Here is a 105,893-nt window from a genome sequence, read left to right on the forward strand (position 1 = left end):
CTAGGAGGGTACCCACCTATTGGGGAATGGCCAAACATATAATTACGGCACATAAATGTAATGGAATAGTATTATGCTGGAAGAAATCATGAAGGAGACAAATTCAGAGAAAACTGGGAAGACTTTTATGAACTGATAGAGAGTGATACGAACAGTATCAGAAAAAAAAATTCTATAATAATATTTTAAAGACTTAAGTCTTTGAACAACTTTTTAAGATTTAAGAACTCTGATCAACACAATGACCAACTATGATTTCAGAGGACCAATGCTTAAGTATGCTACCTGCCTCCTGACAGAAAAGTTAAGCAACAAATTGAGCTTCATATTTTTTGTACATGGTGATGCAGGAATTTAGTTTGCTTGACAATGCATATTTGTTATAAGGCTTTTGCTTTTCATTATTTCAATGGGGGTGGTAGGAGAGAGAAAATAGATTTTTGTTATTAGAAAATGTTTAATTAAAAAAAGTATGTTGTTGTTGACTCTTTTTTTCTTTCTAAAAAATACTAATTTCTCAGACACTTGACGAGTACTAGCTTTTAACCCCAATTGCCTCAGCAAAACAAACAAACAAACAAAATACTAATTGTCATATGGTATGACTCTTTGGGAAGGGTACAGGGAAGTATACACAGGATATTCTGATGATGCAGCTTGTTGGGGCAGTGGATAAAATGCTGGGCCTAGAGTCAAGAATACTCATCTTTTTTAGTTCAAATCTGGTCTCAGACACCAGCTGTGTGAACCTGGGCAAGTCACTTAGCCCTGTTTGTCTCAGTTTCCTCATCTGTAAAATGAGCTGGAGAAGGAAATGGCAACCACTTCAGTATCTTTGTCAAGAAAACCCCAAATGGGGTCATGAAGAGTCAGACACGACTGAAAACGACTGAACAAACGGTAATGCAAGAAACAGAAAATATCAATAAAAAACTTTTTTTTAAAAGTCCTGCTTGACTGTACTTACTTTTGAACTTCCTTCAGTGAAATTAAAAAAAACCACTTCAACAGCCCTCTTTTGGCGGGGTATCACTCTTGCTAACCCACCTTTACTTCAATCCCTCACTCCAACTAAAGAGAGAAAGAGGGGCAGCTAGGTGGTGCAGTGGATAGAGCACTGGCCCTGGAGTCAGGAGGACCTGAGTTCAAATCCAGTCAGATGCATAATACTTCCTAACTGTGTGACTCTAGGCAAGTCAGAACTCTAATAGCCTCACTGAAAAAAAAAAAAGATTAAAAAAAACCCCAACCTCCCAAGTATAAACTAGGGAAGGTGTGTGCTAGACAAAATAGAGAGAAAGAAAAAACAAATAACTATAATCAATTACAACAAATCCACACAGTGGCCATGTCCAAAAATATGTCTTTTTTTGCTTTTCATTTCATTCACCTCTCCATCAGGAGGAGGATAACATGCTTTATTCCAGGTCCTTTGGAGATGTTGCTGCTCCTTGCTTTGATCACAATTCTCAAGTCTTTAAAAGCTGCTTTTCTTTACAATGTTGTTATTGTATAAAATATTTTCCTGGTTCTGTTTACTTTACTCTCCATTACTTCTTTCATCACTTCCCAGGATTCTAGTAAATCTCTTTTATCATTTTTATAGCACAATAATATTCCTTTACCATATCCATATATCCATATATCATAATTTGTTCAGCCACTCCCAACTGATTGCCCCTCCCTTAGATTCTAGTTCTTTTCTTTTTTTTCTTTTAATTCTCCTTTCAGGGTTATGAAATTTATTTTGTCTGTGACTATTACCTACCTGATAATAGAACCTTCCCTTCTGAGTTTGACATATTTCTACACCAAACCCTGTGTGTGTGTGTGTATGTGCATGTGTGCAAACCCTGTGTGTGTGTGTGTGTGTGTATGTGTGTGTGTGTTCAATATTCCTTTGTCTGGTTCAGATGTAAGTGTGGTTCATCTGATGCCTGTTCCCCTCACCCTTTCCTCTATGTTTGTAAATCTCCTTCTCAAGCATGTCAATTATGAGAAATAATAAGTTCTATCCCTTTCTTCCTCCTTTCTATATTAGTGCATTCCTTTTACTTTCCCTTCTCTTTTTTGAAACTCTCAAAACTTTCAGAATAGAAACCTATGCCTGAAGGTCCTCTATTTTTCTTATTTAACTTCCCGAGACTTCCCTTTGAAGATACTGAGGTTCTGAAAAGATCCTTGTTTCTTCTCTGCCATTAGAATGTTAGCATAACATCATCATACATATTTTTTCAATTGCTTAAATAAATTTGCCATTCTAGGTTTCTCTAGGTTCCTGTGTTTCTCTTTCAAAGTTCCTACTGATCTCTGGTCTTTTCATCAGAAATGTTTGAAAGTGCTCTACCAAACTATGGTTCCTTGGTGCTTTAATTCTTCTTTCTAGGTGTTTGCAATATTTTTTCTTTGATCTATAAGCTCTGGATTTAGGCTATGATATTTCGGGGACTTTTCTTCTTGAGGTTTCTTTCAGGAGATGGTTAGTGGGTTTTTCTTTCTATCTTCACTTTACCTTCTGGTTCTAATATACTTTGGCAGTTTTCATTTATGATTTCTTGACATGTTAGGGCCCAGATTTGTTTTGTTTTCTTTCTACTATCATGGTTTTTCCCTTTTTTTTTTCTTTTTGGTGAGGCAATTGGGGTTAAATGACATGCCTAGGGTCACACAGCTAGTGTCAAGTGTCTGAGGCCACATTTGATCTCAGGTCTACTATCATGGTTTTTAGGAAGACCAGTGATTCTTAATTTGTCTTTCCTTAACCTGTTTTCTAGATCAGTTTTTAAAATAGCATATATCTTACATTTTCTTCTATTTTTTTCCCACCCTTTTGATTTTGTTGTTTTTGTTCTTGCTGTCTCATGAAGTCATTGATTTATTTGGTTTATCTAGTTTTCTGAGAGTCTAATTAATACCTGAATAAGGTATTTGCCACTTCCTATTCCAAGCTATTTATTGTCCTTCCAATTCTTAGAGCTTTTATTTCATTTTTTATCTTTTGCTTCATGTCTTCTAAGTATTCATGTAGTCCTTAAGGAATTTTCAACTTTCAAGTCTCTGCTTGCAGTTGCTACAAAGTTATTTTCTCCCTCCAGGCTACATTTTGGGGATCTCTAGACCTATAATAACTTTTTAAACTGGTTGGTGTCTTTCTTTGGCTTATTCATCTCACCAGCTCTAGTTGGGGCCTTGTGCCAGAGCCAGGCTCTGCCCATCATTATGCTTTTGGGCCTGGCTTTGTCTCATCTGGTGTCACCTGGGTTCCTGTGCTGACCTCTACCCCCTGGGTTTAGGCCTTGTTGGATCTTTTAGGTTCATAGCACTGGCTCTTTAAGGTCCTCTATGGCAGAGGTGTCAAATTTGCTGCTGGTGGGCAAAAGCAGGTATCAGATTAAAATTGGGAAATGTTCAACAAAATAAAAAAAAAATCTAATACAATGTGGTTAATATTAATTTGTGATTTTTTTTTTTTAGGCAGTTGGGGTTAAGTGACTTGCCCAGGGTCATACAGCTAGTGTCAAGTGTTTGTTCTGAGGCCGGATTTGAACTCAGGTTCTCCTGACTTCAGGGCTGATTCTCTATCCACTAGGCCATCTAGCTGCCCCCAACTTATCCTTTTCTAAGTCAGTACACAGCCACCAGGGATCTGTTTCTATCTGAGTCTGACAACATTGCTTTACGGCATCTCAGAACAAAGTACTAGGGACCTTGGAGGCCCTAGAGGTACCCTCGCTAGGTACTTATACTTTCCCAGACTGGACTCTGTCCTGTTGCAGGAATCATTACTACCCCCTAGGACTCCAGGGATATGCCCTCACTATGGGTTTCTGATGCCCCTGGGGCTTTCTGGCCCTTAACCCTGGGACTTTCTCAGAAAAGCTGTCTGGTCTTACATTGGCTGGACACAGAGCCCTGAAGGATATCTGACCCATTTCTATTGGCTTATTTGCTTGATCTGGCATCACTTTGCTGGTGGCCCCCTTTCCTTTTGCTTGTGGGCTTGTGGCTGACTTTTTATATAGATCTGGGACATAAGAAGTCACTACGGTTTCTTTTTTTTTAATTTTTAAAATATTTTTATTGACATGTTCTTCTTTTTATCATCTAGTTATCACCAGCATCTTTCCCTGAGAGCCATCCCATATAACAAATAATATTTTTTAAAGACCAAAAAAGAAAAAGAAGGAAGCACCATATTCCCTAATTTTATAACGTATATCAAACAAAGCTCACCTTTCCCCTCCTTATCTATCATAAACTCTAAGATGACACGGTCATTTCTTTCCATTTCTGTTTCAATAATAGGTTCTCCTCATTAAACTGGGCTCTAAAAGATGTATTCAATAGGTGAAAACAAGAAGGGAAGGACATTTCAATTACAGGGTGGGGCAGAGAATAGTCCAGTTTGGTTGGAGAACAGAGTTTGAAAAGGAGAGTAATATCTGTTTAACTGGAAAGGTAAGATGGTGCCAGGTCATAGAGGGTCTTGAATGCTAGGCAAAAGAATATGAATTTAACTCAATAGGAAAGAGGAAGTCACTAAAGATTTCTGAGCAGAGGAACTCAATTGAATCTATGCATAAAGTTTTTTGTGGCTGCTGTACGATGGATGGATTGGAGGGGGCAGAGAGTGGATGAAAGAAAAACTCTTAGGAGGCTATTATAAGTAAGTATACAGTTCAGTGGTAAGTGGGGTGAGGTGCTATATTAAGGTGATGGCAATGGAAATGGAGAGGAGATGGGTTCAAGAGATTTCAGAAGTAAAATCAATCAAGTTTGGTCATTGTCTGGATGTGAATGGTTAAAAAGAAAGAGGAATCAAAGATAGTTTTAAGGTTATCTTAAGGCAGTGGTTTCCAAAGTGTATATAACAACACCTCCCTCTTTTTGTATAAAAAATGCCATGCTACCCCAATTTTTCATAAAATAATTTATACTAGTTTCAGCAACTCATTTTTTGTAACATGACTATTGTAACATAATATTGACTTAGGCGCTGTTCTCTCAAGGTTAGGCTTATTGCATCTTTCCACTCCCTCAACATTCTCCAGTACTCTCACAATTTGGGAGTCTTTTTTCTCTGCCATCAGCTTGAGCCTTCATTGGCTGTGTTCTCCCCATTTTTAAGGTGCCAATGACTAGCACCCCAGCTCCATTTAACCACAACATCAGATAGCTTTTACAAAGCAATATTTACTTCAAAGATATAGCAAGAACAAATGTACAAACATTTCCCACAATTTAGTTTAGTTCTTACAATGGCATTAGTCCCACTATGTTCAGGTCCAATGCTAGCACCTGAATTCTACTGGGCTGGAGGCCCCCACTCTTGGTCCTCAGCTTCCCATTGCTGGGTGGACTGCAACACCCGGCCTGGATTCCTGGATTCTCAGATCTTTGTGGTTTTGCTCCTGGCCCAGACTGAAGACACCACGCTAATAAATGAACCATATGGCCTTGGGCAAGAGGTGTTGGAAGCTGGGAGGGAGGCCAGGGCCTTCCCCCTTACACCTTGGCTCTGACACAGGCAGCCATTGGTGAAGGAGTCACTTTGCTCCAGAGGTGTGTGCTAGAGGCAGCTCTAACTTGCTTACAAGATCTGATTGTTATATTTTCTGTGTGAGCATTCACACTTCAGGAATCTGTACAAATCTGGGTTTGAGCTATTGTTTTATGGATTTTCTAGACTTAAGAAAGTGTTAATAATACAGAATAAACTTAAAACTGTAAGGGCATACATCCTCCTGACTTCTGTTAAATATTTCCCAGCACACTCTTATATTGCTCTATAAACCTTGCTTGAGCTCAACAGGAGGGCAGTAGTAGTCTCAGGGAATGAGGTTATCACCTGACTAAAGGCCTGGTGATTGGAACACATTGGAACACAGAAATAACAACGAAGAATAAGAACAAGCATGTACATATCAGGTTTGATTTTTTTTTTTTTGGCGAGGCAATTGGGGTTAAATGACTTGCCCAGAGTTACACAGCTAGTGAGTGTTATGTGTCTGAGGCCACATTTGAACTCAGGTCCTCCTGACTCCAGGGCCAGTACTCTGTCCACTTGGCCACCTAGCTGCCCCCTACATATCATTTTAAGATATTTGCTCTACATCTAATTATCTCACTTAAGCATTACAACACCCCAGACTTTCTCCCTCAGATAGGAACTCCGTCAAAGTCCTGGCCCATGCAGACTCAGGTCATTTGTAAGGCAGCTTCCTAGCCAATGAAAAAAGGCTCCTCCCAGCCACGTGGGAAGCCAACCATGAACCTCCAGGCTTCATGATTCTTTGATGTCTGTACATGTGCTAGATTGCCATTTCATCTATTTAAATAAGGTGAAGGGGGCAGCTATGTGGTGCAGTTGATAGAGCACTGGCCCTGGAATCAGGAGGAGCTGAGTTCCAATCTGGCCTCAGACACTCACTAGCTGTGTGACTCTGGGCAAGTCACTTAACCCTATTGCCTAGCCAAAAATAAATAAATAAATAAGGTGAAGAACTTATTATAATTTTAGAATAAAGCAAATTATAATCCTAAAATAATGTAAATAATTCCTCTACTGCATCCACTGGATACAGGCATATAATACCATAGATTTAGAGCTGAAAGGGAACTTGAAGATCATCTTTTTCAATCCCGCCATTTTACAGTCAAGGAACCTGAGGCCCAAAGGGATTGATTGACTACCTAAGGTCACACCAGTAGGAAGTGGGAGAGCCAACATTTGAATTGAGTTTTTCTGACTTCAAATCCAGCAATCTTCCCACTGTACAATGCAAAGAGAGAAACAGGGCAGCAGGTGCTGTTCCCTCTCTACCCCCAATCTTTAAACCTTCCCACTGAGATGCAGTAGGATAAGGAATGGCACATGGGCATGGGGTTGCTCCATCTTTGAGTGGGCTCTGTTAGGGCCTAGGCTATCTGGTACCCATTCTAGGCCTGGCACTGGTCCTGATCTGGCCCCAGGAACTACCTTTACCTTGGGGTGGGAATGGAGGGTCTGGGATTAAAGCAGGGAAGAGTAGCATTGGAATGTCCCATAGAGCAGCTACCAGGCCCCTGTGAACCCCAGTGTCCATAGTGGGGGAAGGGGTCTGGCTCAAGCAACTGAAATGTGGGGTTGGTGATGCCCTTCTGATTATTATCAGGGAACATCTCTCCATAAGTGCCTACTCTGCTTCTAGTGGAGGATTGCAGTCCTTTCACTCTATAGCCGGAGCATACAGAGAGCAAGAAGACAAAATAGCTGCCAGGGTAAAGTGAGTAAAGGAGGGGTTTGGGGGTGGGAGAGGTGAGGGAGGGTTGGCACTCCTATAGAGTAGGGTTGAATTGGACACCTGCAGCCCAGTGATGGAAGTTCCATTTTTGCCACCCTCTAGCTACTGGGTTGGAAGGGATGCACTGTGTTAACCTTCCTTGGTTTTTATTTAAATTTTATTCTTATTGGAAAAAAAGAGAAGAAAATGACTTGCCCAAGATGGCAAGGAAATACCTTGACACTTGAAAGCCCTATATAAGCTGGCTCCAACCTATCTTTCTTACTTTAAAATGTTTCATGAATGCAAGCTATGATGACGATGCTGACACCCCTCCCCACAACTGAAAGTGATCACTCCTTTCTCATAAAGTACTTTGGGTGCATTCCTTCTTTCCCCCTTAGACATTCTAATTTGCACCATACTTATTTTTGTATAAGTAGAATCTCTTGTCACTATTTGACTGAGGACAGGGATATTACGGAGTTATTTTTTCCCCTCTTTTATAACCCTAGCACCTAATTCAGTGCCTGTAGGAACTTAATGTTTGCTGAATTGAATTAAATTGCCCTAATCACAAACTTTATTTGCTGAACCCTAAATTGGAATGTAAGATATGTAGGAATTTAAACATATATTAATCTAAGTAATCATGGAGTTATTCAAGGCAAAATAATTAGTTCTGGGAAAATATAAGAACAAGAGGAAACACACAGCCGCATAATAGTTAGCTCTATTGCCTTAAATTAGTAATTGCACAGAGGTAGAGTTCCAGGGGAATCGAAACGTCATAAACTAATCGCTCTCCTTCCCAAACTTAGCCTCTCACGTCTATTTCTCATGCGCTCATTTCTGTTTAGCAAACAAATTAATCTCTGTTTTGTACATACCCTAATCAGATTTATGCTCTCTAGGGGTTTCACACCAACATAAACAGTATTCTTTGTTTTATATTCATCATTGTTTTATACATTCTTTAATCAGGGATCTAAAAAAAAAAAGGCAAACGTACTGAGTTCCATTTCATATAAAAACAAACATTCTCTAACAAGCTTTCTCGTTTTTAATACATGTCCGCTTCCTGTCCCTCATCCCCCTCCTCCCTCCCGTTTCCCTTGCCCCTCCCTCTTTCCAGCCTGCTCCCTCCCACTTCCCCCTCCCCCATTCCCTCCGGTCCTGATGGGGGGGGGGCCCGCTGTGAAGCACAGCCCCCCCCACCCCCATGGCCACCCGTAGGAGCCAGAGGCGGAAAGGGAGAAGGGGGGAGCTGGGCACCGCCCTGCTACCCACCCTGGTCCTGGCCCTGGGCCTCTCTCTTGCCTGTTTCGGCCTCCTGCTAGTGGTTATCAGCTTGGGGACCCAGGCATCCCCATTCTCCCAGGTGAGATCCCCTTTTGCCCTGGAAATAGAGGAGTACTTGGAAGGGCCAGAGTGAGAATACTAGACAGAAGAACTGGTCGAAGAGACAGAGGAGGAAAATGAGGCACCAAACTTAGTTAGAAGGAAATGAGGAGCCAAGGGGTGAGGAATCAGGTGGAGAAGGGAGAGGGTTTGTTTCCCATGTAATGTCCTCCCCTGTTCCCCTCTATAGGACCCAGCCCAGCAAGAGATGGTGGAGGAGAAGGAGGCTGAGGCAGTGATGGTGAGTATGTTTATTTGTGTGAGATGTATCTCCCTGTCTGTCATTATTTGTTCTATTTCTTTTCCTGTCTCTCTGTGACTCATTTTGAGTGTCTCTGCAGCCTTGAATCTGGTTTAAGAGCAGAACAATCCTGGATTCCTAAGAGGCACACACTTATGGATCCTGGAAAGGGAGTAAAGCCTGGGAACAGCCCCAGTCTACTCTTTACCCCAAGCCATATTTTTAAAAAATGTGGTGAAAGACTAAGGCTTTCCTAAAGTTGAAATATCCTAGGGGAACCATGGTGCTAAGTCCAGGCTCACTTTCTGAATGACCTTTGGGAAGTCATTTTTCCACTCTTGGCCTCAGTGTGCTCATCTGTAAAATGAGCTGTTTGGATTAGATGTCTCCCTTTCTCCAACAGCTTTGAAATTCTGTTGCTATGTTTGCCCCTGACTTTATCTCTAATTATCTCTACACGCAGCCACAAACTTTGTAGGTTTCTCTCCTACTGTCACTTTTTCTTAATCTGTGTATCTCTTTAGTTTGATATTGGGCTGGGGCTATATAGGCCAAGGTTCTGGTTCAAATCTGCACTTACTCTCCCCAGCAAATGATTTCCCAAAGCCAGAATGTAGCTCCTACCCTGAAGAGAAGAGTACGCTTTCCCCGTGGTAAGTGTTTCGCCATTCCACCCTTACTTTGTACCAGAGTTCAACCACAAACGAGATATGGAGGTGGTAGCAAAGATTATATATGGAGAGAGGAACAGTGTGTCCTGAGAAGGGAATAGGGGCTGGTGAAAAGGATAAGAACTGGCTGGGCCTGGGGTGAAGGTCTAAACTCCAGAAAGATAGTAGAGCCTGGGGAAATCAGAGCTGTGGGCACCCAGAAAGAATGCCTTTGCTCATCTGTCTTTTCTTTATTTTTAGCTGTGAAGGGTCATAAAGCTCGAACTCGAAAAGTGAATGCAGCCCACTATGAAGGTGAGATAGGAACAGTGAGAAGGGCATGCCTGAGTTGGTAGTAGTATTGGGAAAACAGAATCAAGAACTCTCCTCCTTAAATAACAATATCCCTGTGTTTTGTAGTTCGTGCAAAAGCAGGGCTGGATGGAGCTCAGGCTGGTAAGTGATGGACTCCACTTTCTGTGCTGTTTCTGGAAGTTATACAGGATCAATCTCCTTCAGCTTTTGGCTTTCTGCCCAATTCCCCCAACCTCTTAGCCTCTGCTCCTTGATGGAAGGCCTTGAATGTCAGGCTTTATAGTTTACAGTAGAGTAATGGCCATAGAAATGGAAGGGATGGACAAATGGGGGTGGGAGTGGGGGAGGGAGTGATGGGTCAGAAATTGATAAAGGGTTGTAGATACTGAATTCCCAAAAGGGAGTGGGGACTCCTTTTGCCTGTCCATATCTCCTTTATTTTTAAGACTTAGAAAGTGATTGGCTGTAGGATGAAGGTACCTCCAAGGTTTTGACTAGTAACTAGGAGAATAGTGGTGCTAATAGAGAAGTCAAAAGAAGCTGGTTTGTGGGAGATCAGATCATACTGGGACACACTGATTTTTGAGGTCCTGGCTAGATATCTAGGCAGAGATATTCAGCAGATAGTTGGAAATTCAGTTCTAGGGTTTAGAAATGAGGTTAGGCTGGAGACACCAATTTATAAATCATTTACATAAAGCTTATTGTGCTGTAAGAAATGATGAAAGGGATGGTTTCAGAAAAACCTGAGAAGACTTTATGAACTGGTGCAAAGTGAAGTGAGCAGAACCAGAACACTGTGTAAAGATAATCAACTTTGAAGACTGTAACTCTGATGGGGGTGGGGTGGGAAGAGACTAAGCATAAACAACACAGTGACTAAACCACAATTCCAGAAGACTCAAGGTCAAACATGCTATCCACTTCCATCCAGATAAAGAGCTGATGGATTCAGAGTACAGACTGAAGCCTATTTTCTCTTTCTGTTTTTAGCTAATGTGGTAATTTGTTTTACGTGACTATACATATTTATAAGGGGTCTTGTTTTTCTTGCTTTCTCCATGGGTCAGAGAGGGGAGGAGTAAGGGAGAGAATTTGGAACTGAAAATGAAATTATTGGAAGAAAAAAGAATGAATGAGATTTCAGAAGGACAGAAGGAGAAAAGAAAAAAGTCAAGGACAAAACCTGAGGGAATATCTACTTGTAGGAGAAATCATTAAAGGAAATTGAAAGAAATTGAAAGAAACAGAAATCAGAGCTCACTGAAAGTAAGATAAGAACTATGGTAGAAGTATCTTAGAAACCAAGAAAGGAGACAACTTTAAGAGGGAGATAATGTCAAGTGCTATAAACAAAGACTGAAAAAAGTCCATTGGACTTGGTGATTAGGTGATCACTAGAGGAGTCACTTGGAGAGAACATTTTGAGTGGAGCAATGGGTGGTGAATGCCAAATTGTAAAGGGTTTAAAAAAAAAAGTAAAAGGGTAGTGAGGAAATTAAAGCACTGAATGCAGACTACTCTTTCTAGAAGTTTGATAGTGAAAGGAGGGAGTATAAGACCATATTTTGAAGGGATAACAAAGTCAAGGAAAATCTAATGATAAGGGAGACTTGAGAATGTTTGTAGGCAGAATGGAAGTAACCAGTCAAGAGAGAGACTGAAATACACGACAGAAGACATAATAGGTCCCAGAAGAAGCAGGAGGGGACAGGAGGATACAAGAACATAGGTGAAAGTTAAATTTGACAAAACGAAGGGATACTTTTGCATCGTTGACATAAAGGGAGAGATGATAAAGTAGAGTGGAGAGGAGAGAAGGGGAGAGGGTATATGAAGTCAAAAGATATTCTTTGGAGTTTGTACCTTGTGCAGTGGGTACCCTCTAGGTAGGGAGGCAAGTAAAGCCAGAATAAGGATGATAGACTGGGAAAATAAGGAGCCAGGGAGAGAATGGAAGTCAAAAAGAAGACAAAAAACTTGCTTAAGAGTAGTATGGGAACAGAAGAAATGTGGTCAGAGAAAGGAATTTCACTTTTCAAGACTTTTCATCCCTCCATATCTAGTTAGTCACCTGTTGAGTTTTGTTTTATTTATGTCCTTTCCTCTCTACTGTCCCAACTCACTTTCATCATGTCCCGTCTTTCCTCAGGATCTTTTGCTGCCTCCTCATTCCCCACTGAAATAAGTGGGGAACACAGGCAACTCCTTTGCCTGTGTTTCTAACCTTATTTCTCAATAGAAATCCTTCCCTCTAATCAGGCCACAAGTACATCTCCTACACTCTTGTTTAGCCAATTCTCACCTATTATTCAAAGTCTAACTCAAATTCGACCTCTTCCACAAAGCCTTTCTTGTTTATTTCAACCCACTTTGATCTCTGTGTAGACATTTATAATCTATACCACAACATTTAGCACTTAATTATATATCATCTTCATTTTTATGGGGGAGGGGGAATGGTGATAGCCTTATCTTCTCAATTAGTTTATAAGTTCCTAGAAGGTAGGGACTGTCTTGTCATTATTTTGTAGACCTAGCAAGTGCTGAGCATATAGATAGAAAACAAGTCATCCAAGTGAATATGTCCAGTAGACAACTGTCAGTACAAGAATGGAATTCAGGAATGTTATTAAGGCTAGAGATATAGATTTGGGAGTCATTTATATGGAGATGATAATTGAGGTTATGGAATCTGAAGAGATCACCAAGAGAGTTTATACAGAGAAGCCCTAAGCCAGAAAGTGCAGAGGGACTCAGTGTTAGTGAGTGGGAGATGCAGATGATCTGGTGATCCAACAGATAGGAAGAAAATTAGGAGAGAATAATTTCACAGAAGCCTAGGGAGGAGTGAGTATATAGGAAGAGTGGAGAAGGAACTATATTAAAAGCTACAGAGAGGTTAAGCAGGATGAAGCCATCAGATTTTGCAACCGAGAGATCATTGGCAACTATCAACCTCGACTCCGTGGTCCAACCCAGGAATGCATAGAGGAGCCTCTCCGACAACTGCCCCACTCCCCACTGGAGTCCTACAGATATCCTGAAAGAGACAGGCCAAAGAAGCAGGTCAAAAAGAGGGCAGAGCACATCCCCCTGCCACCTATGGGGCAGTCTCAGCACTTCCTGCCAGAGCTCCCAGAGCTCCAGCCCAGCCAAACCCCAGAGAGACTTTGGAGAGTTTCCTTCAAAGGTAGTTCCCTTAAATGTAAAGTTAGTGAGAGGAGGGGGCTCATGGCTGATGATATTGTTTTTTTCCAGTAAAGTAGGATGGGAAGTTCTTTGCTCAGAGACATGAAGGGGGCTTGAGGAGAGAAGGTTTGGAATAGCCCCTTTGGGAAGTGTGACAGAGAGTCAACTGGGGAAGAATAAAAACTGCCATGAAGCAGTGAGAGTACAGGTGAGATGAAATAACATGAACTTGTATTGGGTCCAGCTGGCACTGTTTTGTGACTTCCTCTAACAGGATTCAGCAGCACTCAAGTAGAGAAAATGATTGGTAAAACCCCAAGACTGGGGTTTGGTAAGGTCTGAACAGCAACCGGCTGGGGTGCTAAGGGATTCCAGAGTGGATAATAACACATACTTAAGTTGGTCAACCACATATCACATCTGAAAAAAGAGGAAAATGAAGCCAGAGCAGGGGTGAGAGACTAGCAGAACAGGATGGAGTGAAGGGAATAGAGGTCATAGTAAGTACAAAGGACAGATTTAAAAGAAGTGGAGTAGGGGTTAAGATGGAAGAATAGGAGCTTATGATTAGAGAAAAAAATTTCAAAGTTCAAGGTCAAGGAGGGTGGATGGCTAAGGTGAAGGTAGGTAACGGGAGCTAACAAAGTTGATGAAATAGCATACCAAGATGTTAAAGGGAACACCACTGAAGTCCCAAAGTCGGAGAGCCAGGTTTTAGGTGGAAGGGAAGACTGTGGACCAGGTACTGAACTTCTTGAGAAAGGAAGAATGATCTGAAGATAGACTACCAATAATTGGAACAAGGAATTATTTCAGGTAATAGAGGTGAAAGGCATAAACTTCAAAGAAGAAGAAGTTGCTGAATGATGGTGGCAAGAGAATGGTCTGGAAGTAGCAGTGAGGAGCAAGGAGAAGATCAATCTTCCTCCAGGTCCATGGTGTTAAGGGGCATGAGAGAAGGAAATGGAGAGGGTACTGGAGAGGGTTGCCAATGACATACAATGGGGCAGCTAGCTGGTGCAGCAGATAGACTCTTGGGCCTGGAGTCCCAAAGATACATCTTCCTGAGTTCAAATCTGGACTTGGACACTTATTAGTTGTGTGGCCCCAGGCAAGTCACTCAACCCTGTTTACCTCATTTTCTTCATCTGTAAAATGAGCTGCAGAAGAAAAGGGCAAACCACTCTTACTATCTTTGCCAAGAAAACCCCAAATGGGGTCAGGAAGAGTTGGACGTGACTGAAAATGAATGAACAACTAATAACAAACATATAGCACCTTAAGATTTACAAAGCACTTTGCATATTTAACCTCATTTGGCTCTTTCCACTGTGCCCCAGCCTTTGCACGAATTATTTAATAAAGACTGCTGTATTGAGTACTGGACAAAGACATTCTTGCCATTTTGATTTGGTGAAATGATCTGCCTCTTGAAAACACACACACAACAATTGGAATTACTTTATTTATACATAATTACCATTATGTCACTCAGGAATCCATAGTGGTTTCTCATGAGCCCGCTGTTCCAGCTTGGTAGATCTTTTAGGTTGCCCTTTGACATGCCATTCTTGTTCCAACTTTAAACTTTTTCTCATGCTTTTCTCCTACCTAGGTTGCCTTCCTTCCCTTTTCCTTCTTCTCATCCATCCTTCAAAGCCCAACTCAAATCCTAACTCCTCTGGATCCTTCCACTAGAGGCCTTCAACATAAATGTTGATTTTGCCTCAAATAACCTAACTTCCCAGTCACATTGCTTTATAAATATTATCTCATTTTATCCATATAACGATCTTGGGAGGTAGGTGCTATTATTATTATCATCATCCTCATTTTACAGATGAGAAAACTGAGGCCAGGATCACACACTAGCAAGTATGTGAGAGTAAATTGAACTCAGGTCTTCTTGACTCCAGGTCCATGGCTGTATCCACTGCTCACTTCAACAACTGGCCAGGTGGTATAGTAGATAGAGTTCCATATTCTACTACTTCTACTTCCTCATTCTACTCAATTCCCATGACCTACTCCTCCACTCCACCTCATTTACCCTATATACCCTTGATCTATGTACCCATAAATGTTCTACTTCCATGTTCATGAACACCTTGTTTTTTTCAATCATTCTATCTTTTCTTATATTTTAAGACTACTAATCCTATTGTTTATCCCTTATCAGGACCTCCACCCTTCATTATTCTCCCAGGCCATTATCCCTACATTGGCTATAATCTTCCCAATTTCAACCCCTTGGTGAACCAGTTTAACCCTACACTATCCTTTTTTCTCAAATCCCTTGCACCCTTGTCCTACTGCCTATCATGTCTTGCCAAACCCCAACCCTTGATTATTTCTAACATTTGCCTCCTTTGTTTTTAATCATGTATTATTGAAAAAATCATGAAACTACACTGATTGAGTCTACCACAAATTTGTTATCTGACCCCAGCTGGACCCTCACTGTAGCAAAGTAATCCTACTTCTCCCTAATCAGTTCTCTAGCCCACTCCTAACAGCGGCTGTTACAAACCTTCTTGTTTGAAGAAGGCTCTCCTTGAGCTTCCCACAGCACACTTTTCTACCATCCTTTCAGCTGAGAACCTCAACTCATACTTCATTGAGAAAACTGAGGCCTTCCCCTGAGAGTTCCCACTTTTCCTCATTTCATTTCATTTCACATCACTATGACATCATTCCTTCACTGTCTCTGAGGAAGAGATGGCCTCTCTCTTGGCCAATTCCAATCTGTCAAGACGCACCCTTGATAATATCCCCTCTTGTCTTCAGCAGATGGCCCCTACTATCACCTCTACTTTCTCTCTAATCTTTCATTTTTATTAGTAGATCAGTAGAAGGAATCAGTAGATTCCTTCCCTTCTGCCCACAAACATGCCTATGTCTACCCCATCCGTAAAAAAACCCCAAAACCTTGATTGATTCTACCATCCCTGCTAGTTATTTTTTCTCTCCTTACATTTTCAGCTATACTCATGGAAAAAACTTTGTACTCTGTGCTTCCATTTCCATCTTTTCATTTTCTTATAAGCCTTCCTTGATCTAGCTTCTGATATCATCATTTCACTGAAAGTTCTCTTTCTCAGAAGTTACAAATGATCCCTTAATTGACAAATCCAATGGTCTTTTCTCAATCCTCATCCTTCTTGACCTCTCCGCAGCGTTTGACACTGGTTCTCACCTTCTCCTCCTAGGTACTCTTTCCTCCCTGGGTTTTCATCACATTGTGCTTTCTTGGTTCTCCTACCTGCCTATTCATTCCCCAAACTCCTTTGCAGGATCTTCATCCCAATCAAACCAACTAACTGTATATGTTCCTCAAAACTCTGTCCTGGGACCTTTCATTCTCTCCATACTGTGTCACTTAAAGATTTTATAAGTTCCCATGGGTTCAGTTATTATCTCTATGCAGATGATTCTATGTAGATCTATATATCTAGCCTTAGTGTCTCTCCTGAGCTCCAGTTCCATATCACCAACTGCCTAGTGGGCCTTTCAAACTGGTTATCCCATAGTTATATCAAACTCAACATAATCAAAACTGGCTCATTTTCTTTATAATGTTACTGTCCTTGTATAAGTTGTTCTTTTGGTTCTCTCTTCATTTTGCATTAGTTCATAGAGGACTCAGTTTCCTTTGAAATGGTTTGTCATTTCTTACAGCACAATGATATTCCATCACATTTAAATGCCCATAATTTGTTTAGACATTCATTCACTAATAAGTGGGCACCCCCTTGGTTTCCAGTTTGGGGCTGCTATGAAGAAAGCTGCTATATTTTTGTACACAAGGGCACTTTTCAATTTCTTTATTTGTATTACCCATAGCACATTGTGAAATAAATATCTCTGAAAACTGTCCTTTGTGTTCAATCCAAACACTTTAGTCCAACCTTCAAGATCCTACCACAAAATGGCTCATCACCCCAATTCCTCCTCTTTTTCTGTTGTTCCCCTCCTTCAAAACCCAGTTTAAAACTCACCTTCTCCAAGAAACTTTCCCTGATTAGCTTCATTTTTGGTAATTTTTTTCTGTTGCTACATATTCATCTTGCATTAAAATTATACTATTTTGTCCTTGCTGGTACAGTGGTGTTTGTCATTTTTTCCCACATGTTTCCACTTCCCAACTATGGAGTAAGTTCTACAAAGAACAGGAATGTTCTTGAGATTCCAAGAGTGAAGATTTTTGTATGGAATCTTCTATTTCTTTTCACATAGGTCTCTGCATATTATGGACTGAAGCTTATCAATTATAATTGGGGGTATAAGAGAAAGATGGAGAAGCCTATGAAAGGATCCTCTCTCTCCTCCCCCAACCCACCAAGTTTGTACCTTTATCCAGGTATGGATGGGACAGTGAGTGGCTGGGAGGAGGCCAAGATCAACAGCACCAATCCACTGAGTTATGATGCCAAGAATGCAGAATTTACAGTTACCAGGGCTGGCCTCTACTACCTGTACTGTCAGGTGAGATCCCTGAGGGGAACCAAAACTTAAGGTTGGAAACGATGGGCAGGGGAGGGAAGGAAGAAGCCAAAGGCAGAAGAAGAGTGGAGGCTTGGGAAATACATAGTGCCCAAGTGGCTAGAATGCTGGGGTGGGGATAGAGCTAATGGGGAGCTGAAGGTCTAGATTCCACCTGCACTCTTTTGCCCTCTTCTGTCCCCTCTCCTAGGTACACTTTGATGAGGGGAAGGCCGTATACCTGAAGCTGGACTTGCTTGTGGATGGTTCCTTGGCTCTGCGCTGCCTGGAAGAGTTCTCAGCCACAGCAGCCAGCTCCCCAGGCCCCCAACTCAGGCTCTGCCAGGTGTCAGGGCTACTGCTCCTACGGCCAGGAGTCTCCCTGAAGATCCGGACTCTCCCCTTGGCACACCTCAAGGCTGCCCCCTTCCTTACCTACTTTGGACTCTTCCAAGTGCAATGATGCACCTTAACGACAAAACTGCAGACAAAGCTCTGTCCATCCTTCTTCTCGCTCCTCCCCCAAATAACACTGTTTCTCCCTTTTATCAGGCCCTACAACTTTGTCTTTCCCTCCCCCAGTTCCTCGCAGCAGTGCTCCTCCTAACCCTAACTTCTTGTAACTCAGATCCTCCCATCTCCAGGCTTTCATGAATTAATTTGCTCCTATCTCCTTATCAGTTACCCCCAAAGCACTCTCAATATTTGTTCTACCACGTTTTCCCCCCTCTCCATGACCGCTTTCCCTCCATACCCCTACTGCTCAGTTCTGGTCCTCAGTTACCCCACTAACTTTAACTGTTCCCCCTGCCCCCCACCCTCCCATACTCCTACCACTCAGTTCCAGTCCTGGGTCCCTCAATCTTCTATCCTGCTTTGCCTTCCTTGTGGAAGCAATGTGTTTGGAAAATCCTAAATGCCTGGATGGGGCCCTGGAAGACCTACTTCTCATGCAGGGGTATTGGACCTGAAAAGCAGAGAGACTGGGGTGGGGTTTGGGGAAGCTAAGGAGACTTGTGGGGAGGTAGGGTGGGTTCCAAAATTGAGGGGTAGAAGACAAAGATTATTCTCTTCCCTGCTAAAATCCCTGTGGATTTTTAAAAAGATATTTTTATTATTATTGAAATGAATTGTTGGTAATGGATATTAAAAAGGTAAAGTGACAGCCTCTGTTTGATAGGGTAGGGGTGGGAGGGGAGGTTTAGGGACCAGAGGAGTACTTGAAGGGAATGAGGGTTGGAGGAGAATTGGGTGCTTTGGAGGGAGGAGGGAGGACATACAGATTCCTGAAGGTTGAAGGGGTTGGAAGAGGTGTAGGTCGTTCTAAGTCCCAGAAGCAGAAACCGTGTGGCCTGAAGTGAGGATCATAGGACTTAGAGTTAGAAGGGGCCTTATAGACCATCTAGTGCAATCCCTTAATTTTATAAGTGAAACCAGAAAGGACAGTGACTTTCTAGACTCACACAGGGAATAAATGACAGAAACAGTATTTGAACCCAGGTCTTCCAACTCTAAATCCAGAGCACTTTCCATTACACAGAACCCAAACTATAAGAGAGAAGTTAGTCCTCTGACCAAGGTACAGCAGAACTTTGCTTCATTTACCTATTAAGCCTGTTTCCTTCTGGAGGGGGAATCCCTTGAGATAGGTGGGGCAGGACTTCCTCCTGGCAGCCTCTACTACACGCAACAGGTGTGGGCACAGGGAGGAGAGTGAGATATGACTGAGTGTTTTGGTTTCAGAACAGGGATAGGTGGGGGTAGGGTGGGGTGGGGGGACTCAAGCCAACAAACGAGATGCCCTGGGAGGGCACTTGGGAAGACTGATCACCTTGTCCAGAGGAGGGAGAATTTGGTTGGACTATTTCAATGTCGATTCTTTCTGGTAACCTCTTGTAAGAAGTTTTCTCTGGAAACAGGAAGTCAGTTGCTTGCCAAGTTCAGCACAGGGAGTAACAGGACATGTTCCAACACACCCCAGTCCTAGCTATAACCCCAGAGCTTGGGCCAATTTATTGCTTCCAAGTCCTGACCTCCTCCCTCCCCCATCATCCTCCAGTGTTAAACTTATCCCCACCTAATCTCTTCCCCCTGACCCATAAAAGCTGTTTTCCCATTGCTCAAATAAGGGATTCCATCCATCCACAAAACTCTCCTCTCTAACTCTAAGTCTCCCTCCCCCATCTCTGGGGCTGCCCCCACCCCCTCTGTCCCTCCCCTTCAGTCCATTTTCCCTGGGTATTGCTGTGTGATGAGTCTGTCGGCAGCCATCCTTTCATTGCCTGGGAGACTGAAACCCATTCTTTCTTCTCTTGGGGATGTGAAGGAGGTGTGTGGGGGGGTGGATCTTGAGGTGATCAGTAGGTCCAATTTTGGGGGCACCTGAGAAATAGGACGATATCTTCTTTCCTCCTCCCTCTTCTCAAGTTCCCTTTTACTTTTCCCTTGCGTAACTTTCTTCCTCCTTTCTATCTCTCCCCGCCACCTCCACCACCCTCTGTTGTGACACACAGCTGCTAGCAGGGTCCTCAGGCTAGTCATGTCTCCTGCTTTGCTATCTCCCAGGCTCCCCCCTGGGCAAATAGGGGGTCCAAGCCGGGACCCAGCACTCTCGGTTTCCCTTTGGTTGAGTTGGGGGACAGCCCTGGGGGTGGCAGCCTGTGCGGTGGCACTACTAACCCAGCAAGCAGAGCTCCAGACCCTGAGGGGAGAGGTGGCCCAGCTGAAAAGGAATGGAGGGTCTCACCGGAAGGGAGAAAGGCAGCCCTTGCTGATCCTCCACAAGCAGGTGAGTGAGGGAAAAAGGAGGGACATTGGGAAAAATGGGACTGGGGTAAACTGAATTCCTGTGCACTTGGCAGTTGGTTAATCTCTGCCTTTTCACGCCCCATTACACTCTGAACTCTTAACCCTAAAGTGGGGTATTGGGGAAGCACTCTGGTTTGGAAGCTAGGGGAAAGTCCAGGTTTTCGGTAAAAGCCCATCAAATCTAGCAGATGCTGGAATACAGCCATCAGACTGAATACTTGGAGCTAGAAAAGGAGTGTAGGAAATGTGGCTCAGAGGGAAGGTTGCTTGGGAGGGTGAGGAAGAAGTAGAAATTTGATGGGGCAGAACCCCTAGGATCAGTTTAATCCTGATTCTTTTTCTATAAGCAGGGCACTGATGAACTGAAAGAAGAGGAAACGTCTAGAAGAAAGAGAGAAGTCTTTACCCAAGAACATCAGCACAAGAGTGAGATTTCATGGGGAAGAAACAAAGACCATGGGGATTGGCCCCTGTTTTAAGGTTGAGGAGGAGTGTGGCTAGAATTCAGGGCAAAGAGGAGTAGGTTATACAGCTGAAAGCACCCCTTTTTCTCCCTTAGGAAAACGTTCAGTTCTTCACCTTATTCCTATTAACAGTACCTCCAGAGGTGAGTGTCATTTTGGATGATGGCTTAAGGAGGCAGGGAAAACTGGGGTCAAGGGGATGGATCCATGGGTCCCCAAGGGGAATGGAAGCTGTGGGTGGGAAAGCCTTAGTCAGGGTTAAATCATAGGGTGCAGAGTAGGGAGTCCTTCTGATAGCCACACCACCCCTTACCTCTAGAGGATTCTGATGTGACAGAGATAATGTGGGAGCCAGCACTGAGGCATGGTGGAGGTCTGGAACCACAAGGACATGTTGTTGGAGTCCGGGAGACTGGAATGTATCTCCTGTACAGCCAGGTAGCCTCTGAGATACTTTGATCCCTTAGCAGGGGTTCTTAACCTTTTTTTTTTTTTCGGTCATGTACCCCTTTGGCAGTTTGGTGAAGCCCTTGAAAGCCTTTCTCAGAATGTTTTAAATATATAAGGTAAAAATACATAGGATTACATAGGAAACCAATTATATTGAAATAAAATGTAATTTTTCCCCATTGATACCCTGGAATCTATCAGTTTAATAACCTTGTCCATAAAGGAACAAAATGCCATATGGACCCCTCATCCATGGCCTTATAAGGTCACATGTTCTCCATCACATTCCTCAGAATTCTTTGGTTCCCCTGGGATCAGAGTCAATATATCCCAGCCCCTCCTGCTCAGATCAGAACATAGAGGACCCTTCTTTTCTACCTCCCATATTATAGTAGAAGGTCTACCTCTTTCCCTTCTTGGATGACTCAGAAGCCACAAGGTACTGCTTCCCTTCTTTAATGGCCTTTTTGCTCTCCCTACTACTCCCTGATCTGCCAGGTGCTGTTTCATGATGTAACCTTCACCATGGGTCAGGTGGTGTATCGGGAGGGTCAAGGAAGGGAGATCCTATCCCGATGTGTCTGTAGCATGCCCTCCAACCTCCACCAGGCCTATAACAGCTGCTATACTGCAGGTGAGGGGGCAAAGATGAAGGCTCAGAAGGGTGAGCTGGGGCAAAACTCCTGGGTCTTAGGAGGGGTAGGGGGAGGAGGAATGCCCACAGTCAAGAGAAAAATGAGGATATCTGGGGTGTGTAACAGAAAACTGAAGACTGGAATGACTGCCTGAATCCCTGAAAAAGTAGGGGAAAAAGGGGTAAGAAAATAGGCTGGGAGATGGGATGCAGAGAGCCAAGGACTAAAGAGGAGGAAATTGATGATAAATTATCTGGGTCCTTGAAAGGGATATATGGTTCTCTGAAGTGTCTCTTCTTCTTTCTCCCCTTCTCAGGTGTGTTCCAGCTATACCAAGGTGACATTTTGAGTCTCACAATTCCTCGAGCAGGAGCCAAACTTGATCTCACTCCCCATGGCACTTTCCTGGGTTTGGTGAAACTCTGAGCATAGAGAAAAGGAGTGAAGATATACATACTCAAGACAGCCAAAGGGTAGACTAGGCAGAGGGCTAGTACTTTAGAACAGAGACTACTTCCTGATTTTGATGTAATTCTCTTCCTGTTTTCCTTCTATTCTTCCCTCTTTTCTCCCCACTCCTATGGACAAACTTGGGGTGGAAGGATAAAGGACCTGATCTCTTTATCACCTTCCGGACCTCAATTCTTTTTGGCATCCTACTCTCCAACCTAGCTTGTGCTACCGGAATTCTTCCACACCAGTACCGCCTAGTGGCAAGTTAGGGACATTACCCTCTTAGCTCACCTTAACTCTACAATACTTCACTCCAAAATATTAAATATATTCCCAGTTTCCCATAGTCCATAATTCCTGACTTCAGAGTCCATTTCTTACACATTTTATAACACCTCATTTTTCACCTGGTGCACCATTCTCAGATTTGTACATTCCATATTTCATTTTCCTTTATTGTAAAAGCATTTATTAAGCAGTTACACCCTTTGGACCTCAGTTTTCTCATCTGTAAAATGAAAGGACTGAATTGCATAACCTCAGAGATCTAAATCTGTGACCCTAAGATCTATGTGCATAAGGTTATATACACTTGGCAACATCAGAAAATTACAGAATTTAAAGCCAGAAGATTTTACAAATAAGGAAACTTGACTCCAAAGACACAGGTATTAAGTAGCCTTCTCCCTTTATCCTTCCATACCATATTCCTTCCCTTGCATACTTCATTTACGTTCTTTTCTTGCTCTTCTGGCATGATGCTTCATCCATATTGCTAACTAGACTTTACCTGACACTTGAATACAACTATGTGGACTTCACACCATATCTAAACCTTGCCTAGCCTCCACAGACATTCCTTGATGGGCTCTCCTTTTCTGTTTATCCATCACTCAGCCTAAATAAGTATCAAATAAAAGTGAATGTAGCAGTCAGCTCCGATTATTTCTCCCAATGCATCATGTGCTTCCTAACCCAGTTCCCCAATATTCCTCAACCCAATTATCTCCCTTGTCCTCATCCCTACATCCCATTAACTTCGGTTCTCAACCCCACCATATGTTCTATTCATTATGCCTCATTACTCTGCCCATTGGCCTGCAAAGTGCTTTACATGCAGTATCTCATTTGATTCCATAGCTTGATTCTCCTCCCTACAACCCTTTCTAGGCATACTTCGTAAAATCACTGGAAATCAAAACTGGAAAAAGACTGTAGGGATTATCTAGTCAATGGCTTCATTTGCCAGGAGGGCTGGTCCTTGCCTTCTTCTTCGGAAGGGCCTCTCCCTGTCATCTCCATTCATTCATTCAGTAAATAAGACATTTACTCAGAAGGCTGCTGGGCTCGACGCCACGTGTCCAGAGACCTCGCTGCCCGAATCGCTCCGTACTACGCCCAGTACAGGGAGGCCTTGGCTCTCTCTACACCTTCTCCTATCCTCATCTTCATCCTCTACAATCCCCCCCTACGTGGGGCCCCCCGCACGCTCCCACACTGACCCGTCCTGACCCCGGCGCCAGCCTCGAGCTGCGGCCGGGGCAGCTCCTTCCTTCGCCCAGTCACAGTTTGACCCCGAGGCTTGAGGCCGTGGGCGTCCCAGCACGATCCGCTCCCCTCCCCTCCCAGGAATCAGCGGTGGGGGGCCGGCGACAAGTGGGTGGGGGAGGGGAGTAAGAGGTGGGGACCTGTTGAAAAGTGGGCGGGGTCCAAGAAGCGCACGCGCAGTCCGGTGCCGGCGTGGGAGTGGACCGCTGCGGGTCGGAGAGTGCTTATAGGGAAGAAGGCGGGACCGGCCCCGTAGGGCAGGCTGGGTATCTTTTGAGAAGTGAAGGACTTTTGCGCTTGCGCGCCGGCGGGTGGTGACGTATTAATCTAGCGCCGTTTTAATCCCGGTGGCCCAGGGGCTCGCGGGAGGGGAGGGGAGGGGAGGGCACAGGAGGGGAGAGGAGAGTAGAGAAGAGGAGAGAAGGTGAGGGGAGGAGGGGGGCAAAGAGGAGGAGAAGGGGAGAAAAAGGGAAAAGAAGGAAAGGGGAAAGGTAGCGGTGGTGGGAGCGAAGGAGGCGGTGGCGGTTGCAAAGCCGAGGAACGTGAGCCCGAGCAGAGGAGGCGAAGCGCTAAGTCCCGTAGGCGACAGGAGGGAGAAGAAGCTGCCGCCGGGATGAGCCGGGGAGCCTGAGACGCCTGGGCCCACCTCCCTCTCCCTCCCTGTTACTCTTCCAGCTCCCCTTCCTGCTCCCTCGGTGAGGACCCGGCCGCGAGACCCTTCCCCTCTCAGAATGCTCAGCACTAACCACACCCGTGCTGGAGGGGCTCCTGCCTCTTTCCAGGGTGAGATGTGAGGTTGAGGAAAATCGAGGACAGGATCCCCCCCTCCGTTCCCATCCCCCGAAACCAGAATGGGTTCTCCCCCTCCTCCCCACTCCCCTCTCCTTACCCCACAGGAAGGGCCCTTCTTCCCCTCCCCTCAGGTAGAGCTCAACCAGCTTGACCTCCCCTCCCCCCACCTCTGTCTCCTGGCCCCCACCCAAGGCAGCGGACTTTTAGGGATTCTCAGTGTCCAGAAAATGAAACATTTTTTAGCTTTGAAAAAAAGGAGCTGGGGAAGGGGGGGAGTGATGGCGGCCTAGAACAGTGTGGAGCTTGAAGATGTAGCACTGGAGGCTTGGAGGGGATAATGAAAAGAGTGACGAAGGGAAGGGGTGGATATGGGAACTGGGAAGGCCGTTGTTTCCCTTGTTTCTATTTTATCTGCTCTATTAGATATTCTCCCTCTTGCCCCCGCGCCCCCCCCCATTTCGAGTTATTTCCTACCGTAGGTCCTGATTTCCTTTCTCTAGATCCATTCAAAATCCTCTCTCACTAAACCAGTTTTAGTATTTTATCCTGGCTCCAACTCCCTTTCCCATCCCAGAGAGAAGTAATTTTATCTCTTCAAAAGTTTCACATTTTACCTTTGCTTCTTGTATATAGTAGTCACCTGTTAACTTTGTTCTCTGTTCTATTCATCTTTTTGAGGATATTGACTTCCCCTTTTCTAAAGTCTCAGAGGTAGAATTTTTCAGCTCAGTCATTCCCTCAGAATTCTAGTCCTACCTATTAATGATGTTCACAGTATGCTTGAGAGACTATGCCTTATTGTTATTAAACAGCCAGAGAAATTTGTTCTTAGGTGAATAAGGGGAGTCCTAAGATCCTGTACCATTACCACCACTGTAATCCAGTAGCCTGAGCTAAGTTCCCCTTGTTTAAAGGGATAGGTTTAGGGGGGAGAAAGGATTGAGAAGAGGAAATGAAAGTTGAAGTAGAGAGGCCTTGTGATGGAAGGCTTTGAATGAGGGAACTTTCAAGAGTAAAACTTAGAATTTGCTCTTTCCAGAGGGACCCATATTTGAGGGAGAAAACCCTTGGGTAGAGGGGAAAGCTATTTCAGCAGTGGTGGCTTTAATCACTTTTTTGGAACAATATTTCGTATTTGAAATTAGTCTAGATAATTAATGATTAAATGTTGATTAGAAATCTCACTGCTAAGAAGACTCTACCTATTATGGAGATGTGAAGGACAGAGTAATCTTGAACCCTTGTCTGCTTTGTTATATGTGGAGTTTTGCCTCCCATATGTTTTGCTCTTGATTTTTCCCAGCTTTCTATCTCACAGGATTATGAGGAAGGTATTTTATTGTAAATTTTTTTTTTTTGGTGAGGCAATCATGGTTAAGTGACTTTCAGGGTCCCACAGCTACTGTCATGTGTCTGAGGCTGGATTTGAACTCAGGTCCTCCCGACTCCAAGGCTGGAGCTTTATCCACTGTGCCACCTAGCTGCTCCTATTTTATTGTAAATCTTAAACCACAACTCAAATACTAGTTATATAGGACAGAACACTTTTGTCTTTAAAGGAAATGTTAGCTGGGAAAGGCAAAGGCTATGGTACTAGATATCGGGATGCCTGGATAGTGACTTCTCTCTTTCTTCCTAAAGGTTACTTGAAGATGAAAGAGACCTTCCAAGGGAATCGGCCCTGGAGGCCAGCTACCCCTGGAACATCCCCCATCTTTCCATCTCCCCGTCGAGAGCGCCTCCGTTGGCCTCCCCCTCCCAAACCACTATTAAAGTCTGGTGGGGGGTTTGGGCCAGACACTGGGACCGGGACCACAGTTCCTGCCCATCGACTCCCTACCCCTCGGCCCTCATTTGATGCTTCAGCCAGTGAAGAGGATGATGAGGATGATGAAGAGGAGGAGGAGGAGGAGGAAGTGGTAGCCTGGGGACTTCCCTCAGGCTGGGGCCAGCTAGGAACACCTCAGCATCCCCGTCCTTCCCGTCCTCCCCGTAGAGCTTGTTCTCAGCGGCGCCGCCGAGCTATGAGAGCCTTTCGAATGCTGCTGTACTCTAAGAGCTCCTCCTTGACATTCCACTGGAAGCTGTGGGGTCGACTGAGGGGCCGGCGGCGGGGCCCTCCACACCCCAAGACCCTCCTCCCTCCCCGGGAAGGAGGAGCAGCCCCTCCTGCCACATCCCCCAGCTGCAGGCTTGACTCACCAAGGGGGCCTCCCCAAGCTGGGCTGGGGCTTTTAGGGGCACTGATGGCTGAAGAAGGGGTTAGGGGATCTCCCACATTACCCAGTGGGTCATCTCAGGAGGAAGATGGACATGAGTGGACCCAGAGGTCCCCCCAGCCTCTGGAAGCTGATACAGGTAGGTAGGGCAGAAGAGGATTAAACAGAGCAAGATATCATGAACTTGAGGGCTGGGAAACCAGAATGCCTGGAATGACCACTGAACAGTGGTGAGCCTCAGGGATAGGATGTTTGAATGAAAGAAAAGGATTTATTAAGCACTCAATTGAGTCTTGGATGAGTGGTGAGACTGGATGGGGCCTAGAGGATAGAAAAGCTGGATTCCAGCATAGGAATTAGAGATGGTAGGGAATGCAGTAATAACTCATGTTTTGCTTGGGTGAGACTTCTCATCCTTGGGCTTTGTTGTAGCTTTCCCCAATTCCTTTTTATTTCCTTTTCCTCATTCTTTTCCACTGGCTGTCCATCTTTGCTAATGACTTTGTTCTTCCAACCTGTAACTTCTTGGCTTTTCTCATTTTAGTCCACCTGCTTTCCCTATTGCTGTTTATACCAACCCTATCTCCCTTGCCCAGATTTTCTTCCTTACCATGCAGGTCTCCTTCCATGCTCTCTGCCTAATGGCTTTGGGGGAGCATCTGGACTGGATGGGGAGCTGGGCCTGGCACCCCCGGATGCTAGCATCCTTATCAGTAACGTATGCAGCATTGGAGACCGGACTGCCCAAGAGCTGTTCCAAGGATCTGAATTAGGACCTGCTGAGGAGCGTCCTGGCGAAAAGGCTGGGCAGCATAGTCCCCTTCGGGAGGAGCATGTGACCTGTGTACAGAGTAAGGATGTGCCCTGGTACCCTTGGGTTTAGACCAAGATGTCCTCTTTTTCTTCCAAGTTCTAGTGTTTTCCATGTTCCTTTCAGATTGGAGTCCAGAGGCCCAATCAACTTAGTCCCTTCTGCCCTTCTTTCCTAGGCATCCTAGATGAATTTCTTCAGACCTATGGCAGCCTCATTCCTCTTAGCACAGATGAAGTGGTAGAGAAACTGGAGGACATTTTCCAGCAAGAGTTCTCCACACCTTCTAGGTGAGTCTCAGGACGTGCCCTTTGCTGTATCACTAATTAGATTTTTAATGCTTCCAGATTAAATAGCTGTGTTTCTAGGTAGGTACTGGAAGAGGGGAAAGGTATTGTTTGTCATGGGGAGGGAGCCAAAGGCTGGGGGACATGATTCGTGGATCTCAGGGAACTGGGGATGGGGTGCTTGGGACCTTAAAGGGAATAGAACCTGCAGACAGTGTTGAAACAGATGTGGGAGGGAAGGGAAGAGACAGAGTGGTTTAGGAGGGAATCTTGTGTTGCCTGGCACTTTTCGGCCTGTCTCATTCTTTTTGTGTCACCAATCCTTGGACCTTACCAGAAAAGGGTTAGTTCAGCAGCTGATCCAGTCATACCAGCGTATGCCAGGCAATGCTATGGTGAGAGGCTTTCGTGTGGCCTATAAGCGGCACGTCCTGACCATGGATGACCTGGGGACCCTGTACGGGCAGAACTGGCTTAATGACCAGGTGAGGGGTAGAGTTGGGGGAGGACCTGTGGCAGGTTGGACTAGACGGTCTCTGAGATCCATTCCATCCATGAGATTCTGTGATCTCTGAGGGGAGGAAAGTCAAGAAGTAGTAAATAGGATACCTCAGTCCCTTGGATAGAATCTTCTTTAGAAGAAGGGGAGGGGTCAGGTCAAGCTGTCTTCTGTTTATAGTGGGGGGGAGGAAGGACAGTGTTTCTAGAGCTTTTTTTTTAACCTCTTCTAAAGTCATTTTCCCCTTTAATCTTATCTCCTGAAGGTGATGAATATGTATGGAGACCTAGTAATGGACACTGTCCCTGAAAAGGTAGGATGAACCAAATGCCTTAGGCTCTGAGATAAGCCTGGAGTTAGAATGGACCAAAGTTGAAAAGAGGGGAGTGATCTTAGGACTTTGAAGTAGTGGTAGAAGAGCATTTCAGTAGGGGGTGAGGGGTAGGATAGGAACGTTTTCATCCTTTTTAGCAGGCAAAAACTGTTCTGGAAGGCATTCCTTAGTACTTCTGTCAAAGAACTGTAGATTTAAAGCAGGATCGGAGCTTTATTAAAGGGTAGAATGGTGTCAAAACAGATAGAGCAGGTAGGGCACCAGGCCTGGAAGGAAGACCTGAGTTCAGATACAGCCTCTGACACTAGCTGTGTGACCCTGGGCAAGTCACTTCACCCTGTTTGCCTCAGTTTTCTCATCTGTGAAATGAGCTGGAGAAGGAAATGGCAAACCACTCCAGTATCTCTGCCAAGAAAACCCCAGTGAAGCATCTGATACTGAAAAGACAACAACAGGGAACCATCAAAGGTTATCAAGTCCACCCAGCTCATTTTGCAGGTGAAGAAACTGGGGCCCAGCACAACAAAGTGACTTGTCCAAAGTCTGGAAAGTAGAGTAATTGGCAGGGTTGGGATTCTAATCCAGGTCCTCTGACTCCAACTCTATTCCTCTGCCCACTGTACCATGCTGCCTTCTTGGGGACTAGCCTTTTTGCAGTATGTCTTATGAGGAGGGGCCAAACATCGGTACCTAACATATTTCCCTGCACTTGGGCTATTCCTTCTCCGTACACAGCTCTGGGAACAGGTTTATTTCAATACTTCTGATCCAAAGGCAAGAGGTCTGATCTATGAGGATGGGGAAATTAGATTCCTGGGTCCCTGAAGGAAAGGCAGGCACTGGAGGATAACTGATGGATGAAGTCCATGCTTCACAGGCATAATTAGGGAATGACTTTAACACCTCCTTGCCAATTCACTTTCCATCAGCCCTGTCATCCTTACTGTTTGCAGCCTTTTGAGACGTTCTTAAGTTGAAAGCTGAGCTTTTACCAGAAACTACTTGGAAAGGGGAGGGGACTGGGAGAAATTGTAGCTCCAGGAACTGTGGAGGAGGTAAAGATTAGGTATCCTGAGGGGAATAGGGACTTGTGGGAGAATTGGGATCAAAGGTAGACTTTTAGATATCTCATGAATTGAGAAGGTAAAAAGTGGAAGATAAAGGGTAATTTTTTCCCTTTGAACTTCCTCCCAAGAAGACTGCTTCTCCTTTCTGCAACCCCTCTCCCAATCACTTAAAGTTATTCCTCATCTTCCATTGGTTCTCTTGATGCCGGTGTAGGCACTTCCACATTTACACTGGAGAATAATAATTGCAACCACAACAATAATAGTCTGTGTTTACATAGCACTTCAAAGTTTGCAAATTGCTTTGCATACATTAATCTCATTTAATCCTCACATTAGCTCTAGATTATGCTGTTATTTGACACATTTTTCAGAGGAGGAAAATGTGAGGATGAGAAGGTTTAAAGGATTTAGGGTCACACAGCTAGTAAAGTATCTGAGGTAGGATTCAAACTGGAGTCTTCCTGAATCCAAGTCTAGTACTCTACCTTATGCCAAGTAGCTGAGTTTTAAGGGGTTTTTACTTTCAATAATTACATTCTTTACATGCAGTTTACCTTCTAATTCAAGAAGGGTAAAGGTCCTTTGCTCCTCATCATTTGCATAGGAGCAGCTGGAGGTACTTGAAGCTCAAAGGTAGGCTAGGAGAGAGGTGGGCAGGACGTAGTGGCACAGCAGCTGACTCTTGGATCTGCAGGTGGCCTGATTACAAGAGGGCTCCCTTCAAAGACAATGGGAGAGGGGTGGAGGAGAGGAAGGAGGTATGCTTTAGCCCAGAGCATCTGCCCTGCTTCATGGGCAAAGAGGAAGAGATGCGCCATCAGCAGAACACTCCCTCATTCTTCCTCTCTGTTAAGGAGCCAGTGACCAGGAGGCTGTGTTAAGAGGCCAACCACCTGTCCTTCCTTTCCAAGGACCAGGAAGGATGATCCTGCTATAGGCTCTAGAATATGTGGTATGGGCGGAGGAGGAGGAGACTGGCATTGGAAGGGGATTAGAGGTAAACCTATCCAAGTTTGGGAAAGTGGGAAGTCTCCAGATGTCTGCTCTGCTTTGGGGGGAAAACAGCAAGGTATAGTGGAAAAAATGGACAGAACTATTGGACTTGAGATATGAACAACTAGAACTTAAATATCTCTTGTACTTCCTACTTGTGTGAATGTGGGTAAGTCATTTAACTTCTGAAATGAAGGAATGCCTGTATTTAGCTCACTGGGTTGTTAGGATCAAAAGAGACAATGTGTAAAAGATCTTTTTAGTCAAAGTGTCATGTATATATACGTGTATGTGTGTGTGTGTGTGTGTGTGTGTATATATATATGTATATATATATATATATATATGTATGTATGTATATATATATATATATATATATATATATATATATATATATATATATATATATATATATATATATATATATATATATCTCAGTTACTCAATGTTACAAGTGGTCCGTAAGGTTTTTTGAAGGACGACTGTATAGTACAAGAGTCCCATATTCATTTAGGGAGAATGTCTATGGTAAGCATTAGCCTCTTTTTACCCTTTTGTACCTTGCTCTCAAACAATTGATGATGCTCCCATACACATCACTCCCCTCATTTCTTGACATAAGGATTAACTGAGGAAAGAGAAATAAGTAGGAAAAGTAATTCCACGTCTTTTCCTCCTCTACTTCAAGTATGGGATAAGGATGGAATTAGGGATCTTGGTCCTAATTTTTCGGTTCCTCAAAGATGAAGGATTAAAAGGTGGTGAACAAGAAGGGGATAGATGTTGGGAAACAGGATGCTGAAGGAGAGGAAGGAAAGTTTCAGTACTGAGTGACCAACTGCCTAGATCTCTTGAGGAATAAGGACTGTTTGATGGATCGGATGTTAGGGACCTAGGCACATCAGGTTACTCTAGCTGGCTGTTATGTCATTTCCACAGGTTCATTTCTTCAACAGTTTTTTCTACGACAAACTCCGTACCAAGGGTTATGATGGAGTGAAAAGGTGGACCAAAAATGTGAGTTCGGAATTCTTCTCTCCAACTACCAGTGATATTCTTCACCTTTTTAGAAGGATTAATTATGTTCTCTATTATCCCCTTCTCACATTCTTCTTCCTTAGGATCTTCCTGAAAGGTTCCCTGCCAAAGATTAGATACATTCCATGGTTAGCAGAATAGACCATTGGTCCCAACATCTTTTATTTTAGTTCATCATTGCCTTATATCTTTATAGACTCATCACTACAAAACCTCAAGCAGGTGGAGGGGGGCCCTCAGGGAGATCTAGGCATTCAGCTCATATTCCTTCCTGTAACCCAGATGTCTTAGGTCCCCAAACCCTTGCCTCATCATCAAATACCCATGGCAGCTTGTACTTCTCCAGCTTTCCTTCTGAGGCTCAGGCATCTACTTCCCCAGATTCTTATCTCACATCGATTGCCCTTTCCTAGGTGGATATCTTCAATAAGGAACTCCTGCTGATACCTATCCACCTGGAAGTACACTGGTCACTCATTTCTGTGGATGTGAGGCAGCGGACCATCACTTATTTTGACTCACAGCGTACCCTCAACCGAAGATGTCCCAAGGTAAGGTGTTGAATTGGTAAGGGAAATTCAATATGACCCTAATTCTGGGCAAGAACTAGGGGGAAGAGACCTTAGGGGACATAGCCTGTGGCTACTGAGAGCAAGAGATTGAAGAATATGGTTGGTAGATAGGAGAACTTAGAGTATATTATGTCTTTTTTTTTTTAAGCTTTCTCACAAGTGACTGTACTGTTAACAAATCTTAGTAACCTTTCTGAGCTTCAGTTTCCACATCTGTAAAATGGGGATAATAATTCCCATGGTTGTTTTGAACATGACAGGAGGTAATGTAGGGTGTTTTAGAACCTTAAAACATTATGTAACTGTTGCTAATATTTTTCCACCAATGCAGCATATTGCTAAGTACCTACAGGCTGAGGCAGTGAAGAAGGATCGCCTAGATTTCCACCAGGGATGGAAGGGTTACTTCAAGATGGTGAGTAAACCAGTATGGTACTTAAGTGTGTGGGAGGGAATCATTAAATATTCAAAAGCTTCCAGGCAAGGTTCATGTGTTTTTTTTCCTCTCTACCAGAATGTGGCCAGACAAAATAATGACAGTGACTGTGGTGCCTTCGTATTGCAGGTGAGCCAGTAGGTAGACCATATTACTATCCTCTCCCCTGGATTCTGTCATTTCAAACACTGGGAGTGGCAGTAGGCCTTTTCTGAGTACCCCACCACCTTGTAAAGACCAGAAGGGCTCTATTCCATTCAGCCTTTTTCTCTGTGGCCTTCTACCCTTCCATTTTGGGACTTGGAATATTGACTACATCTGATCCCCATATTCTTGAACTCAGAAGAGATCTTTAATTGACTCCAACCACAATTATTTCCTGTTACAAATTTTCTCCGTTTTTCCCTCATTGCCCTGACTGTCCCTTTTTTACTTCATACCCAGTATTGCAAGTACCTGGCCCTGTCTCAGCCCTTCAGCTTCACACAGCAGGACATGCCCAAACTTCGTCGGCAGATCTACAAAGAGCTGTGTCACTGCAAACTCACTATGTGAGCCTTGGACCCCAGGCCCCCAACTCTATGTGAAGGCTGGAGAACATCTGTCCCCTGTCTGACCTGCAAAAACCTATTCCTTTTTCTCCCTGGACCTTGTGACTTCCTCATATACCTGTTTGTTTTTCATATTTAAATGTTTCCCTTGGTTTCTGTTTTTTTTTTCTTTTAAAGAATCCCTATTGATTTATGGGGGGTAGGATTGGCACTGGGAACCCCTTTTCCTTCCTCTGTCCTGAAGGGAGTGTGAGAGGGAATGAAGAGCCCTTCCCCTTCCATTTTCATGGAACTTGGTGGGTTTGTTTTTGTTTTTGTTTTGGTGGGGGAGGGCAGGGTGGTGGGTTAAGGGATTCCTGTATGCCATACCATCAGACTTTGCTTGTTTATATACATATATATGTGTGTATGTGTGTGTGTGTGTGTATGTATATGGGTGTGGGTGTGTATGTGTATGTATGTATATATGTATGTATGTATATAAACAGTCAGTGATCCTACTCTGGTCAATAAAGGATCCTTTGGAGATTGTGTGTGGTGGATGTCTTGCTAGATGCAGATTGAATGACCAAATGAGCATTCTGTCTTATTCCTTCCCGTAATGGGGTATAAAGGAATATTGTCAGAATGCCCAGGAATTATAGGTAATGTTTCTCTTCCAGGTAACAATGGCTTTCCTTCTACCTAATTCATTAAGGGGAGTTGAGGGCAGATCTCAGAGGCCTGTTTTGTCATATAGCATCTTTCTGACATACACACTTCATCCAAGGCCCAGGACAAAGATGTCAACTTCAAAGGGATTTGGAGAACTAGATGGGGGTGGGTTTAAGGCAGGAGATGTGGAAGTGGAAGAGGGGACAGAACTTTGAATGAAACCAAGGTGGCACTGTTAGTGCTCTTGAGTTTTCAGTCTTTTCTACAGTCTCTTCTAGTTTACTTAGGAGGGTGGGCTCCTTGTATATCCTTTGGCAGCTGCTGTTGCTAATTTTTTACCATCATAATCAGTTACAAATAATTTCAGCTTCTCCAAAGTGAATGGGATGTGTGTGAGTGTGTTTAGGGATGGGATGGAATGGGTGTGAGTTATTTAAAAATTAATTTTTCAAGTTATAAGGAAGTTACTAACTGGTGAAAAGTTATGAGCTGGGCGACAGGTTCTCGGGCCCGTACATTGATACTTTGGTGAAGCATGGGATTTACCAAGGCTTAGTGGTTATCCGGAAGGCCGGAAGTCTCGACAAGTGAAGAGTCAACCTGCTCTCACGTGATGGTGGACGTAGGCACGTGATCGGGACACTTGCCGCCACACGTGGGGGGCAAGATGGCCGCCCGGCCTCGAGGCTCACGTCCTAAACGTCATTTCCGAATGGATGAAAAGAGCGGCATCCCTGGCCAATGAAGGTGTGGGGCGGGTCTCTAGTCTGATGTACGTAGAAGTAGGCCAATGGAAGCTGCACAGCGGGGTGTCCGCGGTCTGGCGTCACGGCGCGTTGCTGGGTGGCGGCAGGCGGGGTCCGGGCCACGGAGCCAATTCGATGGCAGGGGCGGGGTTGGGGGCTCTATAAGTTGTCGAGAGGCGGATCCTCCGCCCTAGTTCCCAGGATCATGTCTGCGAGTCAGGATTCCCGGTAAGTAAAAGGAGGTCTGGTGGCTTTAGGGTTCAATGGTCCTACCCTACACTGCTCGAAAACTTCGTGGGGGCGGAGCCGGCGTCAACCATCTCAGGCCCACTGAGGTGGCGGAGGGAAAAGATTGCCAGACGATACCATTTTGTGGATAGGGAGAAGCGTGCGACCCTACCACTGGGGGATCAGCATGGGGCCGGGGAAAGAAAGGCAAAACCTTCGGTCTGAGTGCCGGGGGGAGGAGAGTGGAGCGAGGGGGAATTGCGGCGGTAGACTCTGGTCTGGGAGAGGAGCGGTAGAACCTGGGTGAGGAGTGAGGAAAAATTTGTGTGGAGGAGCTGGCCTGATAAAGCCCGTGTGGGGTGCGATTCAGATTGCTAGTCTGGGCGGAGTATTCCGAGCGGGTCATTTCTGGGCTCTGGGGAATTCGGGTGAAACCATTTTGTTTGTAGGGAGGGGGGGTTAGGTCTGCTGGGCTACATAAACTCTGGAGGACATTCCACCTCTGATCCGATCATTTTTCCGAATTCCAGGATCAGTACTAAAAATCGGGAGGGGCGGTTTGTAGAAAGAGTTTGCCTGGTGTCCAATAGCCGGTGGGCGGATCCCTCTCTTCTCTTGAGAAGGGTAATGGTGAACTGCATAGGAACTGTTCCACTTTTCTGCGGGGGAGCAGATTGGGGTGTGGGCAAGGCGACACCATTTTTCGAAAAGGGGTCCTGGGATGTGGCCCGTTCCACCCAGTGTTACGGGCGGGGGGAAGTGGCTGCTGGGTGGTATGGATCCGAGGACTTTGCTTATGGAATAAAGGGATGCGCATGTGTTGCTTTTAAATTTTTGATCCATTCTGTGCTTTCCCCCTCCCATTTCTTAGGGTTGTGCAATTCTCCCCTCCCCCTTACCCAGCTTAGCTTCATTGTGCGCGAGGCCGCTGCTGCTCGAGGCCTCCCACATCCGGGCACACAAGTCGAGGTGGAGGGGAGGAGGGGTCTGGGAGAATTCGAGTTGGAAGGGGAGGGTAGAGACTAGGAGGGAAGAATGTGGGCGTCATGACGTGGGAAGACAGGGCGGGACTTCCCACACGTACTCCTGCGAGGGGAGTCAGGCTCCGGGCACGTGGACTAGGCCGTGTGCAGAGGCTGCCCTTCCCAGCCACATCCGGGCGATCTGGGGGCTGTCGGAGGGGGCTCCAGCCCTGCCTAGCCCTTCTTCCCCTGATCCTTAAACACTTCCTCTCCAAATGAAAATGGGATAGGGGTGGGTGGGGCACCATTTTATTAGGACTTGAGAATATTGAGCAGGGATGTGGTTTGCTGGGGGAAGATCTTGAGAACCATATTCTTAATAGGGGAAAATTAGCTGTTGGAATGGATATAGGGAGAGGAATTGCCTTGGGAGGGGCTGGCTGGCCCCTGCCCACCCTGGGGCAGGCTAGGAGTCTTTGGGAGGGAGGGGCTGGGCTGGAAGGCTCCTAGAGGGTGGTGTATAATTCTTTTTTTTCTTCTCCAGATCCAGAGACAATGGCCCTGATGGAATGGACCCTGATGGTGTCATCGAGGTGATATGATCGTTTACCTACCTTGGTTTGTTGTTTTGTCAGTAGTTTAACTCTTTAAGGCATCATCAGATCTATAAACAACTTTGTTTACTATAAGGATTAGTGCAGACTTGGGGGAGGGGTGTTTTTGCTTTTTCCCTTTATGAAATTCCCCAAAACTCATCTTTTGACCAAAGGCTCTTCTCCACTTCCCTCCGCAGTTGGATTTTTAAGGGGTTGAATACTGCCTATCTTAACTGGAACCATCTACTATTTGAGACATAAGGGTCTATACAATGAAAGTTTAACACCTACTTGTAATTTCCTTAGTGTATGGTACTATCGACTGACAAATTTCTTGTTTTTGCGGGGAGGTACACATTTCCTCTTTTAATGCTCTGGCTTTCCCCCAACAGAGTAACTGGAATGAGATTGTGGATAGCTTTGATGATATGAACCTCTCAGAATCTCTTCTTCGTGGTATATATGCCTACGGTTTTGAGAAGCCATCTGCTATTCAGCAACGTGCAATTCTTCCTTGTATCAAGGGTAAGAATAGTTTGATGCCCTAGTATATCTGTTGTAAATGTTGCTGATTTAGTGCTTTGATTACATTCTCCTTTCCTAAAACAAGTTAGGCAACTTGTTTTTAAACTTTACTATTTTTGCAAGAACTTGAGTTAATCCTTTCGTTGTAACCCCCAGTTACATCCATTTCTGTATCCTGTTCTTCCAGGTTATGATGTGATTGCTCAAGCCCAGTCTGGGACCGGGAAGACTGCTACCTTTGCCATTTCCATTTTGCAACAGATTGAACTGGACTTAAAGGCCACACAGGCCTTGGTTTTGGCACCCACCAGAGAGCTAGCTCAACAGGTAAGACTTTTCTCTAAGACTAGTTCTATTCTGCCATAGGAAAAAATTGAAACATATGGAAGTAAGTAAAAAAGTTAAAAGATATAGAAGTTAAAGATGGTGGTTAGGTATCCTGGTTACCTCGGGTGTGCTTCCTCCTCACAATGCAAACTGTCCCCCATAATTAAAGGCCCCTTTTTCCTGCCTTATACCCAGCAACTAACGCCTCCAATTGCCTGACTCAGAAGAAAGTTAGCATTCTGGGTGGAGCATGGTAGTCTAGCTGGGCAGGTTTAATGGCCGTTTCATGACTGGCCATAGGCTTCTCCCATCACACCCCTGACACTGGGTAGAGAGACACCTCTTTGGTGGTGTTCTTCTCATATCAGTCAGGGGCATAGCAGCAGTCCAAGTTCATCCCAGCTTGATGCTTTGTTTGGTGGCCATAGCTGGTTCATGCCCTGGGCACATAACTATCCATTGGTCTTAAGAGGGAAAGAGTATTGGTTACTGTTTCATTATTTTTCTTAGAAACTTCATTCAGAACCAGTGAGAGAACTTCAAAAGTTATGTTGGGGGGGGGTGATAGATCTAAAAGTATTTGAACCCAGTTCCTTAGGGGAGTAGAATGCAAGGATGTCATGGGCTGTAATTTTTTTTTTCTTGGACCCAGATCCAAAAGGTAGTGATGGCACTGGGAGACTATATGGGTGCCTCCTGCCATGCCTGCATTGGAGGAACAAATGTTAGGGCTGAGGTTCAGAAGTTGCAGATGGAAGCTCCCCACATCATTGTTGGCACCCCAGGCCGTGTCTTTGACATGCTTAACCGGAGATACTTGTGTGAGTATTCTCTTTCATTTATGCCACTTGAAAGTATCATAGTCTAAGGAGTCTTTGCTGTTTGCTCTGTGATGATCCCCCATGCGTGTCAGCTGAGCCCAGCTTCCGCTGTTTTCCCGGGTCTAAGTGGGTGTCTTACCTTCTAGTCTCTGGGCTGGCAGAGGTCTCTGAGCACATGATCTTTCTTTAACCCTGAGAGCAGCCTGTATCAGTTCTTATAGATAGAGGTATATGGAAGAGGAAGATAGTTTCTAAAGCTTCCTTTTTCCTTTTTTTTCTTTTTCCTTAATCTTAAATCTCTCTGCAGCTCCTAAATACATCAAGATGTTTGTTCTGGATGAAGCAGATGAAATGTTGAGTCGTGGTTTTAAGGACCAGATCTATGACATATTCCAGAAACTCAGTGGCAATACTCAGGTATGGGGAACAGGCCCAAGTGTCTCAATGCTTTAATCAGTTAAATGATCTTTCACAGGTATAACCTAAAACTCAGAGGTCATGGAATTATTGGCTTAAACCAAGGTACCTTAGGCCATTTAATACCCACCGCCATCCCCCTTGGGGCTCTCCTCCCGTTTCATAAATAAGTAACCTGCCCAGAGAGGGAAAGTAATCTGGTTATCTAGGATCTCAAAGATTGCACCTAGGTCTTCTGACTCTGTGGCCCAACATTTTCTGTCCAGAGCTAAGAATCAAACATAAACACAATTGCTTTGAGTTCTGCTGTTTCAGGAAGGGGGATGTTTCCTTACTTTGCAATGTAATGCTTACTGTTGGAGCTTATATTTGGACATAAATGCGGTGGGGAGAAGAATAGCAGCAAGTTGCGTAGTGAGATAGGGTAGTGAGGATTTTTGGGGTGGGTGTAAGGGAGGATCTTGGTGATTTTAAAGGAGAGGACAAAGAGCTCAGATAAATTTTTTAAATTATATTTTTCTCCCCCCCCAAGGTGGTACTCCTGTCAGCCACCATGCCCTCAGATGTGCTGGAAGTGACCAAGAAGTTTATGAGAGATCCTATCAGGATTCTAGTCAAGAAGGAGGAGTTGACGTTGGAAGGCATTCGTCAGTTTTACATAAATGTGGAACGAGAGGTGGGACCCGGTGGAGAAAGGTGGTGTGTAGCCAGGGGAGGGATGGATTCTGTCAAGATTCTGGAGCACTGGCCCTGACTGGTTTCTTCCCCCAAAGGAGTGGAAGCTAGATACCTTGTGTGATCTGTATGAAACGCTGACTATTACCCAAGCTGTTATCTTCATCAATACCCGCCGAAAGGTGGATTGGCTCACTGAGAAAATGCATGCCCGTGACTTTACTGTCTCTGCAATGGTGAGTTTCTAGGTGTTGCCTTTTAGTATCATTTCCACTGGACTTTGAGAGAGCTGATTTTTTGATGTATGCAGGTTCTGCAATTGTTTCCATTTCTGGGAGTCTGAGGGCTGCCACAGGGGGAAACTGAGTGAGACACTGAAATCAGGACCTGACCAGGGATGCAGAAGGGAGGGGGTATGTGAGATTTTGCTCCCTTCCTTTACAGTTGGTCACCAGCTTGTCCCTTAGGAAGGACAACTGCCTGTCTACCATTCTATTCTGTCCAGTAACAGAGATTAAGAGCTCAGGGGCAAGCTGCTGCTTATGTAGCTAGCTGCATGAGTGGAGTGGAATGAATGGTGGACCAGCAGTCTAAAGAAAACAAACTTGGCTTTTGTGCCCACTGAAAAATCTCACCTTTGTCTCCCCACAGCTTCATTCCTGTCCTGAGCACATGCTTGGTCATTAACCCCTGTGACAGCTCTCAGGACCCCCAAGACTCCCCCACAGATGAAACAATCAGATCCCACTATGTACCTGTCCAATCTACTTTACTAGTCACCTGGTTCTCTATTCCTCCCTGACCTTCTGTTCTCTCCCACAGCATGGAGACATGGACCAAAAAGAACGGGATGTAATCATGAGGGAGTTTCGCTCAGGTTCCAGTCGGGTGCTTATTACCACTGACCTATTGGTGAGCATTTAGGAAAATTTTGACATGGTTCTTACTTAATTCCGAGGGTATTTCTGCCCATTACTCTAGGAATGGAACTCCTAATGGTGAAGGGGGGTAGTGTTGAATGTTTTCTCTATAATCTATCCACAAAAGTTTCATTTTATAAATTAAAAACATCCTTGACCCCAAAGTTACAGTCATAGTAGAGCATTGAGGTCATACCCTTTGACTCATAGTTGATGACAAATTTATCTATAAAATTATGATAGTGATACTACTTTTAACATGATTGTGACCTGGGTGTTTTTTCCTTCTTTAGGCTAGAGGCATTGATGTTCAGCAAGTGTCTTTGGTTATTAATTATGACCTTCCCACCAACCGGGAAAATTATATTCATAGGTAAGCCGTGTGGAGAAACTACCCATCATCTCTGTAACACTTTGAGGGATATAACCAATTCGAGTTACTATTTCTAGATCTCCCCATTTCCTTTTTATTTTTTATTTCCAATTGTGAGGTTTCTTAGACTGCCCTAACTTGTATTATATATTTTCCTACCCCCCAGAATTGGCCGTGGTGGGCGCTTCGGCCGTAAAGGGGTGGCCATCAACATGGTGACAGAGGAAGACAAGAGGATTCTTCGAGACATCGAGACCTTCTATAACACCTCCATTGAGGAGATGCCTCTCAATGTGGCTGACCTCATCTGAGGGGCTTCCCCACCTGATTTAACCCAGGGCCCTGCTCTCTGGGATGGGGGGAAGGGGAGCTGGACGGGAGGGGGGGAACAAGGGATGGACACCTTTGTCATTTTTTCCTTTTTTTTTTTTTTTGACTTTGAATAAATGTCAATTTTTGAGGCAAAAGGAACTGTGAACCTTAGACACCCTTTTCTTTGGGGCAGGTTTATGCCCTTGGCGCCGTCACCTTCCTCCCCCCAACTTTTCTTCCCTTACTTCAAAACACTAATCCAGCCATTAGCTGTTTCAAGCCAGTCTGTCCTGCATTCCCAGCAGCCAAATACCTTCCCCACCCCCCACCAAAAGATAGTTGAGAGGCCATGACTGGCCACTCTACCCCCTCCCTGTTCCTGGACAAAGTTTGGGGGGTCCACCCCCACCATGAGGCTGAAATAACTCACTGGGTTGGCTTCTCCCCCAGGTAAAGGGAGCAGGGGAGAGAAAGTAGTCATTTTTACGTTGTTTTGTATAGTATTTATTGATTCAGGAAAGAAACCACAAAATTCTGAATAAAATTACTTGGAAACTGCCTGTTTGGGCTTATTTTTTTTATCTACCCCTTTCCTCAACCCAGTTTCTGGGTGGTGTTCACTGGTGTCCCCTGAACAGGGTAATTACCTGGGGTTCAGATGTTGTGTCTCCATTAGCATGGTTGGTGCTAGTATACAGGTTAACATCTTTAGAAAACAAAAGACCCTAATGCTTAGCCATTAATCTGGGGATAAAGGCTTTTGTATTTAAATTACCAGAAGGAACAAAGGTGGGAGAGTATATGAAGCAAAAAAAGAAAGGGGGGGTATCCTCCCACTTTGGTACCCCTTTGCTTCTTTATGCCATATTTCTCAGTTCTCACCATTAAGGTCTTCCCTCCAAGCCTAACCCTCCACCGGTTACAAGCTTGGCCTGTATTTCTTTGCTCCTTCAGCCATTAACGCCACCCCCATATATCCCTTCAGCTTCCTCTTGTCCCAGAAGGAACCTCATGACAGCACTAGTTGAGGCAAACTGAAGATTGAGAAATTCTTGACTCAACACTGAGTCTGGTGAGCCTGAGGTGCTTGAGTCAGAATGTGGGTGGAGGGTTAGTTACTAGGAAGTAGGTTTAGTATTTCCCTTAAAAGACAAGACAGTAAAGTGAATCAGTCCCTTTGGGTGCAGAGAAGAGAGAACCCCGGAGGAAGATTCTAATTGGCAATCCTGTCTTACCATGAGACTTTCTCTGCTACTTTCTGGTATCTTGCTTGGGCTGCTGGCAGGTATGGGGGAAGGGTGGCAGGGTTGGGGATGCTAGGGCAGTCCTTACTTTGATTATCTTCCAGGGCTGATCTGCCCTTATTCTTTTCCCTCAAAGACCAGGGGGCAGGGGATAAGTGTCCCCAGAAGAAGTCTGTTACACTGGTACCATCATTCACGGTGACGACCATAGCCACAGAGAGGAGTACCACCCGTCCTGAAACCACCACAAGACATGGGAGGACAGCCACAACCCACAGGACCTCCACAGCTGCCACTACCCCCCACAGTAACAGAACTGCTACCAGTTATCCAAGCACGAGTGAAGGAACAGCCATCACTCATGGAACTACCACAAGCCCCAGAAACACCTCAACCATCAGGCCATCACAATCTGTGCCAGTCCCACCTTCTCCCAAACCCACCTCTGGCCCCAGTGGGACTGTTGGAGACTACACTGGGGCCAATGGTTCCCAGCTCTGTGTTCGCCTCCGGGCTCAGATCCAGATGAGGGTCCTGTACCAGAGCCACGGTGGAGGAAAGGTCAGACCCACTGGGAGGGGACAGCAAGAGTCTGATGAGGTGGGAACTGTGTGGGAGGAACAAAAACTAGGGCAGGGGGGAAGTGGGAAGAAGGGGAAGATAAAGCAGTAAATTGACTCCATTTTGTTTCACTCTTCCTACAGCTTTGGGGCATTTTTGTCCTGAACCCCAATAGAACAGTTGCTCAGGGCAGCTGTGAGGGGAACCATTCCAGCCTAATTCTCTCTTTTCCTGATGGAAAACTCATCTTTGGTTTCAAGCAGGTACAGTTTTAATGGTTAAAAGATAAGCCCCTCCTCTCTGATCTTTTCTCCACTACATACTTAGATTTATTTATAATCAATCCTAACACCACCCTTTCCAGGACTCAGTCAAGAAAACTGTCTACCTGAGCTGCTTGGTAACAGAGTTCAATGTGTCCTTCCCTTCCGCAACCCGTGAGTACTCCCACACACTAACTTTTACTTTACTGAAGGGAAATGGAAGGAGAGGAAGGAAAAAGAAGTGGATTCTTAGGTTCCTGATCTCTCCATACTCCTTAAATCAGGGTGGACATTCTCAGCAGAGAATTCATCACTCCATGATCTCCAAGCACCACTGGGTCATAGCTTCAGTTGTAGAAATAGAAGTATAGAACTCTCCCCAGACGTCCACCTTGACTTGCTATCTCTGCAGCTACAAGCAGCTCAGCTACCCCGGACTGGAGCCTTCGGCCCAGGTAAGATGCCCTGCCCCACCAGCCACCTTATCAATTTAATTCAATTAAGCATTATGGCCTCTTGTAAGGCAGTATCTTTTCCAGGGAAGTCACTCCTTCCCTGCTTCCTCTTTCCCGCTTTCCCAAATGCCCTCCCTCTTCACTGGACTGGAAGCATGTATTTCCTGGTCCCATCCTTGTCTAGGCATCTCTGGTCCTACTTAACACACTAATTTAGGCTTCCCAAGAGAGAAGATGTAGGTTTGAATTCTAAATAGTTGTGTAATGAGCTCTCTGAGCTTCAGTTTCCACATCTGCAAAATGAGGTGTTTGGACTAGATGAGCTCTAAGATCCCCTCCACCTCTAAATCCTAGGAATAATGCCCTTTCCTGCCCCTCCATTCTGAGTTGAAGCACTAGAAGGTTTACCCCACTTTAGGAAGTAAACTCCAAGACCCTTTTCATCAGCTACTTTTCTCCGCCCCCCCCCTCCAACAGCCTATTCCTGGGGTACTTCACTGTTCACATTCCCTCTCCCTTTTCTCTTCCTAGCTTTCTCCTGTTCTGCTGAACTCAACATCCTAGTGCCTCTTGTGGTGGGTCTTATCCTCCTCACTCTACTCATCCTTGTGCTTAGTGCCTTCTGCATCTCTAGAAGACGCCCACCAGCCTACCAGCCTCTCTGAAAGCTTCCGATTCCCTCATTTCCTTCATGCCGGGGATATCTCACCCCAAGGTGACTCCTCTCTTCTTTTTCCATTTTCTCTACCTTGTTAGTTCTAGGATAGATCTGCAATTCCCCTCCACCTTTGGGCGGGGGGAGGAGGAGTTGGGGGGGTTGGGAGGAGACTTCAGAAGACAAAATGAGAGACATTGTGGGCAATGAGAGCCTTTATTGGGTTTGGCAGAGGTACCTTCCTAGAAGCATAGAGATACATGCATTTTCCTTAACTTCTTCTCCACTTCTGCAATGATTAAAGATCACAATTGCTTTGCCTTATGTCTGGTTCTTTGTCTTTGATATACTTTTAATGAGTCTGAGCAGTAGGAAGAGTGTGTGTGTGTGTTCCTTGATGCCTGACACAGTACATCCCCATATCTTCAGTACCTTCCCTCCCTCCTCCTTTGGGGCTGGAGCTGAAGGCCCTCTGAGTCTTCCCCTTGGTACATCCCTCACCTTGGTCCTAGAATATGCCATGTTGAGTTCAGCAGGTAGTAATGACTACGGGTAAGGACCAAGTAACAGTGTATTCTACTTTTCATCAGCTCCATCAGTGGCCTTGAAGCCACCAGAAGGGGCCACCCACTGCAGCACTACATCAAGGATTGCTCGTATTATCTCTTATATTGATGTTGCCATTGCTCCATTACCAAATGGCCATATCAGCAACGGGAGAAGTGGCTACTCTGACCTACTTTGAGAGGCCCCTGGGAACAGTAAGCCTCCAGTCTGGACTGCCTGCTAGGCCAGGCCCAAAGTTCCCCCAGCATCTGTGGCACGATGATACCTTGCACCCATTTCCAGAAGCCTCTAGATCCGGATCACCAAAAAATATCAGCTTTATTCTTAATAACACAAATAATTAGGTACCTAACTGGGGACATGGATAGAGCCCACAACTCCCAAATAGGTGTGGTAAGGTGTGTGGTAATACACAAGGGCAAGGAAAGTAACTTAGGCGAGGAAGGTCCAGCAACCCCACCACTGCCTCCCACACATCACAGATGACCTTATAGGCCATCGAATGGAAGACACACAAAGAGCTGCTATAGGACCTTGTATTTGTAACAGCCCCCACCCCCCACCCTGAGAGGGTCATGAGGTAGAAGCTGTACTTCCACAAGATGGCTCAGCACATGCTGGCAGTTTGGGTGGCCTCTCCCAGGTGGAACTAACTGTTCGAACTCCCTACCTTAGTACCCTGCCCCAGAAACCCCAGGAAGGAGCCTTGGACCATAGGGGCTTGGGGTGTCAGAAAGAACTTTGAAGGGAGTAGAGGAGAGTTTGACAAGGCATGGTCATGACCCCCCACCCCAACAATTCTTTTTGTCGTTATGACCCCAGAGCTTAGAGAAGTGGCTTCCTAAATGCTCATCGAATTAATGGATGAAGTCATTGGCAAGCCACTTGCTGGCAGCCATCTTGGATCCTTAGGTCTAATTCCATTACAAACTTCTCTCTCCACTACATCGTGTGGGCGGGGCTAGTGCCTGGACTCTGGGAAAACTACAGGAGGGAGAAATGCAAAGCCTGCCACACCAGAGCCACCTCGTTGGGGGGGGACGGGGCGGGGTGATTCTGGTCTCTAGCCCACCCACCCCCCCACCCCCGCCCCAGGCTCTGGTTTAACAAAAGTGGTAGACTATTTGGGCTTCTCCCTCTCGGCCTCTAACAAGACAAAGAGACGCAAATTGCAAAGGATTCGACAAAATGGCGCCAGGGGGCCCTGGTGATGAGACCCAGCTTATTCACGAAAATAGATCCTCAAATACAGCGACAACGGCACATGCGTAGATCGTTCCGTCCACCGCAGCCCCGCCCCGCCCCGCCCCGCCCCTCCACCGAAACACACCTCGTCAGGCGAAGAGCAACAAAAACGCTGTAAGAGCGCTTTGAGCCTTGAAGGCAAACACTTCCGGGGGTCAGAAGAACGCCAGCGTACGCACGAGCGAGAGAGGGCAAGAGCAAAGTAGTCGGAAGTGTGGAAATGCGCATGCGCCTGCCTGCGAAACTTGATGGCAGGCCAGGCAGGGGAGGGAAGGCACAGGCAGGCGGAAGAGATCGGTTTGTAAGATGGCGGAGGAGGCGGAAGGGCCTTTAAAGCGGCTTCTGGTGCTTTTTCTTCTGCCCGAGAAATGCTACGATCGGCTTTTTATTGACTTGGATTTGCTCGATGGTGAGCCCCTCTCCTGTACCGGACGTGGGGATCTGGGACTGGCCTGGGATGGGGGTGTCAAACCACGAGATCATGGCAGCCACTGCCGTGACCTTTCGGGCGGTAGTAACTAAAGGCGGCCATATAGGTAGGGCGGAAGTGCCTGCAACCCCACGTGGGAAAGGAAGCCGGCTTCCTTTTCTAAGGACCGTCGGGTGGGGTGGCGTGACTAATGAGGTCTCCAGTAAGAGCTACTGCTACCTTTTAATTAAAGTTTCTGGGTTAGTGAGTTGATACCGGAAGTGCTAAGGTTCAGTCTGCACAACGAAGGGCCATAATAATGACGGTAGCTGATATTTTAGCATGCCTCCCATCCATTAGTTTATTTGTTTTCCACATATAGCAGAGAAGTGTTGTTATTGGTGCAGGTTGGATTGTTTCCATTTAATCGATGAAGGCAGTAAGGTTCTCGAGGTCTAGTGTGGCCCAAAGCCACATAGAACGAGTTAAGATTTGACCCTAGGTCTCCATGAGAGAGAGAGAGAGAAAGAGGGAGTTGAGAGTGTGTGTGTGCACACACATTTTATGTCCAAGGTGGAATTTGAACCTAAGTCTTCCTGACTCCCAAGTCCAGAGCTCTGACATTAAAGCAGGCCGCCTTCTACACTGTTGTTACATATTTATAAAGTAACTCCGTTTAAAAGAACTTAAATCTGGGAGATAAGCTACCCTCCTCACCTATTTTATAGGTAAGGAAATGAGCTAATAGAGGGCAAGGATCACATAAGTTGTAAAGTATCGGACTTCTTTGGAGTCCTCGGACTCCAAATCTATTTGCTCAACAGGTGACGTAGATGGTATTAGTACTGCTTCCCAGGAGAAACCAAAGCAAACTGAGTAAAGGGTGAATTAGTAACAGCAGTGCTGCTAGAATTCAGGTCTCTGGCACAGGGTATTTCCACCATACTATATATAACCTTTACTGAGTGGCTGGTGTGTGCAATGCAGTGTGCCACACCCGGGGTAACTAAGGAGATCTCGGGGAATTCACAGTATGTGTGAAACTATATTAGGATCATTTAGAACTGGAAGGAATCTTACAGGTCAGTTAGCCTAACCCTCTTTTTTTTATAAATGAAAAATGGACTCCCCAAGAAGTTATAGTGGGATCATAGATCTGAAACTGGAGTGGACTTAAGAGGCTATAAGAATATGTGGAGGACGTCAAGAGATTTAACCGAGCTAAAAAGTATTAAGAGTTGGGATTTGAACCTAAGTTCTCTGACTCAAGCCAGCACTCTTTCCACTGTATTCTGCTGCTCTTCAATATATGCAAAACATGAGCAGGCCCAAGTGATCATGGCCAGTAAAAATGAAACAGTCCCTGCCCTCAAAGATCTTACTGGGTAAGACAGTGTGTGCATATATGAGAATATATATATATGTAATTTAATTTAATTTAATTGAGAGATTAGAAAAGGCTTATGAAGAAGGTAGCGCTTGATCTGAGTTTTGAAGGAAGGTTGGGATTCCAAGACACTGGTGAGGAGGAAGAGCAGTCAATAAACAGTCTGTATAAAGGCACTGAGGCCAGAGATATCAGTTCCTTAAGAGAAACAGTAAGAAGCCTGGTTTGGCTGGGCCACTGAATGTCTGAAGAGGAGTTATGCAAAATCAAGCTGGAAAGGTTAAATGCCAAACAGAGAAATTTCTGTTTGATCCTAGAGGTAATTGGGAGTCATTTGAGTTTATTGAGGAGGGAAGTGATGTGGTCAGAAATTGCTTTGGTAGCTATGTAGAGGATGAATTTGGAAGAGAAGAAACTCAAGGGAGAGGGACCAATTAGAAAACTCTTGTAGTAGTCCAGGAGACAAGTGCTAAGAATTTGAACTGGTTTTAGCTGGCCTTTAGGTTATTTCTACTAGTAGGGGATTCAGTATAGATGACAAGCCATCCAAGTCATCTGAGAAGGAACACTCATACAGGCAGGAGGAGAATCGAGATGGAACAAAGAATAAGATCACTTTGAGCTAGAGTGGTCTGGGACAGCTCGGGCCTGGAAGAATAGGTGGGGGTTGGGGAGGGTGTTCTAAGTGAGGGGTAATAGTGAAAAGAAGAGCTTAGTGGTGGGGAAAAGTCAGCATTGAGATTTGCCCAAAGGTAACAGCATTTCTGTTGGTCAGCAGTAGAGATGAGCTTTGAATGACTTATTGGGAAGGGGAGCATCATTGAAGGTTTCTGGGGAGGTGCATTAGGATAATAGTGGACCACACTGGGTTTTGAGGTTTTCAAAGTACTTTCCTCAAAGCATCCCTGAAGTGAGTTGGGTTGTACAAGTATTATCCTCATCATAGAAGTGAGAAACCTGAACCAGAGAGGAGTGACATAAGATTTAGAGCTCTGAAGAATTTTCGAGATCTTCTAGTCTGATCCCCTCATTTAACAGATGAAGAAACAGACTCAGATAAACAACTTATTTGTCCAAGGTCACAGAGGTAACAATTAGAAGATCCAGGTCTTTTAACTTCAAATCCTGAAGTTTTCCCCAAGTTTTGACAGTGTTGTGAAGGGAGACCTAGGACATTAGCCAGGGTAAGAAAACAGGGCAGGGACAGTAGGGTGTCATTTTTTCCCCTTCAGATGTCCCTAAGACCTCAGAGTCTATGAGACTATCTTCCCAGATGGTTCTCAAGGAAAAGCAGTAGAAAAAGGTAGTGTGCCCAAGGCTGGGCCTAAAAGTAGAAAGGGTATGGGGACACTCTACAATCTTGGCTGTCCCTATGCTTTAATGCCATCCTTTCTTGGCATTGGAAGGCAGGCACAGCCCTCTGCCTTCAGAGGGGGCTGTAGGACAGGAGGCTTGGCCTTATAATTCAACCTTGACTTTATCTTTCCTAATATCTTAACTCTCTTTGCTTCCTCTCACCCCCTACCAGTTCGGTGCCTCAAGATACTAATTAGCAAAGGCCTGGGGCTTGGCATTGTTGCTGGATCATTGCTGGGTGAGTGTCCAGTGGGAATTAGAGGTGTCCCCTTTGGTCACCTCAGGGGTAAGGGCTCCAATTGAACTTGACCCCCCTTTTCCTCAAAAAGCAAACGTAGCTAGGAAGGGAGTGGGGTCTGTATTCACAGGAGATACGGCTTTTTTTGTTATCTGCTTGCCCCCTCACAGTGAAACTACCTCAAGTGTTTAAAATTCTGGGGGTGAAGAGTGCAGAAGGCCTGAGCCTCCAGGCGTTTCTTCTAGAACTGGTGGCCTTGACTGGGACCATCATCTACAGTGTGGCAAACAGCTTCCCATTCAGGTAACCGAGGGGCCCAGGTGGCTTTGGGAGTGAGATAACTACTTCTCTAGGAGTGTGAGGAATTGGACTGCTCTCTACCCATCCCTTGCCTTAAAAACCTAATAAACAGGGGCAGTTGGATGATGCATTGGGTAGTCTACCAGCCCTCCAGTCAGGAGGACCTGAGTTCAAATCCAGCCTCAGACACTTGACACTAGCTATGTGACCCTGGGCAAGTCCCTTAACCCAGATTACCTCACCTAAATAAATAAACAAACAAAAACAGTTCATGAGTGTTGTGTATTCAAAGCTCTGGGAACTGGTGGAAGTTAAAACAGGAATCAGTGGGAAGGATAGCCTTGAGTTTCTGGCTCCCAGTTTCTCACAGATAGATAAATAGATAGATGATTAGATAATAGTGTTAGGCACTTGCTGTGATAGAGGATAACCCTTGGGAGTTGTAGACCTCAGGAAGACCATGGGGCAGTAGAGGAGGATTGGTCCAGCTCTGACCCATGTCTTGGCTCCCCTTCAGCTCTTGGGGTGAGGCCTTGTTCTTAATGCTACAGACCATTACCATCTGCTTCCTGATCCTACACTACAGAGGACATACCATGAGAGGTACCCCCACCCCCAGGGAGAGGTAGGGGAGGCTCTGGGCTGGGTTCCCTACAATCCTCCATGGGTGGGGCATGGAGGACCTTTGGGGCACTGTAATAGAAGAGTTAAGACTTTCTGTGGGAAGAAAGCAGGGGAAGTAGGCAAGTTGGAAGATAGTTGATCATTCCCTGACACCACTCCAGGTGTGGCCTTACTAGGCATCTATGTCCTGATCCTGCTGGTATTGCTCTCACCCCTGATGCCCAAGACTGTGGTCACCCTGCTTCAGGCCACCAACATGCCTGCTGTGATCATGGGGAGGGTGAGTGTGGGTGTGGGGGGTGGGGATGGAGAGGGACAAACAAAATATGAGCTGGGGGAAGATGGGAGATGGAAAAAAGAAGTTGGGCAATGGGTGGATGGGGGGGTAAAGAACACACCAGATGATGGGGAAGGGGCAGGAAATGGATGAGCAATGGATGAGGTCTTTTGATTTTCCCTAGTTACTTCAGGTGATCACCAACTACAGAAACGGTCACACAGGGCATCTGTCAGCAGTCACTGTTTTCTTACTCTTTGCTGGCTCCCTTGCCCGAATCTTCACCTCCATCCAGGTGAGAGTCCTCTCAGAGAACAGCCCCACCTCCTTAGAGGCCCTACTGATTAAATGTCAACTTACTCTTGAAAATGAGATTAATTAGGTCTTCAGAATAGGGACTGAGATTCCACTGCTCTAAAACTTACTACCTGTGCCTTAAATCTCCCTGGCCTCCATTTCCCTATAGGTGAAATGAATGTGTTGGACTAGCTGCTCACCCTCCAACTCTGATATTTTTTGTTTCTATTCTATCCTCAGGAAACAGGTGACCCCCTCATGGCAGTGACTTTTATCGTCTCCTCCATCTGCAATGGTCTCATTGCCTTCCAGCTCCTCTATTACTGGAATGTCAGGATTCCTCACAAATTGGAAAAGAAACATCAGTAGTGTCTTTGATGCTGCTCCCCTTTTCCCAGCCAGAACAGTATCTCAAAGGCCCCAGTTTGGTCTTCATTCCTTTTCCTTTGGTCTTCTTGACCTGGGTTCTACCTACCCCCAAAATTGAAATCCTTTTTTTGGAGCTGTGCTCCCCCTACTCCTTTAGTTGCCCCCTTCCCCCAACTTCCCTGTGCTCCCCTCACTCCCCCATGGCTTGTTCTCTAGTGTGTTGGGGAGCTTCCAAGAGAAGGGAGGGATTGTGACCAGGGGATTGGGAGGAAGGTAACAAATGAAGACATTAATGGTGGCTTTGGACCATGAGGATGTCAGCTGTGGCTAATTAACTAGCTTTGTACCTACATACATTCATCACCAGGATAGGATCGCTGGTTTCTTGGCAGAGCACAGAGGGAACTTTGTTCCTTTTTTCCTTTTGATTCTTAGATATGCTTCTTACCTCTCAGTCCTAGAAGATATCTCCTCTTGCCTGGTCCCCTTCAAATACCCTCCCTCATTAGGGTACTCAGAGGGGTATAGGCCCAGGAGATGAAGGGAGGTGGTACCTGCAGACTAATATAGGCAATGACCAAAGATGTGGAGAGAGACAGCCAACCAGAACCTAAGCTAAAACTGTCTTTTCCAGGGGTGATCCCCTGTTCTGAACCTTTGACCCTTAGGGCCTTCCCCATCCATATAGGACTCCAGGGCTGATGGGGAGTGGTTCAGGGTAACTGTCAGCACAGTCCTCCATCCCCAACTGGGCAAGTCCTAGGTGGAAAAACAGACCTGGGCCCGGCTGATGATCCCCTGGATTGGTGAAGCTGTGGAGGGAATCAAAAAGTGGGACCAGAACTCAAAGTCTGAGTTTAATCTTACAAAACCTACGATATATAAAAATTTGTATCTTCAATACAAAAATAATCCAGCATTCTCCCTTAATCGGGTCCCTCATAATTCAGGTGTCCAGTCACCTGAAGGTGGTATATTTGTGGCTGGGGACACTGCTGTTAAGGCAGGGGGTCTGAGTGAAGGATGAGAGAAGCATCTGTGTATTCCCTTCATGGCCCCTGGACCCTAGGGTATTAGAGGTGGATCAGGGGGTGGGACCCAGGAGAGCAGGATTGTAGGAGGTGGGGCCAGGGGAATAAGGGTTGTAGGGATTCAAGAGCTCCCCTTGGAGTGGAGCTCCAAGAGGAAGGGAACAAAAGGAAAGGGCTTCCGGCTTCCAGTGATGAGCTCTGTGGAAGAAAGAAAAGGGGAAGTGTGAGAAGAACCCAGGACCTGGCCCCCATGCCATCCCTCTTCTTTGGTATTCCTCTCAGACCCAGAGTTTGTCCTCGGTTGTTCCCTCCCCAGGAGAGGGTGTGTTGGGTAGATTTCCTGAGTCACATTCCCCTGCTTTCGAGTTAGACCTGTTCTGGGCAGGCAGGAGGAGGAACAGCAGCTTGTTTCTGGCTTGGCCTGTGAGTAGCACAGATGTCCAGACCCTGCGTGGTATATCAATGGAACAGGGACCTCTGGTGGCTTAGATGCTACCGTTTGGTCTTTTAGTGGCATGTTGGCATCATTTGGCACATATGCTCCCCAGCTGTTTTTCTTTTCCAGGGAGAACAACAAGAGAGGTTTGCAATCTCCCTGCCCTAGGGGATGGGAGAGGGACTTGGGTCAGCTAAAGGACAGGACTCTGAGGAGGGTGGGGTGTGAAGGCAGTGCGGAGAGAAGTTTCTATTTCCTCGCCTCGTTCTGGAGGTAACCCAGGAAGAGGTAGCAGGTAGGGGCAAAAGTCTATGCCTCACAACTACCCAGAGTTGTTACTTCGGATATTACAATGTCAGTTGGCAGAGAGGCAGAGGTGGCTGATCAAGCTGGATTTAATTTTGAATTTGGGGAGAAGCCTTCCCATTGGAAGTGCTGTCTCCGCGCTCTCATATTCATGAAGGCCTCGAATTCTCTCACCCCGTTCCTCTCCCATCTAGACTAGGGTTTAGCAGCTGAAAAGTCTACCCCCCTACTCCACTCCCATCCCAGGTTCTAGGGCAGCCACAGATTTCGTCATTAGCCAGGGAGCCCAAGGTAATGTGAATATAGCCTGGACCTGTTTCCTGGATGTTCTGGATGTCCTACTGCTCCATATTTCTACGGCCCAAACTTGCACCTTAAGAGGGTGCGCTCAATTGTTCCCCCCACCCTCCCTGTTTCAACCCACTCCCATGCTGTGGTCCTTTAGGAGAGTATAGACGGCGGTTGCCCGGGGATAGGAAGTCCTATGTCCTTCCTCTTCCTCTACTCCCACCCGGGGCCATCACTCACCCGCAGTCTTCGGCCAGATAGGAAGATGAGTAGTGGGGCTGGTAGCCAAATCCCCCCGTCCCCCATACTGGCTCGGCGCCGTGGTTGCTGCTGCCGTTGCTTGCCTTGGCCAGCTCCAGACCTTCGTGGCCCAGGTCGGTGTTCTTGGCCTTGCGACGCGGCTGGTACTTGTAGTCGGGATAGTCGCGCAGGTGCCGCGCCCGGAGCCGCTTCGCCTCTTCTACGAAGGGTCGCTTCTCAGCCTCCCCCAGCGATTTCCACTGCGCGCCCAAGCGCTTGGAGATTTCTGAGTTGTGCATCTTGGGGTGAAGCTGCGCCATCTGGCGACGCTGGCCCGAGCTCCACACCATGAATGCATTCATGGGCCGCTTCACCTTCGTGGGAATCTCCCCGGGAATCCCTGGACTCTCGGAGTCCAAGGGACGGGAAGTGGAAGATGCGAAAGCGGTGGGAGCAGGGAATGTCAAGGCCCAAGCCTGAAGTGGAGGAGCCCGGGGCAGCGCCATGGAGATGATTAGCCTGGGAGAGGAGAGGGGAGATAGGGAAGAGGCTCAGGAAAGTGGTTATCGGGCTCCCTGTCTGATCCGGTGTCTTGAAACGTCAGGTTATCCCAAATCTGGTATCCCTCAATGGAAGGTTCCTTCAGAATCCTTCCGTCTTCACAGAGGTAACCCACTCACACACCCCTCCCCACACTAAAGTAGAATAAGAATCGGTGCTACCTTGTTCCCAAATCCGTTTTCCTTAATATGGTGGTGTATGGCCACTCAGCAATCTAAAATATCGCAAAGCCAGGCGGCCAGTGCTTAGCACCAGCAGCAGGTAGCTGGGTTCTCCCTCCACAGCTTTCCTTCGGGATCTTCCCCAATCCAGGGTCTCCACCCCTCCCAATCTTCCAAGAAGTACTTTCAAAAGGTATGAAGATACGCTTCTCAGGTCCTGGAGCGACTGGCTTCCTGGAGTCAGTACTGCTCTGGGTTTCTGCGTGTTTCCGAGGATACCTTACTCCAATCACCCTCGGGGGCACGTGGGGGGGGGTTGGGGGAGTGTGGCGGCAGCAGTAGTAGGCCGGCCAGACCCGGGAAAGGCTTTTAAAGTGACCCCGCCCTCCTCAAGGGCCTCCTCCATCTCCCTTTCCCCCGCCCCCCAACGCACTCAGGTGTACTGTTTTCCCGGCCCCCACTTTTTTCTCCACTCCCAAACCCCAGGCCCATTCCAGGAGACTCGCCTCCCAGCGCCCCCTGGAATTTATTCCCCTCCCTTAAATAATTTTAGGTCTAGAACTCCCTTAAGGGCAGAAATGAGAGTAAATCCAAGAAAGGGGTAAAACAGCTTTCTCCCTCTCTTGGCCCCTTTCAGATGGGTTCTCCGAGCAAGACTGTCTCTGGGGAAGATTTGGAGAATGTAAGTTTAAGGTAAATTCTCTTCCAGAGTCACCCCAGCAGGTGTTCAGGCTGTGTGACTCTGACATTCTCTGGTGCTGAGAATTATCCTAACCCTACAGGAGCCATTTCTGTCCTCAGGGGAGCTGGGGAGAGGAAGGTTGGCCAAGCAAGCAGCAGAGCCATTGTTGGTAAAGATTGGGGGGGGGTTGGAGGGAGTTGAGGGTTCCAGAGAGAAAATATGATCAGGTGCCCCATCTTCTCATGGCCCAGCCCTGGCCCTAGGGGACCCCAAGATAAACTGAACTGATTAAGCTAGCTGCCTCACCTTGGCTCCAGATCTCAACCCCTAGGGAGGGGCATCCCTGAGTCACAGCAGGAGGCAGGGTAGGTATAGGAGTGGCCCAACTCACCCAGCAGCAAGTTGGGTGGGGACCTTGGTAAGAAGAGTAAGATGCTTACTTGTTGGGGGGAGGGGTAGAAAGAATAAAGAAGGGCATCATTTCTAGACTTAAGGGGCTCTAGAGGAAGTTGTAGAAGTGGTAACAAGGCTGAGCTAGGTGCAGGAACTGTTTAAGTCCACGGGATACAACAACTGACAAGGGGGAATGACTAAGGGAGCACTGTCTCTCAGATTTAATGTGCATGTGAGAAACAAGACTGGGAGGGAAAGAAGGGAGCCGTTTGGATTTTTTTATTCTCTTTTTAAATACTGTACAGTGAAAAATAAATACACCTTCTCATTAGCCAGACAAAGTCTGTCCCCCCTACCTCCCACCCCCAGAGACCCTTAATAGGTCCCTACCCCTGCTTCAAACCCCCCTCCCCATGCCTCCCACCCAATGACACCACCCCCATCTTCCACAGTGATGAGGCCCAGAAAGGGGGGGACAGGATGAGAGGAAGGGGTGCCAAGGGAACCCCCCCAAACCACCAAATTTGGGTGGGTACAGGAGGACCCTCCCCACAAACAGGCTGGGGAGAGAATTAGGGGCCAGGGAGAGATTGGGGCATTAGAGGATAAAAGGCACATCCAGTCTGATGGAGGGGGAGGCTCCCCTCACCATGGGGTGGGGTAGACAGAGGAAGAAGAGGAGAGGGTGACCCTGTAACAAGCACCCCACCCCACCCCACCCCAAGCCCCTAGGGGGTGGGGAAGAACCCACAGTGTGGCCACTGTTCCCTCCCCCCTTAGACAAGAGCAGCTCCAATGCGGGTCAGGAAGGGCTTGTTGGGTAGCAAGCAAGATGGGAGGGAGGGGGGACAGGAAGGGGTGGAGGGACTTTTATGAGACCCCATTCACCAAGCTGCCCAGTTCCAAGGAGGCAGAGAGCTCCCCATTTTCTGAGGGGCCCTTAGGAAGCTTGCTGACACCCTAGAGAAGAGAGGAGGAAGAGAAAAGGAAGGTGATAAGAGGGGACCCTCTACTTCCTTTTACTGTACCAACTCCCAAAAAGGCCAAGCCTTGTGAACTAGTGAGCCTTACTACCCAAAGGCCCTCCCACCCCTGTTCTACCAGGAGAAAACTGGGGCTTCTCTTCCCCAATTCAACAAATCAACAATCAACGTTTGGGGTGCAATGAGGGATTCCAGGGACAGAAAGAAGGAGAAGGCAACAATACATCTACCTTTGGTCCTGAGAGGGAATCCTCGGAAGGAACATGAGTGGGCTCAGGGGGCTGCCTCTGTCGGCTCTGAGATTCTGCCCGGGAGATGTAATCTGCCACTGTTACTGTGGGAAGAAGGGATCAGATGTCCACCCTCTAGCCTTCTAATTTTACTCAAACCCTATATCATCACAGCCCCAGAGTCCTACTCTCTCAGGTCTAAGGAAGAACCTTGGCTATTTACCTGGCTGCCGGTCTCTGCTGATGGAGCCATCTGCCCGGTTACCACGGTTACGTCGTCTGCGGCTTCGGTTTCTTCGTTGGGGTTTTGATTCCTCTTCTGTAGGGCAGAGTAGTGATGAGAAAGTAAAGATATTCAGAAAACAGGTACTCGGCCTCCCAAGCCTCATTTTTCTCAGTGACCCAGGGAATCCTGCTCACCCAGACCATTTTCAGCCAAGTTAGGCCCATCAGACTCCAGTCCTCCATCTATGATGGTGCGGTCCTCATCTGTGCGTCTGCGGCGGGAACGTCGGCGCCGGGCACTAGCTGGAGGTGGCTCTCCAGGCTCAGAGTCAACTGGGGGCTCTGGTTCTGATGTGTCCAGTAGGCTATAGGGGTTACTATCAGGATCCTTCAGTACTAGGTAAGGTAAAGAAGATGACTTGGCCTCTGGGCACTCTGCCTTCAGCTCTCCATTCTCAACTCCTACCCATTTCCCTCCAAGCCCCAGATGACTGTTAGGTTGTTCCCTCAGTACCTGAGCTAATGGAAGATGTGCTGTACTTTGTAGGAAGCCGGGGCGTAGGATTGGACCCTCGACCTCGTCCCCCCATTGGTCTCCTACGACCCTCTTCACCCCGGTTAGAGGCATCTTGGTCACTATGTCCAGGCCGGTCAGGCTCTTCTCGTTTTTCAGATTCTGTTTCTGAAGCAGTAGACAGGTCTGAACCAGGCCCTAGACAACAGGAGTCAATTTTGTTCCTCACTTCCAGAAAATATTATTCAACCTCCTACAGCTCCAAGGAAAAGCCATTGCATACAATTTATTCTTCTTCCACAATCCATCACTCCCTCTCATCCTGGCCATACACCACAAGCTCACCATAGCCAGAACTTCCTGTCCTCCGGCCTCGGCCTCGACCCCCATAGGTTCTAGTGGCATGGAGGGAAGAGGAAGAGCTTTCATCCGTAGCATAGCCAGTCTTGTCACCACCACTGCTCCCTCGACCACTTCCAGGTGTACGGAAGCCCAGCCCAATTTGCCGAAGCTGTTCATCAATCTGTAGCCTTTCTAGTCGAAGCTGTTCTACTTCCTGGTTGGGAGCAATGAAAGGAGAAAACTTTAAGACTCCTCTGCAGAAACTGCACACCACCTGAACTCTCTGAATAGCAAAAAATTTAGCAAAAATTAAAACAGAGGAACAAATCAGGCATCCAATCCTGCCCTTTAGCCCTGCTCTCCTCAGAGACAGTCTCCACAGACTCCAGCTTTTCTAAAAGTTCCAATTCTCCTTTGGACACTCAGTACCCATTTTCCTCCCAGGGAGACAGCCCTGGTACCTGCAAGTAAGAGAGGTGATATTCCAATAGGGCCTGAGCATTGCTGATATTCTCCCGGGTGCCAACGAATATGAAAGGAACCATTCCCTGGCAGGGAAGAGATGGGTCAGTAAGGAGAGAAGAAAGGTGAGCAAACCTGTTTCCCTTACCTTCACATAAGCTTACAGACTGGGGACCTATCTTCAGCAAAACCCATCCCTGCCCCCACCACATAAAAGTTCTTGTCCTAAGGAACTTGCTCCTACCCACTTCCCTGGGGAAACCAAAGAAATCCTTTCCCATCATACCTCCTCCCTGGGATTCTTCTTGTCGTTATCACCTTCCACTCGAACCCTCACCACACCAGATTTATCCACAATCTCCTGGATCACTTTTCCATTCTTCCCAATCACTTTGCCTGTGTTGGGGGGGTTTTGCAGGAATTAGTTATTTAAAGGATGAAGAAGATAGGGTATAGTAGACAGTTCTTTATTTTATAAGGGGTTTATTTCATCTGTCCATAACCCAACACAGAAAAGAAGAAAAATGTCCAGATATCCTTGATGTTTAATTTACATCATTCCTATTGCAGTTTTTGCTTGTCCAGTCCTCAGAGGGTGGTAACTCCTCAGTCCAGCATAAGCTCCTTCTCAGAGACCAGTCGTTTACCACCCCCCACACCACCTCTTCTCCCACTGGCCCCCAACTCTCCACTTCCTTTTAATCCCTCCTCTTTCCTGCTTCATCCTGACCACTGGCCCTCTAGACTCACCAACCAGGTTCCGGGGCACTTGGACAGAGTCTTCAGAAAACTCAAGATAGCTTCGGGCCTGCCGGCATGCCTCAGGGGTCTAGGGAAAGAGTGGGAAGATGATTACTGGACACGAGGGCCTGAGCCTCAAAGAAATCTATGTTTTTCTTCCTTCCACCACCCTCTTTTTGAGGAAATGTGCTACCACTGAAATCCAAAAAACAGGAAGAATTCCAGCATATTTTCTATTTCACCCTTCCTCCCCTTAGAAGTCCCAGTACTGACCTCCCCATAGATTCGAAAGGTGCAAGTCTCCTCGCCCAGTTCAATGGCTGTGACCCCAGGCACTTTTCGGGCCTGCTGGATATTGGCACCATGAGTCCCAATTGCTAATCCCATCAGGTCCTCCCTTACTGTAAATTCTTCCTGGAATGCTGCTGCTAGTTGCTTGCTTGTCTGGAAGGAAAAGCCTGGAAGTCATCGAAGACATCTCTAAAGCTCAGACATTACCTGACCTAGGGCTCCTGTCCATGTGTGATTAAGATGACCCGGAACCAGAGAAGAGAGTAAGTTAGAAGGAATGGAACTATAGCTTCTAGTGGCCACCAGCCCTTGGGACACATGATATGGAAACTGGAGGAAGTTAGTCTTCATTTCCCTGCCAAAGCCCAAAGATTCAAGGTAAAGGACACCTAGTAATCAAGTGGTAAAAGTTCTGATACTGATAAGCTGAGTGATTTTGGACAAATCACAATCTCTTTGCTTCAGGTCACACCTATTAAATGACAGCTGCCCTATTTATCTTGGAAGAGAATTCTTATAAAGCTTCTATCACACAGATGTGACAGCCCTTTGAAAAAGCAAAAGCATCATAAAATTCTAATCAAGTATTATCTTACACTTTTCCAAGCAATACAGTCTCTCCCTTACCACAAACTCCAAACAACTGAGAAAGAGAACTAGAGGGGATCTCAAGATAAATAAAACTGGTCCAACTGCTAATCAGGTCCTTGGAAGCAGTCTAAGACAGGCTGCCTAATTCTTGAAGAAAGATAGCAGGGAGTCTGGGGGAGTAAGAAGAAAGAAGGGTTGAAAAGGATTCCCTGAACAGGGAGGTTCCAAAAAGGCTCATTTTCCTAAGGGAAAAGAAAATGTCAGACAAGGACAAGCCTTTCGGCTTAGGTATGCAAGGCATCCAAAACCTTAATAGAGGTCTAGAAGTTCCCTATAGGAATATACCAAGATGTGGAGCTAAAATTGAATCCAGAAATCAAAAGCACTTAAGGAAAGGAGACAGTCTCTACTCCAAACCCTACCTACTCATGATGCTCAAGGAACAAGTCTATGTTAGAACTCAAGAGATTATCTAGAGCAACTTCTGAACTGAGGGAAGGAAACTACTGAAGTTAACAGAGATAGTGGTCATAAAGAGAAGAACTAGGAGAACAGTATATCAAGGAAGCTAAGGGAGAACACTGAAGAGGAATGAGGGTACAGAGTGAAAAGAGAAAAATGAGATTAACGTTTCTTTGAGAAGCAATGCTAGGATGCTAATCTCTTCTAGAAAGTTATACTCCAACCTCATTTTACAAAAGGTATACAGTTAAATGAAAAGAACACCGGAATAAAAATCTGAATATTTTGGACAAGTCACAATTTCTTTGGGCCTGAAATTCCTTTAAAAAAAGAAAAGAAAAAGATAATATCACCAGTCTCAAATACTTTCGTTGTGAGGATAAAATGTGAATGTATATGAAAGCATAAAAACAATAAAAGGCCAAATAAATGTATGGTGTAACTATTACAGAAGAGGCAAAGGAAACCATTGGGACTGCAATCCAGGTCTCCTGATTGATCCCATTTTTAATGACATGAGCTGATGGGATAAATCCGGATTAAATCAAGAGAACCCATGTGACTACTGGTGCAAAGGGAGCTGAGCCAATGAGAATGAGAATTCTTAGAGAGGACAGGTCTCTATAGCATGGGAAAATGGCATCAGAGCTCACCTCTAGATGCTTGGTGGCCTCTTCATTTCGGGACATGAGCAGCAGTTTGGTGCGGAGGCTTCGGAAATGCATATCACCTAGCAGGGATGCCCGTTTCACAGGAGCTTCTGTCGTTGACTAAGTGGAAAGAGAAGTTAACCAGACTACCCTCTCCCACCCCATTCCACACAGGGGTGAGGGCAAGGGTTGGGCATTAGGATACTTGGGTCCTCAAGGAAGGTGGGGGTTTATATGGCTATCTGGGTTCCTAAAAGAAACAAAGGAGGGGGAGGAGGAAATGGGGATATATGAGGAATAACTTCAAGACACAAAAGGGAACCAAATAAATTTTCTAAGACTTGGATCATTAAAGTATAAGCTTTGTGCTTACACAAACAGGGACTGTGTTTGTGTCTATCACTAGCACAGTAGTTGGCACACAGTAAGCATTTAACAAATGCTTAATAAATTGGGTGGGAGGGGGTAGTCTTATTAGGAAAAAGAGGGACAGCTAGGCGATGCAGTGGATAGCGCACTGACCCTGAAGTCAGGAGTATCTGAGTTCAACTCTGGCCTCAGACCAAACACTTGACACTTACTAGCTGTGTGACCCTGGGCAAGTCATTTAACCCCAACTGCCTCACAAAAAAAAAAAAAGAATGAAGGCTACATTTCAAGTTACACTTGAAGATTCAAGAGAAGTTATCGATTACCAGGCCCTGAAAACATATCCTTTGTTCTATGCTATGTTGGACCCCGTTGGTGAGAAGCCTTAGTTCCCAGGAAAAAAATCAGGGTCAACAGCAAGCAGGCAGAGTACTCTGTCCTTTGATTAAAAATATAAGCCCCCTCAGGTCCCTCCCTCTCGGCTAAGGACCAAAGGTACAAAAGGAGAGGAGAACTGAAGTGCATAGGTAAACATGCTCACCAGAATAAAGAGCTCACTGTTAGTGATGTTTAGGAAGATGCAGTTGGCTCCTAAAGCCTTCTTGAACTCTTTATGGACATTCTCATTGGAGCAGCTGGGGAAAAGCGGCAAACTTTCAGATACCAGGATTCAGGGAAAAGTTCAGGGGGACAGAAAGGGAGTAACCAGGAAAATAACTTAGTAATTGATAGGAGAAAATGGACAGGGATATGGATAAAGTAGAGAACGGGGTAGGGACAGGGAGGGGAGGCAGTGAAAAAAGGGTTATGGGAGACAGGAGGTAGGGCGGCCATGGGAAGAGTCAGGGTTGTGGGTAAGGGGTACCCCCTCGGGTCAGCCCTGGCACTCACGCTTCTCTCAGATCCTCAGGAACAGCCATGGTGACCTTGAAAAAACTGCCTTTGGTAGCCAGAGGACTGGGATTGACAGGTCGGAGCCGTTCCAGGGTCACAATTTCATTGTAGGTGGCATCGCAAGCTGCATACTCTATGACATAGAACTGATGGGATGAAATAAGAAAGACAGCAACCTCAGATGCCTGAGATTAAATCCTCAATAATCCTCAGACTCTGCTTCCTAACCTTCTACCCTCAGCTTCTATTTCCAAGACCACCATCCCGTTCCCTAACCCTCCAAGATCACTCACATCTCCCTTCATCATCCGAACCCTTGCCAGCCACCAACCACAAGGTTCCTGCTCATTGGCTCGGGAATAAACCTAGAGGAAATTAGAGAAGAAAGCAGAGGTGGTCTTGGAAACTGACCAATAACTTGAAGACAAAGTAGAGCCCCAATAAACCAAGACTAAAAGAAACCAGAGATGAGTGCTACCAATCAGAATGGGAAGAAGCCATGAAATTTTAGATACTCCTCTATTATCTTAAAAGGATGAGGTTTTTTACTTGAAATGGGGGCTCTCTCTTGAAGTTTGGTATATCAGAGCAGCAAGGAAAGGAGACCAATTGAAACTACAGCATGAAATATACAAGACCTCAGGCATGCAGGAGAGCTTAGGATAGGAAATTAAAAACACCTAGGGAGTAAGGTTCCTTCTTTGCAGATATTTTCAATCAATACAGACATTCTTCTTATTTTTCATCTAAGTAGCAATGGTGAAAAAGAGGGGAACAGTTTGATCCATGATCTTAGCTGAATGGTAACTGACACAAAGAAACAAGTGAAAGGTAATAAATGGGAGGGGGAGAGAGGGCAGGCAGGGGACAGAGGGATGGCAGGGGAGAAGAGAAAGTTATCTGTATCTCTCTGGTAGAACTTGAAGAAATGAGTATTTAAGAGGAAGGAACTCCAGTGCGCTTACCTCCACCTCATCCCCTTCCGTGATCTCCTTGCTATAGTCAGCTGGTGGTGGTAGCCGAACATCCCCAAAGGGGATCTGTCTCTCACTCTGCCAGCTGTAAATGGGACCGTGTGAGAAGAGCCTCAGACTGATGAAGTTCCCCAAATGGGAATGCTCCCATAGCAACTCCCCCTGCTTTCCATTCCTTCAGAATTAGAAGACTATCTCAAATCCTACTCCATAATCCCTGGTTCTTCCAATATTTATGTACCATTATCCCTCCCCCCACCCTAGTTGTAGTCCTTCCTCCTTTCCTGGGACTACATATCTAACATTTGGCTTTCCTCCCCTAAGCAACCCTTTTAGGACCAGTTTTCCCCTGTTAGCTTTCACCCCCTTGAGCTCTCCCTGAAAACTAGATATCCTGGATTTTCTTTTCCCAAGTCTTACTTGTTCTCAAAGAAGATGGTGACTGAGTCTTCATGGACATCCTTCACAAAACCCTACAGTGGGTGGCGGAGTAAGATGAGAAAGAAAATGGAGATTTACCATCAGCTCAGAACTCCAGAAGGGAATAAGGGGCAGGCTGGAAGCAGGAAACCTGAGTTCTGGGGGACAGAAGCAATCTGGGTGAGGTGAGTCAGGAGAAGGGTCAGAGAGAGACACACATCCATATTCTAAGAAAAGTGTGTCTGTTTTTTAAGGGGTGGGGAGTTACATAGTAAATAGCAAACCACTAGAAAAGGGCAGGGACTGGAATAATCTGGGGACCTGAGATTGGTGAACCTCTCGAGTTTGATATTTCAGAGCTGCAGTGGGGCTTTCTTCTGGATCCCAGAGACCCATGCTTTACCCCGCCTCCCCAAATTCTTCATTTTCTGCTCAACAGCCTGCCACTGTCCAATTAAAATACCAAAAAGCATTAACCAAAGCTAAGAATATCCCCAAAGACAAGGAGATGATGTCCTGGAGCACAGAAGAGACAAAGATCTGCCTCCTCTTCACAGCAGAACAGACTTAAGAAAACCTGGCATCCCCCGACTGCCCTAGGGGAGGGCATAGATGCCTTGGTCCTAAGAGGAAACGGGGGGGGGGGGGAGAAGGCAGGACACTATTAGGGGAAGGGGAAGGATTTGAAGAAATGGGAACTTGGGTACTGAAAGAATAAAGACAACAAGAGGAAGGTGACAAAGGTTCTAGTACAAAGACACAGGTTCAAAAAGCTATGTTTCTAATTTAATAAATTACCTCTACCCAGACAGAGTAGGGAGAGATTACGTTCTAAACTGAGATGACCATAATCATCTGCCCAACTCTTTGTTTCCACATCCTCATATAATGAAGGTATCCTGAAAGTTTCAAGAAGCTGGCACAGAGAAATTACTGCAGTTAGGTAGTATAGTGAATAGATTGCTGGGCTTGGAAAGACCCAAGTTCAAATCCAGCCTCAGACATTTACAAGTTGTATAACCCCTGGGCTAACAAGTTACTTAGTTCTCTGTACTTCAGTTTCAACTTCAAAATGTGGATAATAATAGCATCTACTTCCCAGGGTTGTTGTGAAGATCAAATGAGATAACATTTGTAAAGCACATAGCACAGTGCCTGGAACATAGAGATATAAATATTAGCTACTATTATTAATAGCACAGTGCTTGGCATGTAGTAGGCATTTAATAAATATTTCCTTTTTCCCTTCCTTAAAGAAATTGAGACAGGTGGGAGATGTTTATATGGGTAGGAATTATCCTAGAGAATGAATTATTTTCTCTCTCTACTCCCCCCCACTCCTACCTCAGATTGTTCAATCACACTATTGGTTCCCTTTATATTGGGGGAATCTAAAGTTAAATTTCACTACTGGAACAAAATCACCTTCAATTTCTTTTTGGGATAAGTAATGCAGTTCCCAACTTTTTCCTAGAACTTTATTAATTCCCAATGTTCTAGCCACTAAATAACAATGCACCTAACATTTAAATAGTATATTAAAATCTAAAATGCAGATATACAAAATCTCTTTTCCCACTTACATGATAGTCCTTTTTCCCAGTCCAGAATCCTTTCCTAAAGGCCCATTGCCTCTAAGTTCCCTTCTTTTATATGTTCCTTCCATAATACTCTATTTCAGTAACCCCTTCTTCCACTCTACCCTTTATATTTAAAGAATACCTCAATAGACCCTTTAGGACTTCACACCTGCCTTGGCTTATTATACATCTAAAATATCTTTGGGCTTCTGTCACCAGTTCATTAAGATAATGTCAGCTGTTCTGGAAAGTTCTTTAAGGGGAAATGGGGAAAAGGGAAAGAAAGGGCATGGCAGAAGACAGGCACTTGCCTGCTCCTTTCAATAATGGATCCCTGCTCCTAGTTATTCACAAAGGCTATGTCTATCTATGCCTGTAAACCAATTATTCCCTGACCACTCAAAGCTGGCTTGCAGGGAGAAATACCAGGATTACCTCAGTCTTTTTCTAGTCATAATCCTTGAAACCAGAATTCTTTTCAGAGAATTCAGACCCCTGCTGCTTAATTTCACCCACTTAACCCTTAGAAACCATTTCTTCCTCCTAAGGACTTAAGTGGAGGAAACTGAGCACCTAGCTCTGCTCACACCTCACTTAGTGTCAGGTTGGGAAGATGAGCAGAGGAAAGGGAGGGCAAGGACAGGCAGAAGCCAGGAGTTCAGCTGTCCATAGGTCTACTGGCTTTGGCATCTCCTGGCTATGGCTCCAGGAGACTGAGACACAGCTGAAGAACCCCAGGTTCCAATCCTGTTTCCCTAGTTCGGTAATATGTAGAAAGGATTCATCCTTACCTCCAGTCTACCTTCTGGCACCCAATACTTAAAACCAGCTGAACTATACCATCTCACCTGATTCAGTGTAAATGTCAAAGAAATTGAGGGAAAAGGGGGGAATGGGTGTGGAGTTCTCTCCATTGTTCAGTTGGGGAGAATCTAATTAACCCTTACCTCCCCCTTCCTTCCAAAAGGAAGTAGGTATGATAACTTCTTCATATCTACTACTACAATTAAGATCTATTTAACTTTAACTGGGAACTTTCCCAAATAATACAGTCTTGGTAGGAAGCAACATCTGGGAGAAGTAGAAATTGAAGGCTGGGTTGACTAGTTCCTTAGAATAAAATGGGAGGCTGTGCACAATGGCACAAAATCCTCCCTATCAGGGAAGCCGAGGCTGGTGAACTTCTTGAGCTAGGGATTTCAAAGCTGCAGTGGATTCTTTCTGAACTAAATCTGGCATCAATATGATGAGCTCTGGGGAGCTGTCAGGGACAGGCCAGGCTGTCTAAAGAGGGGAGAATCAACCAGGTCAAAGCTCTTATGCAGATCAGGTGCTATGTTTCTATCTTAGAAGGGGACTGGAGACGGAATTTGAAATAGTCAAAGAATGAAGTGGAAATATATGTAAGCTCTTGGAGGGATGGGAAGAGTCAGAGCTACCAAGTGACTAAGATCCAGTTAAGGGGTATCATTGTCTCTCTTAGATAGAAGAGGATATACAATGGGATTCCCACACCCATAAGAGAGGGAAAGGAACCTTATCAGGGGATAGAGTTCTCAAACAACAAGGCCCCTCCTTACTAACTACCCTGATCTGCTGAGTCATGAAAACTAGTTCTAAAAACAGAGTGGGAAAGTATTCAAATACAAATGCAAAAAGGTAAGGAGCCCAGCAGAGAATGGTAATGGGAAAAAAAAACTGGCATAGAGAGATATAAGTAGATAGATTGTTGAGGTATTCTAGTCTTCAAAATGGGGGAAATTCGACTTAAATAAGAAATGTCAAAGAGTACAGCAATTCATATGACCTGCTTCCCAACAAACTCCCACCTCCCAAATCCAAAACATCTTCATCTCAAATCAAATTCTCACCATATTCACACTGGCTGAGGAGAAAGATCTAACAAAATATAGAGGCTGAGATTTTCAAAGAGGTTTAAGCAACTTGTGTGTATGAAAAGGGGTAGGGGTGGGGGTAGGGGAAGAACCTCCTCTCTCATCTAGATGATTTCTACTGGAGACCGATCTTGTCTAGGGCTTCCCCTATATGCCAGTTAACAGAGGAATGAGAGAAGACTAAATAACATCTTACAGACTACCTCTGACCTAATCTCAAAACCTTTTCTCCTAGAACCCAAAGAATTTATGATTGGGGGTTTAGAGAGAATACAAAAGGAAGGCAAGGGACCAGTCAGGATGAAGTAGGAATCTGGAAGTACATTTCAATGAAGAGGGAAACATAAAGGGAAAAGAGGCTGAAGACAAGCATATGCTACCAGACACAGAAGGGAATCGGGAATGGAGGAATTTTTGCCAGGGCAAATAGGAATACTGCTATGGGGTAAGTTCAAGAGAAAACAAGAATCTATTCTGAGGTGCTATTGTGAAGACTCTGTGTTATCACATGATCTAGAATTGAAAGGGAAGCCCACGGTTTAGGAAAGAAATGACAAAGAATCAACTAAGAAACTTCTTTTTGCTGAAGAAAGATTTAAGGAAGTTTTCTGGAAATAAGGATTCAGGTTGGTTTGGCTAAGTTTATACAGTTAAATACTTAGATTAGGGAGTGAGCTGAGACCCAGATTACCAGAGATGAAAACTATCTGATGAGAGAAAGGAGAGTACAACACACCATGGCAAACACCAAATCCTTTTTAGTCATAATGTGAAATATGCTTTGGGGAAAAAAGGGAGCAGGATGTCTCAAAGGTACAGTGGTCTACTGGGTAAAGGGGGAGAGGATCTCTCCCCATATGTGGTGATATAGGAGAAATATCATAAACATTTATTAAGTAACTATTTGCTAGGAACTGGATAAGGACAAAAATGACAATCTGCCCTCAAGGAACTTACATTCTAGTTCTTCCAGATGTAGGATAGGCTACAATATATGTTCAAACTCAGGCCTGGGAGGTAGAACAAAAACGTTGGCAGGGTATAAGTTACAAAGGTGTCCCGTCCCAGCCCCCCCATATTAGAGAATTAAAGAGAAGAAAACTATTGGGAAGCAGTGAGTCTTCAACTTCAGTTATTTTTACCTATGAAAGGATACACCAGAAACAGAACTAGGGGTGGGTAGAAAAGGGTGTGGACAAAGGGAGGGAACCTCTGCAGAAATGCCTTCAGAGGGGAGCTTAGGTACAGAAAAAGGGTCTTCCAAAGGGACTTCCTAAAAAAAGAGCTGTAGGAGAATGCCCAAATAGGGAAAGTTACTAGGGAATATTCTAGAGACAAATACCTTAGGGAAAAATAACAGGGGTATCCACTCCTAGGAAAGGGGTCCACTTGAGGTCCCCTTTGAGGAGAACACAAGTTCCATTTGGGGAATGACATCGGTAATGTAAGGGTGCATACATGTACTGGTCCTTACCCGGATCAAGCAATATTCTAGGTAGGTCTTGCGTGGAAAGTAGAGGTATGGAGGTAGAGGACTTGTATAATGAAGCCATCGACGAATGAGAAAGCAAAATGAATGGTGGAGCACAGACTTCCTAGAGGTCAGGGGGTGCTACAGCTGTTAGACCTCGGTTTCATCTTTTTCCTCCCTCAGTTGGGGAATACAAAGTGGGAGGGGCTCTGCCCGAGATAATGGACTGAAGTCTCTCCCAGAGATGGGGGTTGGGGGTGGGTGACACAAAGACAGAATTAAAGTCTTAGCAGCCCTAGGTGAATACAGAAGGGAAGGTCAGCGGTGTAACGAGCGAGAAGGGTGTTCCTGCGGTGAGGTCCTTCGGAGAGGAGAATGAGGAGGAGGAGAAGGAGGAGGAATGACTGAGGAAGCAGACGAGGGGCCGGGAGCAGTCACTGGGAGGGAGGAGGGGGGACGGGGACAGGAGGCAGGCCCGGGGAGCGTCTCCTAGAGGTGGCTCGGGGATGGCAAGGAGTCCCGACAGCCCCGCGCTTGCCCGGCCCGCAGGCACGGGCAGGTGTCCCCGGCCGGCGCGCCGCCTCACCTTGTAGAAGGCCCCGTTGGAGCCACGCACCTCGACGGGCAGCCCCGGCTCCATGTCCCTCCCGACAGCGAGGCCGCCCATGGAGGGGCCGCCGCCGCCTGCGGCTGCTGCTGCTGCTGCTGCTGCTCCTCCTCCGGCGGCGGCGGCAGCAGCGGCGGCCTGAGCTCGGGCCGGGCCGGGCCCCCTGCGCCGCCCCCCCGGGGGAGGAGGAGGAGCCGGCGGGGACGCCGCAGGGGGCGGGAGCCGGGCAGGCCCCACACTGGCCCCGCCACAGCCGACGAGCAGGGGGCCGGGGCCAGGCCGCTCCCCGTCCGCCGCCGCCTCGGTCTCCGCCACTGTGAGGGAAATGGCCGCCGCCGCCGTCTCCTCAGCCTCTGCCTCAATCCCGGGAATCCGCCGCCGCCACCGCCGCCACCGCCGCCACCGCCGCCTCCTCCTCCTCCTCCACCTCCTCCCCCCCGCCTTCCCTCCCCCTACGGCCGCCGGCGCTGCCGTATACTGCGCAGACGCGCTCGGCACCCTCCCGCCCCGCGCCCAGAGACCAGAGAAAAAGCACGGCGCAGGCGTCGAGGAGCGCGTGATCGTGACTAGTTAGCGCGCGCACCCGAGCTGGAGCCTTTAACCCTAACCCCAACCCCTAATACAACACGCACGCACGCACGCACGCATACACGCAGGACACCCTAAGCTACGCTTGCGCAGAAAGGACCACCCCTCCTCACCCTTTCCAAGGGCGTGTCGAAGGGCGAAGCGCCTGCTTATGTCACTTTCTCCCTCTTTCTCTCCTCCCCCAATATTTCTCTTTTGTCTGCCTTGTTGCGCAGACTCGTAGATCCGAGAGAAAGGGGCCGGGGAAAAGGTTAAGATAGTAGGTAGAGGTGTCCGCTTAATGCGCATGCGTTTGGCTAAAGTAGAAGCTGCTGCTGCTCCTTCATCATCACCGTTTTAAACATTTCTTAGCGTTTTTTTTGTAGTCAGTGGGGTGGTGATGTTTGTGGAAGGGAAGAAGACTCAATCCATTGTCCTTGAATAGCGTACATCAATCAATCAACCAACACGTATTTAGCCTCTATGTGCAGGCACTGTGCTAAGTGCTGGATATATGTCCAGCACATGCATGCCGTATTGCTTTATGTTCTTTAATATATTGAAGATATATAGCACACACACACATATATATAAAGCATGTGTTAAAATAATGTTTTAAAGCAACACACAATTTAAATTATATAATTAAATTGTTAGATAAGAGGCAGGATGGCATAAAAGAATAGAGACTCCCCAAAGGCAAAGAGATATGGATTCAAGTTCCGTTCCTGGCACATGCTAGCTGTATGGTCCGGGGGATGTCACTTAACTAGTCCTCGGCAAGTCTTAATTTCTCTGCTCTAGGTAATTCTCTGACTGTAAGTTGCAGGGAAGTTGCAGTTCCACCTTGGTAGAGGAACTTTCCTCCCCGGGAGTTCCCTACAACAATGAAATCACAGGTGCAGTCTTAGTCCCTTTCCGGTACCAAAAAAAGCAAATGCTAACTAGGGTGAGCCAGTCCGTGTTGGAGAGCTGGGGAAATTCAAAGGGAGAGAAGAAAAAACAGGATGTTCAGAGACAATACGGAGTCAGTAACGTGATTCGGTTGGAAAGGAATGAGTGAGAAGGCTGGGGCCAGGATTGGCAACAAATAAGCCACCCTAGGGAGCGTCTAAAAATAATGCAGGAGTGAGATTACATTCTTTCCTTCTTCAAATAGAGTCCTTGAGGGCAGGAACTTTTCAAAGTTTTCCAAAAAAAGCTTTTGTTTCCCCAGGGCTTAGCGAAGTGCCTGACACACTGTAGGCCCTTAATAAATATTTTAACTGAATTACACTTAGTAATCGCTCTTGTACCAGGCACTGTGGTAAGGAATGGGGATAGATTAACACTTTGTCCTACCCTCAAGTAACTTAATCTTTAGAGGAGTTTAGATCTGTGCACAGATATGTAAAATACAAAATAGGAAATAAATGCATAGGAATTTAAAGTGCTGTGAGATTTACAGGTATTTCCTCCAAAAGTGATTCCTCCTCCCAAATACCCCTCTTGTTCTGGGGCAATCTCAATTCTTCCAGACTCCAAATCTTTTGACTCAATACTTTTCATTCCTCCTTACGCTTCTTGTATCCAACAAAGACACCCTTTGCCTTCTCCCCATGTGGGCTAGAGCAGGAGGGGTGGCCGGGTCGGCAAAGTTCTTCTCCTTAAAAGGAAAAAAAAAACTGTCCTGGAGACTTAATTGGCTCTGGGACTAAGGCTCTGGACACTTGCAGTAGCTTCCTGGTTGCCTAAGTACAAAAGGGGCCAGATGTAGGAGTTTCAACCCCTCCCTCAGTGTTCTGACCTTGGACCAGCCTGACCAACTTGGTTTAGGAAAGTTATGCTCAGCTGAATCAACACTGCATCCTCCCTAAATATCCTTCTCCTGCTCTAGCAAAAGCTAACTGTTGGATGGACTACAAATGCCTCATTTCCTCCTAATCTCAAACCACTTGACCAGCCTAGTCAGCTCTGGCCTACCAGCTACATGTCTATTTGAGTGTATGAAGGTGCCACTCCACTCTGGAACTCCTTAATACCCCAGGTTCCAAATATATAGAGTGTTTTGTGTAATCATAAGTGAAAATAGGGTTCAAACTTCAATCCAGTGCCTTATCTACCAGGCAAGAGTCATTCATTTAATAGCAAACCATTTTAATAGGTAGTAATAGCAAAAGAAACTCATTCAGTTGAATCATTTTCCAACCCCCTTACACAAAGGAATATACCCACAGACTCTTGTACTGGTGAGAAAATTCCTCAGACAACTCATGATATTATTTAAGAAGGAATTCCATGCAGTTAGAGAACCCCTCAAGGTAACCACTACCTTTAATACTGCCATGGCTTGCTTCTCTGCCAAGGTGCTACTATCATCTATATCTTCTTCCCTCTGAGGGATGTTCTAGCGCTTTGATGAGACTACTCCAAGCCAAAGTGCCCAGGAGCTAATAAACATACTTCTAAGCTCTTTTGTTGCACATAGGGCCCACACCTGTTTGACACTCAGGCAACTGTCAATACCTTTTTTTCCACTTCACTCCATGCCTCTCCCACTCTACCTCCCTTCACCAAAGAAAGCCCCTCTATCCTCTGGTTAGTTTAGGGTAAGTGTATTCATTTCAGCTCCCTTCATTGAAATGGAAGTTAATGCTTGAGCCATACAGATTGTCTTGAAATTTCAATAAACCTAAGGCAGTTATTTAACAACATTTAGGGGGATGGGGAGGAGATGTGGAGATGTAGATTTTTGCCCTGTATCCCTGTTTATTAGCAATGATTCCTGTCCTCATCTGGGTGGCAACCAAGACCTATTTATTTTTTATTAAAAATTTTTCTTCCATTCTTTAATAACAATGGGTATTTTCTTTCACTTTGAGGGTAACCTGTGTCAGATTAAATTATTCTGATTTTTAAGACAATAATGTACAAATTCCATTTTCTCATTTTCCCTTGGTTGAAAGGAAGAAGGGATCAAGTTAGATTAAGGATTACATTTTTCAAATCTACCCTTCAGTCTGAATTTTCCTTTGGTACTAAGGATACAAAGAGAAAAGGCCAGTGTTCTTCAATGGATAAATAACTAAATCCATGGGATTGTTTGGAATCAGAACATTTTCATTTTGGGACCAATGGGAAAAGGATCATTAGATTCTGTAGCATAGAGGAAATCACTAAAGGCCAAAAAAGGCTTGAAGAAATAGAGAGAGAGAGAGAGAGAGAGAGAGAGAGAGAGAGAGAGAGAGAGAGACAATATAGTGTAGAAGTTCCATCCTATTCATCTGGAACTAACAAGTTTTCTTTTGACTCTAATTTCTAATTCCTTCATATATATTATTTCTGAATTTGTACATCTTATTTACCCTTATTTTTAAAAAAAATCTAGAGTGCTCTATTAGAGAAAGGGAGTGGTAATAAGAAAAGGAAAGTGGGAGGGCATGACAGACCAGGTTGTCCAATTAAAATGAGAGCAACAGAAAGTAAGTGATTAGACACTGACTCTGATAGATCTCTGAATTTAGAGCCCCAAGCTGGTTCAGAGAATGAGGACGATCTGGACGTACTGTTCCTCACTCAATGATCAGGGAAGGATTAGAAAGATGAAAATCCTGGGGCTAAGGTAACAAAGGTGGTGAGGGCCAGTTCTATGGAGAAGAGCTGATACTCCCGGAAGAAGTTTGGTTCTTGGTGTAAGGCCCAGCTATGGATCACTCACATATCCACCCTTTTCCATCACATTCTTTAAAAAAGATGTAGACAACATTAAACATCAATATGACCTACTAAGCATGCTTTTCAACTATGTACATTTAAATAAATAAATGTTAATCCTTGAAATATAACATTTTAATAACTCCTTCTAAGCCTCCATTAGGCTCCTGTAATTATTTACTTATCTTTTTATATGTTTGCATTAGTGTGTATCTTATTCTCTGGTTCTGCTTTTTTTCACTTTGAAGTATTTCATAAAGTTCTTTCCATATTTCTTAGTCTCCTTGTGCTTATCCATTTATTTGCCACTTCATAGGTTTATTTTTGACAACTTCCTCCTCATTCCTATCACCACTTGAAAACCATCATCACACAGACATCCAAAGTCCTCTCCCACTATGAGCTTTTAGTTACAAAGTGAATTTTAACTTGCATAAGGGAAAGCTTAAGGCCCTTCCAGGAAAGCCATCTTTCAAGTCCTAAAATTACTATAACAGATTAAAACCCTATTGTGTCATCTAAATCAACTAATCTGCAAACATTTATTAAGTATCAACTATGTTAAAGGCATTTTTGTTAGGTGTTGGCAATACAAAGACAAAAATGAAACATCTCTGCCCTGAAATAACTTACATTTTAATGGGGGAGGCAACATGTTCATATATTGTCAACATTTATGTATACAAAATGTATGTAAAATCGATACAAGGTAATGGGATAGGGAACTGGGAAGAACAGGAAAGGTTTTAGGTAGCAAAATCTGAGATGAGCTTTGAAGAAGTCTAGAAATTCTAAGACACAAAGGTGAGGAGGATATGGGATAGCCAGTGCCAAGGATCAGTAAAAGGAAGTAGTGTCAAGTCTTTGACTAGAAGCCTTCCCCAGCCCACCTTAATTCCACTAGATTTGTTATTGCTTGCTTTGCATATATGCATTTTGTCTCCCCCATTATTTTGTAAGCTGCTTGAAGTCAGGACTGTCTTTTGCCTTTTGGGGGGGGGATGTTTGAGGCAATTAGGGTTAAGTGACTTGCCCAGGGTTACACAGCTAGTAAGTGTCAAGTGTCTGAAGTTGGATTTGAGCTCTGGTACTTCAAGGCCAGAGCTCTATCCACTTCACCACCTAGCTGCCCTGCTTTTGCCTCTTTTTATCCTCAGCTGTTAGCTGACACAAAGTAGGCACTTTATATTTATTGGTTTATTAAGTTTTTAGAAAATCAAAGACAATTTAACTGTACCATAGAGAGATTTCTTTGTTTCCACTGTTAATCTCGCTAATCCTTCCTTCTGCAATTATTAAAATTTCCAACACTACATCAAAGAGGTAAGAGTGGACATTCTAGTTTTGTACCTATTTTTAGTGGGAATGTTCCTAGGTAGAGTAGATGCTTTTCGTTTTGAAGAAAAATTACCTTGTTTCTTTTAGTGCTTTTCTTGTTAATTAATGTGGATTTTATCAAAGGCCTTTTATTTATCTAATGATAAATGAAAAGTGGTGTGGGCTAGGCATACAAATGTACAAATGGTGCTGATGCCAGAGCTATACCCAAATTTACTTTCTATAATCTACAGAGAAAGTCTGTCAATCAACTAACTGTCTGGAAGCATTGTGTATATTATTGGCCACCAGGGGGTGCTCCAACTGCACATGAGAAAACTAGTAAGCTCATCAATAACACCATGTTCTATGTACATCAACAAATATGACCTGGAGTATACCTCAAAATTACCAATATGGGAAATTTTCTTATCTCTTCTCTGAGCCCCCATTCCTTCTTTTGGGTGCTCCTCTTTTGTGACTTCCTGATTTCATTCAAAGGACTTATAAATTAGTTAACTATGTGATTTATTGAAATTGAATAATGTATAACCATAAAACTGTAGCATGACAAATGTAATGGAAAACTACCTAGTGAGTGCCCAGTTATTGGGAAAATGCACAGCACTGCCTGATGAAATGACCCATGTAGATGCTTGGTGAACTTCTGGAAATTCATGATGACATGCAATGGAGTGGCCAGGCTTTGTGCTTCAGAGAATATTCAAGTATTCTGTGACTGGTTTCATCCACTTGCTGCATGGTTAAGAGGAGCTTTTTGATTGTCCACAGAGTTGAAGAAGAGTAGCCAAAGGAAGGCAGTAAATGGTCAAATAGATGTCTGTATTTTCCCCCCTTGGTGCTGTAAGCCACTGGGTAGGGAAAGCTCCCACAGCCTATTGTCCCCATCTCAGTGACAGGAATCCATGAGCACATAGTGAAGTTATTTTTCTCTCTGTTTCTTTTTTTCCTGATCTTAGGTGAAGGAATATTGAAAACGGAATATACTAGGCTCTAACCTCATGAGTTTCACAAAATTAGAAGAGTATCTGGGATCCCAGAACCACAATCCATACCAGAGTTTGTCATCAACCAAACCCAGATGAGGAGCAGAGCCCCAGGGACCTTGTGGACCAGTCCAGCTGGAGATAAAATCATAACTGATACACTGTATTCTACAAATCCCTCTTGATGCTGAATTGGAGAGTGAGCTTGGTGGGGTAAGTGCTTTGTAGCAACTTTTTAAAGTATGAGCCCACTCTCCCAGGGACTGCATTGGTTTTTATAGGGGAGAGTATAACCTGGTGTGATGTTTTTATGCTTCTGTTCTTGCTGTATTTAGTAAATGTGCCTTTGTAAACATTAATTACATTATTGTTGGGATGCTAATCAAGGTCAAGGTACAGGAAAGATATAACTGGCAATTGATACTGGGGTGAACACACTGTAATGGATATTCAAGCCAATGGCATGAGAAAGATATTCTAATCCCTCAAGGATACCCCCAGAACACCGAAGGGGAGATGTAGCTTGCCGGTCTTTGAGGATCTGATTTACCACTGTGAGGAGAAATTGGGATTAAGACCTTGACATACACATATACATACACACACACACACACACACACACACACACACACACACACACAGTGAGAGGCTACCCAAACAAAACCATAATGAAACTTTCAAAAAGCAAGCTGTAATGAAATTGTTTTTTGTAATTGACCCCTCTCCTATCACCCCTATAGGAATAAAAAGAGAAGAGGTTACATATTTGGAAATTATAAGAGATTGGCTCAAGAAGCTTTCATAATAACAGCTAACATTTATAGTATTTTTTTTCTTTCTTTTTAGGCAATTGGGGTTAAGTGACTTGCCCAGGGTCACACAACTAGTAAGTGTCAAGTGTTTGGTCTGAGGCCGGATTTGAACTCAGGTCCTCCTGACTTCAGAGCCAGTGCTCTATGCACTGTGCCACCTAGCTGCCCCTCTAACATTTATAGTATTTACTATGTGCCAGGGAATATGCTAAGCACTTGACAAATATTATCACATTTGATCTTCACAGCAACTTTGGGAGATGGTACTATTATGATCCCATTTTGCAGTTGAGGAAACTGAGGTGAATGGAGGTTAAGCGATTTGCCCAGGGTCACACAGGAAGTAAGGGTCTGAAGCCAAATTTGAACTCGAGTCTTCCTGACTCCAGACCCAGTGCTCTAGCCATTGCACCATCTAGCTGCCTCATGACTTGAGGGTTCTCATTGGCCCTCAGGAAAAGGGGGTTTGGGGAAGTTCAGGGGTTCACCACCTCCTGTTTAGGCTCATTGCAGCTGGGGAGGAGACAGGGATCATAAAAGCTGCCAGTCTGATCCCATCTGCTCTAGGGCTCCAGGTGACCACTACTACAGTTCTCTCAGATCACAGTAATTCTGTATGGCTGATCCCGGCTACATGGAAAACTAACCAGAGAACTTGGGATCAGGGCATACACAGAATTACTCAAACAATGCAGGTCCATTGAGTTCACTTATTCAGTCGCCTCCCACCTTGGCATACCCCCCAGACAATTGCATGATGGGAAGCATCAGTAAAAAAAAAAGTGTTATTTGCCTTCCCCATGGTCAATATGAGTAACTTATAACAAGTACTCCAGCTTCCTTCATCTCCATCACCAGAAAAGAAATATCTTTCATATATACACCAGGGACCCAAGGCCCTACCTGTGTAGAGGTTGCTGAAAAGGCCCAAATGCCTACCCACTCTCAAGAGTCTGTAATACCTTTTCCCTCCGTGGTCTGCCCCCATATCCTCCCCTCAGTAATCCAAATGGGGCAGGAGCCTCAGAGGATACCTTAGGCTTGGTTGGAGTTGAAGAGCCCCCTACTGCCCTGGTGCTGAATTTCCTTGTACAGTTTTACTAGTACCCTCATAGAATGGCCATCAGTTGTTTTCCTATCAACCCCATGTTTCAGGGGAACACCTAAAAAGCTCCCTCCCAGATAGGAGGTCATTACCCTTTATCTATTTAGCAGGGTGCTATACTCTGTAACTCCTCTCCCCATTCCCAGTGACACATTAACAGCAGAATTTGCCCAAGTCACAGCTGTCACAACTCCTTTTTCAAATTTCCCCAGTTGATCAGCCCAGGCCTATATAGTTGTGGCAAGGGAGATACATAGCTAAAATCTGAAGCCATTCTGTTAAGAGTTCCATCTAGAAAGCAGGATTTAGTAGCAACTAAGGCAAGCTATACATGGAGTTTGGCAGGCAATGGAGGGACCACATAGATCCAATCTCTCAACTATATTTCCTTCTCCTCTCTGACAGATCCCTATCATGGATCCAGCTCAATGGGAATTCGTAGTTATGACCAGGGGAGAATAAGTCCTCACCTCAGCTACATAAAAAGAGACAAAGGACAGTCCTTGTCTGGAGTCTTTAATTGATTTTGCTGACTCTGTAACATTAAATCTTCAGAGAGTTCCCCAAGCCTGTGGAATTCAACTGTGGAAAGCATTTCAGAATTGGCCTCATTATACCACACCATCAGGAGCCATTGCTCCAGTGATTCATTAACTTCCCAGGCAACCACTCCAGTTACTTAGCCACAAAAGCCCACTCACCCCCTGCTTCCACAGTGGAGGAAATCATTCACCTTCCAGGAGTACTGAAAGATAAGTCCTGGCCTTTTTTTTTAAACCATATGTAGGAGTTCCCGAGTTTCTCTCTCACTTCTGTTCTCATTCAGCAGGATTAATAAAACCTCTATGATACAGACTGTACCAGGGTTTACTGTTTGTGGCTGATCAGTTTTCACCATGTCATTCACCTTCACTCGTGCTGACATCAGCTCAGTTTTCTACCCTTTGATCTTTATCACATGGTACTAAGAAACCAAGAGCTCTGTCTCTAGTTGCTGGAGGTGCTGGGCTAGTTCACTTTAAATCTTATTATGCTGTTTATCCAACTTCTAAAAGACAGTCAACAACAACCAGGAAATGCTGGATTTGGCACACATCTTTTACATTCTCCAGAAGCTTCCTCCAGTGCTCACTGAGCTCATCACTCCATGGGTGGGGAGGGACCTGATCCTTGTTCCGTTAGGAACATTCTCCATATACCATTCTTGCCACCAGGTGCTTCTATGCCAAATTTGGCTATCTGATCACCCCATCCTCCATATTTATAGAGCCCTTTCCCCAACTCAACCATGAAGTGAACCATAAGGCAAGTAAAGAAGGATTATTTAGCTGTAGCATAGAAAGGACTTTTTAGCACTTGGCACATGGAAACTCATCTGGTGCATGGGGAGGTGTAGCAATTTTTACAGTCTTGGGACATCCACCATATATGAAAGGCATTAATTCCATGTGGATGAGCCTTTTTATACCTTTAGGTGACGCAGAAGCCAAATCAATAAGACCAGAGATAACAAGAAGCTGTGTCAGGGGGAGTGAAGCTTGAGTCTTACCCTCCTGGCCAATGAAGTCCTAGGGGCAGCTTTGTTACCTTTCAGGGAAAAGCTAACTTACCCATGTTGCAAGAGGAGGGAGAACCCTGGTAGACAGGGGTTTTATTACAAACCTCAAAGGGAAAATTCCCAGGAACTTCATAGTCAAAATCCAGAATTCTCATATCGAAGAAAAAATACTGCAAGAATTTCAGAAAGAAGCAGTACAAGTACCAAGGTACTATAGAATTTCGCAGGACCTGGAAATTTAGTGCTTGTTTTTAAATTATAATATTTTCCATGAACAAAAATCTCTTTTTTCTCTAATCTCCCATTACCCATTGAAAAAGGGGAAAAAACAACCCTTGTAACAAATATGCATAATCAAGCAAAACAATTTCTCACATTGGCCATTTCCAAAAAGTTTGTTTGATTTTGCCCCCTAAATCTATCACTTCCTTGTCAGAAGGTGGACAACATGCTTCATCATCAGTCCTCTGGCATTGTGGTTGGAGGTGCATTTGTAATGGAGATTGGAGTATGCCCAGATTATCTAATAGGAAGGCACCCTGGTTGGATGGCTGCATATTCAGCCTGGAATCCTGGCTTGTAAGGTCGCCATGGCTGGAACTCCTGGGTCTGGTGGGGATTGCCACCAGCACCCGAAACAAAGGACAAATAACACAGAACAGAAACTGAAATCCCAGGCGCATTTCTTGGAGTCCTTCCTCCGCTACCTGTTTCAGATCATGGCACAACCATACTGTGAGTGAATTGTGACCTTTATGTTCTGTATATAGTAAGTAGGAAAGAGAATGCACAAAAAAGATGGTCTCAGTCTGGCAATTTAAAAAACACAGACTGGGGGCAGCTAGGTGGCACAGTGGCTAGAGAGCCAGCCCTGGATTCAGGAGGACCTGAGTTCAAATTCAGCCTCAGGCACATAACACTTACTAGCTGTGTGATCCTGGGCAAGTCACTTAACCCCATTGCCTAGCTTAAATTAAAAAAACAAAAAAAAACACAGACTGTTCTGACTATGTAGCCAGTTGAAGGATGATCCAAACCTACTTAATAAGAGAAAGTACAAAAGGCAGGGAACTTCTGTGTTCGGTGACTTGGAAGTGCTCCAACCCCCATTACACACTGATCAGACTTTTAGTCTTTCAAACTTGTTTATCTTTACAATGTTGTTGTGTAAATTATTCTCCTGCTCCTATTTACTTCACTCTGTATCATTTCCTATCTGCACAAATTTTTCTGAAACTGTTCTTTTCATCAATATTATTCACCAATATTAATCCATTACATTTACATACTCTAATTTGTCCAGTCATTTCCCAAATGATGGGCATCCCCTTAATTTCCAGGTCTTTGCCACCACAAAAAGAGCTGTATATTTGGGCACATATGCGTCCTCTTACTCATTTTTAATGTCTTTGGGTTATAGGCCTACTAGTGGTATAGTGGGTCAAAAGGTTTGGTAATTTAGGAGGCATAATTACAAAGCTTTCCAGAATTTCTAGAACAATTCAGGATTTCAGCATCCATGCATTAATGTGCCTATTTTTTTTTTATCAACTCAGCCACCATTTGTCATTTTCCTATTTTGTCATGGTTTCCAGTATAATGGGAGAGAGGTGGAAATTGTTGTTTTAATTTACATTTCTCTAATTCTTAGATCTGGAGCATTTTTTCATATGGTTGTTGATGAATGTTGATTTCTTCCTTTAAAGACCCTCTGTTCATCTCTTTTGACCATTTATCAGTTGGGGAATGGATCATTCTTATAAATTTGAATCAGTTTCTTATATATTTTCAATATGAGACGATTATCAGTGAAACTTGCTACAAATATTTTTTCCCCCAGTTACTTGCTTCTTTTTTAGTTTTAGCTGCACTGGATTTGTTTAGGTAAAATATTTTTAATTTTACATAATTAACGTTGTTCATTTTCTCATGTCTCTTTTTTTATTCATGAAGTCTTCCCCTATCCATTGATTTGAAAGGTATTTTTTCTCTACTTCATTCATTTGTTTATGACCACCCTTTATATCTATGTCAGGTATCCATTTGAAATTTTTCCTGGAATATGGTGTGAGATACTAGTCTGTATCTAGTTTCTATCAGATTGTTTTTTTTTTCTGTTTTCCTAGCAGTTTTTGCTGAATAGTGAATTTTTACCCTGGTAACTGAGGTCTTTGATTTTATCAAACATAAAGAAAAAATGCTAATACTGTACTCTATGTTTTAGGCAAAAACAATTTTATTTAACTTAACATTAATCTAATATCCAAGCCATTTCTAGTTTAGAGAGAGATATAGAGATATGTCCAAACAAGTATAGTGTCCTCGTGCCCTCAGATATTTTCCTCCCCACTAAGACCAAAGATTTGAAGTAACATTTACAAGAATCTTGAACAAGGAAAATGTAATAATATGGTATAATATAGATTTGGCTTAACATTCCCAAACAATAGTCATCCCTTCCTTCCTTAATCACTTCCTTCAAGGATTTAAAAAAAAAAGTCTTCTCCCTCAAAGAAGGGCCCAAGACAAAGCTTGGGGCTTAGGGGAGGTGTTACCTACAGTTGGTAGATGTGTCCTGGATAAAGATCAAGCAAGGGGCAGCTAGGTGGCGTAGTACATAGAACTCCAACCTTGGAGTCAGGAGGACCTGGGTTCAAATCTGAATTTAGAGGGGCAGCTAGGTGGCACAGTGGATAGAGTACCAGCCCTGGATTCAGGAGGACCTGAGTTCAAATATGGCCTCAGACACATAACACTTATTTGCTGTGTGACTGTGGGCAAATCACTTAACCCCATTGCCTAGCCCAAGAAAAAAAAAAGAAAACTGCCTCTTCATATCTTTTGAATATTTATCTATTGGGGAATGACTCTTAGTCTCATAAATTTGAATCAGTATCTTAAATATCTTGATTTTTATCTTGTGATATCTTGACCTTTATCAGACACACTTGCTACAAAGAGTCTTATTTTCAGTTACCTCTTTCCCTTTCCATTTTAATTGCAATACATTTGTTTGTGCAAAAGTATTTTAATTTATATAATTTTTCCTTCTGTGATACTTTCTATCCTTTGGTTAAGCACTCTTCCCCTATCTATTGATCTATCAGATAATTTCTTCCTTGTATCTCTAATTTGCTTATGATATCAGCTGTAACATTTAAATAATGTATGCATTTGGAGTTTATAAAGGCATACAGTGGGAGATGCATTGTTTCTTGTAAACAACATATCTTTGGATTGCTTTCAGATCCATTCTGCTGTCCTTTTCCATTTTATGTGTGAGTTCTTGCAATTTACATTCACAGTTATTATTGATAATTGTGTGCTTACCTCTTCCTGACATCTCATACTTTTTTTTCCTCTTTGCTCCCACCATAATTTTTAGAGAGTTTGCCTGCCATGTGAGCTATAAATGAAGCGGCTTGCTTTCACTCTGTTGCCCTTCTTTTCCCATTGCCTTTCCTCTGATCCCAAGTTTTCACTCTTCCTTTTCCCTTAATGCTCTCTTGATTAACTTTCTCCAACATTTTGTGACTATTCTTCTATGCATCTTATCTTCCCTTGTCCTTGTTCCCTCCTATTTCCTTTTTTAAGTTTAATGCATTTCTATTCTGTGATATGTACATATACATATATATATGTATGTGTATATGTATATGTATGTAATTGTGTTCGTTCTTCCTTTTTCCAGTTCAGATGAAAGTGAAGTTCATAGGATGCCTATTCCCCCCATCCATTCATCCATATTTAAATTGTCTTAAACTATGTACCTCTGTTATTTGATATTGATTTGCCTCTCCTTTATTTACCTTTCTACCCCAATACCTCTATCCCTCTATCCCTCTAATTTTTATGCTCTCCTGAGATTATGAAAACAGAACTAAACAGTCACTTCACTTCTTTTTGCTTTAATATCCTCACCTGTAAATTAAAATGATAGTAGTACCTACGTTCCAGAACTGTTATGAGGATAGAATGAAGTAATATTTGTAAAATGCTTTGCCAAACTTAAAGTGCCATGTAAGTGCTACCTATTATGCTAGTATAATATAATACTACACTTTGTCATATATATCTTTCTGTACAGCCCTAAAAAATATTAGGGTTCTGAGAAGACGTTTGTTTCTTAGCATGTAATTAACTTCATTTATCATTAGCTGCTGTGTTTGGTATTGATTCCACAAACATCATGGCCTTATACCCCAACTCTGGCAGTCCACTTTCCATTTATCCCAATTTATCTACTTCAGGATTTCTGCAAGAATCTAGCCATCTTTGTATGCATCCCTGGGCTGGGTGGAAAAGGCCACAGGTAATTCTCCTTACTTTCTTTTTAACTGGTTTCATTTTTAAGCTTTACCAAGGCATTTGCAGAGGATCTAGGCTTCTCTAGGTCCTAACATACAGCTATCTTCTCATAATTCTCTCTTGGCTTGTTTTCTAGGCCTGTTGCCTATAACAGCAGATAGCTTACATTTGTTTTTCTATTCTTTTTTAATCCTCTGATTTTGTTCTAATGTTTTTCCCTATCATGTGCAGTCACTGATTTCTGTTTGGTCTGTTGTTCTATTTTTCAAGGAATCCATTTTTAAATAAAGTTCTTTAATTTGTATTGTTCTTTAGCTAATTCCTCCAGAGCTTTTATTTTTCTTATAATTTGTTTTTTTTTTAATTTTAACTTTTTTATTATTCTGAACTTAATAACACAAGCATTTCCATAACAAAGTAGAATAATAAAAAAGAGGATTGTACCTGAAACTACAGATCTATTATGTAGAACTTGCTATTCCTTTCAAATACACAACAAAGTTATCATGTAACTTTTTTCCCTCCCCCTCCCCCTAGAGATAACTATCACTAGACACAAATATTAATATATCTATATCTATATGTATATATCTATATCTATCTATGTCTAGATAGATAAATGGATAGACAGATAGATAGATAGATAGATACATCAATTCTTTTCTGAATACAAATAGTATCTTCCTTCATAGGACTTTTGCAGTTAATTTGGGTATTTATAATAGTCAGAATGACTTGGTTACTCAAAATTGTTCTTAAAATAATAATGTTGGGGGCAGCTAGGTGGCACAGTGGATAGAGCACCGGCCCCGAAGTTAAGGAGGACCTGAGTTCAAATCTGGCCTCAGACCAAACACTTAACACTTACTAGCTGTGTGACCCTGGGCAAGTCACTTAACTCCAATTGCCTAAAAAAATTTTTTTAAAAATTAAAATAATAGTGTTGTTACTGTGTCTTTCCATGTGTTTCTAAAATCATCGAGCTCATAATTTCTTATAGAAGAGTAATATTCCATCTTGAACATATGCCACAGTTTGTTCAGCCATCCCCCTATTGGTGGGCATCCCTGCAATTTCCAATTCTTTGGTACTATAATTTCATTTGTTAAAATCTCTTGCTTCATTTTTTCTGGTACTCTTGTAGTCCTTGTGGCTAAGACTTTCTCTCCTGGCCCCCGCCGCCCGCCCCATGAGACTCTTCTTCTAATTGTGGAATTATTCTCTTCTAAAATATATAGAGAAGTAAGTCAAATTTATAAGAATACAAATCATTCCCCAGTTGATAAATGGTTAAAGGTTATGAACATGCAGTTTTCAGATGAAGAAATTAAAGCTATCTATAGTCATATGAAAAAATGCTTTAAACCACTGTTGATTAGAGAAATGCAAATCAAAACAACTCTGAGGTACCACATCACACCTATTAGACTGGCTAACATGACAAAACAGGAAAATGATAAATGTTGGAGAAAATGTGGGAAAATTGGAACACTAATGCATTGTTGATCCAACCATTTTGGAGAGCAGTTTGGAACTATGCCCAAAGGGCTATAAAAGTGTGCATACCTTTGACCCAACAATAGCACTTCTAATACAGATATCCCGAAGAGATCATAAAAATGGGAAAAGTAGGGGCAGCTAGGTGGCGCACCAGCCCTGGAGTCAGCAGGACCTGAGTTCAAATCCAGCCTCACACACATAATACTAGCTATGGGACTTGAAGCAAGTCACTTAACCCCAATTGCCTCACCAAAAAAAAAAATGGGAAAAGGACCCACATGTACAAAAACATTTATAGCAGCTCTTTATGTGGTGGCAAATAATTGGAAATTGAGGGGATGCTTATAAACTGGGGAATGGCTGAACAAGTTGTGGTATATGAATGTAATGGAATACTATTGTGCTATAAGAAATGATGAACAGGCAGACTTCAGAAAAACATGGAAAGACTTGTATGGACTGATGCTTAGTGAAGTGAGCAGAACCAGGAGAACATTGTACACAGTAACAGCCACATTGTGTGATGACTAACTTTGATAGGCTTAGCTCTTCTCAGGATCTGCAAAGATCTAAGACATCTCCAAAAGTCTCATGCTGGAAAAGGCTGTCTGCATCCAGAGCAAGGACTATGGAGTCTGAATGCAGATGGAAGCATACTATTTGCTCTTTTTTTCCTTCTGTTTTGTTCTATTTCTTCTTTCTTGTGGTTCCTCCTATTGGTTCTAATTCTTCTTTACAACATGACTAATATGAAACCATGTTTAATAGGAATGTATATGTAGAGCCTATATCAGATTGCATGCCATCTTGGGAAGGGAGGAAGAGAGGGAGGGGGAGAAAATTTAAAACTCAAAAGCTTATGGAAATGAATGTTGAAAACTAAAAATTAATTAATTAATTAAATTTTAAAAAAGAAATTATTCTCTTCTTCTGAATTTGTCTCTCAATCATCTCTGTATCCATAATATTTCATCATAGTTTTTAGCATCTTCTTCTGTCTACTTATTTTTCTAGCTTCAATTACTGATTTGGAACTTTGTGCTAGGACCAGGCTGATGGTCAGGCCTTGTTTTGTTCTGTATTTCCAGGATTTGCTAGCATTTAGCAGTTTAAGATTTGCAAAACATTGTACAAGTATTAATTAATTTGATCCTCACAACAACTCTGGAATGTAAGTGCTATTACAGATGAAGAAACTGAGGCAGATAGAAGTTAAATGACTTGAACCCAGGTTCACATTACTAGTAAGTGTCTGAGGTCAGATTTGAACCTAGGTCATCTGACTCTAGGTGTCTGCACTAAGAGCATTGGCACCTTTCAGGCTTTCTTGGGATATTCTGGGTGTAGAGTGTTGTGGTCTTTAAAAACCTCCGGAGCATCTCAGGTCAGGATGCTGCAAACTTCTCAAGCCCCTGGGTTATTTCAGTATGAGCACTGACAGAATTCTGACCACTCTGGAGTACTACAATCTTCTTGCTCCTAAATACAGATTATTGCAGGATTCAGCTGCTACTGGAGCATCTTTGATCCATGACTCCAGCTTATTTAAATGTGTTATGCTGGCTTTTCTAAAAGGAGCTATTTCCCCATGCTTACAGACTTCTGGCTACTTTGTTATATAGTCCTGGGATGGCCAAAGGCACCTACTGTAATTTCTCTTTGGATTTCTTTATCATTATTTGGTTTGATATTCTTTTTAAAATTTTGCTGCTATACATATGTGAGAGCTGGTCTCTTCTACAATCTTTCACACAATCATCTTAACTGGAAGTCTTCCTTCTGTGGCTTTTGGGAGGATTTTAAAATTTTCTTTTTTTTCCATGTTCCCCACATTTACAGTCAGGTACCAAACCTTACCACTTCTTCTTTTATCATATCACGTTGCAATTTGAGCCTTATTGTTTTCACTGCCATCACCCCAGCTCAGCTATTTGTCATCCAACACATAGATTATTGAATTAGCCTCCTGGCTGGTCTCCTTGTTTTCAGTCTCTCTCAGCTGCCCTTATACTGCTGCCAGATCAATCATTCATTCAACAGGTTTTAATCGAGCATGGCTGTGGATTATAGAGTTGGAAGGAATCTTAGAGGTCATCTAAACCAACTCCCTCATTTTACAGATCAGGAAACCGAGGCTGAGCAGAGTTAAGTGACTTGTTCAAGGTCACCAAGGTAGTAAATGATAGTGCTGAGATGTGAACTCAGAGCCTCTGATTCCAAATCCGGTGTTCTTTCGACTGTACAATGCTTGTGTTCAGAAATGTGTTCAAATCCAGGTAGAATAAATGAAGATAACTGTATAAAATAAACAGTCCCTACTCTAAACAAGTTTCTAATCTTTATGTCATATAGTATTGTATGATAAAAATATATTATAATAATTGCTGAAATTGCTAGAGAATAATACAAGAGATTGTATACTGTGTGAAGAATTGTGTAATATAGAGTGCAAATGCTGGAGATTTGAGGCTCAGTTTCATGAAGATGGTAACACAGAGGTTTAAAGTCATTTGGGATTGTAGGGTCTTGAGCAGAGTAGTAAAACCACAAAAATGTAGTGTTTTATGAAAGTCAGTTTTTTTGGCATCTAGTGATATAATTTTATTACTTTTATTATCCTTGTTATTAATGTGGTCAATTTTCTTTATAGTTTTCCTAATATTAAACCAACCCTGAAGTCCTGGTATAAATACAACCTGGTTATAGTGTATAACCTATAGCATAACCTTTGTGATATTTTGATGTAGCCTCTTTTATAAACTGTTATTTAAAATCTTTGCCTCTGTATTCACTATCTATTGGCCTATAGTTTTCTTTTTCTATTTTGACTCTCTGGTTTAGTTTTCAAGACTATATTTGTATCAGGATTTGGTGAGGTCCCTTCTCATCATGGTTTTGAAAATGTTTGCTTATTGTAATCAATTTCTCTTTGAATTTTGTTGGAATTTGCTTGTGAATAATCTGGTTCTGGAAATTGTTTCTTTGGGAGTTCATTTATGGCCTGTTCAATTTATTTTTTCTGAGGTTGGTCAATTCAAATTCTCTATTTCTTGTTCTGTTAATCTCAGTATTTTATATATTTTTAAAAATATTCCTCTAGTTGCTTTAGACTGTTGGGTTTCTTGGCATATAGTTGGGTAAAATAATTTTTAATATCCTTTATTCCTTATTTATTTGTTGTGAAATTTTTTAACTTTCTGATAATTTCATTTTCCTTTCTTTTAATCAAATAAGCTGATTGTCTATTTTATTCTCCCATCCCAAATATCCTACTTTTATTTGTTAATCCAATGAATTTTTTCTTTCAATTTTGTTAATCTTTTTTTTTTAAGGATTCCATTAGTGCTTAATTGTGGGCTTTTAATTGTTAGTTTGTAAGTTTTTTCTTTTAATTTGTATGCCCAATTCATTGATCTGTCCTTTCTTTTGTCCTTCCTTTTAGAGATAAATAATTTTCCTTAAGAACTGTTTTGGTGGTATCCCTAAAATTTTGGTATGTTGTTTCATTGTTTTCATTATCTTAATGAAATTATTTGTTGTTTCTATTATTTATTCTTTAACACACTAATCCTTTGAACTATTATTTAGTCTTCCTTTGATTTAAAATCTCCAGTAACCCTTTATTGAATATAATTTTAGTGCATTATAGTAAGTAAAGGATATGTTTCATGTATCTGCTTTCTGAATTTGTTTGTGAAGTTTTAATGACCAGGTCATGGTCAAATTTTGTTCAAGTGCCCAGTGTTAAAGTTCCCAGCTGAGGAATATGTATTCTCCTTTCTATTCCCATTCAATAATTACCATATCTAACTTTTCTAAAATTCTATTTAGATCCTTAATTTTTTTTTGGTTATTTTTGTCTAGGTCTGAAAGGTGTACATTGAGGTCCCCCACTTATTTATCCTTATAACTCATTTAACTTTCCCTTTAAGTATTTATATGATTTGCCATCATATGCCATATAGAACATTTAAATTAATTTGTTGTCTATGGTACCTTTCAGCAAAATGTAATTTCCCTGATTATTTCTTAATTAAGTCTATTTTTTAACAGTTTCCTTTTTGACATAATGATTGTTACTCTTGCTTTTTTGAGTTAATCTTTGTTTCCCACCCCTTCTTTATTGTGGTTTTATTACCAAACTCTTTATGTATATGTGTGTATTCTACCCTTGTTTGACTAATTTAGATAAAATGAGGTTCAAGTGACACCTGTTCCTTCTAGTACCTTCCACATTTGTAAGATTTTTACTTGTGCTCATCAATTATGTGAGACAATAAATTCCCTCACCCTTCCTCCCATTTTTCTCCAGTGTACCCTTTTTTTCCTTCCTGTTCTTCATCAAAACATTAAAAACCACTTCCCAAACCTGTCTTGTTTGATTCCTTCCATGACCCCTGATAAAATTAGGGTTTTGAAGAATCCCTCCCAATAGTTCCCTTATATTTACCTTTTTATGTTTTTATTGACTCTCATTTTGTAAGTTTCTATTCAGTTCTGATATTTTTTATCAGGATGTATAAAGGGCATTACCAGCTTTCCAGTTCCTCAGGCTCACAACTTAGGACTCATCCTGGATTCCTCACTCTCTCTCACCCAGCTCCCCTACCCCCATATCCAAGCTGTTGCCAAGGTTTGACAATTTCATCTTTGCAACATTTCTCAAGTGGATTTCTTTGCTTTGACCCTGTTGATAGGGATGGGATCTGAACCCCTAAAAGGAAAAGGCCATGTCTTTGGGATTTGGATCCCAAAAAGGAAAAGCCCTACACTTTCCCACGTGGCCCAGGTCCCTGGCATTCCTCTCAGGGAATTGGGCCCTTCCTAGTTAATTAACTCTCCTTGCATTGTGGCTTTGACCCTGCCCCAATCTTCAATTCTGTTACCTCTGCGCCCGCCCGGGGCTACTCCCCACCCTTAATTCTTTCTAGGCTCCTTCTCTATTCTCTGACTACTTGGCCACTCCTAGATCACTGTATAAAAAGGTCCATCTTGCCTCCATTAAAGTGCTCAGATTCTTAAAATCTGGCCAATAGTGCAGACTCATTAGGAATCTCAACTCACCCCAGTCGGTGTTCTAAAAACCTTGTCTTTGACTGAAAGAAGGCTTGGGTTGAATTCATTCAAGGAAGGACCTGCGTCACTATTTTGGGGTCCCAGCACCCCTAAACCACAACACTGTCACCACTCTGGTGCAGGCCCTTATTACTCCATGCCTTGATTGCTGAAATAGTCTGCTGGGGGGGGGTCTTCCTGACTCAAGTCTCTCCCACTCTAATCCATCCTCCATTTAGCCACTAAATGATTTTCCTAAAGCAGAGAGATGCCCATATCAACCACCCACTCCCACCCCACCCAGTAAACTCCAGTGATTTCTTATTGCCTCCAGCATTCAAAGTCCTTTATAATCTAGCCTCCTCCTACCTTTCTAGTCTTTAATCCAGTGACACTGGCTTCTTGGCTGTTCCACAATAAAACACTCCATTTTTCAGCTGTGGGCATTCTCTTTGGCTGTCCCTCATTCCTGGAATGCTCTCCCTCCTTCACTGTGACTACTGACTTCCCTGGCTTCCTTTATACAGTCATTTCAGTCATGTCCAACTCTCCATGATCCCATCTGAAGTTTTCTTGGCAAAGATACTGGAGTGGTTTGCCATTTCCTTCTCCAGCTCTTTTTACAGATGAGGAAACTGAGGCAAACAGGGTTAAGTGATTTGCCCAGATTCACCCAGCTGGTAAGTGTCTGAGGCTGGATTTGAACTCAGGAGGATGAATCTTCCTGATTTCAGGTCCTGCACTCTATGTCACTGCACCATCTCACCTCCTTCAGGAGGCCTTCCCCAACCTCTTTTAATTCTAGCTAATTACGTATAAGATGTTCAGGGAGGACTCGCATCTCTGGTGTGAGGGTTTGCTGAGCCCTTTTCAGAGATGCTCATCCATTTTTGGTGTCCACCTGCCACCCAATCTGTGGCTCCAAGAAGCTGTAGCATGTGCCACATCCCAGTAAAAGTGTCCTAGCAGATAGGATAAACCAGGTGGAGGGTAACCGACATGGTTCAAACTGATTGGTGAGTTAGGGGGATGTCTCCTACAAGCATGTGAAGACGTCCCCCCAGTAGAATAGGCAGATGAGAACAATTTGTTCCAACAGTGGCCAGGGAAGCATCTGAAGCAGCACTGTGGAGCTCTTTAAAGCTCGGTCACATATCAAAGAAGCCAAGGTCATCTACTGCATCCAGGATGATTGCCAATTGTCCTGACTTTTGTCTTGCCACTGGACTTCAATGACTCTGGAAGAGAGAGTAAGGCGATCACTTTGTGCAACTCTGCCTCACTTAAATGCAAGTCCAGACACCACCCCAAGATATCCTTGGCTCTGTTCAAAACAAGGAGGAACCACAACTTATCAGGTATATCCTTGCTTTCCATATGTTCGTGTTATCTTCCCTTATTTAGATTAATAAGTTCGCTGAGGGCAGAGACTGACTTTTGCATCTTTTCTGTTTTGGGGCTAGACAATGGGGTTAAGTGACTTTCCCAGGGTCACACAGTTAACTAGTAAGTGTTATGTGTATGAGGTCGGATTTGAACTCAGGTCCTGCTGAATTCAGAGCCAGTGCTCTATCCACTGTGCCACCTAGCTGCCCCTTGCCTCTTTTCATAAGTCCAAGGCTTGGCACAGTGCCTGAAACATAAGTGCTTAATAAATGTTTATTGAATTGAATGCTTGGATTTTAGTTAGTTTTGCTAGGTAACCAACTTATTCTGTGCAGTAGACTTTTATCTTTTGTCTTTTGGAATATAGTATTCCATGCTTTCCACTTCTATGTAGAAGAATATTTGGTGGCTGCCAAATCTTCTTTTTGTCTGTTTGTGCTATTTTTTCTTTTACCTAGAAGCTCTATATTTTGGCTGTTTTCATTTTGGGATTGCTATTAAGAGGTGATCAATGAATTCTTTCTATTTTTGCTTTGTCCTCTTGTTCTAACATATATTGGCAAATTTCTATTATGACTTCTTGAAATATGATATCCAGGCTCTGTTTTTGGTCATGGCATTCAGTTAGTTCAAAGAATCTTTTTTTATTAAAAAAATTTATTTTAAAGTTTCTAATTCTCTCCCTCCCTCCACACTCTCCTCCATCTATTAAAAAGATAAGAAATATGATACTTATTACAGTCCAATGATTCTAAAATGACCTCTCCTTGCTCTATTTTCCAGGTCAGTTGTTTTTGATATGAGAATACTTGGGTTTTACACACTTCTGGTAGGACTGTGGTGGTCTTGTAAAGTCCTGACCTGTTTTATCTGAATCAGGGCTAAGATCCCCCGACAATATTACAGCTTCTGGGCCTAGGAGCTGAGGCTTAGATCCTCTCTCTGGGAATCTATACAGCAGCCCTGAGGCCTCACAACTTCAACATCCCCTCCACTGTCCTAGCAATAGAGTTGTGGCCCACTTCTCAATCCAGCCCACTCCTCTGCCACATTTCTTGCCCTGATCGCTCCCAGATGGGTCAGATTTGTAATTTTGTGCTGCGTAGTGACCCACTCTGGTTTCTTAGATTTCTGATCACTATTCAGTCTGATACTCATCTGAAATCAGGGTAGCTAGGCTGAACTGCTTCTTCCTGCTCTGAGGCCTTGGCTGGTGTCCTATTCAAGGTTCTTTGTGAGAGACAGTGTTTCCTTTTGTAAAGACCCCCCCCAGCCCAGGAAATGTGGGTCACTCTCTCCCAGGAAGAGTCACTAGTTCTGGACTGGAGGACCAGGTTTGGTGCTAAAAAAGCTTAGACCCAAAAAGAGGAGTCAGTTTCTTTAAAAATTTTTTTTTTCATTTTGAACTTAAACAGAAAAAAAAAGCATTTATATGTACACAGAACACAAAAAGGATTCTATATGCAACCATGAATCTTGATTTCATACTGCTTGATTTTTAAAAGGTATATAATAAATTCTTCTGCTTGTCTGTTCTTCTTTCTCTTTCGTGAATATTTTAAAATGTTGAAGTGGACATTTTTTTAGTATTATTATCGCTAATCCTCTTCCTTTTAACTCATCCCCCAATACTTAGAGGAAGAAGGGGGGGTGGAATCCTCATAAAAAATAAGCATATTCAATATTGATATGAAAATTTTAAGTAAAATATGAGCAAAGATAGCTGGAGCAACATATCACAAAGATCATATACTATAACCAGATGAGATTTATGCCATGAATGCAGGGTCAGTTCAATATTAGGGAAATTATCAGTATAATAAACTAGAGTAATAGTTTTTAAAAGATGCAAACAAAAAAAGCTTTTAATAAGATACAACTCCCATTCCGTTAGAAACACTAGAAAATATAGAGATATACAGACTTTTCCTTAATATGATAAGTAGTATAAGTAGTATCTATCTAAAACCAGGAGCCAATATTATATTTAATAGGGATAAACTAGAGGCCTTTCCATTAGGATTAGGGGTAATGCAAGGATGTTCAGTGTCATAGCTTCTATAAAGTTCTAGAAATGCTAGGTATATAGCATTAAGACAAGAAAAATAAATTGAGAAAAAATGCATGGGCAAAAAAGAAGCAAAATGATCACTTTTTGGTGGTAATATGAAGGTGATATGACTTTATTTAAAGTCAACTAAAAATTTAAAATGAATAACTTTGACAAAGTTGAATAAGTCTCATAAATAATAAATCCACATAAATCACCAGCATTACTGTGTATTACCAGTAAAATTCAGTAGGAATAGGACAGTTAGATGATGCAGTGGACTCCAGCCCTGGAGTCAGGAGGACCTGAGTTCAAATTTGGCCTCAGACGCATAATACTCACCAGATATATGATTCTGCGCAAGTCACTTAACACCAGTTGCCTCACCAAAAAAAAAATTCAGTAGTTAGATCTAGACAGAGAAATTCCATTCAAAATAGCTGCAGAAGGTATGAAGTAATTGTGAGTTTACATGCCACAACACACCCTGGAGTTATATAGCTACAAAAACAAAACACTTTGCAAAAATAAAAATAGATCTGAATAATTGGAGAAAATAATTGCTCTTGGGTAAGCTGAGCCATATAATAAAAATAGCAAAGTTGCCTAAATTCATTTACTTACTCAGAGCCATACCAATCAAATTACCAAGAGATTTGTTTATAGAACTAGAAAAAAATAATGAAATTTAGGAAAGAAGGGGGCCTAGCAGTAACAGATCTCAGACTACACTAAAAAGCAGTCACCATCAAAAATGATTTTGTACTCATTAAGAAATAAAGAAGTCAATCAGTGGAACCTGATTAGGTATAGAATATACAGAAGCAAATAAATATAGCATTGTGGAAGTATATTAAAACCCTTTTTAGTTCAACTAGAAATATTAGGAAATAAACATTTCTTTTGTCTGAAAAAGCCATTCCAGACTTGTGCATTTGGGAAGGTGGGTAATTAAGGGTCAGGACAGGATGGTGTGAAAATGGCAACAAGCGAGCTCAGATCCCCAACAGATATCCCAGCAAAGCTTAAAAATGTACAAGTTTAAAAAGGAATAAAGAGAATGACCTAAGAGTCCTCCACCTTGCCCAGGGCTGCATAGGACAGCTGGAATTTTGCAGAATCCCTTGAAGAAAAAGCTGCTGTTGGTGAAAAGCTCATCACACAGCAGCATTTAGCAATTGGAATGGTTCAACAAAGATAACCCCTAACCTTAGCCCAGAATAGAGATGGAGGACAAGAAACAAGCCTGTTAACTTGATAGAGAGTCCTCAGGTAGAGCTTAACACTGGGGGTGGCAAGAGAGTCCTGTGGCAAGAGGGCCTAGGTAGAGCCCAGCTGCAGAGCAGTACCTGACCCTGACAGCAGGGTAAAAGGACCTAATCAGAGTTTAACTAGAGGAATGACTCAATAACTCTAGGGCAAAAGGAAGGTCTTAGAAAGAGTCCAGTACCATGGTCTTCAAGTCCTTTCAAGGAGGAGCCTAATCTCTGAACATCCCACTTAGTGCTATGGCATTCAGGAGGAGCGCAAAGAATCCCTCCTCCCCCACCAATTTAGACAGTTGAGACTGTTGTGATGAACAAACCAAGGAAAACATGAAATACTATGAGGAAATGCCCAAGGGTTAAACAAGTGCAAGTGTAGTCTTGGAGAAAAAAAATGTCCCAGACATTAAGATTTCAAGTATATCTAAAAGAAATTGAGTAGCTGGCTGGTATAGTGGGTAGGGTGCTGACCCAGGCAGGAAGACTCATCTTTGCGATTTCAAATCTGGCCTCAGACGCTTATTAGATGTGTGACCCTGAGCAAGTCACTTAACCCTGTTTGCCTCATCTGTAAAATGAACTGGAGAAGGAAATGGCAAACCACTCTAGTGTCTTTGCCAAGAAAACCCCAAATGGGGTCATGAAGAGTCAGATAGGACTGAAACAACTGAACAACAACAAAAAATAAACGACATAAGAGATATAAAATGTAATAGCTAGGCGGTAAAATGTCAAGGAGAATTAATACTATAGAAATGTTAAGGTCAGATTGGAGAGTGGTTCAGGTGTGAAAGCATTCACTTAAACTAGGTTCTCTTAGCCATTCATTAAGGAGCTTTAACATGTAAGCAGCAAGGGCATCCTTAACAAGAAAGGTAAGTGAGACCCTGATATTTGGGGGAGTTATACTTATATAGAGGTTTCAGAATGATGATGAGGTTTTAGAGGTTTTTATGGGGGTTAAAGATTAAAGAAAGGATTTTATGCCATAAGATGAGGGGAGACAAAGGGAGTTCTTTATGGTTCAAGTATTTAAGGACAAGGCAGGAGGACACAGGTTTAAAAATTAAAGAATAGGGGGCAGCTAGTTGGCGCAGTGGGTAGAGCATTCACTCTGGAGTTAGGACGACCTGAGTTCAAGTGTGACCTCAGACACTTGACACTTACTAACCATGTGACCCTGGGGAAGTCACTTAGCCCCATTACCTACCCCCTCAAAAAAAAATTAAAGGACAGGGGGAACACAGGATAAGGGATACAAAAGCAATTGTTTTGGTACAGGTTCAAGATAAGGGGGAAAGGACTTTAGGATGCCTTCAAGTTACAGAATAAGGTACAGGGCTTCACAAAGTACCGAAAAAGCAACTCTTAATAGTCTTTTTAACCCTTATGGCTTTGTTTGTATCCACATCAAATAGAAGGTGGGAAACCTTACCTAAGAACTAAATGCCCTAAAATTAGTAAGGGCCACACAACAACAAAATGACTCAGTGAAACAAGTATAATATTAAAATAAAAAGATTTTAAAATAAATAAAATATATTTAATAAAATTAATTAAAAAGGAAGTATAATATAGAAACAGGTCAAGTAGAGATAATGAAAGAATTATGACTATCTGAAAACCATGCCAAAAAATTTTTCAAGAAAATTATAAATGAAAACTGTCCAGACTTTTAGGACAGAGGGCAAAGTCAAACTAGAAAGAATATATTGGTCACTTCCTGAAAGAAACCCCAAAATTAAAACTTTCAAGAATGCTATGGGCAAAATCTAAATCTTCCATGTCAACGGAAATATACTGTAAGCTTCCAAAAAGAAAGAGTTCAAGTACCAAAGAGCCACAGTAGGGATCACATAAAATTTGCCAACTGCCACCATAAAGCCTGGGATCTAATATTCCAAAAGGCAAAATATAAAGGCACACAATTAAAAATAACCTATCCAGAAAGACTACAGAAATAGAGGATTTCTAAGCATTCCGGATAAAAAGGCTAGAACTGAGTAAACATTTCGAAATGGAGATGCATGAGCTAAAGAAACATAAAAAGATACATATATTTGTTTAATTAAAAAGCGATATGTAGGGATTGTTTATACATACTAATAGGGAGATAAGAAACAAATGTCTCCTCAGAACCCTAATATCTTCAAGGGTCATAAAGACAAATCTAAGAGGACTTATGGGTGGTTTCATTAGTTAATAGCTGTCACTAATTATTTATTTAGTTCCTACTAAGTGTCAGACATAGTGCTAAGTGCTGGGGGATACAAATGTGAAAAAAGAAAGTGTCTGCCTTTAAGGACAATATTGTAACCTAATGAGGGAAGACCACATACAAAAGGAAACTTCAAAGAAGGGGGTGGGGTAGGCACCAAATTCAGGAGCTTGATGGAAAAGTCAGTGAAAGAAGTCTCAAAGTAGGGCAGCCAGCTGAGAAGTGAAATATCTGAGCTGAGCTTTCTCCTGAAATACAGGTTTGGAGTTTATGGCTCAACCCTCCAATCAGAGAGGCAGAAGATAGTGATGAGGTGGAGAATCAAGGCTGATGAGCTCTTACAGGACAATGAGGTTATTCCAATGATGAGTTTACTGAAGCATGGGGGAACAGACATCTCATCAATCTCACTTTTGTTTGAACTGAATAAACACAATTCCTCCTCCTCGTCCACCACCACTACCATGCACACACATTCACACATAAACACACATACATACATTTAAAGATCACAGAATATAAATACATTAAATTTAAAAGGGAAATAGGAAGGGACAAGGACAAAAGAGGAAGACATTGGGGTTTAAGAGGGAGAATACAGTATGTAGGAGAATAGTGGTAAGCAAAACGCACTTCAATGTGGACAGAGAGGAACATTATGGTGGGTATTAAAAGGAAAGGAAGAGTAAAATCTTGGGATCAGGGATGGGGTATGGGAAAGAGAAGAGGGACAACAGTGTATAAAACTTGAAAAACCTCAAATCAACAGCCCCCCCCATTAAGCAACAAATTGAAAATTCTGAAAATGAAGGGAGTAAAGAAATTGAAAGTGTGTGTGGGGGAAGCCCCCTTGAATTGATATATAAAACTAGGGAGGCTTTTTTTTTTAGGTAGAGAGAAACTAATAAAAAGAAAAACAGATAATCTAATTTTAAAAAAGAGATGAAAACCAAATTGTCTCAAAAATGAAAAAGGAGAACTCATAACAAGAGGAAATACATTACTAGAAGCTATTTTGCCCAATTATATGCTAACAAAACTAATAACTTAAAAAATAAAAAAATACTCAGATTATCAACAGAAGAAATAAACTTTTAAAATAACCTAATATCAGATAAAGAAAGTAAACAAGCAGAACCAGATGAATTTTTTTTGTAATAATAGAAAAGAAAACACTGTTCTAATATTTGTCTATAATACAAACATGGTCTTGATGCCTAACCCAGGGAGAGACAAAGGAGAAAAAGAAAATTATGAACCAATGTCCCTAATGAATGCTGATGCAAAAATTTTAGATAAAGTATTAGTAAATAAGCTACAACAACGTATTAGAAAGACTATATAACTATGACCAGGTTGGATTTATACTAGGAATGCAGAGCTGATTCAACATAAGGAAGAATATAAGCATAATAAATCATGTCAATGATATAAATAGTAAAAATTTCATGATTATGCTTTTGATAGAATCCTTTTCTGTTAAGAACACCAGAAAGCATAGTAATAGATGTATGCTTCTTTAATATGATAAATAATATTCAGTAAAACATTAAGTAAACATATGTAACAGAAAAATGTTTTAGGTCTTTCAAATAAGATCAGGTAAAAGCAAGGTTGCCCACTACAAAGTGCCCATACCACTACTAATAACTAACTGTTCTTGGTGGTGGTGGTGGTCCTTCATTTTTACGAAGCTGATGTCTTGGCAAGATCATCCACTGCAATTACTAACTGCTACTCTTACTAATACAATCCTAGAAATACTAGCAATAGCAGTAAGACTAGAAAGAGAATTACAGGGAAGATACACAGGCAAAGAGGAAACAAAATTGTTTTTTGCAGAGGATGTGACATTGTTATTAGAGAATCCTAGAGAATCGACCAAGAATTAATTGTAACAATTAATAAATTCAGCAAAGTGGTAAAATATAAAATAAATCCACAAAAACCATCAGCATTTTTGTATATTATCAACAAAACCCAGAAGGAAGAGATAAAAAAGAGAAATTCCGTTCACAAAGAACTACAGAGAGTAGAAAATATTTGGGAGTCTATCTACCTTGACACATCAGGAACTTTGAATCCAACTGTAAAGTATTCTTTGCAGAAATAAAGACAGACCTTGTGTTTCTTTATATGAATATCATTTATTTCTAGCTCTATGAAATATCCTATTTGGGAGTTTGATTGGTACAGCTCTGAATAAATAAATTAATTTATATGGTATTGTTATGTTCATTACTCTGGGCGAAACGTGTAACTAAAACTTTTCGATCACCTTTAACTTGATATACCCATGTAAAATTAATATTTCTTTATTATTTATGTCTGCTTTATTTCCACAAAAAGTGTTTTATTGTTAGATTCATATAGTCACTGGGTGACTCTTGGTAGATACACTCCCAAATATTTTTTACCTTCTGTAGTTGTTTTGAATGGAATTTCTGTCTCTGGCCATGCCTGCTGAGTTTTTTTGGTTATATATAGTAATGTTGATTATTTATGTGAATAAAAATTATGTCCTCTAACTTTGTTACATTTATTAATTGTTTCAATTAATTATAGCTGACTCTTAAGTTTCTTGATAAGTATACCATGTCATCTGCAAAAAGCAATTATTTTATTTTCTTTGCCTATGCTCCTTCCCTTGATTTTTTCTTGTCTTATTGCTATAACTAGCTTTTCTAGGATTATATTAAATAATAGTGGTGATAAGGACTATATGGATTTTTTATGAATTACATGTTTGCTCTCAGCACTAGATGGACATTATTAACCATGTTATGGGATTTTGCCAAGTCTTTTTAGTATATACTGACATAATCATATGGTTTTTAATCATTTTATCATTTAAGCTAACATTATTATATTTGTACTTTTCCTTATGTTATATTAATTAGCTTCAGTTTCTACATCTGTAAAATGGGGATAATAATAACACCTACCTTCCAGGGTTATCGTGAAGGTCAAATGAGATAATTGTAAATAATAATATTGTACTAGTTTTAGTACCTGGCCCATAGTAAGTGCTATATAATAAATGTTAGGCATTATTTTTGTTGTTGTTGCTATTGAACCAGCCCTGCTTTCCTGGTATAAGTCATCATAATGTATAATCTTTCTAGTAACCTATTTATTGATATTTTATTTAGAATTTTTGCATCAGAGATCATTAGGGACATTAGTCTACAGTTTCCTTTCTCTGCTTTGTTTCTCCCTTGTTTAGGTGTTAAGACTATATGTCTATCACAGAAAGACAGATATTGGAAAAGTGCTTTCTTTCCTATTATTGCAATTAGTATAACATTGTAGCTAATTGTTCTTTGAATGTCTGATTTACTTGTAAAGCCATCTGGTCCTAGAGTTTGTCCTTGGGAGTTCATTTATGATTCATTTCAATATTTTTATCTGATAGTGGGTTTTTAAATAGCCTATTTCTTCTTTTGTTGACTTGGGTGTTTTACATTATCTAAGTATTCATCAGTTTCCTCTAAATTATCTATTTTCTTAATATATAATTGCACAAATTTGATAGTTTCCTTTATTACTCTTATATTGTGAATTTTCCATTTTCATTTCTAACATAAACAATACTTCTTCCTCTTTTCAAAAAAAATGAGGTTAGCTGTTTATGTTTATTAGCTTTTTAAATTAACTATTTTTTAAAAATTAATTTATTTTGAATTATCAACAATCACATAAGCTTTTGAGTTTTAAATTTTTCTCCCCCTTCTTCCTCACCTCCCTCCCCAAGACGGCACACAATTTGATATAGGCTATACATATACATTCCTATTAAACATATTTTCACATTAGTGCTGTTGCAAGTAAGAATTAGAACCAACAGGAAGAAGAACCACCAGAAAGAGGAAACAAAACCCAACAGAAGAAAAAAAATAGCAAATAATATGCTTCAATCTGCATTCAAACTCCATAGTTCTTTCTTTGGATGTGGATAGTATTTTCCATCATGAGGCCTTTGGAGATGTCTTAGATCCTTGTATTATAGCTGATAAGGATTAAGTCTATCAATATTAGTCATCGCACAATATGGCTGTTACTGTGTACAGTGTTCTCCTGGTTCTGCTCACTTCACTCAGCATCAGACCATACAAGTCTTTCCAGGTTTTTCTGAAGTCAGCCTGTTCATCATTTCTCATAGCACAATAGTATTTTTATTTTTAGGCAATTGGGTTTAAGTGACTTGCCCAGGGTCACACAGCTAGTAAGTGTCAAGTGTTTTGGTCTGAGGCTGGATTTGAACTGAGGTCTTCCTGACTTCAGGGCTGGTGCTCTTTTCACTGTGCCACCTAGCTGCCCCTAGCACAATAGTATTCCATTACAGTCATATACCACAACTTATTTAGCCATTCCCCAATTGATGGGCATCCCCTCAATTTCCAATTTTTTGCCACCACAAAAAGAGCTGCTATAAATATTTTTGTACATGTGGGTCCTTTCCCCATTTGTATGATCTCTTTGGGATATAGCCCTAGAAGTACTATTGCTGAGTCAAAGGGTATGTACACTTTTATAGCCCTATGGGCATAGTTCCAAATTGCTCTCCAAAATGGTTGGATCACTTCACAACTCCACCAACAATGCATTAGTGTTCCAATTTTCCCACATCTTCAACATTTATCATTTTCCTCATTTGTCATGTTGGCCAATCTGATAGGTGTGATGTGGTACCTCAGAGTTGTTTTGACTTGCATTTCTGTAATCAATAGTGATTTAGAGCATTTTTTCATATGACTATAGATGGCTTTAATTTCTTCATTTGAGAACTGACTGTTCATATCCTTTGACCATTTCTGAATTGGGGAATGACTTGTATTCTTATGAATTTAACTTGATTCTCTATATATTTTAGAAATGAGTCCCTTCTCAGAGACACAGGTTGTAAAAATTCTTTCCCAATTTTCTCCTTTCCTTCTAATCTTGGTTGCATTAGCTTTGTTTGCACAAAAACTTTTCAATTTAATGTAATCAAAGTTATCCATTTTGCTTTTTGTAATGTTCTCTATCTCCTGTTTGGTCATGAATTTTTCTGTTCTCCATATATCTGATAGGTAAACTATTCCTTGCTCTCCCAATTTGCTTACAGTATCAGCCTTTATATCTAAATCATGAACCCATTTTGACTTTATTTTGGTATATGGTGTGAGATTTTGTCTATGCCTAGTTTCTGCCATTCTTTTCCAGTTTTCCCAGCAGTTTTTTTCAAAGAGTGGTTCTTATCCCAGAAGCTGGGGTCTTTGGGTTTATCAAATAATAGATTACTATAGTCATTGACTACTGTGTCTTGCATATTTAACCTATTCCACTGATCCACCACTCTATTTCTTAGCCAGTACCAAGCAGTTTTGATGATTGCTGCTTTATAATACAATTTAAGATCTGGAATGCTAGGCCACCTTCCCCTGCATTTCTTTTCATTAGTTCCCTTGATATTCTGGACCTTTTGTTTTCCAAATGAATCTTGTTATTATTTTTTCTAACTCTATAAAATAAGTTTGATTGGTATGGCACTGAATAAGTAAATTAGCTTAGGTAGAATTGTCATTTTTATTATATTAGCTCGGCCTACCCATGAGCAACTGATGTTTTTCCAATTATTTAGATCTGACTTTATTTGTGTGAAAAGTGTTTTGTAATTGTGTTCATAGAGTTCCTGGGTTTGTTTGGGAGGTAGACTCCTAAATATTTTATAATGTCTACAGTAAGTTTAAATGGAATTTCTCTTTCTATCTCTTGCTGTTGGGCTTTGTTGGTAATATATAGAAATGCTGAAGATTTATGTGGGTTTATTTTATAGCCTGCAACTTTGCTAAGGTTGTTTATTATTTCAAGTAGTTACTTGATTCTCTAGGATTCTCTAAGTATATTGTTTATTAATTTTTTAAACAATGCCTAGATTTATCAATTTATTTATTTTATTTAATTTTTCTTCAATTTTCAGAAATTTTACCATGTTGCCTAGGTTTTGATTTGTGTTTTTTTTCAGTTAAATGCCCAACTCAGTGATTTATTTTCTTTTTCTAATGATGAAAGCATTTTAAATATACATATTAACCTCAGAACTGCTTTAGCTAAATCCCCTGTCTTGGTACCTGTCTCATTATTGTCATTTTCTTTGTTGAAATTTTGTTGTTTCCATAATTCTTTGACCCACCAGTTCTTTAGAATTATTCTGTTACACTTCAATTACTTTTTAATTCTTTTCTCAGAGACCCTTTACTGATATAATTTTCATTGCATTGTGATCAGTATATGATATGTTTAGTGTTTCTGCTTTTCTACATTTTTAGTGAGGTCTTTATGCTGCAATACTGCAGTAAAGGTGCCAAATACTGAGAAATATGTAATTTCCTTCTATTCCCATTCAGTATTCACCAGAGATCTATTGTCTCTGATTTTTCTAAACTTCTATTTAAGTCCTTAACTTCCTATTTGCTTTTTGGGTTATATTTGCTGAGGTCTAAAAGGTGCACCCTGAGGTCCCCTGCTATCATAGTTTTGCTATCTATTACTCTCTCCAATTTGATTAGCTGTTTTTTTCTTTAAATATTTAGATGCTATGCTATTTGGTGTATGCATATCAATTAATTTTGATTCCTTTTCTTTTTTTTTGTTTTTTTTTTTTTTGGTAAGGCACTTGGGGTTATGTGACTTGCCCAGGGTCATACAGCTAGTGAGTGTTATGTATTTGAGGTCACATTTGAACTCAGGACCTCCTGACTCCAGGGCCAGTGCTCTATCCACTGTGCCACCTAGCTGCCCCCTTGATTCCTTTTCCATGGGGCCTTTAGCCATAATGTAATTTCTTGCTTATCTTTTTAAAAATCATATTTATCTTTCTACATAGCCTTATCTGAAATCTTATTACACTTGCTCTTTTGAGTTAGTAGAGGCAAAATAGATTTTGTTCCAGGCCCTCCTTTTAACTCTATGTTGATCAGTGAGTCAGTAAGCATTTATTACATCCCTACTATGGGCTAGGCATTGTGCTATGTGCTGGGGATACAAAGAAAGGCAAAAGACAGCCCTTGTCCTCAAGGAACTCACAAAGACAACATGCAAACAACTATATACAACTGCCATAGCAGGATACCCAGGAAATAATCAATAGAGGGAAGACATTAGAATTAAAAGGAATTGAGAAAAGTTTCCTATTGAAGACAGGATTTTAGCTGGAACTCTGAGGAAGCCAGGGAATCCAGGAGGAAGAAGAGCATTCTTTGCCTGGGCATAATCAGTGAAAATGCCTGGAGCTGAGAGCTGGTGTGTCTTGTTAGAGGAAAAACAAAGATGAAAGGTGAAAGAAAACAGGAAAGGTTGGGGAGAAGGGAGCTAGGTTAAGAAGGGCTTTGAATGATGGGATTTTATATTTTATTCTGGAAATGATGGGGAGCCACAGGAATTTGAGTAGGGGGCAGTGCTTTAATTAGATCACTTCGATAGCTGAATGGAAGATGTGCTAGAATGAGGAGAGAAGTGGCAGGCAGACCAACCAGTAAGCTCTTACAATAGTCCAGGTATGAGGAGATAGAGGCCTGCACCAGGGTGGTGCAATGTCAGAGAGAAGGCATATTTGAGAGGTGGTACAAAGGTGAAATCAGTAGGCCTAGCCCGAAGATTGACAATGGGGGCGGAGAGAGGAAAGAGTGAGGATCCAAGTTGGACACCGAGGCTCCATATCTAGGGAGATGGTATCACTGGATTGTTTTCTAATTCATTCTGCTATCCTCTTGCATCTTAAGGATTCTCCCCATTCATGATAACTGTTATGGTTGTTAATTGTAAAATTTCCCTCCATCTTCTCCTCCTGTATTTTTCCTTTTCTTTCTTTACTCCTCCCTGCCCCCTCTCCTTTTTACAAATAAAAGGCAAGGTGTTTGTATGTCACATGATCTAGAAACAAAGTGGCCTGTTCCCATTCTGTTGCCCCTCTTCTCTTCCCTGATGGCAAGATTTTACATTTTCTTCCCTTCTTTTTAATCTCCCCTTGAGGTTCCTCTCTCCAACATTGGAGTTTGTTTTGTTTATTACTATTCTGTTACCCACTCTATCCTTCCTCTTAAACCCAGATCTCTCCCTCCCTTGTCCCTGCCCTCCCTTTGTTTCTATTATTTGGTCTTTAAATGTAAATGTAATTGTGTCTGATCTTCTTTTGTTAAGTTCAGATGAAAGTGAGGTTTATGGGATGCCAGTTCCCCTACTCCTTCCTACTCATTTTCATTTGTTATGTGACAGTGAGTTCCTTGCCTGTCAATTCCCTATCACTAACATTTTCCTCTGTAGTTTTTCTAGATAGGTTATTCTTGGTTTTATGCCTTTATATTTTGCTTTTTGTAATATTGGATCCCAAGCTCCCCTCTCCTTTATGATGGTAGTTGGCAAATTTTGTGTGATCCCTGCTGTGTCTCCTTGCTACCTGAACTCTTTTTGGATACTTGTAGTATTTTTCTTATGACACGGAAGCTTTGGCTTCTGACTATGATATTCCTGGTGATGGACTATGAGCCTTGGGAAACCCTCCCATCCCTCCTTGAGCTCTCCGGGAGTTTTCTCCTTCTCCCACGTGGTCAAGTCTCTGGTGTTCGCCTGAGGCATCAACCCATTCTAGTAATCCACCCAACTGACCTTTCATTATGGCTAAACCCAATCTCCCAGTTCTGTTACCTCTAACCTAGCGCAGTCCTTCATTGTTTGTTACCTCACCCTTAATTCTATCTAGACTCCATTCTCCCTTGGCCATGTGGTCTGGGTCCTTGTCCTTCTCTGTTACCTCACAGTCACCCCAGCCTACAGGCTACTCCTAGATCCTCCCACAGTCTTTCTGTATATAAGGTCCATCTTGCCCCCCACTAAATTGCTCAGATTCTTAAAATCAGGCCAATAGCGTGGATTCTTAAAATCTCACTCACCCTTGATTGGTGTTCTT

At 43.1% G+C, this 105,893-nt stretch overlaps 8 protein-coding genes and 2 non-coding genes across 13 annotated transcripts; 8 read left to right on the forward strand and 2 right to left on the reverse strand.

The window, feature by feature from the left end:
- The first annotated feature begins 8,392 nt into the window (after positions 1–8,392).
- TNFSF12 (TNF superfamily member 12) lies at positions 8,393–18,708 on the forward strand. Its single transcript, XM_020966425.2, has 7 exons — positions 8,393–8,643; positions 8,854–8,904; positions 9,494–9,557; positions 9,816–9,869; positions 9,975–10,010; positions 17,422–17,546; positions 17,755–18,708. The coding sequence occupies exons 1-7, from the start codon at positions 8,485–8,487 to the stop codon at positions 18,004–18,006; spliced, it is 741 nt and encodes a 246-aa protein (XP_020822084.2). The 5' UTR covers positions 8,393–8,484; the 3' UTR covers positions 18,007–18,708.
- Positions 18,709–19,342: 634 nt separating this feature from the next.
- TNFSF13 (TNF superfamily member 13) lies at positions 19,343–23,288 on the forward strand. Of its 2 annotated transcripts, none has more exons than XM_078155645.1 (6): positions 19,343–20,331; positions 20,702–20,777; positions 20,911–20,958; positions 21,153–21,253; positions 21,764–21,899; positions 22,217–23,288. In XM_078155645.1, the coding sequence occupies exons 1-6, from the start codon at positions 20,083–20,085 to the stop codon at positions 22,324–22,326; spliced, it is 720 nt and encodes a 239-aa protein (XP_078011771.1). In that variant the 5' UTR covers positions 19,343–20,082; the 3' UTR covers positions 22,327–23,288. The 2 variants fall into 2 exon arrangements, with proteins under 2 accessions (XP_078011771.1, XP_078011770.1); XM_078155644.1 differs by having other exon boundaries at positions 19,344–20,331; positions 21,135–21,253.
- A 980-nt stretch (positions 23,289–24,268) lies between these two features.
- Positions 24,269–34,029, forward strand: SENP3 (SUMO specific peptidase 3). Of its 2 annotated transcripts, none has more exons than XM_020966477.2 (11): positions 24,269–24,596; positions 26,335–27,051; positions 27,530–27,763; positions 27,902–28,013; positions 28,348–28,495; positions 28,775–28,822; positions 31,846–31,923; positions 32,358–32,495; positions 32,848–32,931; positions 33,031–33,081; positions 33,397–34,029. In XM_020966477.2, exons 2-11 carry the CDS (start codon positions 26,346–26,348, stop codon positions 33,505–33,507), a joined length of 1,710 nt encoding a protein of 569 aa, XP_020822136.1. In that variant the 5' UTR covers positions 24,269–24,596; positions 26,335–26,345; the 3' UTR covers positions 33,508–34,029. The 2 variants fall into 2 exon arrangements, with proteins under 2 accessions (XP_020822136.1, XP_020822135.1); XM_020966476.2 differs by lacking the exon at positions 24,269–24,596 and adding an exon at positions 24,601–24,684.
- A 1,028-nt stretch (positions 34,030–35,057) lies between these two features.
- EIF4A1 (eukaryotic translation initiation factor 4A1) lies at positions 35,058–41,619 on the forward strand. Its single transcript, XM_020966520.2, has 11 exons — positions 35,058–35,131; positions 36,638–36,686; positions 37,082–37,214; positions 37,402–37,541; positions 38,194–38,362; positions 38,670–38,779; positions 39,312–39,455; positions 39,553–39,690; positions 40,277–40,366; positions 40,668–40,747; positions 40,914–41,619. Exons 1-11 carry the CDS (start codon positions 35,109–35,111, stop codon positions 41,056–41,058), a joined length of 1,221 nt encoding a protein of 406 aa, XP_020822179.1. The 5' UTR covers positions 35,058–35,108; the 3' UTR covers positions 41,059–41,619.
- Positions 37,855–37,993, forward strand: LOC144458115 (small nucleolar RNA SNORA48). The gene has a single exon (XR_013487667.1). It is a non-coding gene; the product is annotated as a small nucleolar RNA SNORA48 (small nucleolar RNA).
- Positions 38,426–38,562, forward strand: LOC144458141 (small nucleolar RNA SNORD10). The gene has a single exon (XR_013487692.1). It is a non-coding gene; the product is annotated as a small nucleolar RNA SNORD10 (small nucleolar RNA).
- Positions 41,620–42,188: 569 nt separating the features above from the next.
- Positions 42,189–44,561, forward strand: CD68 (CD68 molecule). 2 transcript variants are annotated; one of them, XM_020966522.2, is made up of 6 exons: positions 42,189–42,320; positions 42,440–42,864; positions 43,008–43,127; positions 43,229–43,301; positions 43,412–43,582; positions 44,114–44,561. In XM_020966522.2, exons 1-6 carry the CDS (start codon positions 42,296–42,298, stop codon positions 44,245–44,247), a joined length of 948 nt encoding a protein of 315 aa, XP_020822181.1. In that variant the 5' UTR covers positions 42,189–42,295; the 3' UTR covers positions 44,248–44,561. The 2 variants fall into 2 exon arrangements, with proteins under 2 accessions (XP_020822181.1, XP_020822180.1); XM_020966521.2 differs by having other exon boundaries at positions 42,190–42,344.
- A 1,626-nt stretch (positions 44,562–46,187) lies between these two features.
- MPDU1 (mannose-P-dolichol utilization defect 1) lies at positions 46,188–51,612 on the forward strand. The gene is made up of 7 exons (XM_020966484.2): positions 46,188–46,458; positions 49,374–49,439; positions 49,610–49,742; positions 50,257–50,342; positions 50,525–50,643; positions 50,825–50,935; positions 51,178–51,612. The coding sequence occupies exons 1-7, from the start codon at positions 46,356–46,358 to the stop codon at positions 51,304–51,306; spliced, it is 747 nt and encodes a 248-aa protein (XP_020822143.1). The 5' UTR covers positions 46,188–46,355; the 3' UTR covers positions 51,307–51,612.
- A 538-nt stretch (positions 51,613–52,150) lies between these two features.
- SOX15 (SRY-box transcription factor 15) lies at positions 52,151–54,704 on the reverse strand. The gene is made up of 3 exons (XM_020966485.2): positions 54,330–54,704; positions 53,608–54,126; positions 52,151–52,535 (listed from the first exon to the last, which is right to left on the reverse strand). Exons 2-3 carry the CDS (start codon positions 54,111–54,113, stop codon positions 52,391–52,393), a joined length of 651 nt encoding a protein of 216 aa, XP_020822144.1. The 5' UTR covers positions 54,114–54,126; positions 54,330–54,704; the 3' UTR covers positions 52,151–52,390.
- Positions 54,705–55,668: 964 nt separating this feature from the next.
- On the reverse strand, positions 55,669–69,491 carry FXR2 (FMR1 autosomal homolog 2). The gene is made up of 17 exons (XM_020966482.2): positions 69,085–69,491; positions 63,553–63,605; positions 63,124–63,217; positions 62,452–62,523; positions 62,156–62,304; positions 61,806–61,899; positions 60,899–61,015; positions 59,175–59,345; positions 58,911–58,989; positions 58,447–58,556; positions 58,160–58,246; positions 57,702–57,912; positions 57,357–57,554; positions 57,038–57,238; positions 56,841–56,936; positions 56,618–56,721; positions 55,669–56,364 (listed from the first exon to the last, which is right to left on the reverse strand). The coding sequence occupies exons 1-17, from the start codon at positions 69,163–69,165 to the stop codon at positions 56,275–56,277; spliced, it is 2,007 nt and encodes a 668-aa protein (XP_020822141.1). The 5' UTR covers positions 69,166–69,491; the 3' UTR covers positions 55,669–56,274.
- Between the last annotated feature and the right edge of the window lie 36,402 nt (positions 69,492–105,893).

Source organism: Phascolarctos cinereus, unplaced genomic scaffold, assembly GCF_003287225.1.
Source record: "Phascolarctos cinereus isolate Bilbo 61053 unplaced genomic scaffold, phaCin_HiC Scaffold_5;HRSCAF=322, whole genome shotgun sequence".
NCBI lineage: Eukaryota > Metazoa > Chordata > Mammalia > Diprotodontia > Phascolarctidae > Phascolarctos > Phascolarctos cinereus.

What these genes read in the sequence shown, in the direction of transcription:
- TNFSF13 (XM_078155644.1), top strand. Translation starts at nt 20,083, where the DNA reads ATGTCTCCTGCTTTGCTATCTCCCAGGCTCCCCCCTGGGCAAATAGGG. An exon ending in TATTAACAGTACCTCCAGAG is followed by an intron (nt 20,959 to 21,134) that starts GTGAGTGTCATT and finishes CCTTACCTCTAG; the next exon opens with AGGATTCTGATGTGACAGAG. An exon ending in TGTATCTCCTGTACAGCCAG is followed by an intron (nt 21,254 to 21,763) that starts GTAGCCTCTGAG and finishes CTGATCTGCCAG; the next exon opens with GTGCTGTTTCATGATGTAAC.
- TNFSF12 (XM_020966425.2), top strand. Translation starts at nt 8,485, where the DNA reads ATGGCCACCCGTAGGAGCCAGAGGCGGAAAGGGAGAAGGGGGGAGCTG. An exon ending in AGGCATCCCCATTCTCCCAG is followed by an intron (nt 8,644 to 8,853) that starts GTGAGATCCCCT and finishes TCCCCTCTATAG; the next exon opens with GACCCAGCCCAGCAAGAGAT. An exon ending in GCTGGATGGAGCTCAGGCTG is followed by an intron (nt 10,011 to 17,421) that starts GTAAGTGATGGA and finishes ACCTTTATCCAG; the next exon opens with GTATGGATGGGACAGTGAGT.
- SENP3 (XM_020966476.2), top strand. Translation starts at nt 24,633, where the DNA reads ATGCTCAGCACTAACCACACCCGTGCTGGAGGGGCTCCTGCCTCTTTC. An exon ending in GCATGTGACCTGTGTACAGA is followed by an intron (nt 27,764 to 27,901) that starts GTAAGGATGTGC and finishes CTTCTTTCCTAG; the next exon opens with GCATCCTAGATGAATTTCTT. An exon ending in TCAACCGAAGATGTCCCAAG is followed by an intron (nt 32,496 to 32,847) that starts GTAAGGTGTTGA and finishes CCACCAATGCAG; the next exon opens with CATATTGCTAAGTACCTACA.
- SOX15 (XM_020966485.2), bottom strand. Translation starts at nt 54,113, where the DNA reads ATGGCGCTGCCCCGGGCTCCTCCACTTCAGGCTTGGGCCTTGACATTC. An exon ending in TATCTGGCCGAAGACTGCGG is followed by an intron (nt 52,536 to 53,607) that starts GTGAGTGATGGC and finishes TTTCTTCCACAG; the next exon opens with AGCTCATCACTGGAAGCCGG.
- EIF4A1 (XM_020966520.2), top strand. Translation starts at nt 35,109, where the DNA reads ATGTCTGCGAGTCAGGATTCCCG. An exon ending in TCTGCGAGTCAGGATTCCCG is followed by an intron (nt 35,132 to 36,637) that starts GTAAGTAAAAGG and finishes TTTCTTCTCCAG; the next exon opens with ATCCAGAGACAATGGCCCTG. An exon ending in CCAGAGAGCTAGCTCAACAG is followed by an intron (nt 37,542 to 38,193) that starts GTAAGACTTTTC and finishes TCTTGGACCCAG; the next exon opens with ATCCAAAAGGTAGTGATGGC.
- FXR2 (XM_020966482.2), bottom strand. Translation starts at nt 69,165, where the DNA reads ATGGGCGGCCTCGCTGTCGGGAGGGACATGGAGCCGGGGCTGCCCGTC. An exon ending in CCTTTCGAATCTATGGGGAG is followed by an intron (nt 58,990 to 59,174) that starts GTCAGTACTGGG and finishes CTCTTTCCCTAG; the next exon opens with ACCCCTGAGGCATGCCGGCA. An exon ending in CTTGGCTGAAAATGGTCTGG is followed by an intron (nt 56,937 to 57,037) that starts GTGAGCAGGATT and finishes TCTGCCCTACAG; the next exon opens with AAGAGGAATCAAAACCCCAA.
- MPDU1 (XM_020966484.2), top strand. Translation starts at nt 46,356, where the DNA reads ATGGCGGAGGAGGCGGAAGGGCCTTTAAAGCGGCTTCTGGTGCTTTTT. An exon ending in GCAAACAGCTTCCCATTCAG is followed by an intron (nt 49,743 to 50,256) that starts GTAACCGAGGGG and finishes GCTCCCCTTCAG; the next exon opens with CTCTTGGGGTGAGGCCTTGT. An exon ending in GAATCTTCACCTCCATCCAG is followed by an intron (nt 50,936 to 51,177) that starts GTGAGAGTCCTC and finishes TTCTATCCTCAG; the next exon opens with GAAACAGGTGACCCCCTCAT.
- CD68 (XM_020966521.2), top strand. Translation starts at nt 42,296, where the DNA reads ATGAGACTTTCTCTGCTACTTTCTGGTATCTTGCTTGGGCTGCTGGCA. An exon ending in GTCCTTCCCTTCCGCAACCC is followed by an intron (nt 43,302 to 43,411) that starts GTGAGTACTCCC and finishes TCCTTAAATCAG; the next exon opens with GGTGGACATTCTCAGCAGAG. An exon ending in GACTGGAGCCTTCGGCCCAG is followed by an intron (nt 43,583 to 44,113) that starts GTAAGATGCCCT and finishes TTCTCTTCCTAG; the next exon opens with CTTTCTCCTGTTCTGCTGAA.